The 144179-nt window shown below is 36.4% G+C and overlaps 1 protein-coding gene and 1 long non-coding RNA gene across 23 annotated transcripts, besides 3 other annotated features; one reads left to right on the plus strand and one right to left on the minus strand.

Moving 5' to 3' along the window:
* Positions 1-46982: 46982 nt before the first annotated feature.
* SMC2-DT (SMC2 divergent transcript) lies at positions 46983-59433 on the minus strand. The gene is made up of 3 exons (NR_121580.1): positions 59048-59433; positions 53999-54114; positions 46983-53500 (listed from the first exon to the last, which is right to left on the minus strand). It is a non-coding gene; the product is annotated as an SMC2 divergent transcript (long non-coding RNA).
* On the plus strand, positions 55222-108378 carry SMC2 (structural maintenance of chromosomes 2). Of its 22 annotated transcripts, none has more exons than XM_011518149.4 (25): positions 55222-60911; positions 62283-62511; positions 63107-63256; positions 65405-65527; positions 66603-66641; positions 67052-67162; positions 67348-67392; positions 68919-69152; positions 69383-69532; positions 78540-78773; positions 80275-80434; positions 80923-81040; positions 81650-81788; positions 83159-83278; positions 85130-85334; positions 86986-87121; positions 90067-90191; positions 91871-92064; positions 93600-93743; positions 94245-94439; positions 96604-96804; positions 98968-99084; positions 101374-101534; positions 104977-105124; positions 106098-108378. In XM_011518149.4, exons 2-25 carry the CDS (start codon positions 62344-62346, stop codon positions 106272-106274), a joined length of 3594 nt encoding a protein of 1197 aa, XP_011516451.1. In that variant the 5' UTR covers positions 55222-60911; positions 62283-62343; the 3' UTR covers positions 106275-108378. The 22 variants fall into 22 exon arrangements, with proteins under 22 accessions (XP_011516451.1, XP_047278600.1, NP_001036016.1 ...); NM_001042551.2 differs by lacking the exon at positions 55222-60911 and adding an exon at positions 61268-61445; NM_001265602.2 differs by lacking the exon at positions 55222-60911 and adding an exon at positions 61268-61436 and having other exon boundaries at positions 62258-62511.
* Positions 60551-61220: an enhancer, noted in NCBI's record as "NANOG-H3K27ac-H3K4me1 hESC enhancer chr9:106855873-106856542 (GRCh37/hg19 assembly coordinates)". NCBI's record gives its function as "activates a minimal SCP1, AML or CMV promoter by ChIP-STARR-seq in primed H9 embryonic stem cells {active_cell/tissue: H9 hESC(primed)}" and the evidence as "EXISTENCE:reporter gene assay evidence [ECO:0000049][PMID:30033119]".
* Positions 60683-61002: an enhancer, noted in NCBI's record as "active region_28728". NCBI's record gives its function as "activates an Ori minimal core promoter by ATAC-STARR-seq in GM12878 lymphoblastoid cells {active_cell/tissue: GM12878}" and the evidence as "EXISTENCE:reporter gene assay evidence [ECO:0000049][PMID:35858748]".
* Positions 61221-61888: an enhancer, noted in NCBI's record as "NANOG-H3K27ac-H3K4me1 hESC enhancer chr9:106856543-106857210 (GRCh37/hg19 assembly coordinates)". NCBI's record gives its function as "activates a minimal SCP1, AML or CMV promoter by ChIP-STARR-seq in primed H9 embryonic stem cells {active_cell/tissue: H9 hESC(primed)}" and the evidence as "EXISTENCE:reporter gene assay evidence [ECO:0000049][PMID:30033119]".
* Positions 108379-144179: the final 35801 nt, after the last annotated feature.

Below are 144179 nucleotides of genomic sequence, written 5' to 3' on the forward strand. Positions count from 1 at the left end.
ATTCAGAGATAACATGGAAAAAAATATTTTTCTTATCGGAAATGTCCAAAAACTCAAGATTGTCAGATGTACAAGAATGCTCTGTCTGGGTTGATGTGGGATGATGGTGATAGTATCACAGTAAAATTGTAATATTTTGAACATTTAAAACAATTTACACAAATATTTTTCAAAATAAAATTAGAGAGGTGTCTCTTAAAAGTACATACTGAGGGAGATTAGATTTAAAGCCTACTTTAGTTTAATCAGCTGCAAACTGTGATCCCCAGCAATTTACCTGCTTCTCTTAGACTCAACTTCTTCATCTAAAAAGAAGTGGTAGTAATGACATCTACTTTTCATGTGTGTCTGATGTTTGAATGAGATAATGAGGGTTAAATGCTTAGCACATATTATTGAGAGGCAGAATGTACGCATGTAAACAGAATCAGTATTTGAATTTGCAAAAACACATATAATTTACTTTTGGAGAGTCTGATATTCTGTAGGATACAGAATTTCAGGCTGCTTTGACAATTATTGTAGATGAATATTTCGATATTTATCTGTAGGAAAGGGAATAGAACATCAGAAATGCCTGATGTGTTATAATCCTATGATTGATGGAGTATCAGATATTGATAATTTTTGGTTTTTTATCATAAAGTTGTTCTGAATTCTTCGAGCTGGAAGACCTCACATATGCAAGATAAAACTATGTTTACATGGCCTAGACTAGCATGCTCTTCTATCCTGAGTGGATTGTAGTTATTCTGAAATTCCTTGTGGCACTGTTATAATGTGGGTTTCACAGCAGGGACCATAACTTCTATCTGTAGATTTGTAGTGCCTGACACATAGCAGGTGCTCAATAAGTGCCTGTTGAAGGGAAATTGGTAACTTCCATTCATTTAAACATTATAAATTTTACTTTTTCGATATATACATTTACAACCTCATTTTAATTTCTAATCACAACATAATAAAAATTACTGACAAAATCACACAGCTGGAGAAATTGATGTAATTAGTGGCACTTTAAATTCATAAACGTCATGATCACCGGCCTGTAGTAGATATTCACTAGCACCCTGTAATCCCAATATATTTCTCCAAGTAGCATATTCTTCTATTTTCTACTCAGCTGCCTTTTTTTTTTTTTGAGACGGAGTCTTGCTTGCTCTGTCGCCCAGGCTGGAGTGCCGTGGTGCGATCTTGGCTCACTGCAAGCTCCACCTCCCGGGTTCATGCAGTTCTCCTGCCTCAGCCTCCCAAGTAGCTGGGACTACAGGCACCCACCACCACGCCCGGCTAATTTTTTTGTTTTTTGCTTTTTTTAGTAGAGACGGGGTTTCAACGTGTTAGCCAGGATGGTCTCGATCTCCTGACCTCATGATCCGCCCACCTCGGTCTCCCAATCAGCTGCTTTATATTGCTCTTTGTATACCTCCCCCCACCACCACCACTGTATTGGGATGATCTTGCCTCACAGTTCACAGATAAAGCAGAAGCCATTGTATCGGAGTTCCTCTTCTTCCCATCACCAAATCAACAAACCTACCTGACTCTGCACTCATCTTTTTCTGCCCTTTAAATGCAATGGAGGAGGCATCTGCCTCCCAACATTCAGCAAAGGTGATTCCTTTACAAGTCCATGTCCTTTTGCCATTCACCTTTTGAAGGGCTTTGCTGCCTGATTATTCTACGTCTCTTGTGCATCACCAATCTCTCCATCTATACTAAAGTATTCCCACTAGCATGCAACTGCTGTTTACCACAGTCCATCTGGGAGCAATGTTTCCTGACCTCCGCTTACTCTGTTCCCATTTCTCTGTTCCCTTTCTGGGCCAAACTTGTCACAAGAGTTGCCACATCATGCTCTCTACACTCCTCCTAGCTGTTCACCCTTCAAATTCGTTGCAGTTTCTCTTCCACCCTCACCATCTCTACATAACTGTTCTTGTTAAAGTCTCCAATGACCCCATGTTTTCTGCTCTCACTGGACCCTCAACAGTTCACCATTGCTTCATGAAATACTCTTCTTTCTTGCCATCCACAATACCACTTTATTTTAACCTTTCTCCTATCTGCATACTCCTTTAAAATAAATTCTGAATATGAGCACTTATTACCATCCCCACTGCTGCTTCCCTACTCCAAAGCATAATCATTTCTTTACAAAATTTTTGTAATTGGCTTCTAACTAGTATCCCTACTCTACTCATTATCCTTACCTGTTAACAGCCTTTTCCCCACTCATCAGCATTAAAAATCCTCATAGCTTTCTGCCTTACTCAATTCAAAATCCAGAGTGATTACCAGGACCCATAAGGCTATATCCAACCTGGCCTCTGGTTACCTGTCTGACGTTGTTACCTTTTACCTTCTTCCCCATTCCTTGGGCTCCAGACATACTACTCTCCCTTGTTGCTGTTCCTGCAGGTTCCAGGAAACTTCCCATAAGGGCATTTATATTTCCTGTTTCTCAGACTAGAACATTCTTTGCCTGGATATCAGTAGGCTTATTTCCTACTCAGTTCTTTGTTCAAATATCACCTTATCACAAAAGACTTTTCTGCTCACCCCAAAATCTTTATTTCTCTTTCACAGCTTTTATAAAAATATGCCATGATATACATGCATTGTTTATTGCGATTCCCTATTCTAGCATATAAGCTCCAAGAGAGTGGAGACTTGGTCTCTTTGTTTACTGCTGATTCCTCAGCTCTTGGAACAGTCTGGTACTTAGTAATTATTTATTAAGTAAATGGTAAATTGAATTTTTGTTTACTTGCATACTTTTACTGGGTTATAAACCCTATGACAGCCTATCAAAAAACTATATAGCTAATTAAATTATCACAGAGGCTACTGAAAATTCTCAATATATTTACTTGATACTTCCACACAATTTTCTTAACAGAACTAAACTCAACATGTCAAAACTAAGCTTGTTATTCTACCCATCAAACTATGTGTTCCTGACTTTACTATTTCCATTAATGCAGTGCGATCCTCTCAGTCATGCAAATTTAGATATTTAAGCCTCTTTTTACCTTTTATGCTTCTCCCTTATTGCTGTATTTACATCAACAGATGCCAAATTTTTAATTATTACTTCTGTAAGGACACTTTGTCTCTTTGTTTCCATTCCCACTGCCACACACTAGTTTAGACTTTTCTGCTTGAATCTGTCTTAATCATCTTCTAATTCTTCTCCTGGTCTTCACTTCTGGATGTTTTGATCATGTTATTAACTAATTAATCACTCTTAATCATAACTCTCATACTCAAATCCTTAATTGTCTATCCATCACCAGTTTAGCTCCAGTGAGCATATAATTTATTATCCAAATAAGTACATTTTTCAGAGTAAAAAGGACACTATTATTAATTACATTGGGACAACACATATGAACTGGAATTGTCCAAGCAAACCAAAATGCATGGTCATTTTAACTTCCACAAGGACTGTTGATTGCTTACTCAATAATCATTCCTCCCTTCTTTCTGAAACACACACACACACACACACACACACACACACACACACAAAACAAACAAAAAAAAACAGTTTTTTTAAGCATTTACTCCTCCTAAAAATGATTTAGTGATATAAATTGAATTTTCTTAGCCAACGTGGAAATTGCATTGCATTGCATTCCTTTTGTCAACAATTGATTTAGCAAGGAGGATATAATCTAATTCTAGCCTCTCAAAAGAAGTGAGAGGTAGTTTGTTTCAGGAAAAGAGATTCATGAAAAAGGATTATGGATACATTTCTTATCCTTATTCTAGTTTATGTCTTGTCTGCATGTAATGCCTGAAGCTTCAGTAGCCAGTTTGTGATCATGAGGTGAGCTAGTGGAAGACAAAGCTGACATCCTAGCCTATCTGAGAGAAAAATGAAAATAACTTGGTTCTTTAATTATATTATTGAAATACTGAATTAAGCAAAACTGTGGGTAACTTGCCCCTAAAAGCAGGATACTCTTCTGCTAGTGTGAGATAATACATTTTCTTTATTGTTTAAATGAATTAAAGTGGAGTTTTCATGACTTGCTGCTGAAAGCATTCCATTTGATGCAAGCTAATACATCTGTCTGCCTCTTTCTTACTCTCTCTCTCTCTCTCTTTCTGGCTTTCAGTATTCCTTACCTACAGCTTCTTCTTCCTTCTTATCTAAAACCTGTTTCAGTACACTCTACTTTTTAGATGAAGACCAGAATCTATTTTTAATATACTTTAATTTTTGTACTGTCTTTATACAGGTTGCCCCTCATTTCAGAAATAACTTCTGTTCATTTTCTGAAAGCTAAAACCCTCCAGACCTACCCATCTCAGATATTATCTCCTCATGAAAGTTTACTGATTCTTGAAATGCATCTTATCCTTGTGTCTTTTAAACCTATATTGCAATAAATTCACATTTCTCTCATTACACTGATTTAACCACATCCTACAGTTTTATGCACAATGCTAAATCTTCTACCTATTCATACTCTTCTCAGTATGCTTTAAACATCTGACACAGAATTTTGCATATTTAGTTATTAAAATTGATATTTTGAAAACATTTCACAATGTACAGTTATTAGTGAGTTGAGTAGTAGTACTGTTTACTATAATTTGCGAGTTGCCACACTAAGAAAAGTATGTCCCTATCCTCAACTTAGTATTTTAAAACATAGAAGAGGGAAAAAATAAGTATCTAATAATTAACATTTTTTGGTTGGCAAACAGATGCTACAAATAATACATCTTTTGCATGCATCTGTCCTAGATAACTAGTTTGCCAAAGTAATTTTATTGTCAGTGCCTTTCTACAATATATATTGAACACTTTGAAGAGATAAATGGAAGCTTGCCATACAGGATGCCAAATTCAAAACTTCATTCTTTACTGAATTAAAAAGAATACAGGGGAAAGACAGAAATATGTATCAGTTTATGGTTATACTTCTTACTCAGATGAAATGCCTCTGCTTTACTATGTTAATATTTCCATCAGACTTGAAAGTCTATTCCTGTTCCAGTTCCTTTATTTTAAAGAATTGAATTTACCAAGAGAGACTAAGGCAGGGAGAGTCAGGAGAGGGCTTACATTGATGGAGTGGTTAATATATGTCCAGGCACCATACTAAGAACTTTACATATGTCATCTTATTTTATCCTTAGTATAATCCCCCAAGGTAGATATTTTTATCTCCAGTTTACTAACGAGAAATCAGATGCACAGAATAGTGTCCGCCAATATAGTTACCAAATGACAGAGCCAAGATTTGAACCCACATAATTGATTAACTAAACCCAGGTCACCTTCACCAAATATGTAAATATCTTAATATTTTTGCTTAAAGGTCAAAAGCTATGTTTAGTAATATAGAATTTTCAGGATGTAAATTAAGGAATTCACAAGTTAGTAGATGAAGCAAATGCCCATGAATAATAAAATATAAAGAAAAATTTAGTAAAACCATAAAGAGTTCAGAAATGAAATATTGCGATGTCTGAATTTAGATTCGGGCTATGGATAGGTTATGTACAAAGTGAGTGCAGAAAGCACAAGCAAGAGAGTGCAGATAGGGAGACAGGGAAAGGCAAGATACCAATAAACAGTGCATTAATAAATAGAAATGTCCAGGGGCAACTGATGTTTAATTCTGCTAGAAGCCTCTGAGGAGTTAAGTGGAATGCATTTTAAAATTGCTCCACCTGGGGATTGAGAAGCTGAGCTATTTATCTATTCACTTACACCTTTCATTGTTTGAGGGTTATCTCTGGGGGTTGTTATATCCTCAGCACATCAGGGCTTCCCTGCACTACAAGCACTGCACTGGGAAAAGTCCTCAGGCAGAGGAGCAGAGACAAAAACCCTTGCACTGCGAAATTGTCAGACCACACATGCACATGCATGACACCTGTCCACAGCTCAGAAGGGAAACGGGATGAGCAACAACACAGTCAGCTATGCATGGGAATGTAAGGGAGTTTAAGGAGTGTGAGGGAATCAGGGCAGGAATCACAGATGAGATAACATTTTGGGTGGGTAGAACTGAACTCAACAAGGTTTGACAACATGTACGGAATAAGAGGCCGGAAGTGGAAATGAGTTTTGCTCAATTTCAGCCTACCTTGGCAATCCAATTTAAAATGGCAACACTTTCTTCCCACCATCCCTTACCACAATTCTTTGTTTGTTTGTTTGTTTGTTTGTTTGTTTGTTTTGGAGACAGAGTCTTGCTCTGTCGCCCAGGCTGGAGTGCAGTGGCGTGACCTTGGCTCATTGCAACCTCCATCTCCTGGGTTCCAGTGATTCTCATACCTCAGACTCCGGAGTAGCTAGGACTACAGGTACGCACCACCACGCTGGGCTAATTTTTGTATTTTTAGTAGACATGGGGTTTCGCCATGGTGGCCAGGCTGATCTCAAACTTCTGACTTCAAGTGATCTGCCCGCCTCGGTCTCCCAAAGTGCTGGGATTACAGGCATGAGCCACCACACCCAGCCCCCTTACCACAATTTGGTCCCCCTGCTTACGTGATCTACTTGCTTTCCATAGCAATTTCTACCACACAGTATAATTTACTCACTTGTTATGTTTATTGTTTTCTGTCTATACCATCTACTGCCACTATAATGTAAGTTCCAATAGGGCAGGAAATTCGTATATTTTGTTCACTGATATATCCTGGGTGCCTAGAAGAGTGTCAGACACTTCAAAGTTGTTTGATAAACATTTGTTGAACAAAATAATGAACTTGAGCATTAAGCTCTTCAATTAGTAGATGGTTATCTATAAGTTTAATGAGATGAAGAATCTAAAAAGAGAAGAAAGAATGAGAAAGAAAATGAATGAATGCAGTTTGGTGCCCAGTTGAATCCACTGGATCCCTATGAGACATCAGTCATGTTTCTGTACACTGGAAAAGAAAGAAGGGCAAGGAATCTATGTTTTGTTGGCACTCTGTTTTTGCTGTTTAACTTTATATTCAGCATCATGCATTTGGTACGTTTTCAAGGATCTTTTTTCTCAGTAAATAATCTATGTTTATAGTATTAATATACCCTGGCAGAAACAATAATCTCACATTTTTCTGGCATCATCTATCCTCAAGGGCCTCTAAGCTTTTGTGCTGAAAAGTTATTTTTCTTATGGTTTTGCATTTGCTTCTTTAAACTGAGAGCATCTGTCACAGGAGCTGATTCTGCTTGGCAGCTCCCACTCACTCAATAGTGCCCTTAACATCACTACCAGACTCAGAAATCTGCTTTCTCTATGTCTTATTTTTCTGAGCTAAAGTGTCACATGATTCTCCTCTGATCATACACGCTGGGTGGAACTATGAGACACCATCACTGGCCATCAAGAAATGCAAATCAAAGCCACAATGAGATACCATCTCACACCAGTTAGAATGGCAATCATTAAAAAGTCAGGAAACAACAGGTGCTGGAGAGGATGTGGAGAAATAGGAACACTTTTACACTGTTGGTGGGACTGTAAACTAGTTCAACCATTGTGGAAGTCAGTGTGGCGATTCCTCAGGGATCTAGAACTAGAAATACCATTTGACCCAGCCATCCCATTACTGGGTATATACCCAAAGGACTATAAATCATGCTGCTATAAAGACACATGCACACGTATGTTTATTGTGGCACTATTCACAATAGCAAAGACTTGGAACCAACCCAAGTGTCCAACAACGATAGACTGGATTAAGAAAATGTGGCACATATACACCATGGAATACTATGCGGCCATAAAAAAGGATGAATTCATGTCCTTTGTAGGGACATGGATGAAACTGGAAATCATCATTCTCAGTAAACTATCACAAGGACAAAAAACCAAACACCGCCTGTTCTCACTCATAGGTGGGAATTGAACAATGAGAACACATGGACACAGGAAGGGGAACATCACTCTCTGGGGACTGTTGTGGGGTGGGGGGAGGGGGGAGGGATAGCATTAGGAGATATACCTAATGCTAAATGACAAGTTAATGGGTGCAGCACACCAGCATGGCACATGTATGAATATGTAACTAACCTGCACATTGTGCACATGTACCCTAAACTTAAAGTATAATAATAATAAAATAAAAAATAAAAAATAAAAAAAAAGAGATACAAAGTCTTTAGAAGTGGACTCTGTGCTTTGACTTTGTGTCATAGGCAGCCTTAAAAGCAATATTATTCTGTAACTAGTACTGGCACTTATGCTAGTTCTTGGATGATCAGACATACATTAGAAACACTCATGTGACAGCCAGTGACTGTTTCTGATATTTAGGTTTACATCTGCTTCTGCCCAGTAAGATGAATTTCATTTACATAGATTACAATAATTTGGAAATTTTCTTAATTATGTTGATGTTTACCTTTGTGCTAATGATAAAGAAATGGTTTGTTAGGCAAATTAATAGAGCAAAACCATTGTGAACGGTATGCTTAAGGTTTATGACTAATTCAAAGAAGAAATTACTTTCAGGCAATCTCAAGTAATTTAAAGGCATCATTTGCATATAAATACATGGGATGATAGGCTAATTACGATTGTTTTTATTTATTCATTGAACCTGTTTCCCAAAAGCATTATCTTAAACCACATTGTCATATTATATTATCTAGTTTCCTTGAAAGTAAAACAAGGAGGGGCTTTTTAACTTTTATTTTAAGTTGAGAGGTACATATGCAGGCTTGTTACATAGGTAAACTTGTGTCATGGGAGTTTGTTGTATAGACTATTTTGCCATCCAGGTATTAAACCTGGTAGATTTGTCACTAATTCTGCTTCCACCCAATGAATGAGGTTTGCCAGCAGTGTGTTCATCAGTCATGAAGCAACATCATCAGATCACAAAGTCAAAAGCTCAATTAAAAGTCTCAACATTTAAAAATTCCAGATTTTATAGAGTTGTGTTTTTTTAAAAAAAAAAAAGGAGTGTTTGCTGAGAATGATGGTTTCCAGCTTCATCCATGTCCCTACAAAGACATGAACTCATCATTTTTTATGGCTGCATAGTATTCCATGGTGTATATGTATCACATTTTCTTAATCCAGTCTATCATTGTTGGACATTTGGGTTGGTTCCAAGTCTTTGCTATTGTGAATAGTGCCGCAATAAACATAACGTGTGCATGTGTCTTTATAGCAGCATGATTTATGGACAAAAAACCAAACACTGCACGTTCTCACTCATAGGTGGGAATTGAACAATGAGAACACATGGACACAGAAAGGGGAACATCACACACCGGGGACTGTTGTGGGGTGGGGGGAGGGGGGAGGGATAGCATTAGGAGATATACCTAATGCTAAATGATGAGTTAATGGGTGCAGCACACCAACATGGCACATGTATACGTCAGCAACAAACCTGCACGTTGTGCACATGTACCCTAAAATTTAAAGTATAATAATAATAAAATAAAAAAGAGTGAGCACTGAAGGAATATTATTTTAGCCAGGCACTGCAGTCCCTTCATAAGCCACAGTAGTTTGAGAGGAGCCATCTCCATGTTATAGACTTGGGCAAAGCAAGCCTTTGAAGGGACCCCATGCCCTTAGGTGGTAGAGGACCAAGCATATAAAAAGTTGGCACTTTTTGATGAGTTTCTCCAAGTGTCTCATTTTCTGATCACTGATGTTTCCGTTGCTTATTTCACATTGCAAACTCTGGCATCTTTTTATCCTAATAAGAAATGTTAAAATACTCAGTTATGAATACTCAGTGTTATGAATACTCAGTGGATCTGTTCATCCTCCAATTATGATCCTGCCTCTACTTCAGCCAGGAGTCTTCCTTATTGTTTGAAGAAAGAACTTGAAGAACATCTTTAGTGTTTTCCCTAGTAATCAATGTATTGCTCTTAGTTTTTGTTAACTTTATGGCTAAAACTACATATAGCACGACCCTTTGGTACACAGATTCCGTGAATGAGCTTGCTACTAAGAACCGTTATTCATATCAATTTTTTTTTCCTTACAAACCCAATACAGATGGAAAATTGCAAGACATAGTGAAAACAATTATTGACTGGTACATTGGGATAGAATTAGAGAAACGGGAATTGGTTAGGCTTGCATAGGCCTGATCAGCATGTGCTATACGATTAGAAAGGCAATTCAGCTGTTTATGCTTGGCATAAACTCAATTTTGTGTTGTTACCTCCACCTTTAAACAGCCCAAAGATTTTCTGGTTCTGTTTCTCCAGAAACATTTCTTGTCTTCTGCAGGGATGTGGGTGGAGATTGGGTACCTTAAAGGTGAGAGTTTTATTGACAATGTGGAGTAATAACTTCTCTTCATATAGATTTTCAAACCACTTTATTTTCACTTACCTCATTGACTTTATCCTGTTCGATCTTTTATGATATCTGATGTTTCTAATTCTTTGGGCCTTTCCAAGATGCTACGGAGAAAAAAAAAAAAAAAGCTGCTTGCATTTTACAGTATCTCTCTCTACAAGCCCTTAGATTTGAATTTCTTCATTCTGATAAATCGGATGCTATTGCGCCACCCATTTCCATGTACTAGTATTTCAAAGTTGTGGACATTACCTAGAGTGTGTGTTTAGAGTATGTGTCTTTTTCTTCTTGTTTGTGTGTGATTTTCCATAGAAAAGAGAATTGAAACCTGAAGCTGAGCTTTGTTTTTTGATAATACCTGAAGCTAATGAAAATAGGAATGAGGAGAATGTCATTCCAGGAAGGGAGAGCAATATGGTTTTAATAGTTACTAAAAGTATATGTGTGATAGACAGAATAACATCTCACCCAAAAGATGCCAATATTCCTAATCCCCAGAACCTGTGAATATGTTACTTTATATGGCAAAAGGGAATTTACAGATATGATCAAGTTGAGGATCTTCAGATAGTAAAATTATCCTGCATTAGCCAGGTAGGCACGATGTAATCACAAGAGCCATTATAATGGGAAAAGAGAGGCAGGAGGGGAATTAGAGAAGGAAAGGACCAGAGGCAGAGGGCAGAGAAGAGCAAGACTGAAAAAGCCACACTGCTGACTTTAAAGATGAAGGAATGGCCCACAAGTCAAGGAATACAGGGGGCTTCTAGAAGCTGGAAAAGTCAAGGAACTGGATTCTCCTCTACAGCTTCCAGAAGAAATGCAGCCCTGACAAACCATTAGTAACTTCTGATCTCCGTAATTTTACTTGAATAAGTATTTGTTGTTTTGAGCTCTTAAGTTTGTGGTAATTCTTCACGGAAATAATAGGAAATTAAGGTGCTATATAGAGAGAATATGGGGAAAAGGGTAAATAAATAATGCAGTGACAGACAGTGAAGGGTCTGGTATGCCAAGTTAAGGAATGTAAATTTTATCCTGAATTGCAGTAATGACCATTTAAAAATTTTAAGCAGAAGGATTTTACAGTTAGTTGATTTTTTTTGTTCATTTTTACTTTATGACAACCACTCTAACAATAATTTGGATGGCAGATAAATTGGAAGGGCCAAAACCAGAAGTTGGTAAATCAGTTGGGAGACTATCTATAATCTAGTCAAGAAATGCTGTGTTCACAGGAAGATATAGAAGACCTGGACAGAATGATAACAAGTAATGATATTGAATCAGTAATAAAAAGTCTGCCAACAAAATCTAGGATTCCACGGCTTTACTGATGAATTCTACCAAACTTTTAAAGAAGAACTAACATCAATTCTTCTCAACCTATTCCAAGCAATTAAAGAGAATGGAATTTTTCACAACTCATTTTACAAGGCCAGCATTACTCTGATACCAAAACCAGAGAATGACACAATAGCAGTAACAACAACAATTACAGGCCAATATGTCTGATGAACAGAGTTGCAAAACTCTTCAGTAAAATACTAGCAAACTGAATCCAACAACACACCAAAAAGATTACACAACATGATAAAGTGGGATTTATCCCAGGAAAGCAAAAATGGTTCAACATATTCAAATCAATAAATGTGATATACCACATCTCACAGAATGAAAAAAACATAAGATTACTCAATAGATACAGTAAACGCATTTTCTAAAACTTAACATATCTTCATGATAAAAACTCCCAACAATTAAATATAGAAGGAACATACCTCAACACAATAAAGGTCATATATGACAAACCCACAGCAAACATCCTGCTAAATGGGGAAAAGATAAAAGCCTTTCCTCTAAAAATTGGAACAAGACAAATATGCTAACTTTCACTACTCTTATTCAACACATACTATAAGTTCTAGCCAGCACAATTAGGCAAGAGAAAGCAATGAACGGTATCCAAACTGGAAAAGAGGAAGTGAAACCATCCCTCTTCACAGGTGACACAATTATATATATATATATATATATATATATATATATATATATATATACCTAAAGACTTCACCAGTAAACTCTTAGAACTGATGAAGGAATTTAGTAAAACTTCAGGATACAAAATTAGCATACAAAAACCAATAGTGTTCCTGTACACCAATAATTAACTAGCTGAAAAAGAAATTTAAAAAGCAATCTCTTTTACAATAGCTACAAAAAGTACCTAACCAAGGAGGTAAAAAATCTCTACAAAGAAAACTATAAAACACTGATTTAAAAATTGAAGAGAACACAAAAAAATGAAAAAAATGAAAAGACATCTCATGTTCATGGAGTGAATTAATTTTTTTTTTTTTTTGAAATGGAATCTTGCTCCATCACCAGGCTGGAGTGCAGTGGCATGATCTCCACTCACTGCAAACTCCACCTCCTGGGTTCAAGTGATTCCCGTGCCTCAGCCTCCCGAGTAGCTGGGACTACAGGCGCCTGCCACCACGCCCAGCTAATTTTTTGTATTTTAGTAGAGAGGGGGTTTCACTGTGTTGGCCACGATGGTCTCAATCTCCTGAACTCGTGATCTGCCCGCCTTGGCATCCCAAAGTGCCTGGATTACAGGCATGAGCCACCGCACCTGGCCGTGAACTAATATTTTTAAAATGACCATACTACCCAAAGCAATTTACAGATTAAATGCAATCGCTGTGAAAATACCGGTGACATTCTTCACAGAAATAGGAAGAAAAATCCTAAAATTTGCATGTGACCACAAAAGACCGTGAATAGTCAAAGAAATTCTGAGCAAAAAATACGAAGGTGGAGGCATCACAGTATCTGATTTTAAAATTATTATATATGATAATAATATACAACTTTATTACATGAAGTTATCATAGCTTAAAAAGACTCATAGGACAATGCAACAGAATAGAGAACCCAGAAATAAATTTATGTATTTAAATCTAACTCATTTTAGACAAAGGTGCCAAGTGCATACATTGGGGAAAAGACACCCTCTTCAATAAATGGTGCTGGGAAAACTGAATATCCATATGTAGAAGAATGTTTCCAGACCCTTATGTCTCACCATGATTAAAAATGAACTCAAAATGGATTAAAGATTTAAGCATAATACTCAAAATTATAAAATTAATGAAAGAAAACATAGAGTAAATCCTTCTGGACATTGATCTAGGAAAAAATTTATGGCTAAGACTTGAAAAGAACAAACAATAAAAACAAAAAGACAAATGGAACTATATCAAATGTAAAAGCTTCTTTACAGCAAAGGAAACAACCAACAGAGTGAAGAGACAACTGGTAAATGGAAGGAAATATTTGCAAACTATTCATATGACAAGGGACTAATATCCAGAATATACATGGAACTTGAGCAACTTAACAGAAAAAAAAAAAACCTGCACAATTTTTATTATAAAATGGGCATAGTATCTGAATAGACATTTCTCAAAAGAAGACGTATAAATGGCCAAGTAGTGTATGAAAAAATGCTCAACATCACTAATCATTAGGGAAATGCAAATCAAAATGACAATGAGATATAATTTCACCCCAGCTAAAATTATTATTATCCAAAACACAAAAAAAAAAATGCTGGAGAAGCTAGAGAGAAAAGGGAACTCTTATACATTGTTGATGGGAATGTAAATTAGTACATCCATTATGGAAAACAGTATGAAGGTTTCTCAGAAAACTAAAAATAGAACTACCATATGACCCAGCTATTCCATTAGGTATTTATCCAAAGGAAAGGAGATCAGTATATCAAAGAGGCACCTACATCCTCATGTTTATTGCAGCACTGTTTCCAGTAGCCAAGATATGGAATCAACCTAAGTGTCTATCTAAACAGATGGCAATGTGGTATATACACACAATGAAATACTATCCAACCATTAAAAAGAATGAAATCTTGTCATTTGTGGCAACATGAATGAGCAAGGAGGGCATTATCTTAAATGAAATGCCAGGCACAGAAAAATAAATACCACATGTTCTCACTCATATGTGAGAGCTAATAACAAAACAAAATAAAACAAAAACTTGAGGTCTAAGAAGTAGAGAAGAGAATTGTGTTTATTAGCGGTGAGGAAGAGAGAGGGGAGGGGAGGATAGGGAGAGATTGGTTGATAGATACAAAGTTACAGCTAGATGGAAGGAATAAGTTTTAGTGTTCTGTAGGACAGTATAGTAAACATTTTTAACAATTTAGCGTATATTTTCAAAAAGCTAGAAGAGATTTTTGAATGTTTCCAACACAAAAAATAATGTCCAAGGTAATGGATGTGCTTATTACCCTGATTTGATCATTGCTCATTGTATACACTTATCAAAATATCGCTCTGTATCCCATAAATGTGTACAATTATTTTATGTCAAATAAAAATAAAAGGAAAAAAATAAATGCTATGTTCAAATGGAGAAAAGGTTATAAAGGTACGCTAAGGAAGTAAAATAACTGAGTGGATATGGAATCCTGAAAAAAGGCAGGATTCTAAATGACTAAAATTCTGCCACTGAAAGGATACTTTTTATTTTTCTTGAAAGGAAAGAACAGAATAGAAGGATTGGATTTGTTAGAAGTAGGAGTTCAATTTTATATATTCTGTTTTTGAGGTGCCTATAAGGGCTTCCAGTTAGAAAGATATTCAATAGAGTTGGATATATGGGAAATGAATTAGGCTTTACAAAAACCAAAGATATAAAATGGCAAAGAAGAAAGAGAAAGAATAATTTATAGAAATGTCCCACATATCTTTTAACCTCATTTATACCCATGAATTTAACCAATATTAATAAACGTAAGATTCCAGATATAAAGCTCTAGTCCTTATAGTTTACCTGAGCTGTTATCCCTACTCAGCTGTTTTCTGGAAAAGGCTGCTCTGACATTTAGAGGTATATGAAATCTTACCTTTCACCCATCCTGGTTAACAGTACACCACCACTTCAGTGTCAGAAAAGTCAATGTCATCTTCAACTCCTGCTCTCATTCTATTATCAAATCCATCATGAATTCCTGTCAGTTTTACTTCTCAAATATCTCTGAAATGTAACCCATCTATTCTATCTCCACTGCCATTTGTTTAGTTCAGATCCATATAACATCCTCTTACTCCTTAATAAGCATTTTTTCTTCCCAATCGATTCACGGCACTTGTAAGTAAGGTACTTGATGATATCATGGCCCCAACATGGTGTTTAACATCATATCTCCACAGAACATTTCTGAGGCAGGAAAGGGCCACCTGGTCTTCTCCCCTCTAATCAGAGAGCAAATGCCTTCATAGAAGCCCTACAGCTCTGAGCACCTTCTTGGCCAGAAACAAGTCACCTACTTACTCCTTCACCAACCACTGAAATAGGGAAGTGTTTAGACTAATCATAATTAATATTGTTAACTTAGCATGCTGCCTACTAAACAAAATCAGGCTTCTTTAAATGAAGGGAGGAAGGGGACAGTGGATAAGAAAATAGTTCTTAGGCAACCAAAATCTGCTTTATCTAGAAATCATGAAATAACAAGATGGTAGCATTAGTCCAGACTTTAGAGAGAGAGGGAGGGAGACAGGGAGAGAGAAATGCTTAAATACAATAGTTAAACAGTGACATGCATCTCTTCATTTTTAGGAATGTTTTTTCAATACTCACTCTGAAAGACATTTTTATATTGCTGAAAAAATATGTTTATTGAGATCCTAACAATTATATTTGCATAAAAACAGAGGAATGAATCAAGATAGTAATAATTTTTTTTATGTTTAAACATGAGAAAGGACACACACACACACACTCAGACACACACACACAGTTTGAATCTAAGCTCACCTAAATATAGACACCACCATTCTTCTCATGGCATACATCCAAAGGACAGGCATAGTGCATACAAATAATTACTTGATCTCCATATGACTAGTCGTGCATTTTTTATTTGTTTTAGAAACATAACCTAGCACATCCCGATTTGTGTTTATGTACGCTGCTACCATCTGCCCATTTAATGGCAATACAGCAATTATAAAACAATGGCCAATGGTATCCAAATAAAGGATAGATGGAGCACAGTGAAAATGGGAGAAAATGTCATGGCTTTTGAAAACACAGGTTTCAAATGTATCACCACTGTGGCACATTCTGAATGTTATCAGCTTCTCTATATATAATGGTTTCTTTACTTGGCTCTAAGCTGGAACTCAATTTATCTTTCTCAGCAATATGCTATCTTGTTAATTAGTTTACGTTTATGTAAAACATTGAATATGTTAACATTTTTGTATGTCGACTGTAAATAATAAACAACTATTATGCCAAAAGGTTAAGTTTTTTATTGCAAGTTAACAGTACAATCCACCAAATGTCTATTGCCCATGATCATTTTTCTTCATAAACATTTCTCCCAGGTTTGTTTATTCTAGGATTTATGCCGATAATGAGCTTTTGAATACTGATTTTATATGACACAGGGTCATATTTAAAAGCTTTTTATCAAAATAACGGGAGATGTAATTTTACATACATCTCATCAATACAGCTGTCTTTAATCTCTGGGGATAAATAGTGACAAATGAGGCTTAGTTTTTGACTTGTTTAGCTGCTGCTGAAACAGACTGGGTGTTTTAATGGAGCTTTTAAGTGGGTAATAGGTATGCAGTGAGCATTCTGAGGTGTGATAATGAGATCTATGTGTGGATGCGGCACTATATTTTTCACTGTGTTTCTGCACAAGAAAGTATTTGCAATTTATAAAAGAATCAGAAGTCTATTTACATGGCTACTGGGATGTGCTAAATTTCCTTATGCATTTAAATATCCCTATTTTCACACCCACTACAACCATTATTTAGTTTGCAGATTCATTAAACTGTATAATGTGTACGTATTAACTGCCAAAGAAATCATGTCAAATTAGGTGTGGATTTTTATTGCTTAAAAAAAAGTACACAATAATGCAACATACTTAAAAATGTTTGAATCACAAAATTGTTATGGTGACAAAAAAAAGGTTTGGATAAACATCTTTCATTCAAGCCTTCAAATTCATATATTTAATATTAATGTCTCCAATTACAGGAAACACTAGCTGTGATTTCAGCATTGGTTTGATGAAACCAAAACTGGATTCTCTAATTGCTGAAAAGTGACAGACCACATAAATGGCAACAACCCGAATACAGGAGTCCTGAAATTCTAGCCAATAGGCAGAAATTCTTACTCTTGCAAATCTCGGTGTGGTTAGTGGAAAAGAAAAGAGAGGAAGCAGAGATAAAAGTAAAAGGTTAGGTGCCATAACAATAAAGCATCTAGTTTCTTAATGAAGTCAACAACTGATTTCCTGCACATAAGCTAATTTGAAAGCATATATAAGAATGAGGAACTTTATAATGCCTTATATTATATTTCCTGGTACATGTACACTGTAGATTACAGGAATGTGGATTTAGGGAAACAGCATGGACTTTGGTGAAGACAACTCTGAACCTACCATATATCTGTCACTTCCTGGCCATACAATTGTGGCCAGACTATGTATCATCTTTATTCTCAGCTGTCTCATTATTAAAATGTGTTGGGGGGTGCACTTCTGATTCAAATGATGAGGTGACTTCAGAGTCCTATGGAGTCAAGATATTCTGAAGGCCCCTCTAAAGAGTAAGCGACTGGATCTTGTTTGTATTTATACACTTTCTAAGGCATTGCTGGACTTATAACAATAAAATAAAAAATTAGTAACCACCCCTAAGTTTTTTTTAATAGTGCTAAAATCAAAAAGTTTAGTTGGCCCTGTACAAATTCCAGTAAAAGGGCTGCTATCAGAAGACAATACCTTAGATCAGCTATGAAGTGGGGAGGCTGAAACTAAGAATCTTGTATTAGGTTAAGAATTTTCTTTTTTTTTTTTCCTAGACAATGGCTACACCTTTATTGAGCATGTATGATATACTAAACACTTTGATATTAATAATTCCTCAGTAAGGAGTAAATAAGCTGTGAGGAAATAAGCCATTATTATTATTATTCTCTCTCTTTTTTTTATTACTGTACTTTAAGTTTTAGAGTACATGTGCACAACGTGCAGGCCAGTTACATATGCATACATGTGCCATGCTGGTGTGCTGCACCCACCAACTCGTCATTTAGCATTAGGTATATCTCCCAATGCCATCCCTCCCCCCTCCCCCCACCCCACAACAGTCCCCAGAGTGTGATGTTCCCCTTCCTGTGTCCATGTGTTCTCATTGTTCAATTCTCATCTATGAGTGAGAACATGCGGTGTTTGGTTTTTTGTCCTTGAGGTAGTTTGGGTGATTGGAATGATGATTTCCAATTTCATCCATGTCCCTACAAAGGACATGAACTTATCATTTTTTATGGCTGCATAGTATTCCGTGGTGTATATGTGCCACATTTTCTTAATCCAGTCTATCATTGTTGGACATTTGGGTTGGTTCCAAGTCTTTGCTATTGTGAATAGTGCCGCAATAAACATACGAAACACCAAAAGCAATGGCAGCAAAAGCCAAAATTGACAAATGGGATCTAATTAAACTAAAGAGCTTCTGCACAGCAAAAGAAACTACCATCAGAGTGAACAGGCAACCTACAAAATGGGAGAAAATTTTCGCAACCTACTCATCTGACAAAGGGCTAATATCCAGAATCTACAATGAACACAAACAAATTTACAAGAAAAAAACAAACAACCCCATCAAAAAGTGGGCAAAGGATATGAACAGACACTTCTCAAAAGAAGACATTTATGCAGCCAAAAGACACATGAAAAAATGCTCATCATCACTGGCCACCAGAGAAATGCAAATCAAAACCACAATGAGATACTATCTCACACCAGTTAGAATGGCATTCATTAAAAAGTCAGGAAACAACAGGTGCTGGAGAGGATGTGGAGAAATAGGAACACTTTTACACTGTTGGTGGGACTGTAAACTAGTTCAACCATTGTGGAAGTCAGTGTGGTGATTCCTCAGGGATCTAGAACTAGAAATACCATTTGACCCGGCCATCCCATTACTGGGTATATACCCAAAGGACTGTAAATCATGCTGCTATAAAGAATTTTCAAAGAGGGCTAAAATGGCCACACATTGGGTAGTGGCATGAGGTTTTTGGCAAGAGCAAGTGTAGATACTTTCTGAAGGAATGCACATCAGATATAGGTCCTCCTGATTTCCATAAACCAAGATAAAACAAATATGAGCTCACACACAAAGATAACAAAATAGGAAGCTGCTTCTGCAATTATAAGAGCAGTAGGAAAAGAAAGCCTCATGGAGGTGCATTAGTAAAGAAAACAATTTCAAACTCATTTTGAGGCCAGCATTAAGTTTATAATAAAACCAGAAAAAGACATTACAAGAAAAGAAAACCATAAACTGATATCCCTGAACAGTGACTAAAAAATCCTTAACAAAACATTAGCAAATTAAATTCAACAATATATTTTATATATATAAATATATATTTATATATATATTTATTCTATATATATATTTAATTAATAGCAAATTAAATTCAACTATATATATATATAGGATAATACATCATGTGCAAATGGGTGGCCATATTAACAGATTGAGTGAGAAAATTCTTATGATTATTTCCACAGACATAGACAAAGCATTTGCCAAAATTCAGCATTTATTTATGATTCAAACACAACAAATTAGAAATAGGAAGATGTTTTCTTAACAGGATAAAGGACATCTCTTTTTTAAAAAGACACCTATAACTAACATCATACTTAATGGTAAGAGGCTGAACATTTTCCCCTAGGATTGAGAAGGAGGCAAAGATGTACTCTTATCACCCCTAATCAATACAGTACTGCTAATATTGCCCAGTGAAATAAAACAAGAAATTAAAATAAAAGCCTTACAGATTAGATAGGAAAACTGTCTGTATTCACAGAGGACATGCTTACCTATGTAGAGAATTTCAGACAATCTACAAAAATAGCTCCAAAAACATGAGGGAGTTTAGCAAGTTTGTACAATACAACATTGATAAATTAAAATGTCACATTTTCATTATATATGTATCATTGGATAAAGTCAGTCATATTTCCAAATACTAGCAATGAAAGCTCAGAATTTGAGACTAAAAAAAATCACTTCAAACAGTATTGAAGGAAAGAAATGAAATAAAAATCTAAGAAGATATGTCCAGAATTTATATACTGAAAAATATAAAATCCTGTTGGAATAAAAAATACAGATATAAATGGTGGACATACCATATTTATGAATTGGAAGACTCAATATAGTTAGCATGTCACTTCATCTCAATTTTATCTTTTGATTCTATACAGTCCCAAACAAAATTTCAAAAAATCCCCCCCAAATTTCAACATCCAAAAAAATGTATAAGTCTCTTTGTAGGTCTCTAAGAACTTGCTTTATGAATCTGGGTGCCCCTGTATTGGGTGCATATATATTTATGATGGTTAGCTCTTCTTGTTGCATTGATCCCTTTACCATTATGTAATGCCTTTCTTTGTCTTTTTTATCTTTGTTGGTTTAAAGTCTGTTTTATCAGCGACTCAGATTGCAACCACTGCTTTTTTTGTTTGTTTGTTTTTCTTTTGCTTGGTAAATATTCCTCCATCCCTTTATTTTGAGCCATGTGTGCCTTTGCAAGTGAGATGGCTTTCCGGAATATAGCACACTGATGGGTCTTGACTCTTTATCCAATTTGCCAGTCTGTGTCTTTTAATTGGGGCATTTATATCATTTACATTTAAGGTTAATATTGTTATGTGTGAATTATATCCTGTCATTTTGATGCTAGCTGGTTATTTTGCCCGTTAGTTGATGCAGTTTCTTCATAGTGTTGATGGTGTTTACAATTCGGTATGTTTTTGTAGTTGCTGGTACCGGTTGTTCCTTTCCATGTTTAATGCTTCCTTTGGGAGCTCTTGTAAGGCAGGCCTGGTGGTGACAAAATCTCTCAGCATTTGCTTGCCTGTAAAGGATTTTATTTCTCCTTCCCTTTTGAAGCTTAGTATGGCTGGATATGAAATTCTGGGTTGAAAATTATTTAAGACTGTTGAATATTGGCCCCCTCTCTCTTCAGTGAATCCAGGAGCTGGGTTTCGAGAAGATTACCAAAATAGATAGACCGCTAGCCAGACTAATAAGGAAGAAAAGAGAGAAGAATCAAATAGACACAATAAAAAAATGATAAAGGGGATATCACCACTATCCCAAAGAAATAGAAACTACCATCAGAGAATACTACATACACCTCTATGCAAATAAACTAGAAAATCTAGAAGAAATGGATAAATTCCTGGACACATACACCCTCCCAAGACTAAACCAGGAAGAAGTCAAATCCCTTAATAGACCAATAACAAGTTCTGAAATTGAGGCAATAATTAATAGCCTACCAACCAAAAATGCCCAGGACTAGGCGGATTCACATCCGAATTCTACCAGAGGTACAAAGAGGAGCTGGTACCATTCCTTCTGAAATGATTCCAAATGATAGAAAAAGAGGGACTCCTCCCTAACTCATTAGCATCATACTGATACCAAAACCTGGCAGAGACACAACAAAAAAAGAAAATTTCAGGCCAATATCCCTGATGAACATCAATGTGAAAATCTTCCATAAAATTCTGGCAAATCAAATCCAACAGAACATCAAAAAGTTTATCCACCATGATTAAGTTGGATTCATCCCTGGGATGCAAGGCTGGTTCAATATACGCAAATCAATAAACATAATCTATCACATAAACAGAACCAATGACAAAAACCACATTTTATCTCAATAGATGCAGAAAAGGCCTTTGATAAAATTCAGCAGCCTTTCATGATAAAAACTCTCAGTAAACTAGGTATTGATGGAATGTATCTCAAAATAGTAACACCTATTTATGACAAACCCACAGCCAATATCACACTGAATGGGCAAAAGCTGGAACATTTCCTTTGAAAACTGGCACAAGACAAGGGTGCCTTCTCTCACCACTCCTACTCAATATAGTATTGGAAGTTCTGGCCAGGGCAATCAGGCAAGAGAAAGAAATGAAGGTATTCAAATAGGAGGAGAGGAAGTCAAATTGTCTCTGTTTGCAGATGACATGAATGTATATTTAGAAAACTCCTTCGTTTCATCCCAAAATTTCCTTAAGCTGATAAGCAACTTCAGCAAAGTCTCAGGATACAAAATCAATGTGCAAAAATCACAAGCATTCCTATTAACCAATAATAGACAAACAGAGGGACAAATCATGAATGAACTCCCATTCACAATTGCTACAAAGAGAATAAAATACCTAGGAATACAACTTTCAAGGGATGTGAAGGACCTCTTCAAAGAGAACTACAAACTACTTCTCAAGGAAATAAGAGAGGACACAAACAAATGGAAAAACATTCCATGCTCATGGATAGGAAGAATCAATATCGTGAAAATGCCCATACTGCCCAAAGTAATGTATAGATTCAATGCTATCCCCATCAAGCTACCATTGACTTTCTTCACAGAATTAGAAAAAAACTACTTTAAATTTCTGATGGAACCAAAAAAGAGCCTGTATAGCCAAGACAATCCTAACCAAAAAGAACAAAGCTGGAGGCATCACGCTACCTGACTTCAAACTATACCACAAGCCTACAGTAACCAAAACAGCATGGTACTGATAACAAAGCAGATATATAGACCAATGGAATTGAACAAAGGCCTCAGAAATAATGCCACACATTTACAACCATCTGATCTTTGACAAACCTGACAAAAATAAGCATTGGGGAAAGGATTTCCTATTTAATAAATGGTGTTGGGAAAACTGGCTAGCCATATGCAGAAAACTGAAACTGGACCCCTTCCTTACACCTTTACAAAAATTAACTCAAGATGGATTAAAGACTTAAATGTAAGACCTAAAATCATAAAAACCCTAGAAGAAAACCTAGGCAATACCATTCAGGACATAGGCATGGGCAAGGACTTCATGACTACAACACCAAAAGCAATGGCAGCAAAAGTCAAAATAGACAAATGGGATCTAATTAAACTAAAGAGATTCTGCACAGCAAAAGAAACTACCATCAGAGTGAACAGGCAACCTACAGAATGGGAGAAAAAATTTGCAATGTATCCATCTGACAAAGGGCTAATATCCAGAATCTATAAGGAGCTTAAGTAAATTTACAAGAAAACAAACAAACAACCCCATCAAAAAGTAGGCAAAGGATATGAACAGACACTTCTCAAAAGAAGACATTTATGTGGCCAACAAACATATGAAAAAAAAAGCTAATCATCACTGGTCATTAGAGAAATGCACATGAAAACCACAACGAGATAACATCTCATGCCAGTTAGAATGGCAATCATTAAAAAGTCAGGAAACGACAGATGCTGAAGAAGTTGTGGAGAAATAGGAATGCTTTTACACTGTTGATGGGAGTGTAAATTAGTTCAACCATGGTGGAAGACAGTGTGGCGATTCCTCAAGGATCTAGAGCCAGAAATACTTTTTGAACCAGCAATCCCATTACTGGATACATACCCAAAGGATTATAAATCATTCTACTATAAAGACATATGCACATGTATGTTTACTGCAGCACTATTCACAATAGCAAAGTCTTGGAACCAACCCAAATGCCCATCAGTGATAGACTGGATAAAGAAAAAGTGGCACATATATACCATGGAATACTATGCAGCCATAAAAAAGGATGAGTTCATGCCCTTTGCAGGGCCATGGATGAGGCTGGAAACCATCATTCTCAGCAGACTAACACAGGAACAGAAAACCAAACACTGCATGTTCTCACTCATAAGTGGAGGTTGAACAATGAGACAACATGGACACAGGGAGGGGAACATCACACATTGAGGCCTATGAAGAGGTCGGGGGAGAGGCGAGGGATAGCATTAGGAGAAATACCTAATGTAGATGATGGGTTGATGGGTGCAGCAAACCACCATGGCACTTGTATACCTACGTAACAAACCTGCACATTCTGCACATGTATCCCAGAACTTAAAGTATTTTTTTAAAAAATATATAGACAAGCTAATTCTAAAATTTACATGGAAAAGCAAAAGTACTACAATGGCCTAGTAAATTTTGAAAAGAGGAATACAGTTGGTGGACCCATGCTACTCAATTTTAAAAGTTAGTAAAAAGCTGCAAAATCAGGACAGTTTGTTGTGATTAAAGGACAGATAGTAGGTCAATGGAACATAATAGAGATGCCAGCAATAGATGACACATAAATGACAAGCTTATTTTGACAAAAATGCAAAGAAAATGCAATGGGGGAAAAAGGTAAAATCTGTAGTGTAATTTCTTAAATTACAGCAGAGAACAAATATGAAAACATAAAATAGAGGTTGGAGAATAGAATAGAGGTCTAACATATGTCCAATCATAATTGCAGAAGAGATGAGAGGAAATGGTGAGAATAAATATATGAAAAGTTAATAGTATTTTATACTTAGAAAAAATAAGAATGTGCAAGTATAGACAAATCTATTACAAATATCAAGCAGACTAAGTCAAAAGACACCTACTTGTTAGTGAAACTATAGGATATTAAATTTAAAAGTGGATATCTTAAAAGCAGCTGGTACTGGTACCAAAACAGATAAATAGACCAATGGAACAGAACAAAGGCCTCAGAAATAACACCACACATCTACAACCATCTGATCTTTGACAAACCTGACAAAAACAAGCAATGGGGAAAGGATTCCCTATTTAATAAATGGTGTTGGGAAAATTGGCTAGCCATACGCAGAAAGCTGAAACTGTGCCCCTTCCATACACCTTTACAAAAATTAACTCAAGATGGATTAAAGACTTAAATGTAAGACCTAAAACCATTAAAAATCCCTAGAAGAAAACCTAGGCAATACCATTCAGGACATAGACATGGGGAAGGACTTCATGACTAAAACACCAAAAGCAATGGCAACAAAAGCCAAAATTGACAAATGGGACCTAATTAAACTAAAGAGCTTCTGCACAGCAAAAGAAACTACCATCAGAGTGAATAGGCAACCTACAGAATGGGAGAAAATTTTTGCAATCTACTCATCTGACAAAGGGCTAATATCCAGAATCTACAAAGAACTTAACCAAATTTACAAGAAAAAAAAAACAACCCCATCAAAAAGTGGGTGAAGGATATGAACAGACATTTCTCAAAAGAAGACATTTATGTGGCCAACAAACATATGAAAAAAAGCTCATCATCGCTGGCCATCAGAGAAATGCAAATCAAAACCACAATGAGATACCATCTCACACCAGTTAGAATGGCAATCATTAAAAAGTCAGGAAACAACAGATGCTGGAGAGGATGTGGAAAAATAGGAATGCTTTTACACTGTTGGTGGGAGTGTAAATTAGTTCAACCATTGTGGAATACAGTGTGGCAATTCCTCAAGGATCTAGAACCAGAAATACCATTTGACCCAGCAATCCCATTACTGGGTACATACACAAAGGATTATAAATCATTCTACTATAAAGACACATACACACGTATGTTTATTGTGGCACTGTTCACAATAGCAAAGACTTGGAACCAACCCAAGTGCCCATCAGTGATAGACTGGATAAAGAAAATGTGGGACATATATACCATGGAATATTACACAGCCATAAAAAAGGATGAGTTCATATCCTTTGCAGGGACATGGATGAAACTGGAAACCATCATTCTCAGCAAAGTAACACAGGAACAGAAAACCAGACACCACATGTTCTCACTCATAAGTGGGAGTTGAACAATGAGAACACATGGACACAGTTGGAAGGGGGAGGTGGCATCACACACTGGGTCCTCTTTGGGGGTTGGGGGCTGGGGGAGGGATAGTATTAGGAGAAATACGTAATGTAGATGATGGGTTGATGGGTGCAGCAAACCACCATGACACGTGTATACCTATGTAACAAACCTGCACATTCTGCACATGTATCCCAGAACTTAAAGTATAATAAAAAAAAAAGAAGAGGAAGAGGAAGAAGATGAACAAGAATAAGAAGAGGAAGAGGAAGAAGGAGAAGAAGAAGAAGAAGAAGAAGAAGAAGAAGAAGAAGAAGAAGAAGAAGAAGAAGGCAGCAGCTGGAGATAAAAGGTCACACAAAGAACAATTTGTGTAACATAAAACCTCTTGACTGTGACAATGGAAGCAAAAAAAAAAAACAGTAGAACAATTTATTCGAAGTGGAGTGTTAAGAAAAAAATGGCTCTCTTGGGAGGCCAAGGTGGGCAGATCACGAGGTCAGGAGATCAAGACCATCCTGGCAAACATGGTGAATCCCCGTCTCTACTAAAAATACAAAAATTAGTTGGGCGTGGTGGTGTGTGCTTGTAATCCCAGCTACTTGGGAGGCTGAGGCAGGAGAATCACTTGAATCTGGGAGGTGGAAGTTGCAGTGAGCCGAGATCGCAGCACTGCATGCCGACCTGGCAACAGAGTGAGACTCCATCAAGAAAGAAAGAAAGAGAGAAAGAGAGAGAAAGAAAGAGAGACTCGCAACTATCTGGTTGACATAACTGGCTGCCACTCATTTTGTTCCATGATGCAGCAACAAATGATTGTTCCAAAACTGCAGATTATAGCAGCAAAGCTTTATTTTTTTTGCCTGTATTACATAGGGGCTTAGTAAGCTATCAGTGCACTAGCTCTAGATCATGTTTTGTCTTTATGGCATCTAGACTATAGGAGTAATCCCAATTTGGAACATGTGTTTCTTATGACAAAAGGAAAGGAACAAGGGCAGAATAATGTAATGACCCTTAAACTTCTGTGAGACCTGGCACACATCACTTTTGCTCACATTTCTATGGGCCAACCTAAGTTTTGAAGACAAGATGGATACCTGTGTGGTAGGGAAGTATACTCCTCCCACAGAGAAAGAAAGCAAATTATATGGCAATGAGCAGGGATATAAAATATTCTTATAGGGAGCGGAGCAAATAATTAGAAAAAATAATATAGTGTGTTACAATTCAGTATTGTGTACCTAGACAGTTCTTATCTTTCAAGAACACAGCAAAATAAATCATTTTCAGATAAATAAAAGTGAAGGATTTTACCACTCACAAATCTTCACAAAAGGAAATTCTGAGGATTGTACTTGCGAAGGGAAGGAAAATACTTATAGAAAGAAGGTCTAAAATGCAAAAATGAATGGTGAACAAATAAATTTAGATATGTGACAAAATCTAACATTATAAAAAACAATAAGAAGTCTAAATTGTAGTATGAAAACAAAACAATAGAATTTGTGTGTGTGAGCGTGTGTGTGTGTGTATACAAATCCAGAAAAAATCATTCTTTGCTAACTTCTGTGAATGCCCATCTCTTCTGTCTTCTCTCAGTACACATCTTAAATCCCTGGCTTCACTAGCTAACTCCTAGTCTACTAATTATTTTAGGATTTTTTCTAATTTCTAATCTAATTTTTAAAAACCATCTAAGATTAACCCCATTAGAAGTCTAGACTGGATTGTTTCACTGTTTGTCTAGCACTCTGCCATAGTATCCTATTATAAAAAGTTATCAAACTGGGCTATTATGGTCTGTTCATTATTCTATCTCTCACACTAAAGTGTGGATCAAGATCTTTGGCATTTTTATGATGTATTTCATGCATTTAGCACAATGATTGTAGACCCCCAAATAAATATTTATTGAATGACAGAAGGAACTGAATGTAGGATAAAAAGATATAGTTCTTTTCCTTTTGGAATTGAATATTTTTAACATTTATTAATATATCTCTAAAGGCGAGCAAATGCCATTTATTGTTTTATACACTTCCAGTGAATTCAGTTATGTTCACTAATTTATAGGTTGTCATAACTTTTCCTGAGAAGCAGAGAAAAGAGGGAAATTACTATCAGTTTATAGATAAGATCACTGAAGCTCAAAGCAGGTAATATCTCTTTCGTAAGGTAGTGCTACCATTCAGATCCAAATGTCTTTTTAAAAAATCAACATTCAGTACATAAAAATGATTCTTTCAAAGTCTCAAAACTATAGTTCCTTATGTGGCATGAATAGAAAAAATAGCTCTATAATTATTATAAAGAATAATAAAACAATGTGAAATGCAAATGACATCATTAGCTGAAATCCATAAAGCTAATATTACTTAAAAAACAAGTGTTTTAATTTTTCAAAAAAACAACACACAAACTGAAAACATCATTTTCCAGAATTTGTTTTTTCTTCTTTCTCTGTCCAAATATATTGAAGTGTTGAGAAACTGGTGGGTAATTGTTTTATCATTCATTCTGAACTCCACCCAGTGCAGACTGCCTACATTCAAGCCAATTATCCTCATAAAATTAATTTCAGGCCGGGTGCACTGGCCCACACCTATAATCCCAGCACTTTGAGAGGCCGAAGCAGGCGGATCACGAGGTCAGGAGTTCAAGACCAGCCTGGCCAATATGGTGAAACCCTGTCTCTACTAAAAAATGCAAAAATTGTAGATATGCAGCGTTATTTCTGAGGGCTCTGTTCTGTTCCATTGATCTATATCTCTGTTTTGGTACAAGTACCATGCTGTTTTGGTTACTGTAGACTTGTAGTATAGTTTGAAGTCAGGTAGTGTGATGCCTCCAGCTTTGTTCTTTTGGCTTAGGATTGACTTGGCGATGCGGGCTCTTTTTTGGTTCCATATGAACTTTAAAGTAGTTTTTTCCAATTCTGTGAAGAAAGTCATTGGTAGCTTGATGGGGATGCCATTGAATCTGTAAATTACCTTGGGCAGTATGGCCATTTTCACAATATTGATTCTTCCTACCCATGAGCATGGAATGTTCTTCCATTTGTTTGTATCCTCTTTTATTTCCTTGAGCAGTGGTTTGTAGTTCTCCTTGAAGAGGTCCTTCACATCCCTTGTAAGTTGGATTCCTAGGTATTTTATTCTCTTTGTAGCAATTGTGAATGGGAGTTCACTCATGATTTGGCTCTCTGTTTGTCTGTTGTTGGTGTATAAGAATGCTTGTGATTTTTGTACATTGATTTTGTATCCTGAGACTTTGCTGAAGTTGCTTATCAGCTTAAGGAGATTTTGGGCTGAGACAATGGGGTTTTCTAGATATACAACAAACCTGAGAAAAACAAGCAATGGGGAAAGGATTCCCTATTAATAAATGGTGCTGGGAAAACTGGCTAGCCATATGTAGAAGGCCGAAACTGGATCCCTTCCTTACACCTTACACAAAAATCAATTCAAGATGGATTAAAGACTTAAACGTTAGACCTAAAACCATAAAAACCCTAGAAGAAAACCTAGGCATTACCATTCAGGACATAGGCATGGGCAAGGACTTCATGTCTAAAACACCAAAAGCAATGGCAACAAAAGACAAAATTGACAAATGGGATCTAATTAAACTAAAGAGCTTCTGCACAGCAAAAGAAACTACCATCAGAGCGAACAGGAAACCTACAGAATGGGAGAAAATTTTCGCAACCTACTCATCTGACAAAGGGCTAATATCCAGAATCTACAATGAACTCAAACAAATTTACAAGAAAAAAACAAACAACCCCATCAAAAAGTGGGCGAAGGACATGAACAGACACTTCCCAAAAGAAGACATTTATGCAGCCAAAAAACACATGAAAAAATGCTCATCATCACTGGCCATCAGAGAAATGCAAATCAAAACCACAATGAGATACCATCTCACACCAGTTAGAATGGCGATCATTAAGAAGTCAGGAAACAAGAGGTGCTGGAGAGGATGTGGAGAAATAGGAACACTTTTACACTGTTGGTGGGACTGTAAACTAGTTCAGCCATTGTGGAAGTCAGTGTGGCGATTCCTCAGGGATCTAGAACTGGAAATACCATTTGACCCAGCCATCCCATTACTGGCTATATACCCAAAGGACTATAAATCATGCTGCTATAAAGACACATGCACACGTATGTTTATTGTGGCATTATTCACAATAGCAAAGACTTGGAACCAACCCAAATGTCCAACAATGATAGACTGGATTAAGAAAATGTGGCACATATACACCATGGAATACTATGCAGCCATAAAAAATGATGAGTTCATGTCCTTTATAGGGACATGGATGAAATTGGAAATCATCATTCTCAGTAAACTATCGCAAGAACAAAAAAACCAAACACCGCATATTCTCACTCATAGGTGGGAACTGAACAATGAGATCACACGGACACAGGAAGGGGAATATCACACTCTGGGGACTGTTGTGGGGTCGGGGGAGGGGGGAGGGATAGCATTGGGAGATATACCTAATGCTAGGTGACGAGTTAGTGGGTGCAGTGCACCAGCATGGCACATGTATACATAAGTAACTAACCTGCACAATGTGCACATGTACCCTAAAACTTAAAGTATAATTTTAAAAAAATGCAAAAATTAACTGGGCATGGTGGCACGCACCTGTAATCCCAGCTACTCAGGAGGCTGAGGCAGGAGAATCACTGGAACCTGGGAGGTGGAGGTTTCAGTGAGCCGAGATTGCACCACTGCACTCCAGCCTGGGCGACAGAGCAAGACTCCATCTTAAAAAAAAAAAATTAATTTCAGATTGATGTTGGTTTACTGTTTCAAGAACATTTAATTGAATATTTTAAATAAGACAGATAAAGTATTTTTATAAATAGGTAATAACACTGATATTAGTAAACTGTAAAAAATCAGCCTGCATAGATGCCTCCAGAGTCTGACATCAGAGTAATAGTTCCATTTTATGAATTTACCATTTTGTTTTCTATTTGTAGCACAAGAAACATTATACCAACAATGAAAGAAATAAATAAAAAAGAAAAATATCTCACAATCCCAACTCACTAACAAATCCTTTGTTTTCATTTTTTATGTTCTTTGGGTCATAAGGAAACATGTTTTATGTGTTTGAAAGTATACTGTTCATTGTAATGTTTTTTCACTTGACATTACGTTATAAACATTTTTTACATTGTTATTTTTCACAATAAGTCTTTTAAATTAATGGTTTATAGTCTGCAAATTTATATTTGGTGGTTTACTGAACCATTTCTTAGTTTTCAAACATGAAGCTGCTTTCCATTTTTTACTACTACAAATGATTTAGTAATGAGCATTTTTACATGTGTTTTTCCTTTTTCCCTAAAAATAATATGAAGTCTCAACAATAGCAACAACAGATCAAAAAAGGAACAATTTCAAGTTTTTGCTATTTTGTTTTTAAAAGATGACTACAACTTATACTCTCAGTAGCTTACATGAATGCACCCATTTCAACACAAGCTCACTTGTACATATATGCTAATTTAATAATTGTAAAAAAAACACCATTTGATTTTACATCTTTAATAAATAATCACATTGGTTGGGCGTGGTGGTTCACGCCTGTAATCCCAGCACTTTGGGAGGCCGAGGCAGGTGGATCACCTGAGGTCGGAAGTTTGAGACCAGCCTGACCAACATGGAGAAACCCTGTCCCTACTAAAACTACAAAATTAGCTGGGCGTGGTGGCACATGCCTGTAATTCCAGCTACTCGGGGGGCTGAGGCAGGAGAATCGCTTGAACCCGGGAGGCAGCGGTTGCCCTGTGCCGAGATCGCACCATTACACTCCAGCCTGGGCAACAAGAGTGAAACTCCATCTAAAATAAATAAATAAATAATCACATTAAATTTTGTGCCCTAAGTGGCTGTTTGTACATGAACTCGTTGTTGCCCTGATAGAAGGACTGTTAAGACAATGATGAGGTCACAAAAGAAGCTGGTAATCCTCTGCGGGAGAAATGATCCTACCCTCCTTTAGCCACTTTGCAATTGCTGTTTCATTCTTCAACTGTGTCTGAAAGGGAGTCATGTTATGCTTTATTCCTACCACAAAATCACTCATTCAGTATTTTCTGATGTTGGAACATGATGTGTGTCATTTTGCATCTCACCTTATGGAGAAAGTATGGATACCAATTCAGATAGGGAAGGGGTAGCTGCAGTCTCCATAATTGTATAATTACATCATTATTTCTATTTGACAAATAATCTAAGAAATCATATAAGTAAAATATGAAAATTTTGCACTTAGGAGTACCACTGAATTTATTCATAATTGTGTCCATCTTTAAGGCCAGGATTAACACTTTGATTCTCAGGGGACTTTTTAAACGTATTTTGTAAAAATTGCTACTATGTGTTTAGTATCTGCTACATGCCAGACATTTCTTCACATGGTATAGCTAATTATCCCAGCAATCCTATAAAATAAATATTCATCATCTCCATTTTACAAGTAAGGAAATTGAGACTCAGAGGTTAAGTATCTTGCCCAGGTCCATTCAGTACACTCCTAGGCTGAATTTCATGTTTAATGTTTTCTCTCTTTAACATCTGTGATCTGTCACTTATTTAATTATTTAATTCAAAGGTTAAGTATATTTTCTTCTCTAAATTCACAAATTTCTATTGTAAATTTACGTTGACAGGAATATAATTTAACCCAGAACATTAATAAACTATAATCTAAGTAATTAAAATGCTCAACCAATAATTGTTTCTGATCTCAAACTAAGAAAGCTTTCTCTTTACATAAATTTTCACCTGGATGAAAGAAATCCCAGGGTAAATGAAATTCACTTTCTGGGCCCAATGCTATGTTATACCAACTGTGCTTTTCTGGACAATAGGCTCACTTGCCATTCTTTGAACATAATTTTTACCTTCATCCTTCTGCACCTCAGCTCATTTTCAACTGCAAATCTCCTTCTCCAGTTATTAAGGGGCCAATCCAAAGGGCACCTTCCTTATGACAGCTTTCTTAGTCACTTCAAAGTAACTCCTCTCTCTGGAACAGCCATATGACTTTGTTCTATATTCCTCTACATCATTATTTGTATTCTATGCAGTAAATGGAAAGAACGTGGGCTTTAAAGTTGTCTAGGTGACTCAATATTCTGCTCTAATCTAAATTGTCACTTTCTTAAAGATCAATGTGTCAGCTATTTCTGTGTAACAAATCACCCCAAAATTTAGTGGCTTAAAACAATAAGCATTTCTTATTGCTCTTAAATCTATGAACAAGCTAAGTGGTTGGCTGGCAATAAGATGATCTAACCTAGGATGGTCTCAGCTAGGACAGCTGGGCTCATTTCCACGTAACTTATCCATTTCCAACAAGATGGCCTTAGTTTTTTCCACATGGAAGTGACAGAGTTTCAAGAGGAAACAAGTAGAAGACCTCTTAGGGCCTAAGCAAAGAGACTGAGAGACAGAGAGAGAGACAGAGACTGACTCACTTCTTCCTTCACATTCTCTAATCACGAGTGCAGCTCAAATTCAAGTGGTAGGAGAATAGACTCCACCTCTTTATGGGAGAAGCTTTCAAAATCAGCATAATGGAGTATCTACATTTCAGAGTTATAAAATCAATAGGAAATTTTATTACAAAGTCCTTAGCAAGTGTTTTTAATATAATCTATACTCAATATATGCTAAATTATATATCCCTTATGTATCTTTGCCCCTCATATCTTACATGTATAGTAGGTCTATTAGCATTACCAAAATAATAGATTGTAGCAATATATATTTTGGAATACTCTTGGAAAACAGATTTTGAAAAACATTTTAATACAAATATGCAATCAAATAGGTACATTACTTCCTGAAAATTATAATTAATTCAAGTTCTAGAAAATATATAGAAAATAAATACTGATGCTAAAAGCCAAGACAAATTTAACCATTTTTCTTCAAAGTCCTCAGTTTCTCAATTAATATTTTTGTGTCATATGAAAAGTGGGAATTTTAAAAGGAGGTATCTGATCATACTCAATATATAATTTGTGCAGGGCCATTATTTTTGGCAATAGATTTTATTTTGTGGGAGTAAAATCAAGTATATAAATTCTGCATCACATGCTGGGAAAAAATCAGTATAGCTACACATTTCTCATGCTTCAAGGATTTTTAGTAGAAATCTATAGGAACATAGTAGAAATCTATAGGAACATAACACCTTTGAACTTCACAGCCTCAATGTATCTTAGACAGACATGATGAGAATGCATTCCCATGAGTTTTACTTGCTGAAGTAAAACTCGTGTAGTGTTTAGCAGCCAAACAAATGTGCTGATTTTATTTACAGTTTTAGAACCTACCTTTTCTTTTCAAAGAGCCTTTAAATAATAATCTGCCTAAACCAAATGTCCACTTTAGAAATGGGTAAATTAGAGCAAATTGAATATACCTGTGTTGTACATGCAGTAAAACTCGGAATTTGGATTTGAGTCACATAAAAATGGATACAATTTTCATTCAATTCATTCAATGAGGGAATATAATCCCCTATAATAATGTAACACATAACTTCTCTAACTAACCTACTACAGATTCATATGTTTCTATAGAACCCTGAGGTTGTGCTTTAGTGTTTCCAACATTTGATTGGTATTTTATCTTTTACTCATGGCAATTTTTATATATATTTAAAAAAAACACTCAAGCTTGAATATGCTATATACAACATTAAAGTTTTTTAAATCAATGTTTTAAAATTATAAAGTAGTTCAAAAAACTCAGATCACAATATAGAGTACTATAAGGAAAATTATGCACTTAGCCCCTATGTTTATCATATTGTCATATTATTCCACACTTCCTGTAGTTATAGTTACAGTTCTCTATAAAATCCTTTATTTCCATTATCTTTGCTCCCACTCAGTGGTAATCTGTTCTCACTAATTCCAAATGTATCATTTACAGTTAAGTTTTCTAATATTTCTATGTTTTTATTCATGTGTAAATAATATATAGTATGATTTTGCAGAATTTTTAACTATTAAATGCTATCTTAATACAGGTATTATTTTCAAATTGTTTTGTTTTATTCAACGTTATAAATATATGCTTCATTCCTACTAATATATGTGTTGCTCTAGTTTATTTTTACTGCACGATTTTTACAGCATTCTATTTTATGACTATATCAACACAATTTATTCTATTGATGGGCACTTCAAATATTTTCAATTATTCTCTTTTTCAAATAATGCTGCCATAAACAGCCTTGAACATTGTATCCTTTTGTGTACATAGAAGAGTTTCTTTGCTAGAAAAGGAGCTGCTGAGTTGTAGGGAATATTCATCTTCAAGTTTAATAGATATTACCAGTATACAGTTCACTATGTATGAAGCTTACATATTTTTCTTTCTAAAAGAGATTATGTTCTTTCTTGTGATAATATAGTGACACCTATAACCTACTGTGATTCTTTTTTCCTCTGGATTCAGATCTCAGTATAGTACTCAACCATGGTAACTGCTAGACTCTCCTCATCAACATTATGAGTCATGATTAAACAATAGTGAAGAAATCATATCATTTCTTTCTGCATGGTTTGCAGCAAAGAAGGCATTTGTTTTGTGGAAAGTAGAAATCAGGAATGTTAGACTGGGCACCTCTCTCTGTTGCCCTATCAGGGGAATGTTTGATTAGGTAAAGACTGACTGTATCCTAGTAAGTCCTCTGTAAATAGGCATACAGATCTCACAGGGCAAGGCTCTCGATATTTTGCAGCCTGGGAATCAAGAGTTAAATATTTTTACCCCTCCACCCCTGAATTCTCCTGGAAAGCCTATACATCAAGAAGCTCATCTTGTCTTTGGAACAAGACATCTTTGGTTTTTGATGTGTTACAGCTCAGGATCTAGCAATTTTTGTCCTCCTTTCCCAATCCTACCAAAAGTGATAAGCCTATTGGGGCCTACTGCCCTGATTCCGATCTTCCATATAGCCTCAAGTTCTCACGATATGTTAGCAAGACAATAATCTCTCCAATTCCCAGATGCTTCATTTATTTACAAGGGAGGTAACTAGGAATCGGGGAGGAAGTGTATTTTCTCAACACAGCCAGAAAGCGGCAAAAGAGAATGCAACCTACGCTTGCTTCTTAGCAAAATGTTCTTTGTACTATACAATTTATCCAAAATGATTCCCTTTAGTTTCTCTAGTTTTTCCTCTGAGACTTTGTCAGTATTTGCTAGACAAAATTGGATTTTGTAATGTATTCCTAGAAATAATGTTATATAAACATGAACTTTAGTCTCAACATTATGTAGGTCTTCTGCATGCAATATTCTCTCCAGGGAAATACTATGTTTTGCCTGTTGAGACTTACAGCCTCAGAAGTTCAAAGTAGGAATGGACTCTCAAAAAGTTACTCAATACTCTCAATTCCCAAATGAAACAAAAGTGAAAAATAAAATATAAAGAGGTTAAGTTACTTGCCCAGGGCCATGCTTCTAATAAGTGGCAGAACCACTATCATATTTTTTTCTGGTTATAACATTAAAGAATAAAATAAAAATCCACCATAAATTCCTACCACACAGAGATACCTACTATTAAAATATAATTGTGTATTTTTCCAATTGTGTCCATTAAGAGGAGAATCAATAAATAAATTAATTGCAGTATTTATTTGATACCATAATAATTACTACAGTTCTTTCGGGTTTAAATTCAATTTGAGTTTTTATTAGATGTGTGTCCTTGGGCAGGTTAATTAATTTATCTGGGCATAAGTTTCCCCATAAATAGGAGAAAATAGTAGAGCTGTTTTTAAGATTAGATGTCATAATACATGATAACATTGTCTTCCAGTAATCAATGTTTAGTGAAGCATAGCTAAATCATTCTGTCCAAATAAGTGAAAACATAGTTTGTGCTTCATTATAACAGGAAATATGTATTTTTATATTTTCTGGGCATTCTATAGTACCATATACATACATATATGCACACACATATATACACTCTAATTTATATTTTAAAATGTGAATTGTGTAGGAATAATTTTGTGTTTCTCTCCCATTTTAAAGAAAGGGAATCTATCAGGTCAATCAGAAACTTAAGTTATGTTGACCATAATTCTATGCCAGGAATTGGCATCGTACTGGGCATAAACACGCAAAAATTGTCATGTTCTGGAACAGAGAATCAGCTCAGTGGAAGCACTTATATCACAAACTCAACCACACCTTGGTGTTCAGCAATTAGATTCACATATGCATTACAAATTAGAAAAAATGACAAAGTATAGAAATATAACATTAACTATTTTAAATTGTGTGTAACTATTAGGAATATATATTATACACAAGCATATATTTGAATTAGGAGTAAATACTCTAGGTTGTTATCACTGCCTTTCTCTAGAAGTTTTTTCTAAATGTACTTTTCTATATTTTATTAATTCCCACTGTGAATTGTAAAACTCTTATAATTAGAAAGTTGCTAAAAGAGAAGTCAATCAAGGGATGTGTTCTCCCCTTTATGAATTATTGAGTATATCTGAAACTAAATACCCTTTATATTTGAATACAAAGATGAATCTTTGGTTGTCCAACTTAGACTGATTTCACAAATTACACTGTGCCGTGAATTAGGCCACAAATCTATGTTTTTGCCTATACTGCTCCAACGGCCTGGTATCCAGTTTTCTCTTTTTATCTCCACTACTCTGTTATCACCCTAAGAAAAAAACTTAACCATCTCTACAGACACAATTAGTTTCTCTTTCTGAACTAAGACTTTTAAAATTATCTACTAAAAATTGAGCACTTCTATCTTTTTGACCGACTGTAGTTTGAACATATATTTTTCATAAACCTGAAACCTGAAGCAATTATTTTGTACTTTTCCAAGTATGTGTCTGTACCCTGAGATCAGAGGCTCTGTCCAATTATCTTTGTTTTCCCAGTTATTGGCAGACTAGGTGAATATTTGTTGAAGATGGGGTTGGAGGGAGAGAGGAGGATGGAAGGAATAAAAGAAAGAAGGGAGAGAGGAAATGACAAAAAGAGGGAGGTAGGAAACAATGAAATAAATATTTAGTGATGTGCAAAGAATAGATACCTCTCATAGAGATTTGAAGCATCCCTGGGAATTTATTTGAGGTGAGTCTACTATTCATATTTTTCCATGCATAGACATACTTGTCCAAAAGGCTGAAAAAAAATTGAAATTAATGTCATGAGAGACAACTAGGTGAATCTAAAAATTAAAAAATGAATTGTGCATATTGATATACATGCTAGCCTTTGCAAAGAATTTTAGAATTTTTATAACACCTTTCACATATAGTCTTCTTAAAATCTCAGAGAAACCCAATGACCTAAATATTTATTGCCAGTTTAAAATTAGGAAACTGAGGTTCAAAAAGGTAAAATGACCTGTTCCAGTTTACACAACTAAAAAATGGCAGTTTATATTTTAGTAACACTTATCCAAAGTCTTAGGGGGCTTAACACAAACAAGGTTTATTTCTCATTTGTGTTTTTCCACCATGTATCAGCAGGGAGAAACCACATATTGTAGACTCTCAGCAACCCAGGCTGATGCAGAAGGCACCATCTCAAACATTACTAGTTATTGCATCAGAAGGATGGAGAACTCACCATTTCACATCAGCAATTAAATGTTCCACTTCGAAGTGACACATGCCACTTTTACTAACAAACTTATTGGTCACATGGACTGACCCAACCACAGTAGGGCAAAGAAATACAATGTTAGCATGTGACTGGAAGTGAAGAGAACTGAAAACTATATGGCAATATTTTTACCTAGTATCTAATACTCCTGAGTGAGAATTCAAGTACTTTTTTGGTACACAAATAGAAATAACCTGCTCTTAAAATTTTAGATTTCTTAAAACTCATGTACATCAAAATAAAATTATTTTTATAATTGAATAATTTCTTATTCAGAAATAAGTTGGTCCTGAAGCAGTCTATTCTGAACCAGATAACTGCATGCAGTTTAGTTCAGTCTGTACCTGTTTAGTCCAATTCCATTTATATTTATATTTAGAGTTAAGACATATAAACATAATCTGATAAACTAGAGTCAGATTATAGAAAGGGAAAATAGGGCTTCTTCAAGAGGATTTTATTTAGGGATGAAGGAATTGGTATGAACAGAAACTGGCCTCTTTCAACATTGAGGTTTTATGTGTATCCATCCTAGCCCCCAGCTATGATTGTGTATAAGACCAGGGAGGATAAAGGGGCTTTGTGTCAATTCCAAGGTCTGTTTCACTAGATAAGTCATGTTTCGAGACCCAAATAAGTCTACTGTAGAATAATTATTTTTACAATTGAACATATCCTTTACAAGTGCAGGGGTGCTTGCATCTTGGCAGCAGTATTGCTGGTTCATGACATCTTAGGCCACTGGAAATGGTGCCATTGTAAAGCCAAAACCTTTAAGTAGGTTTGGAGTCCAGCAGCTAGGAAAGCCTCATCAGACTAGCAAAAATGGTCATGACAAAAGAACATCTCAAAGAGCTCATATTCAGTAAATATTGCTGGTAGAAATCGAACCAATGCCAAAGACAGAGAGATGTAGTTTCTTCACGCAGAATCTCTATAGAACAGTTGAGGTTAGTGCCTGTGGAATCCTGAATTGGTTAATAACGATTAGTTGATTTCCACAAAGATTCATTCATTATATATCTACTAAGTACCTATTCTTTGCAAATCATGGTCCTAAATTTTTCTAGGTGTTGGACAACACTAGGTAAGTAAATAAATTTTCTACTCTCACGGAGCTAAAATTTAGGAGGAGGACAGAAAATATAAGTATATGAGGAAATAAAGTAATTTTAGATATTCACCCCCAGGATGTGAAAGAAAGGAATCAAGGATGACTTCTAGGGTTTGGTGAATAGTTATACCATTTAATGTATAATGTAGAAGAATAAGAGTTTCATAAGAGTTCCAAAATCAAGTGTTCAGTTTGGGACAAGTAAATTTTGAGATGCTGACAAGATATTAGTGGAAATGTTGACTGGGCAGTGGCATTCAGGAGCTTGATGGATAATCATGTGTCTGCACTGCAACAAGCACTGATTTAGAGGTGGGAGCGTTGGTAGTGCAGCCTGGGGTAAAAATAAAGGCTGGCATCCATTGGCTGCCTGGACTGATTCATAGGTTATGTAACCCATCTCTTGTGTACACACAAATGTGCCCAATATTGGGATATAAGAAATGCATCCAAATAACGTGTCCCCATGTTATTTTCACTGTACAATGTATTTCACAATTAATATTTAGTCAATGTGTACAGATAAGTGATGCTTTCTTAGGGGAGACAGTGTGGTATAATGAGAGGTTACTGGGTGTGGAGCCAAAGTGTGATAATTCTCCTTCAACGAAGAACTTGTTGCTTCAACTGCTGGGAGTCCTATTGGCAGACAATCTTCAGCTGTCAGCACCTTCAGAGATTGATTCTGCCACAGAGAGCCACTTTTCTCAAGGTCATGCTCCTTTCCAGAGTGGCCCACATTCAATTACTGATCTATTGGTCTAAGTGGGAATATTTATGCTGGGGCATCTAAGCCCAGCTTGGGACCACTCTGCAGGAAACTGCAGAATCTAGCCTAGTGGGGCTGGTAGTCATTAGGCCTGTGTCGCAACTCAGCTTCTGCTCAGTCCTGTTGCTAGCCTCCCATTCACAAGTGTTGGTGCCAAGGGCACTCTTTTATAAATTCCCGCTCACTACACACTATCCTGGCACCTGCTCTCTGGGGAACCCAACTTGCAGCACAGAGACTATTTCTATTTTATTATTTACCATGTAAATATACTTGTGGTTGTTTGACAGCTTGGCAAAATTTTTGACACTATTCCCGGAAAAGTTGAAATCTCCATTCCCTACTTGTGAAACTAGATGGATCTTTGCTACTGTTTCAACAAACAGAGGAATATGGTGGGAAAGGGGGCTGTGTGATGTGTAACTTATGAAGCTAGAGAGCAAAGGACATGAGATTTCTGCTGGTCCCTCTTGGACATTCATTCTGGGAGCCTTTTGTTCCCATGCACAAAGCCCAGCTACCCTGAGGTTGCTCTGCAGAGAGACAATGGATAGAAAACAGAGAGTGTTACGTCTGAGGATCCCCAACTATTCTAGATCCCAGATGTTTGAGTTGTTTCAGACCAGGCACCAAACATGTGAATAAAGCCTTTGAGATGCCCTCAGCCCCAGCCATCAATGACGAAAACTGCATGAGAGACTCCAAACAAGGATTGACTAGCTAAGCCCAGGCAACTCTCAGGTGAGAAAAAAATTAGTTATTGTTTTAAGTCATTGTTTTAGGATGGTTTGTTCACAGCTATAAATAGTTGTAACAATAATTAAATTATTTTAATTTTCTCAGCCTCAATTTCTCTATGATATGGGAATAATTTTATTAAAACCTTCTGAACCTATTGCACTAGCATGTTTTGGAAATAACAGTAACAGCATATGGAAACTCGCTTTATAAGCTGTAAGATGCATTAACTAGAGGTACAATTTATTATAATTATCATGATAAATCCTCATTAACATGGAATGGAGTGTACAGAATACCAAAAAATAACGGTTCCTTATCTCAAGGAGTAACAATATTGGCTCTCAGTTTATAATCATTTATTCTAACCACAAAAAAGTAAACAGAAGGGTCTGGAATGGGAAAGGGAAAATGGAAATCAAAAATGGATTTAAAAGCAATAATGTAATATTTGTTTTTCCTTATCTGCCCCTTCTGTACAGCTCAGATCAAAAGAGTATTTTCAGGTATATTTGCAGAAGACAAAACTTCGTCCTCTGCAAGCTTCAAGCATGGAAACTTGGCACTTAACAACTCTCTCTTTTACATTCCCTAAATGTTGCTCATACTACCCTCCTCTGCTTGTTCTCTGCCCTACATATTTTGAATGCCTTTATCTCTAAGTAGATATAAACACCATTAAAGAAATAGTCCAGGGATTCTTCATACTTGTGCCTTAAGAATAACTGTCAGAGTACTTTGTAAACAGAAGGCACCTAACACGTGTTTACAAAATAAACTCCAAAGATTGCAAATACAATTTTAAAGATACTAAAGGATCAATGATTACTTATTACTAATCTACTTTTTACTTAATTGAAAATTAGGAATTCAATGATCAGTTTAAATGGATTTTTCTTTTTTAATTTTATTTTAGAGGTTCCAAGATTTTCCCCAAGTCTTTACTAGTGTAAGCTGCCAAATATTCCAATTCTCCTAACTCCTGCTCCACCAGGCACATTTTGAAATTGCATTTTCTCAGCCCCTTGTGATGAACAGTTGTAGCAAATTCTGATTATAAATGATGTGTATCTCTTTGGGTGTAACATTGAAGTCACAGATATAAATCCTCTCAAATTTTTTGTTCCCTCTGGCAATGATTTGCAAGATTCTAGGTAGTAGCTGCTCCATTGACTAGCTCCCATAGTGACTATGAGCAGAAACACCTTCTCTCTCTTCTGACCTGAAATGAACATGAAGCATCAACAAAAAAATAAGCCATTGTTACTTTTCAAGCCCTTGAGGTTTTTTTTCTGTTGTTGTTGTTTGTTTGTTTTCTGTTTTTTTTCCACAGCATAATTCCCTGATATAGTCTTAAGTATAGATAGACTATACACTTAGTGACCAAAACTGATTGATGGGTTTGGCAAAGCCTGAGAGCAGAAGAGTCACAGCCCTGGTACAATTTCTCTCCTTTCCAGTTATTTGTCAGTGGAATCTAAATTGGTTTAGTAAATCAGTACTAATCTTGAAATTCCACTTTGTTACCATAGAGACCACAAGTCAGTACTTCTAATGACTGAGTCATATGTACTTTTATGCTTTCCAAACTCTATGTTATTTCTGTTAGAATAGCCTATTGTATCTCAAATTATGTCTGGAGTTGTCTTAGGTGAGTTCCCCAGAAAAGATTCTGAGACAAAGATTTGTATTCAGAAAGTTTATCTGGGAGTGCTGTCCAGAACACACATGACCGAGTGAAGAAAACGTACTTGTCCAGGGGAGATGCTGAACTGCCATGCCATCAGAATAAAAACCTCAGCTGATGGCATGGGGAGCTGTTTAGATGGCCCTTTATAGCTGTCCTGGTTGAAACAAAAGGTATGGACTCCTGTGTCTCTGCATCAACCAGTCATTGGATATAGGTGACCACAGGGGAGGAGATGAAACTTTCAGCTAGGCAAAGCCTAGGAAGGAACTCAATGATGAGCTGTCACCAGCCAAGACTCTTGCCAAATGAAGGAATTTATGCCTCTGTCCTGAAGGGGGATTCTGTATGATGCAACACAGCAACCACTGTAAAAGCAATATAAGTTTCTAATGAAATCTTTGGCAACCTGCCACCAAGTTATCTCCTGTTGAAACCATTACTACAGTTTCTGTCCACCATGATCTGTCCACTTGGATTGCTGTTTCCCTGTCTCCAACCATCAAATACATATTTGACCTGAAGAATTCAGCTTAAACATCATCTAGTAAAATCCTCCAAAAAAATCTCTCCTGATGATGTTACCAACCATGATTTTTTTTTTTTCTTCTCATGGACTTTCTTGGCATCCTACACCAAAACTGTTTCATAAGTTTGCTTTGTGTAAGAAAAAAGCCCTCTAAGTGGATGACTATGGAGCTGATGCTCAAACCTGAGGTATAAAGAAACCAAGATGGAGGTTAATAGAGGTGGGAGAAATAACTTGACAAATTCAGTAGGAGATTCTTTAGGACTCATTTGTTCCTCTAGGGTCCACACAGATAACACTAGGGCTGAGTCCCAAAGTGTCCTGTAGTCCAGGGCTATGTTTTGTAAGCCAGATTCTTCTCTTTTCACCATAATCTATGAATTGCTTCCTCATTAATATTCCCAAAGCTTTAGTAAAGGATTTTTCTAAAGTTCCTTTCTTGACTTGCCCTTGCTTCAGAACCTTAAAAGGAGAGATCATTTCAATTCCTTCTTAGGGCTTTTGTGCCCCTTCCCCACCCACGACTCCATCCCCATCTGTTACCAGAAAGGGGTCCTGATCCAGACCCCAAGAGAAGGTTCTTGGACCTTGCACAAGACAGAATTCAGGGCGAGTCCATAGAGTAAAGTGAAAACAAGTTTATTAAAAAAGTAAAGGAATAAAAGAGTGGCTATTCCACAGGCAGAGCAGTGGCATGGGCTGCTCAACTGATTATACTTATAGTTATTTCTTGATTATTTGCTAAATAAAGGGTGGATTATTCATGAGTTTCCTGGGAAAGTGGTGGGCAATTCCCAGAACTGAGGGTTCCTCCCCTTTTAAGACCATATAGGGTAACTTGCTGATATTGCCATGGCATTTGTAAACCATAATGGTGCTGGTGAACGTGTCTTTTAGCATGCTAATGCATTATAATTAGTGTAATGAGGAGTGAGGACTACCAGAAGTCACTTTCATCACATCTTGATTTTGGTGAGTTTTGGCCAGCTTCTGTACCACATCCTTTTATCAGCAAGGTCTTTATGACCCATCTTGTGCCAAACTCCTATTTCATCCCGTAACTAAGAATGCCTAACCTCCTGGGAATGCAGTCCATAGGTGTCAGCCTCACTTTACCGAGCCACTATTCAGGACGAAGTTGCTCTGGTTCAAACATCTCTGACATATTTTCCCCCTCCCTTTTACAGGGGAACCCTTAATCTTAAGGGTTGTAAACGGACAAATATCCATCTTCTGTAACATCTTCAGGCTGAAGAGGGGTGATGATATTCCTGCCTATTAGGGTCTCTTGTATTCAGGGTAGAGAGGAGCTCAGTCAGAAAGTGTAGGTATGGCGAGGGCCACTCATAACTCTGAGTTCCAACAAAATGTGGCATCTGAAAGATGAATAAGTATTTAATTCAATAAAACATTCAGTAAGCTTATCCTGAATTCCTATACGAAGAGTGCAATAGTAATAAATTCCACAACAGTAAAGCAAAATAAGGAAAATTATCCCCAGTAAACTAAATAAGAAGGCTTTCCATGAACTACACCACTGTTGGAAGCAAGCTGATACGGGATTGCTAACTGATCCCAATATGTACCCAGATGTAGAATACTGATCTGGATTTTTACATTACCCATCCCTCACGTTTATTCTGAGCTGCAGCTGGAGATCACTAGTTGGTTTACAGGAATAAGCAGGGTAAGTCCAAATTGCAACAACAACAACAAAAAACCCTCAAAAATAACTGATGAGACTAGAATCTGATAGGGTGCACAATAGTTTTAGAAACGTAATTTTTCTCTTTCCAGTCTCCCATTTTTACTAAAGACAAATGATAGTAAGACCGACTTGCTTTATTATCCTTGGCCTGATTATTTATATGAAGTGCAGCAAGAATGATTATTTTTCACATAGGCTTTTTACATTAGTTTTAACACAACTTTGTTCCATAGAAGGAATATCAAATAAGACCTTTTTTAAAGCCAAGCCCAGACATGGGTTTTTACTGTCAAATACCTATGTGAGTTGGCTCCTCTTGAGGTCTCAAGATAACCTGGGGCTCCTGGGTCTGTCAGAAAATTACATTCTTTACATACCACAGGTCAAGAACTCTGTACAGGGACTTCATAGACAAGCTATGAGGCCAGTTTTCCCAAGGGGCCTTTACTGGTTCTAAAGGTTAAGCATGCCATTCCAGTCAAAGCCTTAGTAAAATAATCACTTTCTCCAATTGTGTCCTGTTACAAAAGAAAACAGATTCTTATTGCACTTATGCAAATAACTATGTTATCATAAGTTAAGAATACTCACAAATGGTTTCCAAATTCTGGAAAAATCAGGTAGCAAGAAACAAATATGCTCCAAATTTTGTTCACAGAAGTATAATTGTATTAGTCCGTTTTCATACTGCTATGAAGAAATACCTGAGACTGAGTAATTTATAAAGAAAAAGAGGTTTAATGGACTTACAGTCCCCTTCCCACATGGCTGGGGAGGCCTCACAATCATGGCAGAAGGTGAAGGAGGAGCAAAGGCATGTCTTACATGGTGCCAGGCAAGAGAGCATGTGCAGGGGAACTGCCCTTTATAAAACCATCAGGTCTCATGAGACTTACTATCATGAGAACAGCACGGGAAAAACCCATCCCCGTGATTCAATTGCCTCCCAATGGGTCCCTCCCATGACACATGGGGATTATGGGAGCTACAATTCAAGATGAGATTTGGGTGGGGACACAGCCAAACCATATCAATACTTTACTCAATTCTTAAAAGTTGTAAATAGCTCAAAAGAAAAGTTTCTTGGCTCTGAGAAACAAAACAAAGGATCAGCAATGTTTTAAGCCAAAAGCCAAAAAAGATTACTTTAGGCTTCTATTAGTTCAGTCCATGCAATTAACGCCTGTTCTGCTTGATATTCATGAACAGTTCAGCCCTCCATGAGAGTTCTGAAAGTTTTTCCTCTATTATAATGTCACAGTCTCCAAAGTTATCAGAAACCTGCATTCAAGAGCACCTGTCAAAGTCTTATAGCTGATTATAAACCACCTTTTGAAGGGGATCAAAATAAGACAGCAATTGTCCATGGTTGACAAAAAGTCTTAGAACAGCCACTATTAAAGCCACAATTGACAAGAAAATTTTGGTTACTTCTGTGGCATACAACAATTTTACATAATAATTATGACTATTAATAACATCCACTAAATCATATCAGAATTATAGGAGTTTCCCATAATTTTGGAACACATACCTAAAACATATTTACACAAATACATCTTTTACTTCTTAATAGAGGGAAGACTTAGCTTTCCAAACAATCTGACTCTTTCCTTTCCCTTCTTTTTCTTATAGTTTATTTAAAAGGCAAACAAAAACATTTTCGTATTTTTTAATATAACATGAAAACCTTGTTCAACAGAGAAAGCCAAATTTCACCTTTGCATTAATGCAGTATTGATGCCAAACCTAATTCTTAAAAAAAAAACCTTATAGACTAATCTATCCAATCTTAATCAGTTAGATCATAAGGTAAGATTCTCATAAACCTTTTATAACCCTTTACAATTTTTTCTTAAAGAGTAGATCACTGCTCTAAGAAAACCCTGTTGTGCTTTTATTCCAATGTTCAATTTATGAAAAAAACTGAATAATACCTCCTTTAATTTTAGCTAATATGTTCACACACAGAATTTCTTTTATAAGATTAATTGTTCACAAACCTTCCACAACTTGTTTAAACCTTCAGCTTTTTTCTATCTAGCTTGAAAAAAGTTTTTAAGCCTCTAAACTAGGCCAAAAAAATCCGTATTCCCATGCCTTCTTATAATTTTTTACCAAAAACACGTCACTGTCCTTACACACCTTGTATGTAAAACTGCTTATTCAGTAGACTCAATTAAACGTTACAATGCTAACTGAGCAACTTTTATTTTTGGTGAAAAATCTGGTAAGTAAGGATTTTAATTATCTATCAGGTGTGGAGCCTAAGACACTAGACATAAGTCCAGATAAGGTCCTTTTTCAGCATAGCCGGGGGCATGGCTAACTCCACATGTTCCCATGCCTTACCTGGAATCTAATGGCTCCAAAGCAGGTAAGTTGAACAATTATCAAGTTAAAAAAGCACTTTATGATATTAAAGCATTTGGCAAACCTAAATCTGACTGGCGCAATTTAGACCAAATGTCTTTATTTTACCAATAATCTTTAAAACTGTCTCTAATTCCTAAAGATTATTAAAGTCACGTGAAGTAAAAGGCATTTGTTTTTATTTTTCTGATAATATTTGATTTAATTGCCTATTATCTTTAAACCAATTAATCAGAGCTCTTTTATATATAAACACCACACACACAACACATGTAAATATGCAGACAGACAGAAAATCCAGTACTTGGAAGATTTTCCATTTGCTTACAATCCATTAAGTTTCTTAATTGGATTGCTGGCTTTAGGGTGGAGCCCTTGGAGGAACAGGACTGGGAAAGCATGCAGTTTCCAGGGCCTAATAAGCAGGCACAGCTGGAAGGCAAAGCAGAGCCCCAAAATTAAGGGTCTCATTTTTATATTAGATCCTGGATCCCCAAAGAAAAGAGGGAATCAGGAATGAGATAATGTCCTTTGCAGGGACATGGCTGAAGCTGGAAGCCATTATCCTCAGCAAACTAACACAGGAACAGAAAACCAACCACCACATGTTCTCACTTATAAGTGGGAGCTGAACAATGAGAACACATGAATACAGGGAGGGGAACAACACACACTGGGGCCTGTCGGGGAGGGCATCAGGATAAATAGCTAATGCATGTGGGGTTTAATACCTAGATGATAGGTTGATAGGTGCAGCAAACCTCCATGGCATATGCTTACCTATGTAACAAACCTGCACATCCTGCACATGTATCCCAGAACTTAAAGTTAAATTTTAAAAAAGAGGGAATCAACCCATCTCCCATAGGAGTCTCATCTCTCAGTGGGGAATGGGGACATTTTCATACTTTCTAGGTGGCCAAGAACATGATTCTCTAATCCAAACATGCAAAATGCCAAGTATCTCCCTATAACTGCCATTAGCCATCCCCAAAAGTATATTTCCTACCTAGTTATTACACACCAAAGCTCTCTCATAATGCAAAGTAATTTCTGATACCCCTAAAAGTCAATACTGTCAGACATCACAGTGCAAAACAGAGGAGAGCCTTAGATTTTGAGAGGGATCTATCTGATTTCAATTTCTGGGTTTTCATGAAGAAAGCAGAGGTTTTTCCTCAAACAGGGTCTGTAGTGCCTCCTGTTTTTCCCAAGGAGTCCCAGGCTGTTAGAGCTTGAATATCCACTTTTAATTAAGCTGACTTTTAACCATAGCATTCTTTTAAAAAAAAAAAATCTCATTATCAGACTCTAGCCAGGCAAAACAGCAAATACTTGTAGCTTTTGAACTTTACCAAAGGTAACCTCCCAGGTACTCAGAAAAAGGAAAATTCAAGAAAGGAAGTCAGAAGTTGTTCTACGGCACTGGGCAGTCTCCATTGCCCTTCCCAGAAGGAGTCTAGAGCAGCCAATTTTGAGCTTGCAAAGCCTTTTAACTGCTCAATATAATTTTTAGGGCTAACTATGATATGAACCCCAAAGTTCCTGTTCTCTGAATGGCAGAGACAAAGAGGAAGTACTGCCACATGGTTATAAGGTCAAGCTCCCAAGAACATAAAACAAGACAAGAGGGGAACTTCAGTTTTGTTTTTGTTTTGTTTTGTTTTGTTTCAGGGATCTGAAGCAAAGTTTGTAAGTGACCAGTTTGATGGGCTGTCTTGAACAGCAGTCTTATAGGGTGTATTAGTCAGGGTTCTCTGAAGGGACAGAACTAGCAGATAGATGAATAAATGAATGGGAAATTTATTAGGAGAATTGTCTCACATGATTACAAGGTGAAGTCCCACAATAGGCCATCTGCAAGCTGAGAGGCCAGGAAGCCAGTCCCAGTCCTAAAACCTGAAAAGTAGGGAAGCTAATAGTGCAGCCTTCAGTCTGTAGCTGAAGACCCAAGAGCCACTGGCAAATCATTGGTTTAAGTCCAAGAATCCTAAACTAAAGAACTTGGAGTCTGATGTTCAAGGCCAGGAAGCATCCAGCATGGGAGAAACATGGAGGCCAGAAGACTCAGCCAGTTTAGTCTTTCCACATTTCTCTGCCTGCTTTTATCCTAGCCAAGCTGGCAGCTGAATAGATGGTACCCATCCAGATTGAGGGTGGGTCAGCCTCTCCCAGTCCACCAACTCAAATGTTAATCTCCTTTGGCAGCACCCTCACAGACACACCCAGGAACAATACTTTGCATCCTTCAATCCAATCAATTTGATACTCAGTATTAACCACCAAATGGGGGCTTAAGCCTGTATTCTATCCTAAGGTAACCCTCCTTCTGACAGAACAATCTGGAAAGACAAATTTATAGCACAAAGTACAGCAAATTCACTACAGCTTAAGACTAACTTAATGGGAAAATTCTTTTTCCTATTAATTAAAACTTTACACAGGAATAAAGAGGGATGTTTACCATTCCTATAACTCGTTTGCACAGAGAGGCCAGAAGTCTGAATGGTAAGAAATTCTTACCCTTTTGCTGGCATGCCAGGCTTCTGGGTTCCCTTTCCCTGAGCAGCCCTAGTGACCTGTCTTGTGGCACCATAGCCCTAGGGGCCAAACCACAACACAAAGGAAAATCACCTTTTTCCATTTCATGAAACCATAGGCAAAAGCCTCTCAATTTTGCAAGATGTCACCCAAGAGATTGCATGGGGTAACCCAATTAACATCTTCCAAACCAGCCAGAGCAAAATAAATGTGACAAAACATAGACATTAGCCACTCTGCTTAGCACCCAGTATCAAACTGGGAAGGCTCAAACATGATTCTAGTTGGGCCTTTTCATCTTTGATCCACTCAAATTGGTGTGGAATGATCTTCTGACCAGGAGTTTCCACATGTGGTTTCTGGGCAAACTGAAACCGTAGACAGTTGCCCTGAGTAACAGAAAAGATAGAAAAGAGAAAGGAAAGAAAGAAAGGGAGAAAAGCATTGCCTGCAGCAGGGTGAGGAAAATGAGGAGCTCAGGGAGGCCAGACAAGACCGATCCATTGCAGCAACACTGAATCTAAAGTTCAGGTGGCCAATTGTCTCATCAGCTCTCAAATTTCCCCTTTAGGGAGAAAATGCTCCCCATATCCAGTGATCCTATATACACCTAATCCTGTCACCCACAGACATCAGCAAACAGTGCAAGGCAGATTAATACAAAGAGAATAATGGTTAATATCCCATAATGTGAAATCCATTTTTAACCAAGAAGGACTTTACTGAGAGGAGCTTCTAACCCCCTTAATCTTAGGAAGGACTCTAACCTTCCTAGTTTGGGCCTTGAACCTAAGTTCCATCAAGCGTCCTTGCCTTTTATTAAGAGGGGCCTTTAAGCTCTCTGTCTTAGGAGAGGCTCTAACTCTCCTAAGTTGGGCCTCTAACCCAATTCCATCCTTTAACCAGGTAAAATGGTTCCTATCACTTACCCAAAGTCATACAATTGGTGATCTAATCTATTTCTTTTGGGTAGGGAGTCTCCTTAGTTTAATCTCATTGTGGTCACCAGGAAGATGTTACCAGAAAAGGGTCCTGATCAAGACTTTAAGTGAGGGTTCTTGGACCTCATGCAAGAAAGAATTTGGGGTGAGTCCACAGAGTAAAGTGAAAGCAAGTTTATTAGGAAAGTAAAGGAATAGAAGAATGGCTACTCCATAGACAGAGCAGTGGCATAGGCTGCTTGACTGATTATACTTATAGTTATTTGATTATATGCTAAACAAGGGGTGTATTATTCCTGAGTTTTCCAGGAAAGAGGTGGGCAATTCCCAGAACTGAGAGTTCCTCCTCTTTTTAGACCATATAGTATAACTTCCTGACATTGCTATGGCATTTGTAAACTGTCATGGCACTGGTAGGAGTGTCTTTTAGCATGCTAATGCATTATAATTAGCACATAATGAGCAGTGAAGACTACCAGAGGTTACTTTCGTCACCATCTTGGTTTTGGTGGGTTTTGGCCAGCTTCTGTACCATATTATTTTATCAGTAAGGTCTTTGTGACCTGTATCTTGTGCCAACCTCCTATCTCATCCTGTAACTAAGAATGCCTAACCTCCTGGGAATGCAGCCCAGTGGGTCTCAGCCTCACTTTGCCCAGACCCTATTCAAGATGGAGTTGCTCTGGTTCAAATGCCCCTGACACACCCATGGCTGAAGTCTATGTGGTTGTCCTGGTGTTAATTATTGAAGGATTCTGCCAAGGGGTAGGGAAATGTTAGAGAGTAAGCATCTGGGCTGTCAAATCTAACTGTCCTTTTCCCAATAGAAATCCTCCTTACAGAATCAACCTTTTGTTATCTGTTTTAAGTTTTATTTTTCAGGGAAACAACTTTTTATACTTTTAATTAAAATTATTTGTACATAAATTTTATTTCCTCATGAGACCTTAAAGTACTTGAGATAAAAAATTTAGGAAAACCACTAGAAGCCTCAATTTTCCCATTTGCAAAATGAGTGGCAAAAATTTTTCAAAGGCCCTTTCATCCATATTACTTGCTAATTTTATACAACTCAGCCTAAAATTATAGGATGTCACAATTCTAGGCAGGTTGAGTATACTTTATCTCTGGTTTCCATATTAGTTTTCTGGCTGATATGCTGCCTATATCTTTTTGTTATTTTCAGGTAAAATAACTGCTCTGGAAAAGAAGGCAAGAAAGTAAAACAAGGCAATTTCACCACAGCCATCATCAGGAACTCAGGGGCAATTTGACTTAAAGCAGCTTGAAATTTTAAAAGAAAAACAGAAAATGCAATCTGTTTTCTCATTTGGTCTGTTTCCTCTTTAAACAAGCACACTCTAACTCTCTAAAGATTTCCCCCTAAAAAGAAAACACATTGCTCAGCTTGACCTATAATTTAAATCACAATTAAGCTTCCAGTTAGAATGTATCTTCATCATAAATCTACTATAAATCCCCCAGTGTTCTGTTAAATTGCCTTAGCCTCTTAAACAGCAGGACCCCAGTTTTATTTTCCCTAGTTATAAAATGCTGGATTATAGCTTATTTATGAGTTTCATGAATAAGACAAATTTGATTGCCATTCACGAAGAAATTCTCACCAGGTTATTATATTCCTAGATCCTATTAACTAATAAAAATACAGAAACTAAAAATTACTCCAAATTAGTCATTCAAGTAGAAATGCTTGCAAGACTTCTTTGTATAAAAAGAAGATGCCACCAAACAGCACTATTAAGAACATTTCCTCCTATTGCTCCTGGTCATCACTGCTACCTCTGCTAAATCCAATCTGCTTTTTATAAACATTTATAAATCTACCTTTTAGCCTGCTATAGCAATCATTCCTGAGGGACATTGCTTTTTCACTAGGAATTTACTCCTTATGAGCAGTGCCTAAAGTGGTTCAGATTTTATGTCCTTGACCTAAATCTGGGTACCCACTATAAATCCAAACTCGACGGAGAATGTCCAAGCGTCTGGTGAAATGGGTCATCTGGGGTTTCAAAGATTTCAGGGCTTCCATAGTCACATGGACAGGACAATTACTTGAGGCATGAAGACTCATAGGTACCCCTAGGGTAGTGTAAAATTGTTGCAAAAAGTTCTGTTTTATAATCCATAAAATAAGAATTGATATTCACTACTATATAAGCTCCATACAGCAGAAATTTTTGTAAGTACTCAATTATTTGTTGAATGAGTGGATGGACTTTCATCTCAGCTCCGCTCTGTGATCAAAGCCTAGTTCCAAGATCCAGCTTCTTCATCTATGAAAAGGAAATTACATGTATTACATGAAGTAACTTAGGAAATGTGTATGGAACTAAGTACAGCACAAGTATAAATCAATATTCTAAGCAATAAAATTACTTTCTAATAATCATTTTAAATAATTCAAGCTAAGTCTGAAATAAAAGATTATTTAAATCCTTGAAAGGCAACAATGGGGAAAACTGTTGTTTAAAAATTGCAAGCGTTTTCTTTCTCTTAAAACGTGAGGGATTAAACTTTCAGGCACAAACAACTTTTGTTTTTGTAAAGTCATCTGAATGGATACTCATTTACACAAATGTAGAACAATGGTTCCCAGTTGCAATAGAAATATTTTAGACATGTAGCAGCAAAGAAATGAACTGCTTTGCTTTATATTTTAACATAGTGACATTAATGTAAACTGGTTTATTTTAAAAATATCTTTCTTTTATTAGCATAAGGACAGAAAGATGTTTTTAATACGTATGTACCTAGACCATTCCATGCCTTACATTTTCGCTTGTCCTTATGAAATTGCATGAGTGTTTTCCCGAAGAAGTTGCCCACAGGAGATTGGGAGAGAATACTGGCAACGGCAGAAAAGACTTGGAGACATGATCTTCATCATCTAATGACAAGGGACATAAAGAGAACATGATTTGGATTGCTAAAGCCTCACCTGAACTCCACTGTGGATTTCCTACAAATGCTGTTATTTAAAAACACATCCTCTAATTCTCAGAAATGTATCGATGCCACACATTATCATGGTCTGAAGACCCTCAGGAACCAAAGACGAACCAAAACCACACTCTTATGAGTGGGGGTGGAGTTTGGAGAGAATGGACTATAGGGAGTAGGGAGACCAAAATAGAATGCACAGAAGTCTATGAATTCCCCATTTCCCACCTACCTGTAATGGGATAGAGGTGGGAATGGAAGTCAATATTTGAAGATAAGGCCAGCATGGGAAAGGGAAGAGAGATAGTGATCAAGGTAATTCCTGAGTTTCTATGCACACTAATGTTTGATGGAGTATGCATGTAATCACCTAGGAACTTAAATATGGGTAAAAATAACAACAAAACAACAACAAACTTTCATCTGAAAAATCCGGAAAACAATAGTTTCTGGTTTGGAGAGAATGACCATCTTTATAATCTTTGTATGTTCATGTAGTCGCTCATCCCTTCAATTAACACTTATGGAGCACAACTCTGTCTCCAAAATTGAACTGGATGCTGGGTTTATAGACACTTACAAGGCAAGACCACTGACATCAAAGTGCTCACAGTGGGTGACAAACATATAAATAAATACATGTAACAGGAGTCTGTATAATTCATAAAACAAAGGAGGGTTGGTAATTATACCTCGACAGCAACTAAGAAAGTGGTATCTGAATTAGAGTCTTTCAACCCAAAACTGCAGCCGTTCATAAAGCATAGAAGCTTGTTTTTACTTTACAGGCAAAAAAAAAATTGCAACCAGAGGTAAAGAATATGGTGCCGAGAGCCCTCTGAAGCATACAGCTGGCATAAATATTTCATGGTACATTCCTCAGCCTACTATCACAGTGGTCACTGATGATATTACACAAATAGAATATGTTGATAATAGGGATTTTTTTTTAAGTTTTCAATATTAGATCATTGAGAAATGATCACTACAATGAACTCACTGAACCTTAAAATACTATTTTGTGAAATATATTGTATATTTTCAAGTATTTTTTTCTTTTTTAAACTATTCTTTTCTGGCACCTTAATGAGTGAGCAGCAAATGAACCCCATGAACTTATTCATATTGAACCAATATTTATTAAATATCTACTATGTGACAAGCACCAATATGTATCACAAAGGTATGTCACAATGAGAATGGAGGTCAGAAGAAAAGTGTGGATAAAGGGTTAAGGGATTATGGAAGAGGTTGCAAGTAACTCGAGAAATGGATCAGATTTGGGGTTTAAATACACATAGAAATACACAAGGGGGAGAAGTGAAGAGTCAAAGGGCATTTCAAGTTCACCATGTGCAAAGGAAGATGGAGAAGTGAACACTAATGCTTCAGGAATGACGAAAAGATGGTGCATAAAATGTTCCATAACCTGCCTTCTGTGGATCTCATACTAAATCTTGCTACTTCTTGCATCATACATTACATTTATCTTCTGTGCCATTGACTGTGCAATCTACTCTATTTAGATGACTGCCTTTCACTCTTCATTTCTCCTGGTTAATGTCTTTATACAAGTCTTCTCCACTCAACTATGGATTCCTTGGAGACAGGCAGACATCTTATTCATCTTTGTATCCCAGCACATAACACAATTCTTGGCACAATGCAGGCATTCTATAAATGCCTATTGAATCCACTGATACATCTATCCACCAACAAAGTTAGGGAGCACTTTCTTTTGTCATTGGTTGTTGCATAAGTTCACAACAGTTAAAAAAAAAAAAAAGACATGGTAATCTAAGGAAGAAAGTAGCAGATGAATCTGAGAAAGTAGGTTGGGAACAGACAATGAAAGGTCAGCCAGGCCACCTTAAAGAGGTTAGAATTAACTTTGTGTGTAATTTTCACCAAAGGTTTATATAGAGGGAAGAGGTACCATTTTTATATAGAAACATATACATATATATAGTAAAACTTTAGAGAGGGCAGAGTCTTGTTGAAGTAGAAGATTAAGTTAGGATATATTTGTTGACTGTAGAGGACTGCAGAGTGGTGTAAGAGGTAGTGGAGATGTTAACTGCAGAAGCAAATCTTGTAAAACAAAAAATCTGAGAGTGAAGACTCTCTTTGAATCTAGTAAGAATTGAGTTTGGTAATAAAAAGGAACCAGTTGGAGGAGAATCTGGCAGATGTGTGTGGATTTGAAATAAAGAGTAACAATGGACCACCATGCCAAGGAGAACTATGAAATGAGAATAATATTTGAGGAAGAGAAGTCAATAATTATCCCCATAAAAGAAGGGGTATGACAAAGCAGATGAGAGGTGAGCTAGGTAGCTCTGGCTATTAACCAGCATGCAAGTGATAAAAGCCAAGGATAGCTGGAAAAACAGAAAGAAACGAATATAAAACAAGTAAGAATAGAACTTACTTCATGAGTAGTACATGAAAATTTTTTTTTTGAAAAAGCTCTGTCACCAGGCTGGAGTGCAGTGGCGCGATCTAGGCTCACAACAACTTGTGTCCGCCTCCTGGGTTCAAGCGATTCTCGTGCCTCAGCCTTCTGAGTAGCTGGGATTACAGGCATGCATCACCACACCCAGCTAATTTTTGTATTTTAGTAGACGGGGTTTCGCCATGTTGGAACCAGGATATTCTCCATCTCCTGACCTCCTGATCTGCCCACCTTGGCCTCCCAAAGTGCTGGGATTACAGGCATGAGCCACCGTGCCTGGCTGAAAATACTTTTTTAAGACCTAGTACCAGACTTCTTTAGAGAAGTAATTACTAGTTTTTAGGAAAAGTGACTTTGAATAGAGAATGTGAGCTCTGTAAGGAAGGCTCAGGAGGAGCAAAACAAAGATCACTGATGTTCTTCACGAAAAGTAAATGAGAAGACCTCCTCCAACATGGTCGACTGAGCTTTCCTTTATAAACTCATAGAAATAATGGATAAAATATAATTATTGTTCTATAAACCATATACAACCGTAAAAACAAAAAACAGCAAAAAGGAAATTCTCAGTGCCTGAAATAAATTTTAAAAATTGAAGAGCAGAAAGCAGAACAGATACTGCGGTAGCCCTCCAAAATTTTATACTTGGCTATATGCCTCAGGAGCCAGTAGTTGAGTTTTAATGTCCAAGCACAAGGCTGAGCTTTGATGAGGCAGGTGAGCTGGAACTAAGCCCTTATGTAAAACCTGGAGCCTTAGGAATAGCCAGCTACCGGAACTGGAAAAAGGCAATCTACTAGTTTGGGGAAGCGATAAAGAAGTTTGTTCTTTGGGGCTTTGGATAGGGTGGGAAAAAAAAAACATAAGGTACCTATGAGAAATCAAAACTGCAGCCCTGCAACAGATCTAAATATACAATATTTGCATAATTCAGGAGCCACAAACTGAGAAATTATCATTTGAAAATGCTTCAGATCTTTAAGAGCTACGGTATGCTGGCAGAAGCAAATGCATAATTGTCTAAAGGGACTCTTTTGCAACTAAGGGTGTAAGAGAGTCCCATAAACAAAACCATCCCACTGAAGAAGAGCACCACATGAGGAAATAAATCACTGAGTAAGAGTCAGTGGAGGTCGTAAACAAGAGTTAGGAACTGAAAAGCTAAAAATAACAGAACTAACAGAAAAGAAGATAAAATAAAGACATATAACTTGATTAAAAGGACAAAATAATAGAAATCATAATGAAAGAAGAGGCAGAATTCACAAAGAACCAAACAGAACATGTATTTTAGAAAACAATATTGTCACTGACATTAAAATGAATGGGTCTAACCAGTCCCACTGGGTGAATGAATATAATAACCTCCTTTTCTATTCCTCATTTTAAATTATACTTAGCTGTGTTTCTTTGCAAGTTTGTCAAACAGGTTATATTCGGTGAACCCACAGTTCAAATAATATGGCGTTAGAAATAAAATACAGTCATGCGTTGCCTAACGACGAGATACGTTCTGAGAAACGCCTCATTAGGCAATTTCATTGTTGTGCAAACATCATGAAGTATACTTAACACAAACCTACATATTATAGCCTTATGATTCTAGACTACAAACTTTTATAGCATATTACTGTACTGAATAATGTAGGTAACTATAACACAATGTTGTGTTTGTGTTTCTAAACAGAAAGGGTAGTATGTTGCACTACGATGTTACAACATCACTAAGCAACAGGAATTATCCATTATAATCTTAAGGGACCACAGTCACATAATGTAATCAGACATTGAAATATTATGTGGTGCACGAGTGTATTCAAAAAGTGCTGCCAGGCCACTGCCCTCCAGCCTGAGACAGAGTGAGACTCCTTCTCTGAAAAAATAAAAGTGCTGCTAGTCAATCCAATGTAAAAATATAAACTTCCTGTCATTATCAATTCATTTCCTTGAACCTAAAAATAATCTCTCAACAAAATGAGTCTTCCTTACTTCTGCGGTAAAGTCCTTTCTTTTTTTCTTGTCCTTTGTTCCAAGGAGAAAGGATTCACTCGGGTCCCTGTGAGAAGAGCTTCTTTAGCACTCTAAAATTAGAAAAGTATACCCAGGAGAGAGCAGGTTCCTTCCAGTTCCCTAGGAGAGTAGAGCACCAAATATTTCTCCTAGGTCTTGCTTTGTGGCTGTATGTGTGTCCTTGCTGGTACTGATGATGCCTTCCATATAAGGACTCAGACTCCACTAGCTGCCAGATTTCTGCTTGAAACACTGCCCGCTAGCGTTGAAGCTTTCAAACGATTTTAATCCATGGTGATGAAGCAAGAACAGTGTTTTCTGTACACTGCATCTACCCTATACTCTCTGTTTCTACCCCTCACATCTCCAAATTAGGGGGCTTCACTGGCTTTGTGCCTTGGTTTTTTCCACTCACCTGTGTGATCTCAGGAGGCAGAGTTTCAAGTTAGTCATCAGTGATTTCCTCAAGTCCATTTGTCTTATATTTAGCAGCAATTCCTTAGTGCTTCTGGCACGCAATAAGACTAAAACTGAGAGATCTCCACCTTTATAAGCATTTTTCATTTTAATCAATGGTCTTAATGGGAGTAGTTAGATCTGCACATTCTTCTAACCACCCAGGAGTCCTTATCCAACAACAGTGCACTTGTGTATGTTTTCATCCATGTGACGTAAGTGTATCAGCTAGTTGTTAAAGTGCAAAGACTAACAGTCTGTCTTAACACATATTTCCATACCAAAAAATCACTTTATTTCACAACGTGACAAAGTCCACATTAGGATTTGTTGGCAAATTAAAATTCTTTACTCACAAAATGATAAAAGGAAGGAGACACAGCTCAAAGTTAATGTGTAAGAGTTAACAGAATCAATACAAGTGAATAGCTGTGGAGCCCAGGGGATGCAGGAATCAAGGCAGACAAAGATATCTGTTGAATTAAATTAATGTTAGGTCACTACCCATGGTTGACATCACAGAAGTGGATAAGCATACCAGAGTAAACAAAGGAATCCTTTCTTAAACAAAAAACCCATACAACTTATTTTACTCCCTTATCGAGAAATATTTTCAAAATATAAGCCCATTCCTGGTAGGTTAAGACCAATTCAGATGACTGCATTGCCATTCCAGGGCCAAGAAAGCAACTTTAAAAACATGACCTACGCTATGGTCTAAATGTGTCCCTCAAAATGCACATTTTGAAATCCTAACTCCCGAACTGACGGTTTTAGCAAGTGGCATCTTGGGAAGTGAGGAATGGGATTAAGGTCCTTATAAAATAGGCCCAAGCGAGGGCCTCTGCCTCTCCACCATGCGAGGACAGAGCCAGAAGGTGCTATCCACTAAAGAGAAAGCACCCCTCCCTAGACACACCTTATTCTGTGACATTCCAGCCTTCAGAAATGTGAAGAATAAACTTCTGTGGTTCATAAACTACCCAGTCTAGGATATTTTGTTATGGAAGCCCAAAAGGATCAAGCCATTCCAAAATAGCATTGTTGCCCACACCATCTTTTTGAACCTCACTTAGGGTAACACCATACCCATTCGGAGTTAAGCCCTTCCTAACTCTTAAGTATCAACGTGCTTGGAAACGTGAGCAATCCTGACACGTTTTTTCTTCCTAAAGAACAATACATACTAATAATAGGATCGGCTAATAATACTAGATTCTATGCATGAAGCCTAGTATTTAAAAGCATGCAATCTGGAGCTAGACCGCCTGGGAACAAATCCCAGCTTACTAGACAAGCTGTTTAACCTTTTACTTGGTCTCATTTAACTCATTTGTAAAACGAGGGCAATTTCTGATTTCATAGGGTTGCTACGTGGATTTTAAAAAGCCCCTTGCAATATAGCCTAATATTCAGAACTCAATAACATGAACTGTCTTAAAAGGTTTCCAGAAAAAATCCCCAACAGGTTAGGTCGGCTTATCATTACAACGCTTTCCGGTATAAGGGAGATGAATAGCTATTTAGCACCACACAATTTCTCCTCTGGGCTCGGAACAGCTCTCGGTAGACTACGATCCCTTTCCGACGTGGAAACTTCAGATAAAAACGCTCCCCGAGGTCCGAGGCCAGTACGGGGCGGAGCCAGGACGCGGGCCAGAGTCCCCCGAAGGACGGTGCCTCTCTGGCCCCAAGAAGTACAGCTTTTATTTTGCAGCAATCTGAGCCAACCCGAGAAGATTCTGAAGCTTCCAAAACAGAACCGACGAGAACACTCATAGAATGCCTCTCCACTTCCTAACTGTCGCTTTGAGGAGAGAAAAGTAAGCCACAGCCAGCACCGCAGACTGGAGAAGGCGGAGTCTGCAGTGTGCCTAACGCGAACTAGAGGGACCGAGGCGGGGCGGGGCTGGCGAAGCGCGAGGACCCGGGGCCGAGGTGTGGGGCTGACCATAGAGTGCCGGACGCCGGTGTGAACATACACTATCTGCTCCTGTAGTGCCCAGGCCCCTGCCGGGGAGTCCCCGGAGCTACCATTATCGAGACTCTCATTCTATTGCCCTGCGGCTTTAATCCTTCGAGTGTAGGGGAAAAATTGAACCCTAAAGACAGGCAGCTCCTAGGCACCAGCACAGGAAATAAGCAATGGAGGTGGGGTCCTTTGCTCGCGCCGAAATTCAAAGGAATAAATAGTTCCGGCGCGGGTGTTGAGAGCGGTGTGGCAGGTGTTGTAGCCGCTATGGTGAAGTTCGCTTTGTAGCGGCCCCGGCTAGAGAGTTGTTCTGTTCCCTGCCTTTGTGACCCGGAGGAGCTTTTGGGGTGCGTCAAGCCCCTGGCCTGAGGCAGCGGTGAGGCGTGTGCGTGAGCACGGCCGGTTGGGCCGGGCCAGACTTCCTGGCGGGAGGCGGGAGGCGGGAGGCGGGGCGCGGGGCGCGGGGGCTGTAGGGAGGGGGACCAGTGGCAGAGGGACCTTAGGTGATCCTTAGAAATAAAGGCTAGCTTCTGTTCGACCTTGGAGTAGGGCGAAGAGGTGTAGACAGGCCTGGAGAAGCGAGGTAAAAGCCTGAGTAAAAGCAAGAAGTTGGAGAATATGAGATACATCTCATCTCTAGTAAATACTTAAATGACTTCCCCTCCTCCCGGAGTCAAGCACAATTCGGGGATGCAATGACGGACGTAGGTGAAGACACTGCGGGAACTTACAGACAAGTAATGACCGTCTAATATCAGCTTTAAGTACCATGAAGGAAAAAGAAAGCCGAGTGAAGGATTGTGGAGAGGTGACATAGGGAGGTCAGGGAGGACTCCAGTAAGGTGACATTTGAGCAAAGACGTGAGTGCAGTAGAGAGTAAGCTATGTCAGTATCAGAGAAAAGCACATTATAGGCAAAGATAATGGGATATGTAATAATCCATAGTCTTTGTTTAGGTAGAGTATGATAAAAGTAGAAGGCAAGCCTGGAAAAACGGGTAGAAGAAATAGTTAAGACTTCCCAGTTGAATGGTTTAATTTCCAGATAGTGGCTAACTCTGGTATATTTTTGAGTAGATGAACGATGTCTTTACATCAGACAAGATAGTTTGTCAAGTGGCTGTTTTATTTCTATCACCCTATCGTTGCTGTTTTTGCCTCGTGTTCATTATGATTCCAGGTTTACATTCCACTTAGGTGGTGGTATTTCTGTTTCGTACAGAACTGGTTTGTGGCCTGTTTGATTCCTGTCAGAGGTTTGCTGACCCAAGACAGTATCGAAAATGCATATTAAGTCAATTATTCTAGAGGGATTCAAGTCCTATGCTCAGAGGACCGAAGTCAATGGTTTTGACCCCCTCTTCAATGCTATCACTGGCTTAAATGGTAGTGGGAAATCCAACATATTGGACTCCATCTGCTTTTTGCTGGGCATCTCCAACCTGTCTCAGGTAAAGTGTAAACTTTCTGATTTATTTGAATTTAAGTTGGCAGGAGAATCCTCACTGAACTTTGGAGACGTCCCGATATTCTCTTCATTTGTGTTTTTATACTTTTTGTAAATTACACCTCACTGCAACCTTTTAAGGAAAGTAATATTACTCCTTTAGATGAGAAAATAGAAACTTAGAGATGTTTAGAAGTAACAGTGCCTCAAAACTCAGGCATTCTGACTGTAAAGCAGTCTCATTCCAGAGTATTTTCAACCCTGTGTAATGATGCCTTTTCAAATCCTATTAATGGATTGAATGACTAGTGAAAATCTTTGGGACAGTATTTCCTTATATCTTGCAAAGTAACTTTTTATTAAAAAATGAATAGGAAACAATTCAATTCAGGGTTGAAAAGGTTCTGTAGAGAAAAGTGTCCATTGCAGGTTGTTGCCTATTTTCCTTGTTTTTCTTGCCAGAGGATGCAGCTGCCTAACCTTGTCTACTTAATGGACACTACGTTGGTGGGTTTTCCAACAGCAAGGGACCCATTTTTAGTGCTGCTTTGTACGGTAGGGAGTTTTGTAATTGTTACACTTTTCATATTTTATTTTAGGTTCGGGCTTCTAATTTACAAGATTTAGTTTACAAAAATGGGCAGGCTGGTATTACCAAAGCCTCTGTGTCAATCACTTTTGATAATTCTGACAAAAAGCAAAGTCCTTTAGGATTTGAGGTTCATGATGAAATCACAGTAACAAGGCAGGTGAGTGGCAATTAAACCTTTGGGTATCTTAAGACCTTTTATGTCTGATGTGGTTTTTGGCCCTATGCCTTTGCAAAACGTGCTAGAGAAAGTTCATGAGCAAAATTGGTGCCTTAAATTCTGACTAGATTCCTTAATGTCTTCCTTATATTAAAATCTTGATCATGCACATTCTATCACTAAGAGGATTGAAAGACAGCTGAAAAGTTGTTCATCCAGTATAAGCACTCAGCTATGCTGAAATCTTAAACCATATTTGAATCTTCTTTGGTTGTTCTTGAACACCTGTGTACTTGAGATCTTTCAATCTTCTGAGATAACCCATTCTGTTTTTGGACAGGTCTTATTAGAAAGTTAACAGCTATAAGTTTTGTCAGAGTCTGCTGTCTTCAAATTTTATTCATTAATCCTAGTCCTCTTGAGAGCACCAAGAGCAAATCTAACTTATTCCCTACTTCAGTGTTTAAGTGATGTGCAAGTATATGTGTTTTAGTTCTAAGTGAAATCTTGCCAGGTCTTTCACTTGATGTTTGTTCCTAGTTCCTTCACTTGCCTGATTATACCAAGTATGCTCCAGTTTCCCTCCCTGCTCCTGCATTCATCTATCTTTCTTTCTTTTAATGGCACCTTAGATTGGGTGTACCAAAATTGGTCTAGTTGGAGTTATTCTTTCATTTTAGATATTCTACTTTTATTTTTCCCAGTAGAGCATTGGGGTGTTCATAATACATTGTGGATTCATATTAGATTTACTTGAAACCACTCAATTTTTTTTTAGGTGTGTTATTAATATAGTCAGGCAGTGTTTTCAGCTTGTCAAGGTTTTTTTTTTTTTTTTTTTTTTTCCTGAGACGGAGTCTCGCTCTGTTACCCAGGCTGGTCTCCATCTCCCGGGTTCAAGAGATTCTTCTGCCTCAGCCTCCTGAGTAGCTGGGACTACAGGTGCCCACCACCACACCCGGCTAATTTTTTTTTGTTTTTTGTATTTTTAGTAGAGACGGGATTTCGCTATGTTGGCCAGGGTGGTCTCAATCTCCTGACCTCATGATCTGCCCGCCTTGGCCTCCCAAAGTGCTAGGATTACAGGTGTGAGCCACGGCGCCTGGCCCAAGATTTTGTTTTTAAAAATGTTGTCAACTCCTATTTACTGTCCATCTTATCATTTATCACTTACAGATTTTCTCCTCTATTTTAATGGAAGCCTCTGGTTGAAAAAAAAAAAAAAAAAAGAAGCGTAGGCCACGTTAGGACAGAATCCTGTTCCATGTCATTAGGCATCCATCAAATATTTATCCTTTAGGAACTGTCACTAAGTCTCTTACTAATAATCTACCTAATTGTTCCTGTCCTCATTCAGGCCATAAACTTGTATCTTCACCAAAATTATAAAATTTTTGTCAGAGAAGGGTCTTCAAATACATTAATATATGAACTACCAACCTAGTAGTCCTGTCAGGAAAAGAAATGAACTAACATTTATTCAATATTTATTAAATAGTTGATGTATATTGGGTGTTCTTGAATGTACTGGGATGTACAGTTAGAAGAATGAGAAACAGAGCTTGTCTTTAAGGACTTCAATCTGGTAGATGAGACAATCATACCCAATAAATGACAATTTAAGTGTGATAGTAGAGTATGGTGTCTGGGATGACTTAATGAAACCATACTGAAGCTCCATGATTACCCTTTCTTTTAAATGGTCATAAATCATGTCTTTATTAATAGCTTTTTGAATCTTGTCAAGAATTGATACTAAGCTACTTTGTCTGACATCTATTCCTGTTGAAAAGTAGAGAAAGCCTCTAGAAAAATTACAGAAAGAAAGTAACTAGGAAAGTGTGTTTTACATATACTTGGAAACATAAAGCTAGAAGTTACCTCGGAGACCTAGTCTGGTGCAGGCCAGGGTAAGAGGCTTGTGTGTAATTACATAACTAGTTACCAAAAGTACTTGCATTAGATACTAGCTGTCCTGACTCAAGTTAGCGTTTTTGACCATGTCATACTTGTTCCACTATTTATGCAGAATTGGTTTTGTTTACTGCTAGTCAGACAGAACAAATAAACGTAAGCTAATATACTTAGTTTATCCTAGCACAAGGTGTGCATGTACATTAATATTTAAAAAATTGCTTTCTTTTATAGGTGGTTATTGGTGGTAGAAATAAATATTTAATCAATGGAGTCAATGCCAACAACACCAGAGTACAGGATCTCTTCTGTTCTGTTGGCCTTAATGTTAACAACCCTCACTTTCTCATCATGCAGGTATTTCGTTTGAGGTCTTTATATCACTTTCGTAATAGTTTCGACATTTTTTACTTTTAAGCAATTAAAATAGAAGTACTTTATGTTTTGGATTTTATACTTTTTATTTACTATTGTGCTGTGTCCGGCCATCTGTTTAGAAATATGGTTTAGTTACTTGCACTGATATATTCTACTGGATTATAGACCTTTGACTCCTCTAGAATGTTTAGAAGTAATTTTTGTTGACTTTTTGTTTTGTCACTAAAAGAACAATACATGTTAACTGTAAAAAAAAAAAAGCCATAATATATCCTTTTAAATTATTGGATTAATGCATCTTAATATTTCAAGTATAAAAGCTTGAGTAATTTTCTTAGAGACTCACACAAATGAGGAGTAAAGGCTGATTTTATCTTACATTTACATTACTTCATTTGACCCATCCAGCTGCCGTTTGAGAGAATTATAGTAAAGTCGATGGGAGCATCTCAGTGGGACCAAAATAAAAATATTTCCACTACACACCTTCATAGTTGAAACTTTACTTTAAATGAATCTACATTCTAGTAATACAATTCTCTGAGACCTGGGTGTGCAGGTGTTTTGCTTTATTTGTTTTTGGTAATGAATAAATTTAATGGTTTTCTGGCATTGATGTAAAATATTGTATTTTGTTTGAGGCCTAGAAGTATGTCATCTGTTTTGTGAAATTATCCTGGAGGGTTATCATTCAAAGAAATGTTAAAAGTTTTTTAATTATGCTGAAATTTCTTTTTATATTTACCTGTTTTAAATTTGAATATTTCTACTTAATGTTAACTGTCTCAGAAACATGATCCTTGTTAACTTTGTATCATTTAATGAATTATTTCATTTGTATCATTTCATAACTTCCATAATTTGTATCACTGGTGAGAAAGTGAATAGCAAAGTTCCAAAATTCTAGAATCATAGAAGAATTATAGAGGAAAGACCCCCCCAAAGATTGGTATATTGAGATACAACAGCTTCAGTCTAGATAAACATGAATGGCAGTACAGATAAACATTTTCTGTAATTTGTTATCTTAGTAAGTTTGCTATTTTATTTTCAGGGCCGAATTACAAAAGTATTGAATATGAAACCTCCAGAGGTAAGAGTACTATTTATGGACATTAAAAATAGTTGGTATAGATATTACTTTAATCTTTCAGACAATTTTTAAATATTCTATTAAAATTTTTGGAGACATTATTTGGGAATGATTAGTAAAGACAGTTGTATATTTGTGTAATATTTGGCACTATGCCCAAATATTAAAATTGATTTTGATTGTATAAAGGAGTCTTGCTTAGCTGGTGTTTCATGTCAGAATTCATTCCTACAGAAAAAGCCTACAGGAAAAGGTTTGTGTGAAATTACTATATTTAACCTATATGGTTCATTTGGGCCAACTTTTGGTAAGATGTTTAGTGAGGTCAAGGCAAAAATGATATATTTAATGTAAATTCCAGTTGGACACATTGTCTTGGATACTAAACATTAATAAAATTGTCATTCCAGATTTTATCCATGATAGAAGAAGCAGCTGGAACCAGGATGTATGAATACAAAAAAATAGCTGCACAGAAAACTATAGAAAAAAAGGAGGCTAAGCTGAAAGAAATTAAGACGGTAATTTAATTCATATAAAATATTTTCGGAGAAGAATGTAATTTTGCATGTAGAGTTTTTGCTGTAAAGAGGGAAAAATTTTTTTCCTTGGTTCAGTTTTCCATAGTCATCCCTGCTACTTCTCTTTCAAATAAATTTTAATGATACTTTACATGCGAAAATACTGATTTTTCTTTATTTTCCAGATACTTGAAGAAGAGATTACTCCAACCATTCAAAAATTAAAAGAGGTATATTCTGTATATGTGAGGATAATCTATTAGAATGTCTTTCAAAGTCAGCAATGTATCCAAAATCATACACATAGTGATACTATTTCTTGGGGGTTTTTTTCCTGCGATGAGATAAGGAATTAGAGTTGGCACTCCATAACTCAGCGTTCTGCTTACAGAGGATATGCACTTATCTGCTAAGTCATAGGATATTGGAGAGTAATTTTTATAGTTTCAGAAAATGGTATGCCGAATTTTAATACTTTATTTAAGCTAAGCAAGTCTGGATTTTCCTAGTTAGTTAGCATTGACTGGAACAACATTTCTTAAAGATAAGGCACTCTTAGACACCCTCATTGAGAACAATTTCCAGGATAACAGGGGCTATCACTATAATTATTGCTATCAAGGTATTTTGTAAGCAAAAGGTATTGAAACAGAGGATTGGATTGTCTCTGTAATCTTTGCAGCTCCTGACTGTCAAAAGACATGGCACAATATGTCATCAAAAAATGCATTTATGAGCTACGTTTTCTTTTTCTTGAGACTAGTCTCACTGTCGCCCAGGCTGGAGTGCAGTGGTGTCATCACAGCTCACTGCAGCCTCCACCTCCCGGTCTCAAGGGATCCTCCCACCTTAGCCTTCTGAGTAGCTGGGACTACAGGTGCATGCCACCACACCCTGCTAGTTTATTTTTTTGTAGAGACAGGGTTTCTCATTGTTTCTCAGGCTGGTCTTGAACTCCTGGGCTCAAGTGATCCACCTGCCTCGGCCTCGCAAAGTGCTGGGATTACAGGAGTGAGCCACTGTGCCCAGCCAAACGACGTTTTTAAAGCTATCTCCTTTTAGGAATTTATTAAATGCTCATTGAAATTTGGTACTACTCAGAGCTGTCTTGTGAATCCATATAGTAGTATAAATTTTACTGGAAAAATTGTAATCTTGAAGATACCCTTTTTGTATGTATGATTTAGTAGAAAACACTAGATCAGGAATTTAAACTTAGGTCCTAGACTTCATTTTGCCACAATTGCTTTCTAAATCTAACAACATGGACAGATCATTTAATCATTCTGAATTTGTTTTTTATGTATAAATTAAGGATTTTAGTTATTACTTTGTCTGGTCCCAGTAGGTCCTTATGGGAGTCGTGTTTAGTAATGATGTAAGCGAGTGCTTGTAGTAGTGCTTCAAAGTATATTAGAGTAGGCATCTTGATACTACTACTACAGAATCCATGTAATAGTGTAACATGGTGGGTGTGTAAGCTTATGAACCTTATGTCCATATTTCTTTGTTAAGCTCAACTACCCAAGTGTGTGTTAGAAGAAATAGCCAAATAAGATTCACTAGAGATGGTAGAATGCTATCTAAAAGTCCTGACTTCTGATGTTACGTAAAGTTTCCTACAATTTAAAATGCTATAATTGTTTAATACAGGACAAAATCTATTATGTAATGAGAAATTTGTTTCATCTTGCATAATTGAATTTTTTTTTTAATACAATTTTGAGTTATTCTTTTTTTGTGATTTCTCTTTCAGGAAAGATCGTCCTACTTGGAGTACCAAAAAGTAATGAGAGAAATAGAACATTTGAGTCGTTTATATATTGCTTATCAGTTTTTGCTGGCTGAAGATACCAAAGTACGCTCAGCTGAGGAATTAAAAGAAATGCAAGATAAAGTTATAAAGCTTCAGGAAGAATTGTCTGAGAATGATAAAAAAATAAAAGCACTTAATCATGAAATAGAAGAATTGGAAAAAAGAAAAGATAAGGTCTGAACATATGTATAAGAATCGATAATATACTCTGTGAAAAACGTACTAAATTATATATAGTAACTATTTAGGATTCATTGGGCATTGTCTTCCGTATTGATTTGTTAATCTTATAGTAAGATAATGAAATAACTTATAAAAAAGTGTTTGATACAGAACTCATACAATAAAATGACAGCGTGAACAAATTTTACATAAGTGATTGAATTGACTGCATTTTGTTATAGGAAACTGGAGGTATACTTCGATCTTTAGAAGATGCTCTTGCAGAGGCTCAGCGAGTTAATACTAAATCTCAAAGCGCATTTGATCTCAAGAAGAAAAATCTGGCATGTGAGGAAAGCAAACGCAAAGAGCTGGAAAAAAATATGGTTGAGGTAAGTGAGCTTAATGTGCCACTAGTGCCACTTGTAGACAAGTATATAGTCTCATTAGTGTACATTTATCTATTCCATGAATATTTAGTGAGTGTCTTCTATAAGCTAAGTACAGTTGTTTGGGCTGTGGTTACAACTGGACCAAATGGTCAAAAATCCTTGCCTTGTGGACCTTCATTCCATTGGGGGAAATGATAATAAAGAAAATAAATAAAACATGTAACATGTTATAGAGTGATAACTGATGTGGAGAAAAAGCAGGGAAGGGGATTAGGAGTGTAGGGGAAAAAGAGTACAATTTGGGATTTTAAGTTGGATAGCCACTGAAGTAAGTGGAGAATAGGAAGAACGGGTTTGATAAGCTTAAGAAATACAGTATGAATATAATAGGCTTGAGGAGCCTGTTAGACATCTTGAGTAGTGATGTTGATTAGGTACTTAACTATATGAATATTGAATCCAGGCAAAAATACAGATTTGGAGGCATCATCAATGTATAGGTGTTATTTAAATCCATGAGACTAGATAAAATGATCAAGGCTGTAAGTTCATATAAGAAGGTTGGAGCCCTGGGATACTTTCAACGTTTGAATGTTAGGATAGTTCAACATTCAAAAGAGATTGAGTAGTGTGAGGAAAATTAGGCCAGTAAATTGTCCTGGAGTCCAGGTAAAAAAGATGTTTCAAGGAGAAGTGGCCATGAGTACCTGATTAGATTGTGTTCATACTCTCACAGAATGAAGGCAGAAAAAAGAAAAGTGAATATAGATAACTTTTTGAGAAGTTTTCTGAAAGAGGGATAAATAGGGAGGTAACTGGAGGGTAATACAGAAGAGAGTTTTTGGCTTGATTTGACATGGGATAAATAAATTCTATATTGACAGAAAAGATCCAGTAGAAAAGTCGTCATTTGTGATTCAGGAGAGAGAGATGGGAGAGTTGTTAAAATAGGGCCCCTTAGTAGCTGCAAGTAGGATAGGAACTAGTGTATAGAGGAGGTCGCCTTCGCGAGAACTAGGAATAGGTCATCCATGGTAACAGAAGAGTCAAGTATATAGTCTCACATGTAGGTAGATGAGTAGGTGTGTTTTTGGAGCTTATGGCATTTCTTTTGAGGGTGATTCTGTTGTCCCAGTGAAGGTATACATTTGCCTTTTCACTGAAAAAAAATTAACTTTGTGAAAATAATTTCTTTATACTGCCCTGTTAGATATTTTTGCAGAGAAATACATTGTTGAATTAAGAAACAGTGGAGGAAAATTTAGACAAAATTTTGAAGCGATATGAACGTGTTGTAGCAGTCTGTGTTGTGGCATCCAAGAACTGAAATCAATTCATCAATTACTTTTTTTTTTTAGGTGAGGTTTGTAAAGCTCTAAACATGTGGACCTGCCTTGTTTTGGGTTCATTTTTCTTTAGTCTTGTCATGTCCTTAAGCTTCACACACTGATTGCTCCTTTTTCATCCTTCTTTTCTGTATCCCCTTATTCTTCTAGATCTCTTAATGTTAGTATGCCCTAAGGCTAGCACTCTGATATCTTTTATAAACTCTCACGCCATAGGTGGTCTCATCCAGCTCTGTAACTCTAAATATCATCTATATGTTGATGCCCTCCAAATCTATAAGCAGGCTTAACTCCCTAAACTCTATGAAGCAGGTTTATTGTGTGCAGATTACCAACTTGTCTGAAGCCAGCAGACATAACACATTCATACACAACATTTTATGTGAAATGGATTTATTACTTATTGATAGGCAACAAGGGAAAACAGAAGTCTAGGATTCATTGCAAGCTGATCTCCCAAGGCTCAGAAAAGCTGCCTAGGGTGGTTTGAATTTTATTTGCACGTGCTCAACTTGCACAGCAGCTGAGGGACCCCAGAAAACAGCCTGCTCTGAGTTTATACCCTAGAGTAACATGAGACACTGGGCTGAAGCATTGAGATTATGTTTTAGGGCAGCTGGAGGAGCAGATAGAACAGTCCTGGCTCTTCTAACCATTGCCTCCCTTTCTTGGGATATTGCATTATCAGCACATTCTACAGTTATTCTTGAGAACTGTAAGCCAGGGAGGGAAGAACTGGCTTAGTCTAATGCCACCTAAGGAGTTGTCCTGTAGTTTATCCTCCAATCTAGGTATCCCCTCTAGCAAAACTAGTCCTTTTATTATGCCCACAGACTTCTCTGAAGCTGAAGGAGAAGGAGGTTTGTCTTCTTAGATGGATATAACACTCTGACTGACATAATCTCATTGCAATATTGTTGAGCCATAGCCAGAATACATTTCACTGTGCCCAGGAGGACCACAGGCAGGATGATCAGGCCTGCCTGGAGCACTGACTCAGCCCAGGATCCTAGTAATCCAGGTATGAAGTTGTTAAAGAGGTCAAAGAAGGATCCTTCGGACCTGCTTCCAGATCTGTATTTGTGTCTCTGCGATACCTGAGGTGTTTATCTAGATACAGCAGGAAGTGTTGGCAATCGCATGTATTCTTCCCACTTGTGCTAACAGGTTTAGAGCAGTTGTCTAAAACAACTTTCCCAAGGGATATCTGCTGGGCTGCCAAGGCAATGTTATATATGGTACCAAAGATTTTATAAAGCACTTAAACCCAGAGTCAGTAAAACCTCTTGGTACGTCCTGAGTAAGTCTGGTGTACAGCTTTAGGCTGCTGGCCCTATGGTGCATCTCATTTCTAGGAGTGATATGTAACGGCATCCCCCAGCATGCCCAACGTACAGGATCCCACCGTCTGCCCGCTTTCCAGGCCTGACATTGCCCATCTTCTGTTTGGGTCACTCCTACGCTGCCCATGGAAAATGATGTAGCCCTTGGATGCACATAGCACCCTTTCCCCCATTTTACTATTCAGTGACCCCATTCATGGGTAGGGAGGCATTGGCGTTTGCCAGCTAAATCTCGTTAGTGGTATAGTTACATAAGTTCAATTTCTCCCATGCAAAACTGTTCATGAAGCTCCTACACAGAAGGCTTGCAGCAGTTGATTCTCTTTCCTTCATCACCAATGGGACCTGCCCACTGAGGTTATGTTAGTTTTCATCATGATGTTTTGCCACAGTTAAGTTAAAATGGCATTTTTAGCACCCTTTTATGTGACAGATGCTATGTCCTCTCATGTAAGCCAGGGGTTGGGGTCTGTTGGTGTACACTGTGACATTAGGAATGCTAGGGTAGTTCACTACTAGCAGGACCAGATTGTCCCTGTGGGCTATGACAGAAATGTCCTGGATGTCATATCTAACATCTTATCATGTTACCCGCCATGGCCACAGCTTGGGAGGTGTTATGCTTCCAGGTCTTTGCTGCCACATCCTTGTGGAAAAAGTGTATTGACAGGTTAGTGCTCCCACCTAACACACTCCTGGGATCTCAGATGTTCCCAAGCTATCATAGGGATTGGGCTATGCATTGCAGTGCTGTGTTTCCTTTGTGCTAAAGTACAGTGTTTAGGTCCATAATGCCCTAGTCGGATGTTGGTACCACCTCACTAATAGGCCATCTTGATATCCTTCAGTGACTTTATGAGTAGGCTGTTTCATTGTTCAGTGGCTCCATTGGCCTGTGAATAACAGGGTGCATGGAAAGTCCACTATATTCCACAAGAGACTGCCCATTATCATGTTGCTTGGGCAGTGAAGGATGTTCCTTGGGCAGAGTGAAATATGATGAAGTATCAAAAAAAGACATATTTCTTTCAAGGGTAGCATCAGGGTCCACATGAGTGACATATATTTGTCCCTTTCAGGCAGCAAGTCCTTGTTTCCACATAGGGGATTTTTATTTATTTTATTTTATTTATTTATTTTTTTGAGACGGAGTTTCACTCTTGTTGCCCAGGCTGGAGTGCAGTGGCGCAATTTCGGCTCACTACAACTTGCACTCCACCCCCCGGGCTGAAGCGATTCTCCTGCCTCAGCCTCCCAAGTAGTTGGGATTACAGGCATGTACCACCACGCCTGGCTAATTTTGTATTTTTAGTAGAGATGGGGTTCCTCCACGTTTGTCAGTCTGGTCTCGAACTCCCGACCTCAGGTGATCCACCTGCCTTGGCCTCCCAAAGTGTTGGGATTACAGGCATGAACCACCGCGCCTGGTCCACATAGGGGATTTTTTTTAGCATTCGAGTCACTAAGTTGCCCTTCTCTTGACCAGATGACTAGGCTGTTGGCAATAGCCTATGAGTTGGTGAAATGTAGCAAGATATGGTGATGGGGTGGACCAAATGGACATCACCACTGCATGTAGTTTGACCCATTGAGCGTAATGCCCATGTTCAGCCTCAGTCAAAAGATGACCACTTACTGGCATGATGGTGGCTACAGTCAAGAGGATCCCTCCTGTTTTGTTTGATGGAACTTTCAGTAAACCCCGCCATACTATTAGTAGGCACATCTCAGAATCTTAGGACCCGGGGAGCCAGAGGAGAAGCCAAAGCATCCCCTGTGGTTTGTTTGGACCCTTCTAATAAGCTAGCCATTTTTTTCATGAAGCCTGCTGGTCCCTTGGGGTTCCAACTGGGCTTGATTTCAAATGTACCATTTCTGTTTGATAATCAAGCTCTTTTGAGCCTGCCCCAATTCATTGATAGGGTTTGTAAGCACCCAAGTAAGAGTGGGCAGTTTAAGTCACAGCGTCGCATGTAGTGCTCTGGCCTTAAGACACACGGTCTCTACCAGTGCACAATAGCAAGCAAGAAGTTACATTCCAAGAGTTATATCAGGTGGCTGCCTCAAGCAACTTAAAGTTCAACTTAGAAGAGGCTAGGTCTCCCCAGTGACAAGTTTCTGTTGCCATAGACTGCAGTCAGCATGCATGGAGGTTGTGGACACCTGTCATTGCATCAGGCTAACAGACTGTAAATGTTTTAAAAGCAGCACCAAGGCCACTACTTTAAATTGTTTTCTAAGGCCTGCTACTGCAAAGTCCGCTGTTCAAAGTTGGCAGCTTTGTTGGTCACCTGGATTAAAGGGGGCCAAAAAAAGACCCACATGGGTTATATGCTGTGTTTAGTACCCAAGAGACCTACCAGCTGTGGGGCTTCTTTTTCATTAGTAAGTGCCACCAGCACCAACAATTTTTGTTTGACTATATCTGGGATACTTCCTTGGCTTTCTGTCCAAGTGACCTTGACATTCAGCCTGTGACTATCCATTAGTCTTCATGCCCCAAAGGCCTTTCTGACTAGCCAGACTAGGCGAGTGCATTGTGACATTTTTATCTGTAGTGGGTTTTGAATTAAGAAAGTAGCGTCTTATTCTCCACTTGGTATGCAGTACTGCTTTCGCTGAGTAACTTAAGAGGTTTTGGGTAAGTCTTGAGTAACTTATGAGGTCTTAGGTGGCAGGCCGGGTTGGATATGCACCACTGGTATAGCTCAAATTCTTAGCTACGAGGGGCATACCTCCTCAGGTGGTGGTGATGTTCTGCACCACAAGCAACCAAACTATCAATATCCGTACTCAGTGGTGGGAACTGTGGTCACCAGCACCCAAAGTGACACAAAGTATCCTACTCACAGCAGATAAGCAATAAGCATAGTGAGTCATTACATTCACCTGAAACCCTCCCATGGTCATCAGTTTAACTTTTCCCTAGGAAAACTGGAAATATGTCCTGTGGGCTCCAGTATCCAAGAACTCCAGAAAAGCCTAATTTCATTTCTTTTTCTCATCTTGACAGGAGTATAGGGCCATCTCTGGTGGGGACCCGGAGACCTCGGTCCCACTCTAAACTATGCCATTTAGCCATTTGGATCCACAGTGTCCCTTTATCAAACAAACACTTCAGCCAGGCTGCATAAGCCTTTCCTGGACTTTCCATATACTCGTCCTCTAGATAGTGAGCCTCCTTTTCTATGAAGGTCTGCATTGTATGTGTTGGTTCTTTCAGATGCCTCAGGCACTGTCTGAGAACCTCTTTCCTGTTCCCTCTCGGGATCCATCTGACTACCCACTTCCCGAGCTCTCTGGCGCTGGGAATGAGCAATTACATGTGTCCAACAACCAGGAGATCATGATTCTGTCAGAGCAGACCCTACTAACTGCACTGATGGTGTGAAGCAAGTTCAGTATGCACTAGTTACCAACCTGTCAGTGTTAATAGAACTCACCCATACAGCACAAGTTATATGAAGCAAATTTATTTCCTACAGATAGGTAGTAATAGACAGTAAAATCCTAGGTTTCATGGTGGGCCATTCCCACAAGTGTTGGATGGAGTTTCATGTGTATGTTCCCCATACAGTTGAGGGACCCCAGAAAGCAGCTTGCCCTGGGTTTATACCCCAGAAATAGAGAAATGGGGGTGGTCAGCACATGATCCCCTGGTTTACGTGAGTTGCTGAGCTAAAGCATGAAAGGACATGCATATTTCTAGGAGGGAACTGAAATAGAGTATGGATTATTCAGGCCATTCCCTCTATCAGAATGTTGCATTTTCTAGCACATTCTACAGCTATTCTTCAACTGAGAAAGGGAGAACAAGGTTAGTCTAAGGACACCCAGATGACTGTCCAACAAACTCTAGATTTCTTTGTCCAGCTACTTAATTAACATTTTTATCTGGATGAGTTTTAAAAAGTGTAAAACTTAACATATCCGGAATAGAATTTAGCAATTTCCCTCAACTACCCAAACCCACCTGAGTTACTGAATTTTCCTCATGTCAGTGAATGGTACCACTATTTACCTAATTGTTGAGGCCAGAAATCTTAGAGTCCTCTGGATTCTCACCATTCTTTAAATATCTAGATCCAGTCTATCAACAAATTCTGTTAACTTTAAAAGCGTATTCAGAATACAGCCACTTTTTGTTACCTCCATTACTGCCAACCTCGTTCAAGCCATCACCTCTCATGAGGGCTACTGCGATAATGTTCTTATTAGTTGCGCTACTTTTTTCCTGTTGCCACTCTATAGTCTGTTCTTTACAGAAGCTAAAATATAAATTGAATCACATCACTTCTGTGCTTAAAATCCTTCAGTGGTTTCCGAATTACGCGTATGCTGTATGACGCTGAAACAACATGGTTTTGAACTGCATGGATTGACTTATTAGCAGATTTTTCTCAATAAATATATTGGAAAATTATTTGGAGGTTTGCAACAATTTGAAAAAATTTGCAGACAAATACCATATTGCCTAGAAATATCAAAAAAATTAAGAAGAAGTTAAGTTGTCATAAATGCACAAAATATATTTAGGTACTAGTCTATTTTATCATTTACTACCATAAAATATACAAAAATCTATTATAAAAAGTTAAAATTTATCAAAACATAAACACCATACTTGGCATTATTCATAGTTGAGAGAAATGTAAACAAATGTAAAGATGCAATATTAAATGATAACTGCATAAAACTATAGAACATACTACACTATTATAATAATTTTGTAGCCACCTCCTGTTGCTATTGTGGTGAGCTCAAGTAAACTCAGTGTGACATTAATCATTTACTTCTTAGTAGTTCACGTTTCCAGTAAGTTGCAGAGCTCAGTAGAAAGTGATCTCTTGTGGTTCTCGTGTATTTTTCATCACGTTTAATGCAGTACCATAAACCCGAATAACATGGGATCCATATGAAGTGCCACTAGTGATACTGAAAATGCTCCCAAAAAGCAGAGAAGTCAGGATGCTACAAAAAATAGTTGAGTGCTTGATAATGTACCATAGATTGAGGTCTGCAGCTGTGGTTGCCTGCCTTTCCAGACAGATGATTTATCTTGTAAACAGATAATATAAACTTATCGCATCAATAAATACACTACAGTACTGTAAATGTATTTTCTCTTATGCTTTTAATATCTTTTTTCTAGCTTTATTGCAAGAATACAGTATATAATGTAGCATACAAAATATGAGTTAATTGTGTTATGTTATTGGTAAGGCTTTGGTTAACAGTAGGCTATTAATAGTTAAGTTTTTGGGGGAATCAAAAGTATATGTGATTTTTGACTGTAGGGTGGGTCTGTACTCCAACTCCCATGTTTAAGGATCAACTAAATAATTGAATCTAAGTCTTTATTTACCATGGCCTGCAAGGTGCTTCATGATGTGACTCTTGGCTCCTTAGCCATTTACTCACTGTGCTCCTAGTCCGGTTCCTCAAACATTCAAACATGTTCCTCAGGGCTTTCAAGTATACTGCCCCACAAGTATTTGCGCAGTCACTCCTCTCACTTCATCCAGTCTTCTGTTCAAATGGCATTTCAAAGGCCTTCTGTTATTCTTCTTGAAGTAATTGTTCCTATCACTCTATTCCCCAACCTTGTTTTGTTTGATTACTATGTCTTCTAACCTTGAATATAGGCTCCCTTAGAACAGCGACTTAGTCTGTGTCTTTAATGTCTTAGAATAGGGCCTACTATATAGTAAGCACTTAATAAATATTTGATGAATCATGAACTAATCAAGTGGGCCAAAATTTGTTGTCACTTTAATTGTAAGTAAGATTGCTAGATTTTCTTTTTTCAGGTCTGGTATCTTGCATAGTGTCAGCTATCTGGTAGTATTACTTAAAAGGTGTTACATAATAGTAATACTTTTTCTGAAACTATTTAATGCTCAAATTTTATGGCTCTTGACAGTTTATAAAATATTTTCATATACATGCTCTTAATTCTAAAATCTCTACTTTTAAGCTAGTGTAGGATGTCTGTTATTTCAGTTTTACAGCTTTAGAAATTCATTTTTAGTCCCTTCAAGTGATTTGTTTAAATCTGCAATTATTATTTAGCCCAATGTCTCATGGATTTAATTTATAACATGGAATGAACCAGTAGTATAAGAGTTATATTTATTCTAAAAACTGAGAGTGAATTTCAAAATGATAATTCAGTATTTATAAAGTTATGATGGTTAAATTATTTTATTATGCTCACTCCAAATTGCTATGGAATTTTATTACATAAGGGTATGCGTATAAGAAAGTGGGTGTTTTTCCTGAAATATAATATTTTTCCATTTGAAACTCTTCCTAAAGGACTCAAAAACTTTAGCAGCAAAGGAAAAAGAGGTTAAAAAGATAACAGATGGACTGCATGCCCTTCAAGAAGCAAGTAATAAAGATGCTGAAGCTCTGGCAGCTGCACAGCAGCACTTCAATGCTGTTTCCGCTGGCCTGTCCAGTAATGAAGATGGAGCAGAAGCAACTCTTGCTGGTCAAATGATGGCCTGTAAAAATGATATAAGTAAAGCTCAGACAGAAGCCAAACAGGTAAATAGAGACATTAGCACTATGTGATTGCTTTTTTTTCCAAGAAGTTTCTTTTCATGTTATGCTTTGGCAATTGTTACATAATGTTGAAAATAATCAGTCTCAAGGAACTTGTTTGTTTACTTTATTCTGCAACTCTAATGCCTAATGCAGCGAAATTCAAATATGTTGATTGCTAAATATTGGTGATGTTAATTTGTGAAGATGCTGTACTACATAAATTATCTTAATTCGGTATGTAAGTGCAATAAATGCTTTGTTCTGTTTGCAGCATTGTGTGGAATTTTCGAGATTAATGCATTTATTCTTGTCTCTTTTTGGCTATTTTTATTTTTTATTGATAACATAATGTTGAAGTCTTAAGCTTTAACAGGAAAACAGGATTGTCCTCCCCATTGCTTTGCCTGCCATACCTAGTTCTTAAAACCTTGTTTCTCAAACTTTACATTTTTTTAGGAAGTATCTCTACCTCACATGTAGCCACATTCTAGTCTGCTCTCCCTACTCTGATTTCATAATCTTAAAAGTCTTGTCAGTCTATTATAATGTTTCTCAGATTTTACATAGTAGTGCAACTTACAGTCCTATGAACATAAGAATTTTGCTAGCAGAAAAAATACATGTACACAGGCACATCATTGTTTTGTTTTTAATGGAAGACACAGATTTTAAAACATGTACACAAATGTGTGTGATTATGCGTTAATCCTCAGGTTTTTCTCTTTATATATTTGCAACTTTTTCATTCAGGCATGACAGATGATAGTCACAAATTTATAAGAACTCTCAATAGTAGAAAAGCTTTAAAGTACTCTACTCTCAGTTTGTCTATTATTTTATAAGGGAACTGGGAAAAATACATCATTATACAGTTTTGGAGGATACCCCCATCTAAAACCCCATCTAGGTTTTAGAATACTAGTTCATAGTTTTAAGAAGCAGTGTTCAAGTGTATAAATTCTTGAAGGCCTGACACATGTAATTTAAATAGTTCTAGCATTTAATTATCAGACTCAGCATTTAAGTTTCTCTGTCAGTTTAGCTTCTTTTCCTGTATAATCTTACGTCTTATTGCTCAATTCAGTTTCTTTACTGTTATTAGATAGCACTCACAAATATATACACATACAAATATGAACAACTAAGCGGAAAGGAAAAGAACGAGAGTTGTGATTTCTAGCGTTCTTTTTTTAATTACCAGCTACTGACAGTTATTCGATATAATCCTTCAATTTGAATATGTCATATTTTATTAAAAATACGGACTTAAATTTCAAATTCTTTTACATATTAATCATATATTAGTTTATACTTTGAGTAGTTTTTTGAGGAGAAAATACTGGGAAATGACTAATTTGTTGAAATACTAATCCAAGAGACCAAACAATTAAACTTTGAAGGTTAAGGTCTCTTAGTAAAACCAATCTGAATCTTCGGCCATTTAATTACTAGCACTGTCTGCCTCATACATCCTATGGTCTGTTGCATTTTTCTGCCACAGGCTCAGATGAAGTTGAAGCATGCTCAACAGGAATTAAAGAATAAACAAGCTGAAGTTAAGAAGATGGATAGTGGCTACAGGAAGGATCAAGAAGCTCTAGAAGCTGTAAAAAGACTTAAAGAAAAACTTGAAGCTGAAATGAAAAAGCTAAATTATGAAGGTTTGCCTTTAAAAACATGATAATCAGATCATGAGGAGGTAGTGATTTTTGATAAAAAGCTAATTTAAATAAAGAACGCAAGCAAGTAGGAAACATTTCTTAGCCTATTAACAAGCATTAGTATAAGAAGTGTTGTAAATATCGTCAAAAAATACCTAATTATAAAACAACTCTTGAATTTTTGAGAACTCAGTATTGAGAATTTCCTGCTTCAATCATTTGAAAGCTCAAAAATGTCATTTGTGTATTTCTACATTAGGCATTCAGTTTGTATGTTATTTTTTGGAATGAAAATTGTGTTATTTGCCGTTGGAAATAATGTCTGTTTGACAGTGGATAGAAATAGGAAGGTTCAGCATGCTTTTTTAATACTTACAGAAATTTGTATTTTTTGCATGCTTTGGAAATAGTGGTTGCTAATATTTTCCTTAAAACAGTAGAGTGAGCTTTTAAAACTTGGTTTTAATTTATTATGATTTATCCTTCAGAAAATAAAGAGGAAAGCCTTTTGGAAAAGCGCAGGCAGCTGTCTCGTGATATTGGTAGATTGAAAGAAACATATGAAGCTCTATTAGCCAGATTTCCCAATCTTCGATTTGCATACAAGTAAGAGACTTAAGCCTTGAATTTTAACATAGTAATAATCAAGACATTTTTATTTAAGCTGGAAGCAGTGTGAAAATTTTGTCGAAACCAAGATTTTTGTATGAAACTTGTTGTAAGCTGCTTTTCTTTCATTGGTATTTTTCCTTTAAACATTTGTTGAAATGTTTTAAATGTTGGCAGGGAAATTCTTGTGAAATTTAATGGCTAATGATGCCACTAATCTTAAAATGAGGGAAATTTAATCTCAGTTCAAAATGTCTTCAGAGTTACTGTATCATTAATGTTAAATATCCACATTTACATCTTATAATTTGTTTTGCTATGTGGGTTTTTTATGGAATATTTACAGTAATCATATGTATTATAGGGATTAGAACATCAGAGTTGTTCTTACTACATTGAAACATACTGAAAGATCTATTGTGATTTAAAAACAACAGCTGGCTAGTCATTTGGGACATTTTAAAATTTTTGGTTTGTTAAAACCATTTTGCTGATTCTACTTTCATTTCACTTTAATGTGTTGTCCAAAAGAGCTCCTGATGAGTAAAGTATAACTTTTTCTACTTTATTATCTAAGATTAATTTTTGTCAACTTTTGTATTTCAGGGATCCAGAGAAGAACTGGAATAGAAATTGTGTGAAAGGACTTGTGGCTTCTCTGATTAGTGTGAAAGACACTTCTGCAACCACAGCTTTAGAATTAGTGGCTGGAGAACGACTCTACAATGTTGTAGTAGACACAGAAGTAAGTTGATTTTAATTTTAAAAAATTTAAAATTTGGTTAGCTTGAAAAGTCATGTGCTGCTAAAAGAATTAAATACTTTGATGTTTTAAGGCTCTCCCCTAAGGTGACTTATTTATAGGGTAAAACTATTTGGTTCATAACTTTTTGATAACTATTCCAAAGGAGGTCTCATGCTTACTCAGAAACTCAGAATGCATATTACCAATCTTAAACTTTTGGGATCTCTTTGCTGTATAAGTTGAATTTAATTTGTAAAATAATCTGGGAATAAATGACCTGTTTTTGATGTCAGTCTTCCCATCAAGGTAACATTGAATTTATTTACATTTCTTCAGTTCTCACTTATTATCCTTCTGTAGAATGCTCATATTCTTTCCTGTAAATGCTACGTAGTCATTGTCAAATTTACTTCCTTGTTTTTTTTTTAATTTATTTTATATATATATTTAAAATGTACAAGAAGCCTGGGTATGGTGGCTCACACCTGTAATCCCAGCACTTTGGGAGGCTGAGGTGGGCAGATCATTTGAGCCCAGGAGCTCGAGACCAGCCTCAGCAACGTGGCAAAACCCCATCTCTACTGAAAATACAAAAGTTACCCAGGCGTAGTGGCGTGCGCCTGGAGTCCTAGCGACTCTGGAGGCTGAGGCACAAGAATTGCTTGAACTTGGGAAGTGGAGGTTGCGGTAAGCTGCGGTAAGCTGAGATTGCACCACTGCGCTCCTGCCTGGGCAACAGAGGAAGACTGTATCTCAAAAAAAAAAAGAAAAAAACAAACGTACAAGATGTTTTGATACATATACATAGTGAAATGATTATTGTAGTCAGACATATTAACATAGCCATTCACCTTCCATAGTTACCTTTTTTGTGTGTGACAGCACCTAAAATTTACTCTTAGCAAATTTTCAGTATATAGTATTAATTATAGTCCTCATGCTATACATTACATCTCTGAATAGGTAGATTTATTTATCCTACCCAACTGCAAATATGTACCCTTTGACCTATGACCTACTTCTACCCATTTTCTTTCACTCCTCATCCCTGATAACCACTATCCTACTCTTTTTATTTGTTCAGCTTTTTTTTTTAAAAGATTCCATGTACAAGTGAGGTCATACAGTTTTTTATTTTTTCTTCGTCTGATTATGTCACTTAGCATCATGTCCTCTGGGTTTATTCATGTTGTCCCAAATGGCAGCATCTCCTTTTTCAAGTTCAAATGATGTTCCATTGCATATGTAATTATAACTTGATTGGGATAAATGGCACTAAACATTCATTTATTATAGACTACTAAACTTGCATTCTCTCAATTTTCTGTCATTTTTAACATGCGTTTTTTAAATTCAAATGTGTGTTGTAGGTTACTGGTAAAAAGCTACTAGAAAGGGGGGAACTGAAACGTCGATACACTATAATTCCACTCAATAAAATTTCAGCCAGATGTATTGCACCAGAAACTCTGAGAGTTGCTCAGAATCTTGTAAGTCTCATTTTGTCTTATTTATATGTTTAATCGTCATCTGTGGTTTTTTTAAGTTAGAAGACATTAATTTTGAGGGACATAATCATATGCAGAACCACAAAATTAAAATACAAAAAAATTGGGTTGGCTTGTGCAATTAGATGATAAGAGAATAGAGATGTTGGAAGACTTGAACTCCTTTTGATGCTTCACTTTGTGGTATTAGAATGTCCTTTTTAACCTTAAGTCACATGACTATCAATCAGGTGATGGTGAAAATTACACTCTTGATTCCTGAATGGTTAGAACTGAGCTTCTAGATACGTACCCCAAATTCTTCAAGTTTTTGTTTTTGTTTCTTTTTATGTCAGGCATACTAAAACTGCCCACAGTCACAGCCATTATGGAAGGCCTTCATTAGTATTGCAGTGATGCTTCTTTATTAGAGTTCTTCTAGATTGCTATTCAGCCTGTGCAGGTACATAGCAGGTGACCAGGATCCCATTCAACTGCTGACGTTGATCTAAAGTGACATGCTTGCTAGTAAGAAAATAGATTAGTACAAGGAAATACATTTAAAAGTTATTGTAGTTGTGTAATACTGTAAAAACATGAAGTCAGTCATAACATTCAGCTGTAATATCAGTTTTTTTATTGATCAGACATTCCAAGTACATCAGTTGAAAAGACATTTCTATGAAACTTAAAAATATACTTGTAACTAAGTGGATGTTGTTGTATCCTTAGTTACATTCAGAAGATTTCAATGCAAATGATTTCAAAATACAGTTGTGTTGATATGTATACTATCAGGAGAGGGAGGATGAGTGCTGAGTAATTGAAAGGTGATGTTTTTGGTTGGTACTTTCTTTACTTGAAAACTCACCATTAAGTCAAGAAGGCTCAGGAAGTTAATTCAGCCATACATCGAGTCCCAGCATTAGAAGGAAATTGGGATTTCAAGTAACAGCAAAAATACTTTGCCTCAAATCCTTTAGCCAAACCTATTTGATGGTAGCTGCCACATCAAAGAACAATACTGAACATGTGTTACATAGAGCTTCCTTCATTGTGACTGCCACTGCTGATACTAAGCTCTAAAAGAGATGCTTAGTTTTTCTTAAATGATGGGCAGAGGTAGCCTCTATAAACAAAGGCTGAGAAGAAGCATTGTGATCAAAATAGAGGACTGGGGATTTTTTAAATTACTTTTACTCTCAGTTATTGTGTTTTCATTTCTGTAACTGGCAGACGACTGCTCTAGCATGTTTCATTTGTATGAGAAAATATTTGTTGTGAAATCAAATTCCTGATTATTGAAACAACATTTTCATATAGTTGTGTTGATCTGGAAATTATAGGTTAAGCACTCCAAGTCCAACAACTGAAATTTTCCAAAATTCAAAACTATGACACCCAAAAAATGCTCATTGGAGTATTTTGGATTTAGAAAGTTCAACCACTGTAATACAAATATACCAAAATCTGAAAACAAACACTTCTGTTCTAAGCATTTAGGATAAAGGATACTCAATCTGTACTATAATTAAAGTTGTGTCCAGTCAACGTTGGTGAAGGACACTTAGAAACATGGTAATGGCTCCTTATTGATAGAAACTTTCATAATGCTCCATACTAGCTATTAATAAATATTTTACTTAGCAATAAATCTTTCAGTATTTAAACCTGCAGTTTTTTTTTCCTGAAACTTTGAGTTTTACATAGCTTTTTAGAAAATTCAGAAAGAGTTTTAATGCTAGGTAAGTATTATTTAAGTTTCTATTACAGCAGTTTTTACTGGTTTATAAAATCATATCTGAAAGGAAAAGTAGTAGTATGTACTGTGGCATATCTGTTGTTGTCCCACAGGTTGGCCCTGACAACGTTCATGTGGCTCTTTCCTTGGTTGAATATAAACCAGAACTTCAGAAAGCAATGGAGTTTGTCTTTGGAACAACATTTGTTTGTGACAATATGGATAATGCCAAAAAAGTGGCCTTTGATAAGAGGATAATGACTAGAACTGTAACTCTCGGAGGTGATGTGTTTGATCCTCATGGGACATTGAGTGGAGGTAAGTTTTATATCCTTTTCTCCTCACAATTCTTTGTGGTAAATAGGAAGATGCCTTTTTTAAGTACATTTTTAGCCCAACTACCCACTTCTTCAGGAAACATGTTAACTTCTCATTTGTGTGTTTGCCAGTGCCACCTACCTCCTGTCAAAAGTAAAACAAAAAATTAAACCTGCCCTTGAAATGGTACCTTAATGCCTTAAAGGAATTCTTAGACAGTGATCATATTCTTCTTGGTCTAGTATTTGCCACACTGAGTTTGCAGATCTTTGTCAAGACAATAGAATAACAAACACTGAATAATATTTACTGTATACCAGACAGTGTTCTACACTATGCTGTCCAATACAGTAGCCACTAGCCATATGTGACTTTTTACATTTAATTAAGTTAAAAGTAATTTCCTTGGTTGCATTAGTCACATTTCAAGAGCCCATAATCACAAATGGTTAATGGATAATTCGACAATGCAGATATAGAACATGTCTATCATTCTATAAAGCCCTATTCTATGGGCTTTAAATAAGAATTAGTTCTTAATAACAACGATGAGGTAGGCATATTATTATGATCTCTAATATACAGTTGCAGAAATGAAGATACAGAGTGCTTAAATAACGCACTACAGGGTGGCAGAGCTTAGAATCTGAATCCCAGCAGTCTGATTTCATAGTTTGTGTTTTTAACCCAGTAGACGGCATAAAGCCACTTGAGGTATCAAGTGACTTAATGTTGCTCTCGGCCACGAAAACATTAGCCGGTTCAGTGAATTCCATGACTAGGTATCAGATTCTCCAGTACACAATCAAATGACTAGTATCTGCAAATGGAAGATAAAAAGAGACTGTGTTTTTAAATGTCTACAAGAGAAGAAACTTTTTAGATTTTGTTGATTCAGATGCTTTTGAAGTTTTTACTTATAGGATATGAAATAAGTAACCCCGTATTTTAATTACAAAGTGTTTAAAAGCATTTTTAATTGACCTTAGCATTCTTCCATCAAACCTGTGGAGTTTCTTTGTCAACATAATACCTCAACCTGTGACTGCCAGATAGTTATAGTTGCATAATGTGAAATCGGCTTATTCTGCTTGCCGTGCTGTATCAGAACTTAGGTCAGCCCCGAAATCTTAGCTTACAACAAATTTATTCCATGTTTATGCTACATCTGCTGCAGATCAGTTGCCTTTCTGCTCAGTGCTATTCTCATTCTGGGACTCAGTGTGAAGGAGTAGTCGTCTCTGTCTTGAACATATTTTTCCCATGGCAAACGGAAAGCAAATGGTGTACTGCCTCCTAAAGCAAATTATGTACTGCCTCCTAAAGTTTACTTTCAGAAGAGACACATTTCCCCATTTCATTGGCCAGAGCAAATCACGTAGGCAAGTCCAGTGTCAGACGATGGAAGATGGGCCCAGTAGACAAGGCAGTGGTTATTTTGAATAAATAATACCTACTACAACCTCTTGGATCTGTTATGAGTTCTCTGTGTTCTAAGGTTCAGGTGATGGAATGAATTCCATGGCTTCATAAGCTCATTAAAATATTTACTATTGAATCAATTTGAGTATAATTCTCTTAGAAGACTTTTTATTGTGTAGTACATACCTGGTAACAATGTGGAAGACCTGTTTCAATTTGCCTCTATCAGGTGCTCGATCCCAGGCAGCTTCCATTTTAACCAAGTTTCAAGAACTCAAAGATGTTCAGGATGAACTGAGAATCAAAGAGAATGAGCTGCGGGCTCTAGAAGAGGAATTAGCAGGTCTTAAAAACACTGCTGAAAAGTAAGAACTGCATATACTTTTTTTAATTAAAGATTTGCATAGTAGAAAATGATAGAAAATTTACTTTTATTTCAAGAAATACAGCTTCTGACTTTTCTCATATTTTTGGTTTTATTTAAAATGTTTGATTAAATTGTGAGTTGATAACTTACCATTTATCCATTTTTTTCTCATAAGAGAGATGTCTTTGTTAAGAAATTAGCAAAATCTATTTAAGCAAAACAAAACAAAAAAATCATTCAAATATTCCATTCTCTCTGCTGAGAAATAAACTAGCACTTGGCTAGGGTTGCTGGGGAAACCCTTCGACACTCTGGCGTCTGATACCAGAGGATACTTGATTTCTTGATTTGACATGAATATGATACAGTATAGCATTGATCAGGTGCCCACAGTAAGTTTAATAGCATTGTGGCTGTCCTACATATATCAAGGATCTGCTAGGTTGCCTAGTGAGCAGGTAAACAAGTTCATGTCGAATATCAGCACTAAAATTTCAGTGTTTCCTTACAGTATTTCTTCTGTGTAGGTATGGATAAGATATGTATATACTTTCCAACATCACTTCTATTTTTGTATAATAGAGGTATATGTGAATTTTTATTTTTTCAATATTGGGATCATGCTAATGTAACCTTTTTTTGTCAGTCAGTAAACATTTATTGAGTGCCTCCTGTGTGCCACATACTCTTCTAGGGGCTGGGGATCAGATAAATATCCCTGCCTTCATCTAGTTTTTTCTTGTTGGAGAAGCGGATGATAAAGAAAGATAAATTGGTAAAACATGTTACTAGTTCTAAGAAGAACAAAGTAAATCAGGAAAGGAGATAGGAGCTATCTAGGGCAAAGACATGTTAAAATTTTATATTGGGTGGCCAAGAAAAGCCTCACTGAGGACATGATTGTTGAGTAAACACACGAAAGAGTGAGTGAACAAGAGTGAGTGAACTGGCTCTGTGGTTATCTGGGAGAATAGTCCCCACTTGAATTGAAAGCTTCATAAGTTAAAAGAGCTACAAACTTAACAAAGTGCATTGTTTGAAAGTTTGGCCAGGCCTAGTGGTGCACACCTGTAATCGCAGCACTTTGGGAGGCTGAGGCGGGTGGATCGCTTGAGCTCAGGAGTTCAAGACCAGCTTGGGCAACATGGAGAAACCCTGTGTCTGTAAAAAAACACAAAAAAGTTAGTCAGGCGTGGTGGCATGTGCCTGTGGTCTCAGCTACTCAGGAGGCTGAGGTGGGTGGATTGTTGGAGCCCTGCAGTTCGAGGTTGCGGTGAGCTGAGATTGTGCCACTGCACTCTCTCCTTGGGGACAGAGTGAGACCCTTTCTCAAAAAAAAAGAATTTTTTTTTTAAAGTTCAATTGTTATTTTTTCCAGTATCTCTGAAGATGACAAATAGGGACTGATTTAAAAAGATTTTATTCAGAATTCACAATACTGAATACAATTTAAAAAATCTAAATAAATGTTGAAATGATTATTTTTGGGTATGTTTTTAGCATTCAATTTCTGTAGTTATGAAAGCTTAAAATGGCACCAAGACTTTTGAGGACACTAAATATGAGCAAGATTTTCATAGTCAGGATGGCCATTCAGAGATATAAATTGAATCAGAATTTGTCTTTTTCTTTTTTTTTGAGACGGAGTCTCACTCGTCCAGGCTGGAGTGCAGTGGCCCGATCTCGGCTCACTGCAACCTCTGCCTCAGCCTCCCAAGTAGCTGGGATTACAGGCACTTGCCACCACACCCGGCTAATTTTTGTATTTTTAGTAGAGATGGAGTTTCACCACGTTGGCCAGGTTGGTCTCGAACTCCTGGCCTCAAGTGTTCTATCCTTTTTACTTTCAAACATCACATACATGTAAAGGCCTGCATTTTACCTTCATGAATATAAATTAACCATAGAGTAAATGAATTTTTTTCTGTGAGAAGAGTAGAACAGAATTTTTCTGTGATATGTGGAAGCTCTAACAAGGTGATGAGTTTGTAGTTAGTTACATTTGGCTTAGAACTGTTAATTTTGTTCAGTAGTATTGGATCATTTATTCTGCAGAATTGAATTCTTTGCTATTTGTGACACTGAGGTCAAGGAAGGAAAATAGATTTTGAAAAAAATGAGAATGGTGGAAGAATCAGCTAAAGCCATTGTTTCACACCATATCAGGAAAGTAACATCTTTTAAACAAATATTTCTACATTCCACATTTTTAAATTAATTTGAAGTTAAAATTATTGTTTTAAGTACTGTCAAGTATATCTTCAGGCAAGAATACTCAAGGTAGTATTTATATTTTATAAGTTTTGTTTTTTTTTTTTCCTCAGACCTCATGATTTCTAGTGACAAGGTACTTTGTGAATTTGTATTAACTTGAAATTTCACTGCAACTGAATTAGCTAAATACCTTTCAAAAGAAATGACTAAGCAGCCAGAACAGGGATAGAATTACAAAGTTTTCAAGAAAGTGCATTTTAAACAACTAAGTTCAAAACTATTTTTCTTACACTAAAAGTAGGGAACATTATTATTATTTTTAACATTTGAAAATGAGGTTAATAAATAGATAACTACATTTTTGAAATTTTATGTAATTGTTATAATTAATCATTTTTCGTGGTGAGTAGTTGGTTTGATTTTTTTTTCTTTTTAGTTAGCAAGAGGGATTATTTTTAAGGAAACCTAGCTGTTAAATATTTCTAATGTAAATAGTTGTTACAGATTTTAGTCATTTAGAGTTGTTCACCTTCAATGACCAGATCTAAATTTGAATTAATTGGTGCCTCAGAAACTTGAAAGCCGTCAAAATTATTCCTGTAACCAGTAGCATCTTATATTGTTTATAACGTATGTGAGTTTATTTAAGGTAAGAATCTGAAGTTTGAATGTATTTCTCAAATACCAGAAAAATGACAGTCATTTCTTACATGTTTCTGTTTTTGTAAGGTATCGCCAACTAAAACAGCAGTGGGAGATGAAAACTGAAGAGGCAGATTTATTACAAACCAAGCTCCAGCAAAGCTCATATCACAAGCAACAAGAAGAATTAGATGCCCTTAAAAAAACCATTGGTAAGATGAAAACAGTCCATGCTTAATCTCTGGTTTTATTCATATCCGTTACCTTACTTTAGGTATCTTCTCTACCTGTGCTATGTTTAAGATATATATGATAAAGTTTATTTAGGGAAAATCCAAGTATGGGATTTCTAGGTCTTAGGGTATGGTCATTTTCATCTTTATTGTATATCGTCAAAGGTCTGTTCGTTTTTACCAATACTCATTTCCACCAGCAGCATATGAACATTTCTCCAAGTTCTTTTTTCTCCAGACTTTTAAAATTTTCCAAATCTGTTGGTTGTGAAAAGATAGCATGCATTAGCATTTAATTTGCATTTCCCTAATTGCTGATGAAATTTGGGATCTTTTTTTGTATGTTCATTGGACCTTTGGGTTTATACTTGTGTGAATTTTCTGTTTATTTCTTTTGCCCATGGGTTGCTCATGGTTTTTTTCCCACTGTTCTCATGCTTAAGAGTCCTAATTTCCTGTAGGTTATGTGCATTGCAAATATCCTTTTACCATCTTTTTTGGCTATGTACTGGTCTTTTAATTTTGTGTTCATAGTATTTTTGTTTTACAAAAGTTTTTAATATTTAGTGTAATTCACTTTATAGCCATTTCCCTAATTTTAAGATAGCTTATATGTTTTCCTTAGAATTTAATTGTATATGGTAGTTTAAATTTTTGTCATTCATTAGGACAATATCCACACATGTGCTTCTCCACTAATATTTTAATAGTATTTTCTGCAGTGAAAAGTAGTGTAAGAAATTGTGCGGTAATGACTTCCAAGGTTATGTTTGCACCTGGGTCCTAACACTCACAATATACATCAGTTGTTACAGCAACACGTGTTCATTCAGTATTGCCCTTTTATTTATTTTTTTGAGACGGAGTCTCTCTCTGTCCCCAGGCTGGAGTGCAGTGGCGCAATCTCAGCTCACTGCAACCTCCACCTCCTGGGTTCAGGTGCCTTCCTCAGCCTCCCGAGTAGCTGGGACTACAGGCGTGCATCACCACACCCAGCTAATTTTTGTATTTTTAGTAGAGATGAGGTTTTATCATGTTGGTCAGGATGGTCTTGATCTCTTGACCTCATGATCTGCCTGCCTTGGCTTCCCAAAGTGCTGGGATTACACAGGCATGAACTACCACGCCTGACCTTATTTTTTTCTTTCACAGATTTGGGGATGTTTTTCCTTTGCTGTATCCCAGGCATACTGTCATATTATTTGTCGACTTTAATGAGAAGTTCCCTGAATATGTATAAAATAGGCAAAGAACATAAAGTAAGCTTGTTTATGAAATTACACACTTTCTAGCAACTATAGAAAAAATACCATAGTTATACTGTTCTGGTTTTAGGAAGCATACAATTGCATTAAAAATATGATCTGTGATTTTTTTTTTTTTAATAGGTTGCTTCAATACCTTTGTAAAAGGATAGTTGTAGGTAAAGTTCAATTTCATAGCAAAAGAAATTATTTTGTTACAGATCTTTAGATAATTCAAGTATGGCTTTTGGGTAGGATCTGTGTTTCATTATACCATTTCTAGAATATCATTGGGATAGTTAATTTTCTTAAATTGTACCCTGTAATTTTCCAAACCATTTCTTCTATTAAAAGTTGAATTTGTCAACCTTTACCATTGTTAACTTAGCCACATTTGCTTACTTTGTGATGCAGAGGAAAGTGAGGAGACTTTGAAAAACACTAAAGAAATCCAAAGAAAAGCAGAAGAAAAATATGAAGTATTGGAAAATAAAATGAAAAATGCAGAAGCTGAAAGAGAGCGAGAACTGAAAGATGCTCAGAAAAAACTGGATTGTGCCAAAACAAAGGCAGATGCATCTAGCAAGAAGATGAAAGAAAAACAACAGGTAATAACTTCTTTTTGAAATTGAACCAACCTTTTAAAGTCAACATAGAGCTGAAGGTGGTAGAGCATCATTGGTTGACCTTATTCATCAGAATTGATCTCAGAATCTAAAAGGGAGCAGTGTTCTTTGGAAACAAATTATGCTTCTTACAAGTCAAAGGAGTATCCAGGATGAGCATCTCAAATCCAAAATACAAATTAGAAACTTTTTGAGTGTTGATCTGAGGCTCAAAGGAAATGTTCATTGGAGCAGATTGGATTTGGGATACTCAGTTACTCTGTATAATGCAAATATTCCAAAATCCAAAAAAAAAATCTGAAGTCTGGAAGACTTCTGGTCCTACACACTTTGGATAAGGGATATTTAATCTGTATTTTTCTCTGAAAACCCTGCAATCGAGTGTTTCATAGTTGTGAGTAGGGGATGCTAATTTTAAGGAAAGGGCAAAGTTGACGGTTGGTAAATGCTTCCTTCAAGAGTGGATGGCCTTTCTTCAGGAGTGGATTATTTGATATTCTGGATGTCATATCAGAGATTCAGCAAGTTGACATTTTTATTTGATAAGCACCTAAATGAATGTGCACTGTGAGAGCATAATGGAAGACAAAGCATGTTATATTTACAAGGTGTCATTCAGTTGTAAACTGATGATACTTTGTTATATCTTTTAGCTAATGCCAAAGCTGGAATCTGAACCTAGGTTTTTGTCTCCAAAGGCTACGTTGTTAATCACTTTTATGCGATTTCACCTAAATATATTTCCCTCGCATTTTTTTTTAGCCCACTCTAAGATTCTTGTCATTAAATAGCTGTAAAAAGTATTTTCTAATGCAGGGGTCCCCAACCCCCCAGGCCACAGACCAGTAACAGAGGAGGTGTGTGACAGGCAAATGAGGATTACTGCCTGAGTTCCACCTTGTGTCAGATCAGCTGTGGCATTAGATTCTCAGAGGAGTGCAGACCCTTTTCTGAACTGTGCATGCAAGGGATCTAGGTTGCATATTCCTTATGAGAATCTAATGCGTGATGATCTGAGATGGGGTGGTTTTATCCTGAAACCATACTCTCTCCCTGTGCCCGCCATATGGAAAAATCATCTTCCACAAATCTGGTCCTCGGTGCCAAAAAGGTTGGGGACTGCTCTTCTAATGAACTGAAGGCTATAGTGGGAAAGAAGAATATTGAGAAACTTTTTACACATTGAACAATTTTGTTTTTAAAAAAGCTTTACTTCCAGTAATTCATCTGTTACGTAGAATGTTATATTATTTTCCCTATAGGAATAAAGGATAAAGAAAATAATTTATGCAGAGTTCTTTGAACCTATAAAAATTACACATACTTTTTTTTTTGATATAGGAAAATAAACTTCCTTTTCTGGGGAAGCAGCTTAACCTGTACTTTCGGTAGCTGAGTGGTAACAAAGCTGTGGGTCTTACTTGCATGAGATTATTATTTATTTAATTGTTCTGTACATATTTGTTTTTCAGTAGTTAATAACCTATATGAATACCTGAATACTGTATTTTTTATAGGAAGTTGAAGCTATCACTCTGGAACTGGAAGAGCTCAAGAGAGAGCATACATCTTACAAACAACAGCTTGAAGCTGTAAATGAAGCTATCAAATCCTATGAAAGTCAGATTGAAGTAATGGCAGCTGAGGTGGCTAAAAATAAGGTAGGATTTATTTATCAAATTCGAGAAATTGAAAATGCGAATCTTTTTATGAAACATTAGCTTAAGATGTTTGACTTTAGTGTTCTCAGTCTTTTCACTCGTCATCATGAGAGAATGAGGCACAAATAGCTTTTACTCATCCAGAATTGCCAGTTTTGGGATCACATAGGTCAGTCAGCTTCTAGCAGTCCCTCTTCTTCCTCACTTAGTTGATTCCATCTACATTACATCTAACAAAAAACGCTCTCATTTGCAGCATGAGCGTGCAGCATGAGCATTGTACCTCCCACCCCTTTTACCAGGGATGATCCAAGTTTTCTTCTGTGTATAAATTGATTAGTCCTTTTAATGGTGATATAAAATATAGAGGGTTAGGTGATCATCTCTCTGCCTGTAATCACATTGCCCTCTTGCCCAGGGATCTGTCAGATAATTGTTTAGTAAATTAAAATTATTTACATGTTACCTCACCACATATTTTCTTTAATTTTTTTGTTTTAGGAGTCAGTAAATAAAGCTCAAGAAGAGGTGACCAAGCAAAAAGAGGTGATAACAGCCCAAGACACTGTAATTAAAGCTAAATATGCAGAAGTGGCAAAACACAAGGAGCAAAACAATGATTCTCAGCTTAAAATTAAGGAATTAGACCACAACATCAGCAAACATAAACGGGAGGCTGAAGATGGTGCTGCAAAGGTATACGTTTGTGTGCATTTTTTATACTAAATCAAATTTTTGTTACTGAGCTCTTGAAAAAATTTAGAAAACTGCTTGATAGAGAACTCTATAAATATAAATGGCAAAATTACAGCCTGGCATAAATTTGAGCTTGCAGCTTTAACTGCTTTTCAACAATGCTAATTTTCAACAAATTGCACAAATGTTTTATTTTTAGATTTAACTTTAGATATTTTTTCCCATCTACAGGATGTATTTACCAAATGTTTAGTGGTCTCCCATGGAAATAACTTTTCACCTCCAAATGTTGATAGAACTAATTACTGATGTGCTAGTAATAATGATATATATTCTCTACCTTATTTCAAATTGAATTAAAAAACTCACAGAACTATATATACAGGTAATCTAAAAAAAGGACTGAATTGGCTTCCACATGTCTTTATGAGTGTTACTGCTGTCAGTATTTGCAACTTTATAAAAAATCTGATGTTTTGCCAAGCAGCTATGTTTTTGAGGTTATCCCAGTTTCTTTCTTTCATGTGTCACAGCACCTTTACTTCAGTGCTTTAAAGATAACACGTGCTTTTGCAGAAATTCATTGCTTGGTTAAGAAGCTGCATTCACATGGTATTAATAATTCATCTAGCATGTTTTCTTATGAGTGTGTAACAGTTTGGCACCTTTTTAATGTCCAGGATATTTTTTTTTAGCATCCTAAAAATACATGAACTTTAACTTCAGAAAGATCAAGAACATACAAAACAATCTCCCTCTCTTCTGAAAGAACTGTGGAACTTGATTTAAACAACATTTTTCATGGCTACATTATAATCTACCACTTTATTACTATTGATTTCCCATTAGCTTAGTGATAGTGGACTGACTGAAATACTACCAATGGCAATGTTACTGCTAATAGTTTTTTGGTAATTGAAAATGCTAGTACTGGCGATTGCTAGGAGATTTTATTTACAAGAGTAAAAGGAGGGACTTGCAAGTGGGTCTGCTAAGAAGTCAATCAAAGATTTATACATACCTACCAGTATCAGATACTGTGCCAGGCACTGACAATGTAAGGATGAGCAACACATACAGGATGCTTTCAAAGAGTTTACAGGTCAAAAGGAAGATACACTAGAAATGATAATTGTACTTTGGGGCCTACAGGTGAGACCATATCCATGGAATTAATACAAGTCAATAAATTAACAAGGATTGGATTCTGCCAGTGAGAATGAATCATAATTCTAGTAGAAGAAAGTCTTCTTTAGGCACTATAATTTGAACTGTATAATCAGTTGTATTACATGAAAAATTATTATACAGTGCCTTTTTCAATATACTGTGCCTTTTTCAAAAGGTGGGGAGCAGGATAGAGTCAATGTTTAGGGCAGTTTCTTAGAATATATTTCTGAGAGAAAAATTATTAGGTCTCAGTCAGCATTAGGCTTCCATGATTTTTACCAAATCTATGACTTAAGTATTAAAAGAGTTTTAGCTTCTCATAAGTTGTGTTTTGAAGCAATAGATTGAATTTGGTAAATTCTGAAGGAGTTCTACCTGACTTACATTTCATTCTAATGGAGGTGCTTTGCGTATACTTCGTAAAAATTTCTCTGTGAGTTGGCTCTTCTAATGCCAAAGTAATAGGAAGATCTTTTGCTATACAGTGTCTTGTTTCTGTAGTCTGTGTTCCAGGTAAAAATATTCATCTTTATTCTTGTCAGTAATGAAACTCATTTTTAAAAATGAGTCGCCTAGGCACGGTGGCTCACGCCTGTAATCCCAGCACTTTGGGAGGCCGAGGTTGGCAGATCACCTGAGGTCGGGAGTTCCAGATCAGCCTGACCAACATGGAGAAACCCCGTCTCTACTAAAAATACAAAATTAGCTGGGCGTGGTGGTACATACCTGTGATCCCAGTTACTCAGGAGGCTGAGGCAGCAGAATCACTTGAACCTGGGAGGTGTAAGTTGCGGTCAGCCAAGATCGCGCCATTGCACTCCAGCTTGGGCAACAAGAGTGAAACTCCATCTCAAAAAAAAAAAAAAAATTAGTCATTGAAGGTTTTTTCCTCTTCAGTATTTGATTCAAAAGTATTAAATAGTTAAGAAACTGGCTTATACATATTGGTTTGTAAACATTCATAGATCTCCCATCTATTTTTATATGTGGCTAGGTATCCAAAATGTTGAAAGATTATGACTGGATTAATGCAGAGAGACACCTCTTTGGCCAACCCAATAGTGCCTATGATTTCAAAACTAACAACCCTAAAGAAGCTGGTCAGAGACTTCAGAAGTTGCAAGAAATGAAGGAGAAACTAGGAAGAAATGTCAATATGAGAGCTATGAATGTATTGACAGAAGCTGAAGAGCGAGTAAGTCAATTTCTTATGAATATCTGGCCGCATTAGAACATGACTAGCATTGACAGCTCTGTATGACCTCTGATGCAATTATTAGAGTTAACCTTTTGCAGATGTCCTTGATACTTTTCTTTCTGCTTTCCTTTTTCTCTTTTCGTCATTTTTTTCTTATTACTCTTATGCATCATTAGTTGTTTTTACATTCTATTACACCTGGAATGACTTTTTCACTGGCTTTTGTTCTTTGTCAAACATAATTCCTCACATTTCTATCATTTCATTTCTTTCACTTGCATTGAAAAGCCTTGAATAGGATATACTTCTGTCATCCTCTTGACTCTACTGTATACTGAAACTATATAAGTAATGACTAAAGCCATTATACACATAAATACTGTTTCACTGATCTGTAAATTCTGCAGCCTCTTCTCAGTTTTAATGCTCTCAATTACTCAATAATGTTATTCTTCCCTAACCTGACAAAACTTTGAGTCTGGGAAGGGAGTTTACTGTCATCTAGTGATGAACTTGGGAGGACCTATCACTAGAAAAACCCAGTGGGGGAAGCATTCCCTACTCTTAAGATAGCCATAAGAAATGGCTATCTTAGTAATTTTATATTAATGCCCCTATTAATGCCCCATACCTTCCTGAATGCTGGAAAATTCTGTTTGAATTTGCAAATCAGAGTAAAATTCATGAGAAATCTGCGACACTGATAATAGCACAGTTACTTTGAAGAAATTTTACCATAATTTTTTTTAACTGTTTTTGGCATGAATATGCACAAAGAGTCTATATTATATTAGATACCAAACAGATGAATCATGCAGGTATTGTGATCTCTCTAGAAAATGCTCCTGCTGGTTTTCATTTCTACATTAAAGCTTTGCAATATGTGATATATTTGTAGAAGGAAAACTTTGGTCTGAATTTGATCTGCATAACATGAAACTTGTTCACTTTTACTCGTTTACTTCTATTAGATGAGACCTGAGTCTAATATTTTTTTCAAAAGAATTTATCAACTCCCATCTCTTTACCAGAGGAGAAGCCTATATTGTTGATCAGCAGATGGCCTTTTTTTTTCTTGTGTTTTGTATCTATCTACATAAGCAATTACATGGATTTTCATGAAAAAATAAGATAAAAATGTAGAGAGAAGGTTAGGGGAGCGTGGCTGTAAAGAAGAGGGACAGCAAGGAAAACAGCAGGACTGACTAGAATTGTTAAAGGTGAATGTGAAGCCTCCTTGAAATGTAGGGCTTTGAGGAGAAATGAATTAGGAAGAGTTTTAGGAAGTCCCATTGCTGTTCATGGTATGATTATCCCTCTACAGCCTTGCTTGAAGGAAGACTACTCTAAAGTGGTGATATTTGAGCTGAAATTTCAGGCAACCGTTATGTCAGAGAAAGAGCATTCCAGGAAGGGAGAATAGTGCAGGGGCCATAAGACAATAGTGAGTTTATTATGTTCAAAGGAGCTGTAAAAGACCATATGGCCAGAACCTGGGGAGGAGTTTAATGCCATAAAGTCAAGGGATAAATAAGGTCCAATTCCCTTTATCCTGATGCATACAGGGCTTAAAACCTGGTTGATTGGTGCAGCAAGCCATCATGGCACATGTATACCTATGTAACAAACCTGCACATTCTGCACATGTATCCCAAAACTTAAAATTAAAAAAAAGTAAGGTCCAATTTATGTGGTTCCTATATATCATGGTGAAGGATCAAAATTTTGTTCATGTCACTGCTAAGGCTGACCTTAAGAGGAGAGCTTTCAGGGCTCCTTTTACTTAAGTTTATATGTAACACTTTTTTTTTTTTTTTTTGCCTTGGCTGCTAAGGAGATAAGGGAATATTAGTGGAGTCAAAATATTTTAAGGACTTTGTCTTATAAATTCTTAGTTCTAGTAATTTAGTTATATACATATGGATGATTTTATTCCTAATTTTGTTAAGAGTGTGTATATGAGTGTGTATATACACACACATCATACAGTATATGTATAGTATATGAGTATATATAATTCTTAGTGCATTATATCTTTTTGGTAAATAGCAATGTATGTATTGTATATAAAAATAATGAAAACTGTTTATTTCTGACCAAATTCCAGAATATAGAAGAGATTTTATATTTTCCCAGTTAACCATGTTTTTTATCTCATAGTACAATGACTTGATGAAGAAGAAGAGAATTGTAGAAAATGACAAATCCAAAATTCTTACAACTATAGAAGACCTTGACCAGAAGAAAAACCAAGCCCTAAATATTGCATGGCAAAAGGTACTTTTTATGTTTGTTTTATATGAGGTTGCAAGGATGAAAAAATATCATCAGTGGAGTTATACTCTATAAGAAATTTGAAATAGCTGATCTATGTTTGAATGAGGCACATATTCACACCTTAATTAAAACCTCTGACTTTTAAATGCATTTTTTTCTTTTTGAACTTGACTACTACCAGATCCTGGCATTCTTGTACTTCTGTAAGAATTGGATAGTAAACAAGCCAAGTTTAGTATTCTCTTTTACAGGATGCTTATTCAACAAAATCCCAATTCCATTTTGTTTTATGACAACTTTGGCAGATCTTAGGCTTCTTTACTGTTACTTCTACTTCCCTGACTTCATGTATCTGTCTCCTATAGGATAATTCCTTAGCCTCTCATGTGGAAGTTTTTCCATTTTTACTATAGCGGAAGATTCTTACTTCAGAGATTCCAAACATAGAGTTACTGTGCTGTTTGGTAGTTTAGCAAACCTGTGCCTTCTGGGTTTTAATGGGGCACCTTGCCTCTTTTTCTCTTTGTAATTCTGTAGGAACTCTATCTTCAGTAATGCAGCACAATTATCCCTTTTAGTCACCTTGTTTTTTTCTTCTCTAAGACTTATTTTCAGTGCTCCATTCCCTGTAATATTTTTCTCTTAAAAATGGAAGCAAAAGGCTGACCCTATTAATTAGTGTGCAGCATGTCGATTTAACACTGGATCTGAGAGGTTTTTTTTTTTTTCTTTTTTCCCACCAGGATTCGTGGACTTAGTACAAATCAGAATCTATTGTCTAAACATATCCTGCTCTTCCCAAATTTCCAAGGTTCTTCCAAAGCCAGTAACATTTATTCAGTGCTTATTATATGCCAGTCACTATTCTCAAATTAATTTTCTCATCTAATCTTCACAATAATCTAACAAAGTAGGTACTGTTATCAGCATTATATTCTTCCTTCTGGCTTCAGGCTTACTTGATTGACAAAGTGACAAAGCCAGAGTATTCTAGGCTTTTTTTGTTTTTGGTTTGTTTTCTTCATAGCCTCATTGGACTTGCAGAATTCTCTTTTATTTCATCTTTATATCGATCTATGAATATAACTCATTTTCTGTGTAGCATAGGGCTGTATTCTTCTCTGTCCATTCTCTTTTGGAGGAAGTTTCACACTGGGTCTCTGGTTCAAGTTTAGTAGCATTCCTCTCTCTTGGTCCTGAGCTGCCTGTCCCACACTTGGCCTAGAACCTGCTTCCACTCTGTAGGATATTATTCAGCAGCCATGTACTTGCTTTTAAAATGTGTGTTACTTAGTAAATCTATATTTAGGATCACTGCTTGTGTCTATGAGATTTTCTTGTTACTATAAGTATTCATTAAAAAGTATATTTACATTTGAATATTGTATACCTGCATTGGAATTTGGAGATTTCTCTAGAGAACTTGGCTGTCAAGTCCTTTGTGTGTATGTGTGTTATGCTTTCAAGTTTGACTGCCGAACTAAGAATATTAGTCATGTCTTTGAAGACAGATGGCCAAATTCCCAAATCATCAATCAAGTGCGTATGAACAAAAATTACCCTATTACAAGCTAGGATTTTGGCCCTAAATCTCTGTCTCCTTCTATGGCAAGACAGGGGCAGGCCAAACAGCTTTCTTTTCTCTTGGGATGTAATCCTGTTTCTGGCCCTCAACAGCTTAACCTCTTCGGCTAGGAGATGAGGCATGTAGAAAAGAAGGCTTTAACAGATCTGGTCCTTTGATTTCATGCCCCTTTTTCTCCTGGGCCTCACATTGATCTACTTAGGCCTTTGGACAACAGGAAAAAGAAAAGTTTTAGAGGATAACATTTTATTCCAAAAATACTTGTGTTTTTTTGTTTGCTTCTCTATTTTGTGTTTTTTTTCCTCATGTGATACAATTGTGTGTATCTTGAGGATTCCTGCAGTGTGTTCTACAAAAGTGTCAAAACTTTGGACTAGAGTTAGAGGTGTGCCTTCTAGTTCCCCTGGAAATTAGAGCAGGATTCAGTAATTCATTTTTGTAAAGGGCCATATAGTAAATATTTTTTGCTTGGGAGCCCATCCAGTCTCTGTTGCAACTACCTGATTTTGTCTTATCACTAGCACCGATAGACGCTTTGTAAATGAATGAGCATATCCAGATTTTTCACATGGGCCATAGTTTGTCAGCCCCTGAGTTAGAGTAATAGACAAAGTAGACCTGCTGTGTTGCATATACATATATCAACAATTGATTCTTCTTGGAAAGCATCCTGATGTTTTAACTTTTTTATTTTTTAAATCCAGGTGAACAAGGACTTTGGGTCTATTTTTTCTACTCTTTTGCCTGGTGCTAATGCTATGCTTGCACCACCAGAGGGTCAAACTGTTTTGGATGGTCTGGAGTTCAAGGTTGCCTTGGGAAATACCTGGAAAGAAAACCTAACTGAACTTAGTGGTGGTCAGAGGTGAGGAATCACTTTGCTATATTATAATTTTCATTCCTCTTTATTATAATTCATCTCCTTACCTTAAAACTGTATTTGTGTTTTAACTACCTTTGCATGTAGAATTTAAGGAGTCTAATATATAAGACTAAACAATTTGGTTAAAACATTTGATTAAAATAGGTGACAAAGGAGGAATAAGCAAATAGAAAATTAGACAAAACATGTTTTTAAAAAATCTATTTTCAAATATTAGAAAATGAATAGTCCAGGACAAGATGAAACAGAAATGCTGAGCCCTATGTTCACCCTGGCTTTCTCTCTAGAGGCAGTTTTTGGACTTCAGTTGCCTAAACAGAGGTCAGTAGTATCACTAAGTTAAAAAGACAGATTAGAATTTTGCAAAGCCCTAGAGTGCTGCACCTTGGCATTAGGTCTCTACTGTCCCTGAAGTGAAGCCTAATGTAGACACATCCTAAGAAACTGAACAAATTTTTTGAAGGAACCAAACTGTTATTTGTTTATCAGAACAAAGGCCAGTGTTCTTTAAAGAAGGTTAAAAAAAATTGAGATACTAAACAATATAACCACAATGTCCAGCATGTAATCAAAATTAAAGAGAAAAATTAGTGAGTAGAAACAGACTCTGAAATGACAGATGATGCAAGTAGGAGACAAGTTAATCCAAGAAAACATGAACATAATGAGAGAAATAGAAGCTACTAAAAAGAATTAAGTGAACTTTCTAGAGATTAAAAAAAAGTTTACTGCATGAGATTAATAGGAGATGAGATACTGTAAAAGAAAAATCAGTAAATTTGAAGACATAGCAATAGAACAGAATCTGTTCAAGCTACATTGAGAAATAAAAAACTGGAGAAAGAAAAAACAACCAGCTTTAGTGTTCTAAGGGAAGCTGTCTAATGGGCAAGTAATTGGAGTTCCAAAAAGAGAGGAATACTTGAAGAAATCATGGCACCATGTTTTCCAGATTTGATGAATTCTGTAAACCCACAGACTTGAGTTCTATCAACCTCAGGCAGGATAAACAGAAACACATACAAAATAACAAAGCAAAAGATACATAAAACTGCTGAAAACCAGTGATAGGAGAAGAATCCTAAAAGCAGCTAGAGGAAAAGAGACATTATGTGCTAGTGAACAAAAATAAAAATGACTTTAGACTTCTTGTTAAACACTATGTAAGCCAGAAGTCTGGAACATCCGTAAAGTGCTGAAAGTATATGTCAACTTAGAATTGTATATCTAACAGAAATATTCTTCAAATTGAAGGCAATATGAATACTTTTCAGACAAAAACAGCAGAACCATACTACAGGTTAAAGGAAGTTCTCAGGCAAAAGGAAAATGATACCAGATGGAACCTTGGATCTACATAAAGGAAAGAAGAGTGTTGGAAACTAACATGGATTTGGAGTTCAGGGAAGTTTCTCCTGACCTTACACAGTGATTCAGAAAATCAGCATAGTGATAGAAACCTAAAAGGTCATATGTCCTTACACCTTACCTACCAATAGCCAATTAATTAAAACCTCCTGAAAGAAGGTTGTCAACATTCACATAATTGAAATTCGTGATTCATTTAGTAATTGGTTTTTTTCTCCTGCATGGTATATAATCCATAGGCCTTGAATTATTGTTCTCTGTCCTGTAATTCCATCATGTAACCCTTTTTTATGTACTTAGAAAATATTGACACCTGTTAATGTTCCTTATGACCCCCTTTATCATTTTTATGAGTAGAAATATATTTTATTTATATTTTTATAAAATTTGTAAATAAGAATCAAAAATACAGCTCCTGCTGCCTGTTCATAAAAATTGGATTCCACAGTTTAGTTCCCAATATCTTTAGCTATATTTGCCGAAGCCCTAGAAAATGTTTTGAGGAAAATAGAAAATGTATGCTTCTCTTCTTACTGGGACCTATAAATTATTTCCATAATTAAGATGCTATAAAGTTATTTTTAGATATACCACTATCCAACATGGTAGTTAAACCCTTCAGCACAGCAGAATTTTTTTTTTAAGATTAAGTTTTAAAACTCAATACTTGAGGCACTCATCACAGAGAAAGACAAAGAAACATAATTTTAGGTTGGCTGAATGAGTTTAGCTCCCTTTTATAGAGGTGATTAACAGTCTCACTGTGATTTGGTTTTGATGATACTGTTTTATTCTTTTTTTTTTTTTTTTTGGCTAGCAATTTTTCTCTACTTGTGCACACATTTTTTCCCTACTTACATATTTCTTAATAAATAGCCCTATTAGAATGCAGCAAGCCTTCGGCCAGGTATGGTGGCTCATGCCTGTAATCCCAGCAGTTTGGGAGGCCAAGGCAGGTGGATCACTACTTGAGGTCACGAGTTCAAGATCAGCCTGGCCAACATGGTGAAATCCTGTCTCAACTAAAACTACAAAAATTAGCTGGGTGTGGTGGCATGCACCTGTAATCTCAGCTACTAGGGAGGCTGTGGCAGTAGAATTGCTTGAACCTGGGAGGTAGAGGTTGCAGTGAACCGAGATTGTGCTACTGCACTTCATCCGGGGTGACAGAGCAAGACTCTCAAAAACCAAAAAAGAATGCAGCAAGCATTGAGTTGCCTATTCTAGTACTGTATGCCAGGATGTACTTGAAGTTACAGAATAAGTATATTACAAATGCTACTCTAATTTTTAGTCTAATGTTAAGTAATTATACATATTTTATATTAAAATAAGGCTTTTTATGAATTATATATTTGTAAAGAAAAAATATAATAATAATTATGATTCTTCATACCAGATTAGAATGAGCTGCAGTAAGCTAAAAGAGAACTGAAAATAGTGCTGTGGAACCTGAGATTAGGTGTAACTATGAATTTTACATAAGATTGTTTGAACTTTTGACAGTGATGTACTTAGAGTAATGGCCATAGTCTATACAACTTATTCACAAATGGTACCAAAAAATATATAGATTGTGTGTGTGTCTGTCTGTGTGTATATGCATGTTTATGTAAGTGTTTACATTATGAAAGTTTGAAAAATGACATCTAACTCAGTTACTGTTACCAAGATCATAGTTATTGTCTTAAATAATGACCATAGCTCTTAACCTGCTACCTAGGCTCTAATGAGCCAACTGGGGAAGGGAAACAAAAAGAAATTTTAAAACTAACATGATCTTAAGAATAGGTGCCAAACGTAATATGGCAATATTAAAATTGTCTATGAAAATAGCATGCTTCCGAAAAGAGGAGAAATGGAAAGCTAAAATAAAAGAAATAATATTTTAATACAACAAAAGTGTTAAAGTTTGAAACTCAAGATTCTTTTTTTTATATGACTACCTTTCAGATAAATCTGCTCTATTCACAATAATAGGATCACATATTTGCTTCAGTGTTTTGATAAGTGATAAAATCAAATTTTTATGGCTTTTCTTCTGACCTTTTCTTAGGTCTTTAGTGGCCTTGTCATTAATACTGTCCATGCTTCTCTTCAAACCTGCTCCAATTTATATCCTTGATGAGGTAGATGCAGCCTTGGATCTTTCTCATACCCAAAACATTGGACAGATGCTGCGTACTCATTTCACACATTCTCAGGTAAGAACCAGGAAAAAAAGTCTCAGTAATAGTTTAATTAGACTATTTTTCTAAAACCATTCTTTAGTTAGTAGTCAATGTTAATAAGATATTTAGGGTTGATAAATACTAAAGCATTGTATATCTATTTAAATAGACTTATGTTTAAATAGGTATAGAAGGAAAAAAGTTTCACTCTCCTTTTTAAGAAAGAGCTAGGCATTAAAAATGTTGGTTGTAGCATGAGGGAGATTCCAATTTAGTCATAATACAGAATTGATTTAGGGTTAATATAATTGTTTTCTCTAGTTAACTACCATAAAGATGTACAATCAAAACAAAACTGTCTCCGGGATATTTAACTGAGGTATCAGAAAATCATGTGACACTTGATGGGGAAATTTAATTTCTCATGGCTAAAAAGTAGAACAAAGAAAGCCTCTTGAAGCTAAGAACAGTTTGTTTTTAATGCACTATTGCTGTAGGAGCTGGGGCTGCCAAATATGCTTGCATAAATTATGCATTGTACAACTCTGGGGACTCCACTCATAGTTACCATGGATTGTGTATTTATTATAGCAGTGTTTTGGCAAATAACATTGAATGGGGCGGCGGGGCAGTGCCTAATTATTCAGAAGTTCTGTTTGGGCTAGTGGTGTGCTATAGGAACTTGAAACCTTCTTTGATATTAAAATGTCACAAGAAAAATATCTCACTAGAGCAGCTTTAGTTAGCAACAAAACTGAATGCCAGCTACAAAAGATAGCAACAAGCAGTCAACCACCAGGAAATAGTAAAATTGGGTAATGAAGTACCCAAAGTAAAATTAAGAGACTTCTAAAACAATATGGACAGCTAGCATTCATTTAGGTGCCTCATATAACTATTTAAAGAAATAAAATTATCTCCAAACCATTCTTATCACCAGTATAAAGGAGTAAACTTCAAGTATATCACAAAAAGTTTTTTTATACTTTTTTCTTTTTTCCTTAAGTTCATTGTGGTGTCACTAAAAGAAGGTATGTTCAACAATGCAAACGTTCTTTTCAAAACCAAGTTTGTGGATGGTGTTTCTACAGTAGCCAGATTTACTCAATGTCAAAATGGAAAGATTTCAAAGGAAGCAAAATCCAAGGCAAAACCACCCAAAGGAGCACATGTGGAAGTTTAAACTACAAAGTTATTTCTTCATCTTGACCTGTTTTTTTAAATGTAAACTTTTAAGGACTTGAGATAACTAATTTGTTTATATACAAAAATTAATGTTACTGTGTTACTTAACCCATGTTTTCTCTTTATATAATCACTTATCGCTTACAAATGAGCATATATTCCTCATCTCTTAACTAGTCTAATTATGGTCCAATTATTGTGGTTGTGATTTTATGCATATCATCAAATGTTTTTTTCTTATGCGGGTCTTTTATATATTAGGGATCCTGAGATACCCGATTCTATATGTAAAAGCTAATATACAAAAAAGCAGATTAAATTACATGATAAATGTAGCTGATCATCAGTGTTTAATTGATTTAATTCCTAAGGCAATATTAATGTGTTTTCTAAAGTCATTCAGGTAAGGAAGAATTATAAATCAGGTAACTGGACCAACAAAGGGAACACATATAAAGCTATTATGCATGCATGGAGCCGTTTGAGGCTAGTTTTTTAAGGCCACAACTCCAGACCCCTGATTTAGACTGAGATAGGAAACAGATCTTGAAAGAATCCTTATTTTAATGATACATGAATATCATGTTCCTATACGCTTAATAATTGGTCTCTACGTTTTAATGATACATGAATATCATGTTCCTATACGCTTAATAATTGGTCTCTACGACTTTAATGTTTTTGTTTTTTTAAGCTGTGTAAGTATTTTTAAATCAAAGCTTAGGAGGTGTGTTGCGTGGTACTATCTGCTGCAAATTTATCTGAAGTTTGTTAATATTTTCCAAGATTTTTGTCAGCCTTTTCATAATCCAGTCATTAACAACCTATTGGTAAACAAGAATGTAGGTGCCAGTAGACTAAACCAAATTTATTTTTCCCTGAGTCTGATATATATATGTATAAATATAAATAACTCAATCCATCTGTTCCACCAAAATAACTCAAAAGTTGGATGATTATTTGTCTTCCGCTTTCCAGTTCAAAGGGATGAAATTCCTTTAGAACTTGAAAGATGACACTAGCGAACACCATGAGAATACTGTCTACAGTTTTTGGTACGTCATCACTAGAACAGTGACCCCAAACTGAATCATGAAAGGTCTGACATGATGTAATCTGATCTTCCATGTGTTATTTTGGCCCCACATCTCTTCTTGATTTTTTAGTCTTATTTCCTTAGTGTTATTATCATACTTCCCCTGATATATGGCCGTACTTCCTGGCCCTGGGCTTGACATTTCCCACCCTTCATTCTCCATACATATGAGATGTCAGAAAACATGCAGTAATTGATATTATGGGACACATTGGAAAGGATTGAATCTGGAATTAGTTCTGTCCACTGTGGAGGGGAGAGGAAATAATGCTGTAAATGTTGAGTTACAGAAAGTCCAATGTCAAATATAGTTTTTTTGTTTCCTTTCAAATGTATTACAGACTGTGCCAAAACAGTTACCAATTCACACTGTCAATATTAAAGTATACCATAGTATACAAATTAGTCAGTACTTGCTGTTAATTTTAATATTTCTGATTTAACAGTTAGTTATTAAGTGGTACTTCATTGCTGTTTTAGCCAACGTTTTAAAAATAATTTGGGAGTTTGACTATTTTGGCTTACGTACTCATTTCCTTTTCTCTGCTAAAAATGTTTTGCTTGTGTGCGTTCCTGATTTTTGTCTTGTATAATCTTGATCTTTGAAAACCCTCAAACATGTATTAAATTGTTGTAACTTTTTTTCATTAGAGGGAAGACATTAAGGGGATTGGGGACATTTGTTTCACACATCTGCAGTAATATGAGTTAACTAATATTTAACAAGCTCTTTCTTTACATTAGCTGCTGTTCTCATTTGTATGTATTGTCATATTTAATCCTCAGAGTAACCTAGTGAGGTAAATACTGTTGTTGTCAGCATGGTGTAATCGAGGAATTGAGTGAGTTGAGCAGAAAAGTTAGGAAACTTGCTCAGGGTGATAATACAGTTAGGAGTGTCAGGGCCCATGGACAAATCTTGTCAGTCTCCAGAACCTAAGATATACTACGTCACTGACAGCTTGAACATTTGTATTTATTGTACAGAATAAATTTAAGAAAAATACCTGTATGAGCAGTATGTACAACGTGAATGTTACCTTAAAGAAGAACCTCAACCATGTGAAGAGAGGATTCATTGTGGTGGTGGCGGTTTTGGCATTTCAAGTAAGCTCACAGCAAATGCAAAGCAAAGACATGAAATTTTCTCTTCCAATAGGGTGGCATAATCTAAAGGCCAACATTCCCACAGATGATAAATATAGATTCTGAGCAAAATACTAGAAACAACTACCTGAGAGTTCAGGAAACTGAAGAAAAACTAGAAAGATTTTGGATGGGAGATAAAATACGGAGGAAGAGACAGGCACAAGCTAAGGTTAATGTTTTTAACCTAAGTACCAGCTATAGTCATGATGCAGCTGTAGGACAGCTAAGGCTGCAGTGGAAAGCCTGGGGTCTTTCTGGTCTGGAGAACTAAAAGATGGGATCTGGGCTAACCACAGCTTCCAGAAAGTGAAGGAGACGTCTCAGAAGGGATAAACGAGGACCTGGAGAAAGAGGTCCCCAGACTTACTTAGTAGATGAAGTCAGCGAAAGTAATTAACCCCTGAACTCTAGATACAGAACACATCAAAGATAAAGCCAGATACTAGTTAAAACAGTAAGGATAGATTTAAATCAGTAACATACTCTTGAAATAAGAAGAGTCCAGTATGAACTGAACTCAATTTTGATTTGTATTGAGGTGACTGGGTGTCTTAAAGGGAGAATGAGGGAATAGAGGAGGATAAGTGGGGGCTTAGAGTCAGGGATATAAACAGGAAAGGGAATTGGTTGATGTGAAACCCATTTAGATTTGTTAACTGGCTCTAATGCCAAGGTAGGCTCTTACCCTCCCACAGAGACTGGGACTCTACCTTCAAGTGTTGGTTGGAAGAAACAGTAAACTCAGCAACCTTGAGTTTTCTCAGGAGTTGACTTTCAGGAGGAGGATAGTCAACCTATGGATGTGGCTTTGAGCTGTTAGAAACTGCTAGTGTTTTTTTCAGATCTTTACAGGCAAAGGTTTATTTAGACGTAGAAAGGGCTCAGAAGAACCTGGCTAGAACTTCATCAAAGAGAATCTTTGTGAAAAAGACAAGCAGTTTGCAGTTTACCATAATAAAATTAAATTGTGATTTGAACTGCCACCTGCAAGACCGTTCTCCAGGTGACCTTGGACTGACCCACTTCTCCCCACTTCTCACTAGTTGTCAAAAAGAACAGCCTTGCTATCTGGTCAGGTGAATGACAACCAAGTGGAAAAAGATCTGTGTGGTTACAAGGAGTATGGCAAAAGGTTGCTAACTGGCAAGGACAAATACATGTCACCTGTGGATGCTGGGAATACCATAGCCACCTTTTAGGGAAACTTAAATTATGTTTTTGGATACCCTGTAAAACTTTGCTCTGACAAGGAACCTCCTTTACTGCCCAAGGAACATGACAGCAGGCACACTCATGGAATACAATGGGTTTTCCATGCACCCTGTCATCCTCAGTCCAATAGAGCTGTTGAACAATGGAAAGCCAGCTCACAATGAGTGAAGGAAGGACACCAAGATAGCCTACAAGTGGGGTGGTACCACCCCATCCGAATATGGCAGTATGGACACTGAGCACTGCCCTCCAGGGCAAGGGAACCACATGATTGCAGCACATGTTGAGAAGCACTGAGCTTGGAGGAGGTACAGGTGGACCAGATGACGGCCTCTGCCTGTGAAATCCAAATTCCAGTGTTCCCAGCCATTTTCTCTTTTTAGAGTGCACATCCTGTGGGTGGTTTGCAGTTCAGGCTGCCACAGTACCCCAAAAGGCCCCCCTAACTCTTAATCTGGAGTCAGCGTTTCCCTCAGGTGCACTCCCTGTGGGATCCCTCAAGGGTGGAAACAGGACCAAGAAATACCAGGATGCTAGAGTCCCTCTGATAGTGCCAGGGACATCTGATCCTTCCATTTGGCTGGGCAATGTTGTCAGACATGTCATCATTCAAGAAGTGACTTCCCTTCCTGGACTGGATGGCTGAGGCTGAAATGTCTGAGGCATTTCAAGGGTAGTACCACAGGATATGGTAATGTTTATAGTATACAGTGTGATGTTTTGATATTTGTATATGTTATGGAATGATTACCTCAATCAAGCTAATTAACATATCATCTCACATAATTACCTTTTTTGTGTGTATGGTGAGAACATTAAGATGTATTCTGGCAAATTTTAAATATATAACAGTATTAGCTATAGTCACCATGCTGTACAGCAGATCTCCAGAACTTATTCATCATGCATAACTATGACTTTGTATTCTTTGATAAACATCTCCCCACTTCCCCTGCTCCCCAGCCCTTGGCAACCACATTCTACTCCCTGGTTCTATGCGTTTGACTTTTTCAGATTTTACAAATGAGTGAGATCATTAGAGTATTTGTCTTTCTGTGCCTCTTTGATTTCGCTTAGCATTATCCCTTCTATGTTAATACATGTCACAAATAACATGTCCTTTTTAACGCTAAATAATACTCCTGTGTGTATCTTTATATCTAGGTTGACTCTAGTTTTTTTGCTAGTATGAATACCGTAAACATTTGTGTACAGGTCACAGACATCTGATCCTTCCATTGTGGTGGGCGATGTTATCAGATAGGTCAAGTTTGTTTAGGACCTGACCTCCCTTCCTGGACTAGACCACTGAGGCCAAAAGGTCTGGGTGAAGTAACAAGGGCAATGGGGCCTGCAGAGGTAGTGGCCTCAGGATAGGGATAGACAGACTGGGTTACTGCCCCAACTCAGCCTGACCCCTATCCCATAGATGGAGTCAACTCTGAGAGATCTGGATGGTTTGGATGCATAACACCTTTGTTAGGTTCTCCTAAGCTGTGGCCATGGCCACAAAGTGATCTGCCATTCTGGACCTCATTCTGTCACAGACCACAGTGACCAAGTCTTATTAATGGCATAGTTGCATTCACTCAGGTTCTCTCGTACAATGTTATTCATGAAGCCCCTACACAGAGGGCTAACAACAATCCAGTCCCTGTTTTTGTTGTTGCCATTGGGATACTTACTCATGTAATAAAAGGTGTGTCAAAGTGCCAGCCCCTCAAGGTTTTGTTAGTTGTGGTTCTGATATTTTGCCAGAGGTCATTATTTTAAAACAGGGCACCAGCATTCCTAATGCTATAACATACACCAGTACACTAACAGAACCTGAGCCTGAGCCCTGATTACTGAGTAAGGATGTATCCATAGCATGGAAAGGAGCCAGAGGTGACCAGTTTTTTTTTTTTGTTTGTTTTTTTGTTTTGTTTTTTTTGGCCTATGGATATCCAATTGCTCCAGCACAATTTGTTGAAAAGGCTGTCTTAGCCAGGCACGGAGGCTCAAGCCTGTAATCTCAGCACTTTGGGAGGCCGAGGCAGGTGGATCACTTGAGGTCAGGAGTTCGAGACCAGCCAGACCAACATGGTGAAACCCCGTCTCTACTAAAAATACAAAAAATTCGCCAGGCATGGTGGTGTGTGCCTGTAATCCCAGCTACTCGAGAGGCAAAGGCAGAATTACTTTAACCTGGGAGGTGGAGGTTGCAGTGAGTTGAGATTGCACCACTGCACTCCAGCCTGGGCAACAGAGCAAGAGACTGTCTAAAAAAAAAGTCTGTCTTTCCTCCTAGAAAAACATCGAGTTGGTTTTTTCTTTTCCAACTGTGTCAAAAATTATTTGGGCATTTTTAAGTCTACTTTTATTATAGGTTCTCTATTCTGTTCCATTGATCTATGTGTCTGTCCCTTTTCCAATATCTCACAGTCTTGATTATGGCCCTACATAATAAGCCTTGAAGTCAGTTAGATTGATTCTTGCTACTTTATTCCTCTTTGTCAAAATTGATTTAGATATTCTTGATGGATGCCTTTCCATACAAGTTTCAGAATAATCTTAACTATATCTACAGAATGCCTTGGGATTTTTATAGGAATTATATTAAACCTAGGTATTAATTTAAAGAGAATTGACATCCTTACTATGTTGAACCTGGTAACCCAGGAATACGGACTGAATGTCTCTCCATTTATTGAGATCTTTAACTTCAACACTGATTATTTTCAGTACACCATATATAGAAAGGCAACAGTCTAGAATATCTAAGTCAAGTTTGACAAAGAGGAATAAAATAGCAGGAATCAAATGTGTATGCTGAAACATTCTGTAAAACATTCTGTACATTTTGTTAGACTTACACCTAAATATTTCATTTTTTGAGCTATGATAAAGGGTATTTATGTGTAACAATAATATCCATATGTTCATCATTAGTGTATATAATTAATTTTTATATGTCTATCTTGTAACCGTTGGCCTTGCTAAACTTCTTAGTTCTAGGTTTCTTGTAGATTTTGCGGGATTTTCTACACAGACAATTATGTCCTCTACAATCATAGGCAGCTTTATTTCTTCCCTGTTGATCTGTATGCCTTTTATTTCCTTTTGTGCCTTATGGCATTGACTGGAACTTCTTAGCACTGTGTTGTGTAAGAATGGTGAGAGCCAGACCATCCTAGCTAACACGGTGCAACCCTGTCTCTACTAAAAATACAAAAAGTTAGCCAGGCCTGGTGGCGGGCACCTATAGTCCCAGCTACTTGGGAGGCTGAGGCAGGAGAATTGCTTGAACCTGGGAGGCGGAGGTTGTAGTGAGCCAAGATCGCGCCACTGCACTCCAGCCTGGGCAACAGAGCAAGACTCCATCTCAAAAAAAAAAAAAAAAAAAAGTGTGGTGAGAGCCACTACACTTGCCTTGTTCCCAAAATCAGGGAGGAAGTATTCTTTCACCTCGAAGTGTAATGTTAGCTGTAAGGTTTTGGTAGATGCTCTTTACCAAACTGAGGAAGTTCTCTTCTATTCCTATTTTGATGGCAGTTTTTTATCACGAATAAGTATTGAATTTTTTCAATGCTTTGTCCACATTGATTGGTATGATCATGTAACTTCTTCCTTAGCCTGTTAATATCATGGATTACACTGCTTGATTTTTAAATATTGAACCAGTCTTTCCCTAGAATAAACTCTACTTGAGAATGGCATGTATAATTCTTTCTGCATTTGCTGAAATGTATTTGCTAATAATTTGGTCATGGTTTTAATGTCTCTATTCATGAGAGGCATTGGCATGGTTTTCTTTTTTTCTTGTTTCAGGATAATCCTGGCTTCATGAAATTGAATTGGGAAATGTTCCCTCCTCTATTTTCTGGAGGATTGTGTAGAACTAGTGTTAATTCTTCTTTAAATATTTGGTAGAATTTTGTGAAATAATCTGGACCTTGAGATTTGAGGGTGGTGGTGGGTGGTAAAATTAGTAGTAAAAATTTCCTTAGTAGTTACAGGACTACTCTATATCTTTTATCTATTTTATATAGAATGAATTGCAGTAGTTTCTTCTTTTTGGGGAATTACTGTCTTTCATCTAAATTGCCAAATTTGTGTGTGGAGTTAATCATGGTATTTCTGTATTATCATCCTTTTGATGTATTCAGGTTCTCTAGTTGATATCCCTTGTTTCATTTCCAATATGATAATTTGTGTCTTTTTTTAACTTTTGTCACCCTTGGTACATAGAGGTTTGTCTATCTGTTGTCTAATGTTATGATCTTTTCAAAGAACCAGTGTTTTATTTCATTAACTTTCTCTACTGTTTTTCTGTTTTCAGTTCATTGATTTCTGCCCTTAGCTTAATTATTTTCTTTTTTCTGCTTGCTTTGGACTTACTTTGGTATTCCTTCTCTAGTTTCTCATGAGGAAGCTTAAATTATTAATTTGAGAATTCTGATTTTTTTCTGATTAGCATGTAATGCTACAAACATCCCTCAAGTAATCTTTCAGTGTCATCTCACAGATTTTGTCATGTTCTGTTTTCATTTTCTTTAAATTCAAAATGTTTTCTAATTTACTTTCTTGAACATTTCTTCTTCAACTCATGGTGTTTTTGAGGGAGTTTTTTTTTTTTTTTTTTTTTTTTTTTTGAGAAGAAGTCTCAGTCTGTCGCTCAGGCTGCAGTACAGTGGTGTGATCTCAGCTCACTGCAACTTCTGCATCCCAGGTTCAAGCGAGTCTCCTGCCTCAGCCTCCCGAGTAGCTGGGACTACAGGTGTGTGCCACCACGCTTGGCTAATTTTTTGTATTTTTAGTAGAGACGGGGTTTCACTGTGTTAGCCAGGATGGTCTTGATCTCCTGACCTCGTGATCCACCCACCTCGGCCTCTCAAAGTGTTGGGATTACAGGCGCGAGCCACTGCACCCAGCCCTGGGGAGTGTATTTTTTAACTTATAAATTCTTGACATTTTCCAAGTATATTTTTCTTCTTGACTTCTAATTTAATTCTTGTTTGGTCAGGGATCATACTTTGTATCATTTCAATTTAAAAAAATTAGAAATTGACAGACATATGCTTCTATTAAAAAACAAAAAGCCACAAATATAATGGTCTAAGGTTCTATTCTAACCTGTATTCTAGATAAGAACAAAGTAAACTCAAGTAAAAAGATTGAAAAATAAAGGATAGGAATCCATAATATATAAAACAATGGAGAAAATCAATGAAACCCAGATCGAGTTCTCAAACTGTCAACAAAATCTCTATATCCCTATCAATCAAGGAACCAGAGAAATTACAAATCACTATCAGGAATGAAAGAAGAGCTGCCACTGTGGATCTTACCTGGATTAAGAAGATAAAAAATTATGACCATTTATATGTCGATAAATTTGACAACTTAGACAAAATAGAAAAATTCTTTGAAAAATAAAACCAAAATTGACACAAGAACAGACAAAATCTGAATAGCCTCACATCTACTAATGAAATTGTAATTATTATTAAATATCTTTCCACAAAGAAAACTCCAATCCTACAATGAATACTCCAAGTTTCACTCATAAATTTTACCATTTAAGGAAGAAGTAACACCAATCTTATAAATAGAAGGGGAGAGAACACTTGCTAGTTTTTTTGTTTTTTTTTTTTACTAGACTAGTATTGTTCTAATAGTAAAACCTGACACAGACATTACAAAACAAAAAAGTTAAAGGAAAGCAACCCTCATGAATATAGGAACAAAAATTCTTAAACTATTATCAAATCTAATGACATAAAAGATTAGCCATTACAAAGATTTTTTTCAACAGATGGTGCTGACAACTTGATATTTATATGAAAAAAATGTAAACATTGACCCTTAACAACATACAGAAAAATAAATAAAAATGGGTCATAGGCCCAGAAGTAAGTTCTAACACTTATAGAAGAAAACATAGTGACCCTACATTATGCAAAGATTTCTTAGGACAAAGAAGACACAAGGAAAAAAGAGACTAATTGAACTTCATCAAAACAAAGTTGAAAAAAATCTCTTCAAAAGACACTTAAGAAAATGAAAAGACAAGCTACAGAATAGGAGAAATTACTTGCAATGTATACATTTAACAGAATTGCATCCAAAACGTTTAAAGAACTCTTGCAACCCACTTGTTGACATTTGCATGAATGGGAAACTGAGAAGCTGACACCTTAGCATGCAAGGTAGTGCAACACACTGATTTCTAATGATTGTATTTCTCACTGCAACGCATTTGAATTTTTTTTTTTTTTTTTTTTTGACAGAGTCTTGCTCAGTTGCCCAGGCTGGAGTGCAGTGGCGCAATCTCGGCTTACTGCAACCTCCACCTCCTGGATTCATGCCATTCTCCTGCCTCAGCCTCCCGAGTAGCTGGGACTATAGGTGCCCGCCACTAAGCCCGGCTAACTTTTTTATATTTTTAGTAGAGACGGGGTTTCACCGTGTTAGCCAGGATGGTCTCAATCTCCTGACCTCGTGATCCGCCCGTCTCGGCCTCCCAAAGTGCTGGGATTACAGGCATGAGCCACCGCGCCCGGCCGCATTTGAATTTTTTTAATGGCAGTTTCTGACTTTAATAAAGCTATAATACTAATTTTTAATATCTCAACTTCCTGAGTACATGTCTGTAATAATCCGTGGGATGAAATGAGAATTATATATAAAGCACTTCTGCATAGCAAAACATGACAGTTATTTTACAGAAATGCAGTTGTTTTATTTGGAGTCTGAAATAAATGCTTTTTTTCATGGAATACCATTTTTACTTGAACAAATTTTTTTTTTCTTTTTTTTTTTTTTTTTTTTTTTTTTTTTGAGACGGAGTCTCGCTCTGTCGCCCAGGCTGGAGTGCAGTGGCGCAATCTCGGCTCACTGCAAGCTCCGCCTCCTGGGTTCATGCCATTCTCCTGCCTCAGCCTCCCGAGTAGCTGGGACTATAGGTGCCCGCCACTAAGCCCGGCTAATTTTTTTATATTTTTAGTAGAGACGGGGTTTCACCGTGTTAGCCAGGATGGTCTCAATCTCCTGACCTCGTGATCCGCCCGTCTCGGCCTCCCAAAGTGCTGGGATTACAGGCATGAGCCACCGTGCCCGGCCGCATTTGAATTTTTTTAATGGCAGTTTCTGTCTTTAATAAAGCTATAATACTAATTTTTAATATCTCAACTTCCTGAGTACATGTCTGTAATAATCCGTGGGATGAAATGAGAATTATATATAAAGCACTTCTGCATAGCAAAACATGACAGTTATTTTACAGAAATGCAGTTGTTTTATTTGGAGTCTGAAATAAATGCTTTTTTTCATGGAATACCATTTTTACTTGAACAAATTTCTTTTTTTTTTTTTTTTTTTTTTTGAGACAGAGTCTCGCTCTGTCGCCCAGGCTGGAGTGCAGTGGCGCAATCTCGGCTCACTGCAAGCTCCGTCTCCTGGGTTCACGCCATTCTCCTGCCTCAGCCTCCCGAGTAGCTGGGACTACAGGCGCCCGCCACCACGCCCTGCTAATTTTTTGTTTTTTAGTAGAGATGGGGTTTCACCGTGTTAGCCAGGATGGTCTCGATCTCCTGACCTCGTGATCCACCTGCCGCGGCGCCTCAAAGTGCTGGGATTATAGGCGTGAGCCACCGCGCCCGGCCTTACTTGAACAAATTTCTTACAAACTATGGTTATTAGGTTTATGGTATCAGGTAGCCATTTCTCAGAATTGAACAAAGTGAGCCTGTTATATAAACCTAACGTATTTGTTGCCAATAATAAAATTGTAGCTTTCAAATGAAAATTAGAATTTTGGCAAACTTGTATTCCTTATGAGCTTGACATATCTTAGTATTTCAAGACTTTTCTAATACAACAGGTGGCAATGTTAACAAATGAAGTTTTTTTGATACTGTATTATGAAACGTGTTAACATTTAGGAGATATGCATGATTCAGTGAATGGCATTTTCCAGTGGCCAATGTGTGATATTACAAAGTCATTATGTGGGTAAAATAGGCATTCACAGTGCAGGAATGATCAATGGTTTTAATATTACAGAGTACAAAAACTTTACTGATTTGGTTTCAAACTCCACATTGCAACTAAATTTTAAGAAGCTATTGTCACATTTTGTTTTTAGTATTAAGGAAAAATATTTACATTATTTGAAAAGACTCTTAAAAATATTTCTACCTTTTCCAACTACTTATTTGTTCTCAATTCTACTTGGGTTACTCAATTTGCCTAAAGTTATACAGCTAGAAAATAGAAAAGCCTAAGTTTGAATTCAGACTGTCTAGCTGATAAGCCCATACTCTTAGATATTACACCATTATAATGAGTGAGAAATACTCCTAAATTTATGTCTGGAGCTGAGATAACATTCGGTTCCCCCTTGAATAGAAATACAATATTCTGGCCGGGCGCAGTGGCTCATGCCTGTAATCCCAGCAGTTTGGGAGTCCGAGGCGGGTGGATCATCTGAGGTCAGGGGTTCGAGAACAGCCTGGCCAGCATGGTGAAATCCCGTCTCTATTAAAAGTAAAAAATTAAAAAAAATTAGCTGGGCATGGTGGTGGGCGCCTGTAATCCCAGCTACTCAGAGGCTGAGGCAGGAGAATCGCTTGAACCCGGGAGGCAGAGGTTACAGCGAGCCGAGATTGTACCACTACACTCCAGCCTGGGCAACAGGGTGAGACTCTGTCTCAAAAAAAAAAAAAAAAAAAAAATCAATGGTATCAGCCCTTTTATGTATTGCACCTATTGCTTCCTATTCTATTTTTGTATGTGTGAAAAGTATATAAACTGCCTAAGCTATTGTGTTTCAAGGTTGAAAAGTTTTATTTTCACATCTTTCAACTTTAATCAAAGACAAATTTTTAAATCCCTTAGTAATTTAGTTATAGAAGTCTACTATATTGCTAATTACTTAGAATTGAACATTCAAGGCATATGTTAATTTGAAGAAAAGAAAAAAGAAATCTAATGGAGGAGAAAAAGATTTTTACCAATGGATTGCTTCTAGATCAGCGTAAGGAAGCAGGTATTAAACATATCCTGATTACCTCTGCTTTGTGGGACCAGAAAGAACATAGGTAATTTACTTTTATAAATAATTCCAATATTTTAAGCCATATCTTCCACGCCGCCTGTCACATAATTTCCATTAGGACTAAATGAACCAAAAATGTACTGTGTTGCTACTCCATGGCCCATGCTATCCTGGTGCCTTGCTACTAACGATTTAGATAGAAAAATGTGGGTTCAGGGTAAAGAGAGAAAAGAAAGGAAGAAAACAAGGATGCATTGACTGCACAAATTTTCATCTATTAGCTCCTTTTAACAACTCAGCACAATTGCTATTATTACTCTCATAGATAAGAAAACAGGCTCAGAGACATTAATTTACCTCCCCTCAACTGAGGTATAGCAGAATCAGAATTTAAATACATCTCTTCAATTCCAAGGTTCATGATTTTTCAACATGTGTTTCTAAAATGCCATTTAATAATGTAAAAACTAAAGGGAAAAAAACTTTCTACACAGAATTTACTTAAATATATAGGATCATAAACTTCGAAATGAACTCTTTTGCCTTCCATTCTTTTAAACTAAAAGAGCAAAAAATACACAATGACTACAAACAACCATGAAACCACAATTTAGCTCAACATCTCATGCAGATAAAGGGGTGAAATAAAGTTGCAGCATAGAGAGTCAGATATACAGAGCATATAACATGTATTATGAGCCATGTAATGACTTATTTTTCCCACCACTTTTCTCAATGTACATCACTGTAATCTTGTACAGTATGCTATTTTGCCATCACCTACTAAGACAAAACCATGTACATGCTAAAAACACCTCTGTTCTTTTATTTAATGGCTCAATTGCATCAAAGCATTCCTACTTCATGCTAAAGATATTGTTATACAATTATAAAGGCAAGCAATGAAATCACTTGTATCAAGAATACAAGTTATTTATTAAGATGAGCCTTAAACATGTTTATATTCACTTTTAAACTTACCGAAAGAAAAAGCACAAAATTTAAAATATTGAGAAGTTAACAGACCCCTGAGAATGTATCCTAAGACCCCTCCCCAGAGGTCCTCAAACTGCAGTTTGAGGAGGACTACACTATAGCATATGAAAGTGTATATGCTTTTTATATAGGATCATTATTCTCTGACAAAAGTTTCTTCCACAGTAACAGTTTGCTCAGAGGATTTTTACTAAGATTTCTCATGTATGTTCTACTGTACTTTATGTAGCGTAAAGCTTTTTCCCCATCTCCCTGAAGAGTGACAGCTTCAGAACACCCTTCTTGACTTCAGGACTAAGAACAGCTAGCTGGAATAGCTCTTCCCATTTAGGTCTAGCTCTGAATTTCTCAAAGTCCTGTACAAAAGCTAAATGTAATCTATTTATTGTCCTTTCTCTTTCATAATGTGAAATTGGTGACATTGATAATATCAACTAGATAGATTGCTAGACAAATTAGAACATAGTAAATGTTCTTGCAGTTTCTTGACACATACAAGGTACTAAAAAAACGTTAAACTCTATCACCACTAACATAAATCAAAATTATTCTATACTATTCCAAATGTACATTTACACTTATATTATCATGTCTTATGGATTAATTTGTCACCCCAACAAACCAAACTCTTTGGACTCAGAGAGCAGGCTTATTCCAGCGTTTTCAGTGCCTAAATAAGTGCTTAGCACTTAGGAGTTTTTCTATCAATCAGGAATTGCTGAACTAGTGAATTCTTGTTTATGTCACCTCACATGTGATGTATAATACCTTCACATGAAACACTGTAGTAAAAAACATTTTTTAAGATTTCTGTTTTTTTGAATTGTCTTCCTTTTACCTAACAATACATGAAACATAGTAGGAAAGAATTGTATAAATTAAATCACACCTCCACCCAACCACACACACACATCTCCTTAAGAGCTCATCTGATTCAACCCCATAATTATTTTCACTGTGGGGCAATTTAAATTTAGGAATGTCAAGGAACTTCTTGTCTCTGAATGTCCAACCCAGTACTTTCTCCCTTATGTGTGCTGCCTACTACCCCTACCTACTCTGTGTCTTGGTTATTTACAGTTTTCTTATATATATTTTTTGTGCATTACTCAAATTTTCCATCCTATTTTACTTGTCTGTTTCTTCTGCCTACAAGCCCTTTATTTCAATCTCTGTCTAGAAATTGTTTGTGTATCTTTCAAGTGTCAGATTTAATGCTATGTCTACTGAGGCCTTGCTGCAGATAGCTTGAGATGCTGCCTCTTTCATATTTTTTCAGTAAGTCAAGACCTCTCAGGATGGTTACTGTATTATATTCTCTCGGTGTTATACCCCCTGGAAAGCAAGGAGGACAGGGAGAATGTTTAATGTATCTCTTTATCGTTAATACTTAGCATAGTACCTGACACAGAGAGATTAACAAATGTTTCTTTCTTCACTTGATACATAATAGTTTACATATTTATGGAGTACATGTGATATTTTGTTGCATATGTAGAGTGTGTAATAATCAAGTCAAGGGATTTGGGGAATCCATCGCCTTGAGTACTTACGGTATCTATGTTTTGGGAACATTTCAAGTTATCTCTTCTAGCTAAACAAGTATTTCTAAATGGAAAGTGTTAGACTTGTTAAAAAGTTTTTCATTTTATTAAAGATTCATGAGTTTATAATTGAGGAAATCTCAAGCACTTGGACAAGAGGTAGAGCAGATGGCTTTTCAGGAGATCCATTACGGTACTTGTAACCAAATCACAGGTAGTCTATTTGTAAGACAGCTATAGGCATAGAGGCTCTGATGATTAATACTTCTGGATGAGAGTGGGAAATGAATGAACCTTTACTGGCAGCAAAAGACAATGTCATTCCAGGGGAGAGGGAAGGACATGCATAAGGCATGAAAATATGAAACATTAAATGTTGGAGACTACAAACATTTCTATATGCCTGGGTTATAGATTGTGTAAATGGAATCAAGAAAAGAAGCTGGAAAGGCACTTCTACAACTGGATTGAGAAAAGTATTTGACTTTAAACTCTGTCTTCCTAACAAATCTGATTTGACTGGAAAATTAGAAGATCCTCAAACAATCATCAGTCAGGAGAAAAGCGGTGTGAGAAATTTTTTTTTAATGTGGATGTGGACTCATGATCTAACCTTGTGAATTTAGCACAATTCTAACGAGAGCAAAAACCAGCGACATAATTAATTTTCTAAACAGAGAGAAAAATACTGCTAAGGCAAATCCAAGGTGTTCCCTGGATTTTAGACAAAATCAGTGGAAAGGAACCACACTGAAAACTATCTTGGCCTTCTGATTTGCTTTCTGTTACAAAGCATTATCCATAGCTAAATATGCAAACTGATATATTCAAACTCAAATTCACAATGTAAAAATTGTCAATCCACTCATTTTGCAACTGCAGGCATACTATGAACATCTACTACACTTTTTGCTGCCCCCTACTTTGTCCAACCTATGGATACCACAACAGACCTAACTCAGAACCCAAAACAGGAATAAAATTTGGCCTATATTCGATGGTTGGGACGTAGAGTCTAGGTAACTATGTCAGAATCACCACTTCTCTTTGAGGCTTCTCTCATTCATCCATCCCTCTGTTGCTTTCCTCTTTTCTTCTCTCTTGAAGCTATCTACTCAAGTCTTGCTGACTACAAACCTAATTTTCCTATTTTCTCATGGTCTTCTTTTTTAAAAACATTTTATTAGAGATGGGATGGTCTCACCATCTTACCTAGGCTGGTCTTGAACCCCTGACCTCAAGTGATCCTCTTGTGTCAGCCTCCTGAGTAGCTGGGACTACAAATCTGCACCACGGCGGGCTTCTTTTGGTTTTGAATCACTTCCATGCCCTTGTAGGTCTTTTGCTAGTATTTCTACAGGACAGCTTTCTCCCAAAATGCAATTTCTTTTCTGAAACCCTGTTTCTACCCTACTCCTAGGTCCAGCCTTCATTCCCCAGAGCTATAGCCCAGGCTAAGCCTTTGACCTTCTGCTTAATCTGAGAAGAAAATTTGGACTCTTATAATATTTTCAGCTAAAAATATTCTAGTGAGCAACTTAAGTCATTTTTTTTTCTTTCTCTGAAAGGAAATAAAAAGTTTGAAAGAGTAATACCAAACTAAGTAGGCATAGTTACTTCCAAATTCCTTAAATAATGATGATTTCCAACATTTCACAGGAAACATTATCAAATAATCCAGATAAAAAGATATGCTGCACAGTAAGTATATAAATGTAGCAACTGCCACAAATGAAATCATTTCTTAGCACTAAATCTTTTAAAGTGAAAAACAACAGTTTAGTGTGTTGGTACAAAAGCCTGTTTGAGCCATGTGCAGTTTGTGACAAAATCTACTGAAACTGCAATTAGTAATCTTCATGTTTTGATATATATTTTTCCCTGAAAACATATGGTCATAGATTTCATAGATTTTCAGTTCTAGTTTTTAACTTCTCACCCAAATTGCCATTCTTAATTCAAATTCCTTTCTGCAATGAAAGCACAGAATTTCAAGTGGTATTTTTTTTACTGTGTATGTGTGTGTGTGTGTGTGTGTGTGTGTGTGTGTGTGTAGACATAAAAGAACATTTCCAATGAGAGAAAAATACGTGTGGACCAATGTTATATGTTATATACACACACACACATAGGCTGTATATATGTAATTATATATATATATATATATATATAATTGTATATATATAATTTGGTGTTAAAAGGTCTCAATATAAGTTTTTCTTAGTTTTGACTGGTGCGATTCAGAATACAAAATAAGTAGACAGCAGTTATTTGGAGAGGGATTGGCATCACTTTGTCACTTTGTAGATGTTTTTTAGATGAGGCTGCTATTCACCATTTTCTTAAAAAAGAAATGCACCAAACAACATACAGCTTTTGCATTTTACATGCCTGTGAAACAGGTATAAAGTACTAATAACATTGATAAAATTTTAGAATTATACCATGGTATTCTTTTTCTTTTCAAGCTTTCAATTACCTCTTTATAATTATTTTATTTATTTATTTATTTATTTAGAGACAGAGTCTCGTTCTGTTGCCCAGGCTGGAGTGCAGTGGTGCAATCTCAGGTCACTGTAATCTATGCCTCCCTGGTTCAAGCCATTCTCGTGCCTCCGCCTCCCAAGTAGCTGGGATTACAGGCATTCACCACCATGCCCAGTAGAGATGGGGTTTCTCCATGTTGGCCAGCCTGGTCTTGAACTTCTGACATCAGGTGATCCACCCCCTCCTTGGCCTCCCAAAGTGCTGGGATTACAGGAGTGAGCCACCATGCCCAGCTTATTTTAAATATTTTTAAATTCTCTTATAAATAATGTGTGCATGGGCATGGCCAAAGAAATTCAAAATTTACATTTTATACCTATAAAAAGAAAATTATTCCTCCCACTGTCCACTCACATTTCTATTTCCAGAGTAACCCTTTTAGACCATTCCTATTTTACTCTTTTCTAATTAATCAATTTTTTCTTTCCATTGTGTCAGCACCATAAAGGTATTTGAGTACATTTATTTTTGATCGAGATTATGGAAGAGACCTTCCTATTTAATTGTCCTGGAGCAGAAATTCCATCATGCATGCTACTGCTTATTGCATCCTCCGTAGTGTAATAGACCTACCTCTGCTATGTAGTGGAGTTCTCTAGTGGACTTCTCACAACCTACACATGACAAATCAACTTTAGACTAAAACAGGATTTATATTGGAATGACATATAACATTGTTCCACACTTATTTTTCTCTCATTGGTAATATTCTTTTATGTCTATAACTCTTACTGTAAACATATTAGTTTGGTGCAAAAGTAATTACATTTTTCACTTTTTTTTTTTTTTGAGATGGAGTCTCACTCTGTCACTCGGGCTGGGGTGCAGTGGCGTGATCTCGGCTCACTGCAACCTCCGCCTCCCGGGTTCGAGGATTCTCATTCCCCAGCATCCTGAGTAGCTGGGACTACAGGTGTGCACCACCATGCCTGGCTAATTTTTGTATTTTTGGTAGAGACGGAGTTTCATCATGTTGGCCAGGATGGTCTCGAACTTCTGCTCTCAAGTGATCTGCCCACCTCAGCTTCCCAAAGTTTTGGGAATACAGGCGTGAACCACTGCACCTGGCCAGTTTTTGCTATTCCCCTCAATGGTATAAACCACAATTACTTTTGCACCAATGTAATTGGTGTTTCTGATGCCAATCAATTATTTTTACAAAATAATTCAAGGCAACGTTTTGTCAGATTTTCTGCTGCTTCTCACATGTCTAGTTAAGTTTCATCAATCAGGAGCATAGTTTTATATAGTTTGAAAAGTTGATGGGACTCTGTTTAGACAATGTTAAATCAATTTTGGCATGGTCCACTCACCTATCTCACTCCCCTCTGGTCAGAAAGAAAATTATATTTTGAGGGGGAAACAAACTCTCTTGGTCCCAACTGTCTTACAAAGATTTTCTTGGTGAAGCACAAACCTGCATGTCTCATTATTTATTATTGCTTTTAGGAAAATACTACATATATATATTTGTTTTACCATGTGGAGTTTTAAAAGGTTACATAAAAGGTTTGAAGACAGTATGCAAAAATGTGAAATCACTTCTAGAATAGTGGCTATTGTTTTTTATATTCAAATAATTCAGTCATGTTATTGTTATAGTAGTATATTTTGTTTTTAAAAAAATAATGTTTATAAGCATAACTTGTTAAGAAGTTTAGGAACAACCAAAGTTTGTATTCAAATGAGATGCTGGGGCACAAAGGACGTTTGGTGAAAAAGTCGATTCAACTCAAAAAAAATCTAGCGAGTATACGACGTTTCCCTACTTGAACTACCTGGCTCTGTCATGTTTCCACATCAGCCTAGTCTGAACTGAGCAGACACATTGATGTAAGTTTATTAGCCATCCATCTGAAGATAAGAGAGGAAGAGTCTGAAAGCAGTAAGACTGGAGAGTGAAGACATCTAAAAATCAATAACCACCCATATATGGCTAAACATGAGGCTTTCAGAAACCTCTATTAGTTAGACAAACTAACCAAAAAAAGCACTTAATAGAATACTGTATATTAAGTTATTCTGCATATAAAATAGAAAGAATGAAGTACTTAAAATGCAGAGATTAATATATTTATGTCTTTTAATGTAATAAATACATAAAAATCAAGAATTAGGCTTTTCCTTTTTGTCAATGTTTATGAAACAAAATAAACTTTATGAAAGAGAAAGATATGATTAAACCAAACAATAGCCTGAAGTAAAATAGTGATAGGGCAGACAAATGTAAAGGAAACTGCATAAGAAAATTCATCACAATACTAAAAAGCAGGTAGAATTAAAATTTACATTAGAAGCAGTTAAGTTCAGTCTAAAAAATCAAATCAATATTGTGAAAAACAATCATAAAGTACTATTTCAGTTACAGAAAAGAAAAAAACTAAAAATTTATAAAAGTTAAAAATACCTCTAACCTAGAGTTCAGCTAAAAGATACCTAATACACAATAATTAGTTCTTGAACAATAGTCAAGAACAAAGGGACCAGATAAAAACAAATATGTAAGGAAAGAATATTGTCCTAAGTTGAAGAAAGGCTTGACTTCAGAAGGTCTTTCTGGGGGTTTTTAATGCTTGATGGAGAGAAAAATCATATAGATAAACCCTTTAAATATATGTATACATACATAAATGGAATAAAGTGGGTAGCTAACAATTTGTAGTTCACATTTGTGCAGTATTCTCTAGTAGACACTTTTTTTTTTTTTTTTTGAGATGGAGTTTAGCTTTTGTTGCCCAGGCTGGAGTACAATGGCATTGATCTCAGCTTACTGCAACCTCCACCTCCTGAGTTCAAGCGATCCTCCTGCTTCAGCCTCATGAGTAGCTGGGATTACAGACACCCGCCACCACGCCCAGCTAATTTTTTATATTTTTTGGTAGAGATGGGATTTCAGCACGTTGGCCAGCTGGTCTTGAACTCCTGACCTCAGGTGATCCACCTGCCTCCCAAAGTGCTGGGATTACAGGCATGAGCCAATGTGCCCGGCCTCTAGTAGACACTTTAAAAGGTTTTACTTAGTTCATTCTTACAGCATTCTTGAAAGGTGGGTATTATCAGGTCTATTGTGCAGATATGGACAATAAGAATCAGATTAGTTAAGTAATTTGCCCAAGGACACACAGAGAATAAATGATAGAACTGACATTTTAGTACAGGCCTGTGCCATCCCAAAGCCTAGAATTCCCCTGTTTATATTACATCACTTCCCACTGGTGTCCATTTTCAGCGACTGGTTTTACCAAACACTTTAGTTAGGAAGAAACCTTTTTATCTTCATCTCATAGTAGACTATGCTTAGATTTAGCACACTGAATGTGACCTCTTTTTTTAAATGTATGATATTTACTGTATAAATTATCCAAAGGGTACATCTGTTTCCCCAATTTTAAAATCCATGGTAATTGTTCACACAAATAATTACAGAGAACCATATACCATATTCCACCTTTAAACATATAAGAAAAAATCTACAATAATCAATTATATGTCATATTTGTAATACTACACAGTAAATGAATTCCAAAGCAAGTTTCCACTTAAAATTATATATAGTCCAAATTTTATCCCAGTGATGCCAAATTTAAATGCTTTTCATTGTTTCTGATTTAAAAATTTACTTGACAAACTATCTGTAATGAATTCAAATAGGTTATATTTACAAAACACAACTGAGCTCTATAAAACCAAAGAAGCTATACAGCACAGTAATGTTTACCACATTTCCATTAGAAGTCAACATTCTAATTAATAGGTGGCCACAAATCTGTATTTCATGCAAAATAAAATTTATTTATAATCATCGTTTATTATGATTATGCTACCTTAAATTTATTGCACTCCAAATTTTATTAGAAGCATTAAAATGGAATTAGAAACAATTTAGCTACCAATTTACTGACATACTGTTAAAGAAAAAGTCAACTTCACAGGCTAAATTAACTCCATGTGTGCATTTAAATGCTGAGTGTACATTGTGCATATTGGTGCCTTGTGAACTGAACTTTGGATGAGGAATTCTATTCCAAAAACATGGGGAAATCCAAACTTAGTCTGGCATAAACCACTCTGGTCTAAAGCTAAAGTAATGTTCAGAAATGTAGGAACAATGTACACAGAGCTAAGATTCAAATATTAATAAGTTTCCCAAGTTCACAAGATTTATTGTAACATAAGATGTACAGTTACCAATTCAAACATAGGCAAATGCACCCACTTTCCCTCTTGAATACATAAATCATAGGATAGTTTGATGCATGTTTTTATTGGCCTTTGCAATTCCAAAAAAGGATGGACAAGGTTTGACTGTATCCTTTTTAAACAACTTTTTTTCTCTTTAGAAAAATATGTGGTTCACCATTGAAAATACATAGAAGACAATAAAAATCACTCACAACATCATTATGTAGTTATAACCACTGCACATTATCATGTATTAACTTTTTGTATTTCTATTATATACATAATACATACTTTCTTAATTTAAAAGGAGCATTTCTTTACATTTTTAACATTTGAACAATTTGCATATTTCCAAATGCTCTTATATTACATAATTTTTAATTATGTGTATAATTTAATGCACTCTATCACAGAATGTATATACTCTCCATAAGTACATGTTACATGTATATATATATGCTATAACTGTGATAGAATGCATTTATATTTAAATGATAGAAATAATTATGGAATTTGTTCATATTTTGTAAAAGAAACTATGCGAAAGTTATATATATATTTTATTTTTATTTTATTTTTTTGAGACAAAGGCTCACTCTGCTGCCCAGATTGCATTGCAGTGGCGTGATCTTGGCTCACCGCAACCTCCACCTCCTAGGTTTAAGCAATTCTCCTGCCTCAGCCTCCCGAGGTGCTGGGACCATAGGCACATGCCACCATTCCTGGCTAATTTGTGTATTCTTTTTTCTTTTTTTCTTTTTTTAGTAGAGACAGGGTTTTGCCACGTAGGCCGGGTTAGTATCGAATTCCTGACCTCAGGTGATCGACCGCCTCAGCCTCCCAAGGTCATAAATGTTTTTAAAAAAGAATTTATAAATACATGTATACTATATATATGTATATGTGTGTAAAACAGAAAAATAGGTCTTTGTGAACATCTAATTGTTTTTGGTCTTTTGACTGTTTCCAGATTTTGTAGTTGTAAATAACTTTGCAATGAACATTGCTATTGTTAGTCTTTGCACACATCCTTATATATTGCTGTGTTTTTTCAATGTCTGTTACATGGTAGGTATCTAATAAGTATTTGTTAAATGACTATTTTTCAAAGCATTTATAAATTTAGTAGCAAATTTATAATTCTGCCTTTAAGATCTTTCCAATACTGAAAATATATTAAATATCATAGTAAATTTTACTGCTAGAATTTTAGAATTAAACCAGGGCATTCTTTTTCAAGCCTTCAGTTACATCATTATCATTATTATAAATATTTTTAAATTCTGTTATGTGTGCATGGGCATGGCAAAAAAATTCAAAATTTATATTTTGTACCTGTAAAAAAAATTGTCTCTCCCACTGTCCACTTGGGTTTCTATTTCCAGAGTAACCCTTTTAAACCATTTCTATTTTAGTCTTTCCTAATTAATATTACCAATTACATCTTTCCATTGTGTCAGTACCATAAAGTTATTTGAGTACGTTTATTTTTGATCAAAGAGATTACAGAAGAGACCTTCCTATTTAATTGTCTTTGAGCAGAAATTCCATCGTGCATTCTACTACTTATTTGCATCCTTTATATTGTAATAGACCCATTCCTTGCTGTGTAGTCGACTTCTCACAAGCTAGACATGGCAAATTGACTTTAGTCTAAGACAAGATTCATATTAGAATGACATATAACGTTGCACTTTCTTTTGGCTCAAGTATTCCTCTTTTGTGGATAAGTCCACAAACAAACACAAACAATATTTAGGACATTATGGCTCATAATAACTTCTATCCTAATAGAAAGAAACTATATTATTATCTAGGATAGCAGAGTTTATGTAGACTAGGGTTATTCAGTGCATTGTCTTGTCATGATATAACTTATTCTATGGATGAGTTTTACACTTTTCCTCCAGATTTATTATGTAAATGAGCTTTCCTAATCTATACAAATTGCCAGTAACCTTTTCATGCTCTGAATTTTCTTGCCCCACTCTTACCAAGGAATTGGGCAAGATGAACTTTAAATAACAATGCTGAGTATGTTTTATGGACTGCCTCAACACTGGAGAACAGAAACATTTATATTATGGGTAAAAACTTTTGACATGGTTAAAGGAGGCTGCTGAGTTACTCATATTGGGGTCAGTACAAGATAGGTGTTCAGGAGGGCACAGGAAGTGGGGCCATGAGGAGCAGAGCCTAGAAAAACTAACAGGCTAATTCTTGAGAAGGCAGTGGGGTGGAATCGTCCTCATTCTCTTGCCTAGAGAAGCCAGTTAGGCAATTATGAACATAGTAAGAGAAATCCAGGCATGATGGAATGCCTAGGGTCGTAGAGTAATATGGAATTGTCTCATCAGAAAAGTACTGGGTAGCCTTTATTAAAAAAAAAAAAAAGTTGCTGGGTTTAACATAAAGGTCAAATCATCATCTCTGAATACTTTTCTAGCTATCTGCCTTTTTTTCCCACCCACCCCTGCAAACACACACATACAATTTCATGCCAAAGCAGGACACAATCTATTCAACCACTCTGTGTGGCTCTTATCAGTATCCTCAGCTACACAGACTTTCTCTTCCCAAATCTCTTTCCCTGTAAGACATATTAATATAAACACTTTTTCCAAATGTTTGGTGTTCTTGGATGTTTTTCTTTTTGGTTCTTTTTTGTTTTATGTTTTTGTTTGTTTATAATGTTACTTTAATAAACATCTTGTTAAGTATAACATATTAAAGAAAAGTGCATTCCTGGCCAACCTGGTGAAACCCCGTCTCTACTAAAAATACAAAAATTAGCTGGGCGTGGTGGTATGTGCCTGTAGTCCCAGCTACTCAGGAGGCTGAGGCAAGAGAATCACTTGAACCTGGGAGGCGGAGGTTGCAGTAAGCCGAGACTGTACTACTGCACTGCAGCCTGGTGACAGAGTGAGAATCTGTCTCAAAAAAAGAAAAAAAAGAAAAGTGCATACAGCATAAGAATTCATAACTTAATGAATTAGTAAATACATCTAACTAAATGGCCAGAGCCAGAATGTGTGTATAGGAGAGGTTAGGCATGGAATATGATTGGAAAGGGAGGTAGTCCTTGGGAGGTGACTTGAAGTTGCATTTACATAGCTCCATTCCCAGGAAATCAAAACAGGAGTAGTCAGTAAGAAGGAAACTCAATCCTAGGAACTGGGCCAACATAGAGTCAAGAAAGGAGTGAGTAGGAAGGGAAAAAGTGGTTGAAATTGAATTCTGAATTACAGAGGACATCAAAGAACAATCTTTCTCTAACTTTTCAGTGGTCCTATAACCAGTCTTGGTCACAGATATTAAAAGGATTAAAACACTTCTAAATATGTAACATTTTTATTCACATTTTAATTTTAATCTCACTTATTTTCTACCACCACCTTAGACAACGGGGCTTAACATGTCTCTACTCTGTATTTATGTATTTATGTAGAGCACTTAAAGGAGAGAACTCTGAGCTATGTGGATTGAAACAAGGAATTGGAAAGAGAATAGATGTGACTGGGATTTATAATATCTCACTCAACTGTATTTACAGAAACCATTATCAAGCAGAGAGGCTTAAGCAGATTTTTTACAGAAGTGTGCCCCTCCCTGAAACCCATGAGACTTTGTAGGAATTGCTAGAAGTACAGCTGCTTTCAAGCCAGATAGGATCATTAATTATTTTATTTTTGTATATCAGGCCTTTGACTCTCACTATTTTGATCAAAATGTAACAAAGAACAAAATTGTTTATTTTTTTTGGGTTTAATGATAGCATCCTGTTCTGATGAGATTTTTACATAAGAGAAAACAGGAGGCACTGAAGAAAATATAGATTGCCCAGGTACTGTTCCATGGGACATTCTTCACAGCTGATGACAAGCAGCAGTATTTCTTTAGAGTGACGGTTTTCAAATTGTGTTCCATAGGGTTTCATAGATATATTGCCATGGGGCTGAGAGCAGCCATGTGGTTCTGAGTTCCTGTCCATGAGTATAGCAGAGATGTTTTACCCTTTCCTATTGGATTATAGATTTTTTTGTAGAAAATATGACCCTAAAAATATTTAAATAAATTTTAAAAATCAAAACATACCTTTAAAATAGGTTAGTGTAGTAGTATTAAGCCCTACTTAATGTGTATCCATTTGTCTCCTATCTTAGGGTGGCAAGAAGGACATAGAAATGAGAAAGAAGAGATTTCAGTTGGGAAGTCAGAAATTTAGATGAGAATGTACGGGGACTCGGGCTTCTCAGTTTAAATTAGAAGTAGGTCCAGTATGTCCTAAAGATGTTACCTGAAAACAAAATGTAGCCATGAAAGCTAACTGAAAACTTTAATTCAACATCCATGTACTTTCTGTCAAGTACCTGTAATTTATTAGCCGAGAGAGAGAGTGTGTGTGTGTGAGAGGACTGAGACTCAGTCCTAGCCCTGCTGGTGGAGGTTGGGAGGGTGAAGTAGTAGAAGGACATTTATTGGGAAAGAGTAGAACAGACACATAATAAAATACTTATAATACAATGTAGTAATTATCCAATGCATATTTTTTCAATGGATATTTGAATGAATATAAAAAAGGCTGCAAGAGCTCAAAGGTGGGGCTCTTTTCCTGAAGAGATTATATGGGAACGTGGTATGATTGATAGGTAACAGTTTGTCTGGTGATTTGTAATTAAAAGGCATACTTCCATCATAGCACTATTAGGACTGTATTCCAATTGATGGTTCACGCATTCATTGAACAAGAAGTACTTACTACCTAATGTGAGAAAATCTGCTAAATGCAGATAACAGTAAGATAAGTAAAATGAAATAGCTATCCTGAAATAACTTACAATCTAGTTCAGGGATTTCTGATTTCTCCACAAATCTGGGGGTATGTTTTTTTCTTCGTTTTGATTTCCAGATCTTAGCCCAGTTCTTGGTATACAGTTGGATCTCAGGAAATATATATTGAATGCATGAATTCTCTTCGCATCCCTGAAAAGTAAGTTTCTTATCCCTTTGATTCATTTTAGCCTTGTAATGTCATCAGTACAACTTGTCATTACAGCCTTTCTACTATACTGAACCGATCACTAGAAACTGACACAGTGGGTAACATTGTTCACCCATACATTTTAAAGGGAGAACATTGGAGGATTATACTAAGAGCACGTAGATGATAGGACCACATGGGTCATACTTGGCCAAGCCCTGGATACAAAGAGTAGCTACAAATGCCATCTATTGACAGTGGATGGATTTAATAATGAGAAGATATGGTAATGTGGAGAAATGATAATATATTTCAAGCACTAATAACTACACATTACTGTGCCTGTCAATTTTACAGATATTTTATCCTCAATCTTAGCAACAGTCATGTAAAATGGTGGGGGCTTTTCCAATTTTACAGCAGAGAAGCTGAAGCATAGACAGTTGACATAATTTGCTCAGAATGACAGAGGCAGAATAGAGAAAGTTTTTAAAAATTAAATTTCAGTATCAAAATGAAGATATTTAAGGGAATCTGAAAAGGCAAGAATTATGAAAACCAATTTAATGCATCATCGGGGATAGTATTAGGGTCGGTGTTCCTGCTTATTATAATACACTTAAAAATTTGTAAGTTGTGTATAGAGCATATAGATGCTATTGTGTAATTTATTATGAAATATAGGTGTTAAAATCATTTTTGCTGAGAAGCAATTTATTCTCAAACAAGACTAAGATGCTTAACATTTAAGGAGTCATTTCACTTAGGATGAAAAATAATATAGAAAAATTGAGATCTTTACAGTTTGCAGTAGAAATGCCAAACAATTATATTTGTTCATAAATAGGTCAAGTGAATAATTTGTCAAACCAGGACACTTAAAATCTTTGTTATGTAAAAAAAAAATTGGTAAAATCATTTAATGCATGAAAATAACTGAAACTACAGGATAATTCAAAACCAACCAAGTAAAAATAGTCAAATAAGAAAAAACCATTGAATGTTTCTGCTCTTATTTTTTAGTTTTCTTAAACACCATGAATCTAATTTATCAGAATAATAATGATTTAGTAATACCCAATATTTTTTGTAAGTTTTACAAATACTTATTCTTATATTTTTCAAACTTCAATTTTTGGGATTGAAGTTCCAATTAAATTGGAGAAAACGCACTTCACCTTCTCTGTCTCACTTATAACCAAAAGCCCTGGACAAAGTGCATGAAGTCACTAACTGAGAATTCCGAAGCATACTTGAGAGGGAAATAAAAACTAAAAGAATTACCAACACATCTTCCTGTTTTTTTTTTTTTTTCTATGTCTCCTACTTTAGGTTTCAGTGTATCCCAAATCAGTGGGTGTGGATTAAAAAAAAAAAAGTCCAAGAAATTCTCTCTTCTTTTCCAGCTAAACGGAGAGAAAAAGGAGCCTTAGAATAGTTGTGGAGAAAATGACAGTTAAAAAAAAAATTATAGCAGTCCAAGACCCATGCAAGCTCCAGTCATGAAACTGTATTTGCATAGCAATAGTAGCAGTGATTATACAGCCACCTAAAACTGTGAGATAAAATCCTGCTCTTTGACCAAAAAAAACTTGGACAAGATGTTCCTATGGTCCAAAGAATGTGGAGGAAATTTTGGTTATCTCTCTTTTTTTCTCTTACCACTTTGCTGCTCATGTAGACCCAGTCATGAGAACTGTTTGGAAGCATGGGGCACTAAAATTATAGTTTAGTAGCCAGAGGATCAGGAAAAAATATTTCTTGGATATAGAATGTATGAGGAATGTCACAGAGAAGAGGGTTCCATAGTAAAAGATTTCTACATTTATATGTAAGTTCCCAGGATCACTCCCTGATTTGCACATGCACGGCACTGAGTTGAGGTATGCTAAAGTCTAAATCACAGACCAGATCCTAGATGGCACAATTAGCACTGCAAAAGTTTTGACAGCTAAACTGATATCTAAACTATAGCTCATAGAACACAGATTAAGACTTGCACCTAACCTTAATGAGATTGGTTGTTGCTAAAACAAAATGCCAACATTCTCAGGAATATGACAAAACCTTTATAATATTCATAGTTAAATACAATTAAAAATTACATGACATACCAAAAAAAGATCAATCTCAGCAAAACTCAAGGATCCTATAACATTCACAGATGCGAACCCTGAGATGACCCAGATGCTGGAATTATCACATTTTAAAACAGGAATTATAACCATGTTTTGTGAAATAAGGGCAAATACTCTTGAAACGAATGAGAAGATAGACATTCTCAATAAAGATGTAGGAACTATTAAAAAGTAACAAATGAAAATCAATCATAGAACTAAAAAATACAATAATGGAAAATTTTCAAAGTCTCGTAAATGGCTCACTTGCCAAATGGATATAAGAGAGGAAAAAATCAACTTGAAGATAGACCAATTGAAATTTTCCAATTTGAAAGAATACTAGAAAGTTAATATTCATGTTAGTGAAGTTCTAGAGAAAGAAGAGAGAGATCAGTGCAGGAAACTTATTTTGAAAAATAATGGCTTAAGATTTCCAAAACTGTATGAAAGACATAATTAAAAAGATATAAGGAATCTGGCAAAAGCTAAACATGATAAATTCAAAGAAAAATACATGCTGATACATTATAATCAAAGTAAAGAAAACTGAATATGAGAAAAAATATTGAAATCAGACAGAAGAAAGCAACACAGTACATATAGGGGAATACCAATTTGAATGACCTCGGACTGCTCATCAGAAATCATGTGGGCAAAAAACAGTGAAACTACAAAGGGCTGAGAGAAACAAACAAGACTACCCAGAATTCTCTGTTTAAAGAAAACAGCCTTCAGAAACTCAGGAGACATAGGACATTCTAGGATGAAATAAAATGAAGAGAATCTGTCTCCAGCAAACCTTCCCTGAAAGAAGGAAGTTGTGTGGGCAGAAGGATATCAAAAGGAAACTTGGAATTTCAGAATGAAGGGAGAAGAGAAATAGTAAATAAGTATGTACATAAAATACCCTTTTTGCTTTAGTTCTTTAAAATATATATGACCATGGAAATAAAAAAAATTATAAAATTATCTGATGGGTTTCAGACAATTGCAATGGGTTTTCCTGATCTTAACTATATATATGTTCTCCAAAGCACACCCCTTATCTTGTCAGCCTCTAAGGCTAACATTACAAGGGAGAAATATTGATGAATGAAATAAAAAAAAGTTTAGTGGAAATATTGTTATATTTGATATAAGAAATGGAAACAAGAGCTTTAAATTTTATTTAAAACCTCAGTATGTTAAAACAAACTAAAAATTGAACTTGATCTTCTGTTAGTGCAACTTATAAATATTAAGGAGGTAGGTACTTTTTTCACTGTTCCTTTTTGCCTAGTCTTTCTTCTTTAGTTTCTTACTTTTTTTATCCATGTTCTTTCCTCTTTCCTGTTTTTCTCTTCCTCCTCCCCACTCTGTCATACATAATATACAATAACTACAAAATAAAGAAGGTAGGGTAAAGAGACCTACATGGCTATGAAAATTCTATATTTCACTGGAAGAGATAAAATATTAACTTTAAGTAGACTGAAAAAAAAATATATATATATATATAGAGAGAGAGAGAAATCCCTATGGCAATCACTAACATAAACTAAAGGAAGACATAAAGTCAAAAAGCCACATAAAGTAAAATAGAATACTAAAACATATTCAAGTAATCCACAACAAATCAGGAAAGAGGAAACAGAAAGATGAAAGACAAAAGGATGAAGAGAAAACAAACAAGAAAATGGTAGACCAAAATCCAAGAATATCATTACATTAAATGAAAATGATCTAAACACATCAATTTAAAAAAAAAAGGACAGTCTTTCAGATTAGATTAACAAAAAAAGGTCCAACTATATGCTAGGTTAACTGTGCACTAGGGAAGGTAAAAAGCCAAATATTGTATGAAATGATGGACATAGAGTCTGAGTTGTACTGATACATGGAGGCCTAAAATGTCATCATGACTTGTTAAAATGAGAGTATATAAAGGCTTGATAATAAATTAAAACTGGCTCAAATGAGTCCACAGGGTACATGGGCCTACCTAGTAGTCATTTCTCTGATCCCAGGTATGACAAGCTGAGTAACAGCACAACACTTACATTGGATCTGTGGAGTGAAATCTGTCATAGCGTGAAATTCTAGGTGGAAGCCTCTGATACTGCAAAACTCCCATCTAAGCGAGCAAAAAAATAAAAAAATAAAAAAAAAACACCATATCCCATGAGGTTGGCAGAAATTAGAGTCAATGTAACAGAGTGTAGAGTTGGTGATTCCTGCCATTTCTTGACTTAATTCAACACTCTGGCCCCTGAACAAGATGAAAGAATCTTGGAAAATGGGATTATATTATGTCAGACTTAACCAAGGATTAACCCTGATTGTAGCCACAGTCACTATGTTAGATGAAATATCTTTGCTTGAGCAGATTAAAATAGCCCCAGATAGTGGGAATATAGCCACTGAATTATCAAATGTATTCTTTTTCATTACTATCAGAGTAAGGGATCCGAAATAGTTTGAATTCAGACAACACTATCTATTTACAGTTTAGTTCCAGGATTAAATCAATTTTCCCATTTGCTATCATAATGTACTATGAAGAGGTTTGGACACTCTAAACCTCTTGCAGAAAACCATGTTGATCCACTGTATCAATGATATCATGGTAATTGGTCAAGATGAACAAGAAGTGGCTAGAATATTAGAGGCCTTCTTAAGACACATATGCTTCAGAGGATGGAAGATAAATCCCAGAAACGCTCAGGGATATTTCACATCAGTAAAATTTTAGTGGTCCAGTGGTCATGGGCATTCCAGAACATCCCATATAAAGTAAAAAACAAACTATTGCATCTTGTACTTTCCAACACAAAAACAGAAGCACGCGGCTTGGAAGGTCTCTTCAGGTTCTGATGGCAGCATATTCAACCACTGGGAATACTGTGTTATACCGAGATATGGAAGCTTCAAGTGGGGCCCCAAACAGGAAAGGGCTCTGTAGCCAGGCCAGGCTATGATGAAAGCAGCCTTGCCACTTGGAACAGATGACCAAGCTCACCCTATGGTATTATAAGTATCAGTGTGGGAAAAGATACCATGTTGAATTTATGGAAGCCTCAAAGAGATATTCACAATTCAGACTTCTAGGGCAAGGCCAACGCTATCTATAGTAGAGACTTCAATATCTTTTACCAAGCAGCTCCATGTGTGTTACTGAGCACATGTAGAGCTAGAGCACCTAACCATGGGGTACCAAGTGACCTTACAGCCCCAGCTGCCCATCATTAGCTAGGTTCTCTCATCAGACTCACCAAGTTACAAAGCCAGGTGGGTCCAGCAACTATCCATTTCAAAATGCAAGTGTTAAAACAAGAATTGAGGCCAGCCATGGTGGTTCATACTTGTAATGCCAGCACTTTGGGAGGCTGAGACAGGATTGCTTGAGTCCAGGAGTTTAAGACTAGCCTGGGCAATACAATGAAACCCTATCTCTACAAAAAAATAAAAAAATTAGCCATGGTGGCACATACCTGTAGTACCCAGCTACTCGGGAGGCTGAGGTGGGAGGACTGCTTGAGCCTGGGATTTCAAGGCTGTAATGAGCTGTGATGGTGCCACCACACTCTAGTCTGAGTGATGGAGCTTTACTGTGTCTCAACAACAAAAAAGAATCAAGTACAAGTCCTCTGTTAGCTAGCTGAAGACCCACACATAATCTCCCACTCTTGCATAGTGCCTCTCCATCAAATCACACCATATGACTAGCTGACAGAAGAGGAAAAGTCATGAGATTGGTTCACTAGTGTTTTAGCTGTCAGCTATTCTAGGTTCTGCTTCCGCTGCAGAGACTCACTTTGCCCAGGGTTGCATTCCTTCTTGGGGTTGCTCATATAGAATGGATGATTTATAAAAATGTGTAAACACTTGGCTATCTTGACCCGAGTCAGGACAACTCTGAAGGAGTATTTTAGCTCCAGAGCAACTTTTGGAGTAGGCTGAGGCTGTCATTGGTCCTGCCACACAACTCGACTTCTCTCTACTCAAACCTGTTTCCTTTATGTCCCTTTTACGGGGACTGTCCCTAAGGGAGCTCTTTAGTAAACACATAGCAAACTAAACTCAGTGTTAGAATCGCCTTCTGGAGGAACCCAGCCTATAACAATATTTTCTACTCAATTTGAATTTTTCTATTTTGTGTTTGTTAGTCTGTTATTTTCTTTCAAAATTATTTTTGGGTAATTTCACGTCTTTGTTTTCTTATTCTGTATAATAGATACATTAAGGATTGAAAGACACATCGCTGGCCATTTACCTAGTTTTCTTCTTATAATATGAAATACTCTGTATCCTCTATGGTATTCATAACTGTGTTTGAATATTTCCAATGATGCACAGATTAGATAGTAATACACAGCTCTAATGTTTACAAAACCTTCTCTTATGATCAGCTGAAATCTACCTCCTGTGTCTTCTACCCATTTACCTTTGTTTGGTTTATTAATCCATTTCCATATGACAGTTTCAAATAAATTAAAGCGTCTAGCATGTCCTCTGCTGAATTTTCATGAGGCTAAATAAATCCAATTTTCCCAACATTCCTTATATGTTTCAACCTCTCATCATCATAATTCAAGCTCTTCTGTAAACTTTGTAAATTACACGTCCTTTAGCATAGCCACAATTCAATTTTTTTTAACTATTCTGACATTCCCCTTATGAAAAGGGGATCTTGTCCAGAGTATATATTAAAACAAATAAACAAAATGATGTACATTGACTGGAAAGAATACTTAAAGTCATTCAATTCTTTTCAAGTGTTAATTTACTTGAAGTATCCAAACCTTTTGATTTAATCTTCTACCTCCTCAAATATAATGACTTGCCTGTAAATGTTATGGTGGGAATTCTGGTCCCTTTGTAGGACTAATATGATTTAGTAATGGTATCATTACTCTGTGAAATAATTTGACAAATCGGGGGTAATTCAATTTTTCATTCTTTTACTTAAAAGTGAGTAACTGATTGTTATTCTGATTGGCATTACTAATGACACTGGGATTTAGCATTCTGTGCTCTGCTTCAAGGACAGCAAAAGGATAAACTAGCTGCCAATATGACTGACATTTTATGCAAATGACATGAATCAGTACATCTCTTGTACATGGCTCATTGAAAATTACAATTGCATATTTAAAAATGTATACAAGCCACATGTTATATTGGCAGCATGTGTTTTGGGGATCAGGTAACACATGACAAGAAACAAACATCCTTACATTGCTAAGGAAATGAGACCTCTGGCTATGTTAAAACATATTATTATTTTCCAAGAATGAAAAGTATCCACTTCAGTGAGAAATTTTAATTATTCAATTGCATATTTAACTGAGTATCAGAGAGGGCTGCAGTCCACGTCCTTTGATTACTTAGATGGCGATTTGATTTGGAAACCACAGTGATATGAGGTTTATGTCATTAGGAAGAAAAACTCATTAAATTAATTCCTAGTTTCTAATTTACTGTAGAGAATGATTAATGTTGAAAAGATTAGTTGGGAAGAAGATTGTTGAGTTTAGTTTTCTCATGGAACACTGAGGTTGTAAAAAAAAATTCAACTGATTTATCATTTTTATATTGTGTATACTTCCTACTTTAATGAAGAAGTTGACATTTGGTTCACTAAGATAATCAACTTTCCTAGAGATTCTGTCTTTGGTAAGGAGGTTGAACAGCATAATTGATGAAAGCAAAGGCTTTAGGGCCAGACATAAGTTTAAATCCCAACTCTTGTTACATGTTGGCTATGTAATCTAGTTTTATTTTACTTTTATTAGCCAGTTTTTTCATGTGTTAAATGAGAATGGCAGTAATAATCACATCATAAAATTGTAAGCTTTAAATGAGATAGTACAGAAACACTGTAAATGTTCTCAAATGGTAGCTACTCTCATTATATAATACTTTGGAACAGAATAAGATTCAGGAACTTTGGGGCAGTTAATGGTCTTTGAATATAAGAGAAAAATGACTAATACAGATGTTTATTAATAGTTGGAGTGTCGTGAGAGAAAAAAATCCAGCTATTCTGAATCCAAAGGCCATTTTTTTCTCCCACTTCTTGACACAGCACAATGGAGTATCTTGTGAAGAGAAGGTGTTTGATAACTCTTAAAGAGAAAAATGCAGGACATTTTCTTTGAGGCTTCAGGGAGAAAACCTATATGTAGACTGCACTGTAAATATTTGACATGAAGTAATCTCAAAATGGAAAGGAAAGGAAATGAATATTAAGTTTTTACTATGTACCAAACTCTGTAATAAGTACTTGTTCAAAAGTCGGTATCTCCATTATCATCATTTTCATCATTATCCTAATAGTAATTACAGTTGCCATTTATTAAACACACATTATATTTCAAGTACTTTAATTCCATTTAATCCCTACAATGACCCCATAAGGTATATATACAGGTTGAGCACCCCAATCTAAAGATCCAAACTCTAAAAGGCTCCAAAATCCAACACTTTTTGAGTGCTGACATGACACCACAAGTAGAAAATTCCACACCTGATCTTATGTGACAGGTCACAGTCATAAACAAAATTATTTAGCAGATTGTATAAAATTACCTTCAGGTTATGCATCTAATGTATTTATTAAATATAAATAAATTCTGTGTTTACATTTGGGTCCCATCTCCAAAATATCTCATTATGTATATGCAAAAATTTGAAAAAATCCAAAATCCAAAACACTTCTGCTCCCAAGCATTCTGGGATGAGGTATGCTCAACCTCTATCTGTTGATGAAGAAAGCAAGGCCTAGAAAGTTGAAGGAACTTGCCCTAAATCATATTGCTGATGAATATTGGCACCAGAATTGGAACTCACTTCTATTCAACAAAGACCAAAAGAAGCAAGAATTATTCTGTTTTGGATTGCTTTACATTGGTTTACATCAATACAACACAAAGGTGTGACCTTTGGCTAGTACTACAGAGGCCACAAGGAGGGATTGGGTAAGCCCCTAGCTCTGTGCCACTAGACATCAGGACCACCTTCATGATTTCACAGACTCCTTGTCTGTTAGACATCACTCAACAAAAACAGGGCTTCTGCCATGAAGGCCTGCACGTAAACCTCTGTTGCTATAGCCTTTAGATAACACCAAGTTTGTTCTAATCGTGCTACACCTTCAGCTGCTTTCCAGATGCTACCAGTCGACTGGGCACTCTGGAATTCATAAAGAGCTTGTTAGCTAGTGACATTCTTTGCCTCAAAAAGAATGGCTGGACAGCACTTACATGTGTAGCATAAGCTATGCCTTATGATGCTCTTAAGTACCTGTTCCTCAAATGGTAGTTCTATTCTATAGCTGTCTTTGAATTTTTTCCTCTTAATATGCATATATCCAAGCTTTACCACCAATGAGGAGCTTCAGGCTATTACATGGCTCACATGGAGTTTCTTTGATGGGGCCTCAGAATCTCGTTCTTGAACCCATAGATCCAGGATCCAACCTATAACTAAAAATAGGCGGTTTCCTCCTTCCCATGTTGTCCCCTAAGTGAATTATAGAATTTTCACTGCTGTGAAATAAACGTAAACAATAAAATATTGGTGTCATAACCAAAAAGCTACATTTAATACATTTTACATACCAGTTAAATTTACAAATATGGTCTCCAAAGCCACTTGGACTCTGGTGTGGACCTTCAGTATATAGCTATTGTATTAAATTTAGAATGCTTCTATTCAAAATCAGGAATAATCAGAGGCACCAAGAGGTACACAGCAGTCTCACAGGGGAAATTCTGTTGAAAGGAAACAATATATTACAGCAATAATATCTTTTTTGAAGTATAAAAAATGGCTGAAAGCACCTTAACTGGTTTCTTATCTGAGGCTCTGAAGTCTCAATAGTTAAAGCTATTTCTTTGTAGAGGATAAAAAGAAAACATCCCAGAAGCTCTAGTGAGTTAAAAGGAAAGGTCATTGATTGAGACAATCAAGGTGAATGATGCTCGTATGATGCCTAAGGCCCAGATTGAGGACCAGAGGGACCCAAGGTTTACTGACTTCAAGACAAACCTAATAGCTTAGCAGAGAGCTGGAAGGTCAATTGCGACATGTAGTAAATCAGACCCAATTAGTTCCCAATGCATGATTGTGAAATTGAGGAAGAGAAAGATCTGTTTGCCAATGGCTTCATCGGAAGCAATTTAAGTTGAAATTTGCATCACAACATTCTCAGAGATCTCTCTCTAAACCTTTATTACACAGGCTCACTGATGAGCTGTGACTGGAATATTTAAAGAGTGTAGTAGATTCCTTGAGAAGAAACAGTTTCGTGGGAAAAGGGAGAAGTAGAGAGGTTCAAGCTAGATTCACAATGGACATGTTTATGGAAAATAGTGAAAGGATATATGATCATGGAATTTTTTAACTTGAAGGAACCTTAAATTAAATAGCCCACCTTGTGCAGTTAAGGTCACTGTAACCCATAAAAGGTTATTCCAAATCATAGGTTCAAAGCTTGGATTGAAACTTAAGTCTTTATTCTAAGCAATATTCTAAACAATATTCTTTTCCAGAACATGACCTTACCAGCCAAGGAAATGTCAAAGGAAATAGGAAAAGGGTGTTTTAAAGGCTCACTGAACATGCTGAAACATTTACCCTGTGGTCAGTTACTGGTTTTGCTAGCATATTGCTTTAACAAATATTAATTTCAAGCCAGGAACTTTCTTACTTAATCCTTACAATTTTCTTGTGAGGTAGGAATTATTCTATTTTTAAATGACAAACTGAGGCTCTGAGAGATTAAATAACTTTGCTCAAGAGGGTAAGCTAATTTCTAAGTCAGATTCATGCCCCCATATCTTTTGATAACTAAGTCCAGTGTACGCTTCCTGAATAATTAAAAGTTAGGTTTTGTGAGTAGGTATAACCTGGCTCCAGCACACTGCTGCCACAGTCAGTTCCATAGGGAGCTCTAGAGTTGAAATATTGACTCAGAGACTTTTATAAATTGAGGAAAGGGTTTTGGGCATTTATTACCTGGCATTATTCAGCCACTAGGTGTCAGCTACCACC

The sequence above is a fragment of the Homo sapiens genome, chromosome 9 (assembly GCF_000001405.40).
Source record: "Homo sapiens chromosome 9, GRCh38.p14 Primary Assembly".
NCBI classification, from domain to species: domain Eukaryota; kingdom Metazoa; phylum Chordata; class Mammalia; order Primates; family Hominidae; genus Homo; species Homo sapiens.

Bases quoted from the DNA above. Each gene is read 5' to 3' on its own strand.
- SMC2 (XM_011518149.4), top strand. From the start codon at position 62,344: ATGCATATTAAGTCAATTATTCTAGAGGGATTCAAGTCCTATGCTCAG. The intron at 81,041-81,649 runs GTAAGAGACTTA...TTTGTATTTCAG, and splicing joins AATCTTCGATTTGCATACAA to GGATCCAGAGAAGAACTGGA. The intron at 96,805-98,967 runs GTAAGTCAATTT...TTTATCTCATAG, and splicing joins TGACAGAAGCTGAAGAGCGA to TACAATGACTTGATGAAGAA.